This window comes from Dromiciops gliroides, chromosome 2, assembly GCF_019393635.1.
Source record: "Dromiciops gliroides isolate mDroGli1 chromosome 2, mDroGli1.pri, whole genome shotgun sequence".
Taxonomy (NCBI): Eukaryota; Metazoa; Chordata; class Mammalia; order Microbiotheria; family Microbiotheriidae; genus Dromiciops; species Dromiciops gliroides.
Window position 1 is genome coordinate 521,262,067 of NC_057862.1, and position 144,179 is coordinate 521,406,245.

The window sequence follows — 144,179 nt, forward strand, 5'->3', positions numbered from 1 at the left end:
CTTAGAAAACATTTGTTTAATATTCCCTATTTTACAATGGTTCTCAGACCAAAGACCCCTTTCTTACAGTCAGATCTCAGTTCACATACCATTCCCACTGTAGGAGGTCCATTGCACCGCAGTCAAATGTAATTGGTTAACATCATTCAAATGTAATTGGTTGACATGATTGAAGGTGGGCTATATTAAAGTGAAGTCCAGGGATGATGCCATGGAAAGGAATTCAAGACGCCCCCCCCCCCCACTCAAGCTGATCAGAGCAACATCCTTTCTATCTGGATGTGGTTTAATCTCATCAGTAACTTCCTTGGGTTATCTAGACAAAAGGATCTGTTGTCTCTTTGTGGGCCTGTCTTGACACAGGTGAATCTTACTTTCAAGGACTTAGATCTTGAGTGGGGGAAGAAGAAAGGACTTGAAAAGGAAGGAGAGATCACTGGGTCCCTCAATATATTAATTATTAATAATTATTTCTCTCAACACTTTGTATCTAGCACTTCTTTGTCAAGAGATGGCGAACATATTTTGTCATAGGTCCTCTGGGGACATGGTTGGTCATTGTATCAATTAGAGTCCTTAAATCTTTGAAAGTTGCTTTTCTTTTACTATGTTTCTTTCAGCCTAAATCATTACCCTGGTTCTGCTCACTTCACTCGGCATCAGTTGCCACTACCCAGGATTCTCTGAAGTCCTCTTTAGTCATGTCTTCTATCAAAATAATATTCTAGAGCATTCTTATACTATAACTTGTTCAGCCATTACCAATTGTACATGAGGCAATGAGGCATCCCATTCCCTTCTAGCTCTTTTCTTTTTAACTTTCACTTCTCCCTTCAAGATAAGGAAGTTGATTTTGCTTGCAGATATTCCCTCCCCAGGGGGCAGCTAGGTAGTGCAGTGGATAAAGCACTGGCCCTAGATTCAGGAGGACCTGAGTTCAAATCTAACACTTGACACTTACTAGCTGTGTGACCCTGGGCAAGTCACTTAACCCTCATTGTTCTGCCCCCCCAAAAGATATTCCTTCCCCAACATTATCCTACTTCTTAATGGCTTACCTCCATTCCTGCCTTTTTCCTTGTTTAGTTTTTTTTTAGTTGATGTATTTCTACACAAAATTATTTGTGTGTACGTGCATGTTAGGCTTTCCTTTGTCCATTTCTGATAAGTAAAAGTTTAGCAGATGTTCATTTTGCTTATCACTTCCTCCATGTTTGCATACTCTTCTTCTCATGTACTCCAGTACTTGGAAATAGCAAGTTCTAATTCTACTGGAAGAGAGATTCTTTTTCAAGATGGTAGGGGGATGCTTGGTTTGTGGATGATATTGTGATGAGATTATAAAGTTCCATAATATTACAGGGCTTCTTCAAAAAGATCCTTATGCACTTACATATTGCAATTGAATCTGTATATGCCTCAGGTACTATATCTTTAAGGACAGCCAGGTGGCCAAGTGGATATAGTAACTGGACTGGAGTTTGGAAGACATTTTCTTGAGTTCAAATCTGGCCTTACTATTTGTGTGGCCCCGTAAGCAAGTCTCTTAACCCTATTTGCCTCAGTTTTCTTAAATGTAAAATGAGATGGAGAAAGAAATGGCAAACCATTCCAGCATCTCTGCCAAGAAAATCCCAAATGGAGTCACAAAGAGTTGAACATGACTGAAATGACTGAACAACTATATCTTTTCTAAACCTGATATTTCTCTTAGCGCCTAGAAGGAAAGCTATGGGTCGCACACAATGGGCACTTAATAAATGTTTATGAAATTGAATTGTCTCAGATGCTTCCTTTGCTCTGTGTGCCCTGTAAACTCCCCTCCATGGTTTGTACTAAATTAATGGGCCACTCAGTTTTTATGGTGCTTTGAAAGGGATCTCAATTCAGAGGATCATAGAATATCACAATCGGGGGCAGCTAGGTGGCACAGTGGAAAAAGCAGCAGCCCTGGATTCAGGAGGGCCTGAGTTCAAATCTGGCCTCAGACACTTGACACTTACTAGCTGTGTGACCCTGGGCAAGTCACTTAACCCCCATAGTCTTGCCAAAAAAAAATCACAACTGAAAGAAACATGAGAGATCTTCTAGCCCAGGTGTTCTTAACTTGGGGTCCATGGATAGACTTCAGGGTGTCTGTGTGTGTATGTGAACTTGGATGAGGAAAAGGTACTTTATTTTCATTGATCTCCAATTGAACTTTAGCATTTCCTTCAATTGTTAAAAGACATTATTCTTAGGATGAATCCACAGGCTTCACCAGACTGCCTAAGGGATCTGTGACAGATACACAAATTAGGAACCCCTGCTCTACTACGATGTCCTTGTTTTATAAAGTAGGCAACCAAGGTGACTTGCTCATGATCTAGCAGTTAGTAAGTGGCAGATTTGGTGCTTTTCCCTGCCATACCATGTTGTATATAAAGGTTGTTCCCCTTGGGTGTGGTTGTGAGAGTATAGTACTCTGATGGAGATACCCAGCTGTTAGATCTTAAAACATTGTCCTCCTTGTGTTAAGCAGGAAGTGGTTAAGGGAACTGGAAGACCCAGACTGTTCTTAATTGAGGACCCAGCAGGAAGGCGTAGGGGGTTGTTTGGTTGGCCTATAGGACTGGGTATTTGGCAGAACAACTAGGTAGGCTGTGGAAATGAAGATAATGAACTTTTGTCTCAGCTAATAGGGGAGTTGGAAGAGGTGGGGTCAAGGGGGAAAGGTGGTAAAGTCTTGAAAGAGGTGATACTTCCTGAGGGCATGGGGCAGCCCCCAGCATAGATTTACAATCCCAGGAGTTTGTCACCATGAGTGAGTGGTCAGAGATTTGCAGAACCCCTGCCCTAACACAATGTTCTCATTTTACAAAGAAGTCAGCTGACGTTCAGAGAAATGACTTGCCCCAAATCGAGCTGTTAGTAAGGCAGATTCAGCACTTTTCTCATCACACCACATTGTGTATGGACGTCATCCCAGGAGAGAGTGTAGTGGCCCTGACTATGTCCCTTTGGCTGGGCTTCCCCTGATTCTCTGACCTTTTCCTGAAAACCTATTTGGTCCTTGGAGAATATTGTCTTCTAGAGAGCAGTTCCGAATGGGATTGTGTCCCTCCCTTGCTGGGCTTCTGTTTCACTGTAAGGAGTTTGCTGTCTCTGCCTGGGTAAAGGAGGGGTTAGCTTGTTCTCCAGATCCTGCTGTTTGGACAAAAGCCACGCATTGGGGATGGGGATGGAGTTGGGAGGAGAGCTATGGTCCCAGAGCACTTAGGGGTGGGGGAAACAAAGCACAGCTTAGAGAGTTCCTGAACTGCCCATCCTGAAACAAAAATAGGCATAGCAGCCAGGAGCATTATTACACTCTGAGTCTGTCTCTGTGCCAACATCTTTTGGGCGATTTTGTCTAATTCATTGAAAAACCTAGAGGCAGAATTCCTCTCCTAGTCTGGAGAGAGAGAGAGAAACACTCATTCCAAAATCTTGAATGAACCATCAAGGGCCAAGCCCCCCAAACCAAGGCCTTGGTTGATTAAAGCGTCCTTGTGCCATGGTTAACCAAGTGGCCATGTGAGGCCTCTGTCTGAATGATCGGGATGTCCAGACCTGGTCCCCAACCTCCCTTCTCCAGTTTGCCTCAGTGAAGTCTGCAATTTTGATCTGCAGCAATTAGGACCAATGGATATGAGGGACTCATGCCACAGTGCATTTTTCTTACCATGTCACTCTGCTATTCAAACTCTAGGGTTTGAATATCTTAATACCTCTAGGGTTAAATAAAAACTTCTCTGTTTGGCATTTAAGGTCTTTGGAAACCAGATTCAAAACTACTTTTCTAGCCTTAATAGGTATCAATCAATCCCCTTCATGAGCTTTACTGGTCTTTCTGTTGTTTCCCTCCATCTCCTACCTCCATGCCTTTGGTTTTTTGTTTTGTTTTGTTTTGGCAGGGCAATGAGGGTTAAGTGACTTGCCCAAGGTCACACAGCTAGTAAGTGAGAAGTGTCTGAGGTCAGATTTGAACTCAGGACCTCCTGAATCCAGGGCCAGTGCTTTATCCACTGTGCCAACTAGCCGCCCCACTCCATGCCTTTGGTCAGGGTGTTCTTCTCCCTCCACCCCCAGCCATGTGTGGAATATACTCCCTGCTCATCTCTGCCTCTTAAAATATCTAGTTTCCTTTTAAGTTCAACTCAAGTTCCACCTTCTAGATGAAGCCTGTCCTCATTTGTGCCAGGAGCTGACCCTGCCTTCCACCCATCTTTGTATTTGTATAAAATACAAATTATTTTTGTATAAAATCTTTGTATTTTATTTTGTATGTACTTAAAAATGCTCATGATGTCTCTTCTGATAGAACATAACGTCCTAGTGGGAGAGCTTGCTGCTTTTTTACTTTTGTATCTCCGTTGTCTGGCACATGGTAGATGTTTAAGAGGCCACTGAGAGTGAAAACAGCACTGCATTTTGAGTCAGAGGTCCTGGGGTTCGATTTCTGACTCCGCTATTCACTGGCTGTGTGACCTCTGCCAAGACATTTCTCTAGTCCTTGATTTCTTCTGAAAATGAAATGAAAAGGAAAATATGTTCTTTAACTAAGGTTCATGATAGCTCTCAATCCTATACTCTGTGATTACCAGTCAGAGATGCAGAAGAAATTCTCATAGAAGTTAGACTAGTCTTCAGTCCCTTTCTAGTTCTGAGAGGATCCTGTAGATTTGAACTCAGGTCCTCCTGAATCCAGGGCCGGTGCTCTACCCACTGCGCCACCTAGCTGCCCCAGATTCATCTTCTTGAGTTCAGATTTGGCCTGACACTTACTAGCTGTGTGATTCTGGGCATGAAGAGTCAGACATGACTGAACAACATATAAAGAAGTGAAGATGTTTCACCTGGAGAAGAGTCAGAAGATGAGTAAAATTACCTTCCATCAACTCTGTTCAGTTATCCCTTCTACATCACAACTTTCCCCATCTCAGTTTTGAGATATCAAGGCTTGGCATAAGAAAGTAAATGAGAAGTTTTGGGGAGTTTTGTGGAAGCCTCAGACAACTCACAAAGGCCAGGAAATGACACAGAAAAAAGTTTAGAAACCCAGAAATACCTAAAATATATGTATACCATAGCATAATAACCCAAATTTTAGAACAAGGCACTATAAACATCCCATAAAAGAAAAAGAAAAATTCAACTTTTTCTCTGGCATGAAGAGGGCCAAAAATGTTGTGTGGATTTTCCAAATCACAGGGGCACTGTGCCATTAACCCCCAGCAACATGGAAGAGATAGCTGTATTGCTTGTCTGCACCTAGTTATTTACATATTGTCCTTCCCCATTAGAATGCAAGTTCTTCCAAGCAAAGACTGTCTTTTACCTTTCTTTGTATTCCCAGTGTTTAGCACATAGGAGGCACTTAGTAGATGTTTGCTGATGGATGTCATTACATTCCTTTAAGTATCAGAAAGGATATTATATAGAATAGAAATTAGATTTAAGATTATAGAATTACTTAGTGCTAAAGGATTTTAGAAATCTAGTCCCACTGTATTATTTTTACAAATGAGTAAGCTCATGTCCAGATGAAAGCTGAGTTTCAAGCTCAGGACCTCAGATTCCAAATCTAGGACTCTTTCCATTGAATTGTATGGATGTGGTTTGATGTATAGTATTGTTTGCAAAAGGCGGCCTGTCCCTTCTATTTTCATTGAGTCACCCTGAAAAGTATGTAATTCATTCTTATATGCTTGGCACAGAGTAAGTACTAAAAAGTATTTGTTTTCTTCCTTCCTTCCTTCCTCCCTCCCTCCCTATGAGGTAGGTGATATTATTTTTGTTTTTTTTTGTTTTTTTTTGTTTTTTGTTTTGTTTTTTAGCGAGGCAGTTGGGGTTAAGTGACTTGCCCAGGGTCACACAGCTAGTAAGTGTTAAGTGTCTGAGGCCGGATTTGAACTCAGGTATTCCTGACTCCAGAGCCAGTGCTCTATCCACTGTGCCATCTAGCTGCCCCTGAGGTAGGTGATATTATGCCCAAACTATTCTTGAAAAAACTAAGACAGACAGAGGTTAAGTGACTTGCCCAGGGTCACGCAACTAGTAAGTGTCTGAGACTGGATTCAAACTTAAGTCTTCTTGATCCCAGGTTCCATGCTCTATCCATTTTTCCACCTTGTTAAAAGAATAAAGGAAGGTGTTATCACATTTAGTTGGGTGTATGTCTCGGGAGGATCAGGTAAAGTATCATTATAGGATTTAAGCCTGGGAGCAGGGATGACAGCTTGAATTGACCCAAAAGAGACAACTGTTACATTTTCAGTGAGCATTCATACCTCAGAAATGTGCAAACACTACACATTGGGGCTTCATTTTTGGTTGTTGATTGTCTAGACTTAAAATGATAGGCAAAATGTTAATAATGCATATACAGAGTGTTGTATGTAACCCCCCCACACACACATACACTAAAAGCTGGTTATGGGCAGCTGGGTGGCACAGTAGATAGAGAATTGGCCCTGGAGTCAGGAGGACCTGAGTTTAAATCTGGCCTCAGACACTTGACACCTACTACCCAGGTGTGTGACCCTGGGTAAGTCACTCAACCCTGATTGCCTTGCAAAAAAAAAAATCTGGTTGTTAAACATTTATAAATGCACCCTAAGGAAGGACCTTAGGGATCATCTAGGTAAGGGTCTATAAAATAATTTTTTTTTTGGTGAGGCAATTGGGGTTGTGACTTGCCCAGGGTCACACAGCTAGTAAGTGTCAAGTGTCTGAGGTCGGGTTTGAACTCAGGTCCTCCTGAATCCAGGGCCAGTGCTCTATCCACTGTGCCAACTAGCTGCCCCCATAAAATAATTTTTAAAGGAAATATTTTGATTACTATGTTTTAATACAATTGATTTATTTTATAATTCTAGGTATTTTATTTTTCTTAAAAGGTGTCCATAGACCTTGCATGACTTGCCTAAAGGGTTCATGTCACTAAAATGGTTAAAAACCCCTGATTCATTTTGCAAATGAGCAAACTGTGACCCAGAGAGGCTTAATAATGAGAATAACAATAACAATAGCTAGCATTTATGTAGTGCTTTAAGGTTTGCAAATTGCTTCGCATGTATTATCTTATTTGATTCTCATACCTGTGAGGTAGGTGCTATTATTCCCATTGTTTTGGTTTTTTTTTTCTTTTCTTTCTTTTTTTTTCTGGGCAATGAGGGTTAAGTGACTTGCCCAGGGTCACACAGCTAGTAAGTGTCAAGTGTCTGAGGTTGGATTTGAACTCAGGTCCTACTGAATCCAGGGCCGGTTCTTTATCCACTATGCCACCTAGCTGCCCCCTATTATTCCCATTGTTACAGATTAGGAAACTGACTTGCCCAGGGTCACATAGGAGGTAAATGACTGGGATGTGATCCTTGCTCCTCTACTTGATATCTGGTGCTCTTTCTACTATACCAGGGTAGAGGCTAATTTTTTTTTTTTGGTGGGGCAATGAGGGTTAAATGACTTGCCCAGGGTCACACAGCTAGTAAGTGTCAAGTGTTTGAGGCCAGGATTTGAACTCAGGAACTCCTGAATCCAGGGCCAGTGCTTTAGCTACTGCGCCACCTAGCTGCCCCCGTAGAGGCTAATTTTTATTAATTTCTTATTATTTGGGAATTGAGGTGGGACACTAACAGGATAACCAAGGGAAGCTTTAGATTAAATGAAACTGCTGTTGCTGATGGCTCTGCTGGCATTGATTAGGAAAGTGACCTGTCATGATTCACCTTCATCTTTTCCAGTTCTTTGAGGTTCCTATCCAGGTTAGCTCTAATTTTGTCATTTATTTTTTCATGTGTTTTAAGTCTTACCTCCCCAGTCAATTCATAAATTTCTTGAGAATGATGATGGTGTCTTTTTTTTTTTTTGGTGAGGCAATTGGGATTAAGTGACTTGCCCAGGGTCACACAGCTAGTAAGTGTTAAGTGTCTGAGACCGGACTTGAACTCAGGTCCTCCTGACTCCAGGGCCAGTGCTCTATCCACTGCACCACCTAGCTGCCCGATGATGGTGTTTTAAGCTTCCATGTTAGGTGCGTGTAGAGGAATCCCCTACCACCACCACCAACAACAACCACAACCTTCCCTATTTGTTAATGCATTAAATTCCTTTAACATGGATTAAAGGCTTCCATTTGACAATTAGAAAGTAGGCTTAATATGAGATTGGCAGATGGGGTGGCCAGTACCACTAAAAGGTAACCTCTATCTACTGCTGCCATGTTAATCTTCTTATAACCCAAAGCATATCCTGCATTCCTTTGCTCAACAATTTAAAAGGCATCCTGCTGCCTACTGTGTTACATAAAATTGTTCTGACTCTGTGCCTCAGAGTGGATTCTACAGCTACTCTGGAAGTTTGGATAATGATAATGGGAGAACTCTAGGTGCATGGAATTATAGATTGAGAAATTATACATGTGCCTACAAACCAATGAGTACCTAAAGACTGGTTTTGGCTAGAACAAGCTCTGTTCCCAGATACATGCCCATCCCAAGCACCCCAAGGAGAAGTTTCTCTTAGAATTCCCAATCCTATGTCCTGTCATGCCCAGAAAATATGATTTGTTCTTAATGCAATAACTAATAAGATCATGGTGATTTTGAATGTTTAATCTATTTATATTCTATCCAAATTTATCACCCAATCCAGATCCTGGTAGCCATTTTTATTGACTTCGCAGGACATCCTTCTTCCTCCCTCAATGAGAGGAATGACAAATTGGAATTTTGTCTAGCACATGTTTTTGCTCACCTGGCACCCAACCTTTAATTCTTTTTTTTTAGTGAGGCAATTGGGGTTAAGTGACTTGCCCAGGGTCACACAGCTAGTAAGTGTTAAGTGTCTGAGGCCGGATTTGAACTCAGGTACTCCTGACTCCAGGGCCGGTGCTCTATCCACTGTGCCACGTAGCCGCCCCAACCTTTAATTCTTAAAATTTTGACTCTACCTTCTACCAACCTCACTTGGGCTTCTTTGTGCTTCTGATTTTGACCAACCCTCCTGTTTTGGACTCTGCTTTCAGATTCTTACCCCTGTTCCACAATATGACTTGGACACATTCAGATGTCACTATGGCCTTTGCTTCAAGAACTAAATGAATAGCCTCTCACTATTTCTTGCTCATTAGAGGATTCTACCCCACATCTTTGTCCCATGGACTGCCCCAAAATGTCCTAACTGAAACTTATTCCCCACCTTGAGAAGGTCTGGTCAAGACTATGGACCTTCTGTAGCTATGGGACCTTGGGGTGGAGGTGGGGTGGGGAGGGGCACACAGCACATGGTCTGGATTTCAGGCATTGAAAAGAACATTGGATTAAGTGTCAGAGGATGGATCTTTCCTTCCTCAGGCACTTATTAGCTGTTTAACCTGGACAAATCCTTCGAATCTCATCTTCTTCCTAAGTAAAATGGAGAGTATAACTGCGCCTACCTCACAGGTTCATTATAAAGCTCAAATGAGAAAATGCAGGTAAAGAGCTACATACGTAGTTATTATTACTGTTGTTATTATTAGAATCCTAGCCAAGATGTGGGTTGGAGTCCTGTGTCTGCCACTTAGTAATGTTGAGATCTTGGGCAAGTCACTTAATCTCTATGGTCTACAGTTTCCTTGAATGAGAGTTAGATTAGATGGTCTTTAAGTTACCTTCTAGCTCTTCATCTTTAATGATCTCACCTCCTCTGTTCTTCAAAAGCTTTCTTTTGTAGATTAGCTCTCCAGACTCTGGTATCACATACAGAGGTCTCCCAAGGGTCTTGGAGTTATACCTTAAAAGCGGATCTCCCCTTTCCCCCCAATTCCTGGTAGGTTCACAGTGATTTGTCATCATTTGCACCCTCCCAGTGCCTGGGTGGTCTTTCTCCTGATAACAGCAGCACATCCTGTCTGCTGAGTCCCAGGAATTGGTGGGAAAGTGGAAGGGAGAGGGAGGAATGAGAGGATGTCTTTTTTCTCTTTTTCTCTCTCTGGTGACTTTTCTTTCTCTGATGAGCAGCTGAGCAAAATTATTCAAGTTCCCTGGAGGTACTTCCTTAAACATCTAGAAAAGGGAGAAGGGAAGGACCTCAGCACCAGCTGCATGCTGGGAAGAAAAAGATGTGTCATCTCCATACAGAAATTATTCCCTAACTGCTTGATATGTGTTTTGCTTCCTTAACTATTTTTTTTCACTTTCATGAGAACAGAGACGATGTTTTATGATTGGCAGAATAATGCTATGGAAAGCTCAGGGAGTAGGAATTAGAAGATTGTACATTCAGCCTTACTACTACCATTGACCCATCCACCTCTTTGTGATTTGGCTAAGATTTGAGAGCTGAGTGGTGCCATCTGTAAAAATCCAGGAATTGGTCTAGGTGGCATCTAGGATCCTTTCTCACTCCAAATCTATGTTCTTATGATAGGTAAATAGAAAACAGTCTATGTGAAAAATACATGGAGATGTAGGCAGAGAAGTGATATAGTGGGTAGATGAAGTCTTAGAGTCAGGAAGACTTGAGTTCAAATCCCGTCTCAGTAACCCTACGCAAGTCATCTAACTTCTCTAGGCCTCAGTTTCCTCATCTTTAAAATGGGGATAATAATATGTTTCCCATGGTTGTTGTGAGAATAGAATGAGATGATTGCAATTTATTCATCAAACCGTAACTGTTCAGTCATTTCAATTGCATCTGACTCTTCATGACCCTTTTGGGAGGTTTTCTTGGCAAAGATACTAGAGTGGTTTGCCATCCCTTCTCCAGCTCATTTGACAGATGAGAAAACTGAGGCAAACAGGCTTAAGTGACTTGCCCAGGGTCACATAGCTAGTGAGTGTCTGAGGCCAGATTTGAGTGCAGGACTTCCTGACTCCTAGCCAGGCACTCTATCCACTACACCACCTAGCTGCCCCATTAACCTTAAAGCACTCTACAAATGCCAACTATTATTGTAGGTAAAGTGGTATAGTTGGAAAAGCTCTGTATTTGGAGTCAGGAAGAGCTGGGTTTGAAGCTTTCAGCTAGCTCTATGATCATGGGCAGGTCAATTAACCTCAGTTTTCTCCTCTGTAGAATGAGGGAGTTGAACTTGATGATGCTTTAAATCTCTGATCCTATGATCATCTCTTCCAAGGTTACTTTCAACATCTTCTCTATGTACCTGGTATGCTTGTATGTATTGATTTACACGTTGTCTCTCCCTCATCAGAACATAAGTTCCTTGAGAACAGGGGCTGCTTTTGCCTTTTAAACAAAATCTCTAAGTGCTTAGCACAGAGCTTGATAGCTACCAAACACTTAATAAATGCTTGGGGTTGGATAATTAGGCCAGAAGACAGGTTGTGGAGGTCTGAACTAGGGCAGTGGTAGGAGGAATCGAGAGAAGGGGAAGGATTTTAAGAGATATTGTGCAAGTACAAAATAGCAACTGACAATGTCGGGGTGACAGAGAGAAGGACTCAGGCAGAGGTTAGACTTGGTGACCTTACAGGTCCTTACTTTCAGCTCTAAATTCTATGACTCTGGTTATGATGGGGAAGGGGGTAAGGGGGAGAAAGAATGTGTAGGAGCCTGAGAACTTAACACAGTGGAAAGAACATTCATTGAGTCTGGACTCAGAAGACCTGGTTTCATGTCTTGTCTCCGACAAGCTTTGTAACTTTTGGGCAAGTCACTTCCCGGGAGCCCCAGCTTCCTCATCTTGAGGGGGCGGGACGAAATGACTTCGGAGTTTTCTTCCAGTTTGAAATCGGTAATCCTGTGATCTTGTATACATGTATGCATACACACATACAGTGTACATATATGTGAATTTGTATGTGTGTATTTATAGGTGGTGCAATGGATAGGGACGCCCACCAACCTACTCCTCCCCCTCTACCCCCGTATGCTCCTTAAGGTCAGGGACTACTCATCTCTGTCCTTATATATCCCCAGTGCCTAGTTTAGTCCCCGACAACTCAGGAGGCGCTCGATAATGCTTGTTGCTCAGTTAAGATTAAGGTCCCTTTCAGCTCTAACATTCTCCCCTCCCTCTCCAGACCCTCAGTTTCCCGTCCCCCCCCCCCCCCGCAACGAGAAGGGGGTTCTAGGGCAGCCCGGCACCTAAACAGCTGCATCCCCAAGAGTGGCGTTCAGCCCAGCTCAGTTTAGCTCTTCTCAAACCCTAGCCTGCCCCACGCCCCAAGAAAAAAAGAAAGAAAGAAAGAAAGAAAGAAAGAAAGAAAGAGAGAGAGAGAGAGAGAGAGAGAGAGAGAGAGAGAGAGAGAGAAAGAAAGAGAGAAAGAAAGAAAGAAAGAAAGAAAAAAGCAAGCAAGCAAAGATGCCTCAGATGACAATCCAAGGGGTGGGTGATCGAGTGCTCCCGCCCGAGCCGCCACTCCAAGCAGCTCAGCATTGTCTGCGAGGGAGGGGAGGAGCCCCGCCCCCGTCCCCCCCTGGAGTGGGGGAGAGTGGAAAGAAAAGGGGGCGGGGAGGCGAGGGCCGCCCAGCCAATGGGGCTGCAGAAGCCAAGGGACAGCCGCGGCTGGATTGGAGCTGGGGGCTCCATCAATCAGGGGGGTGGAAGCGGGGGGAGGGCGGCGGCCGGGTGGCTGGTGTGGTCCTCCCTCCTCTGTCTCCCCGAAGCTGCCCCTCGAGCCCTCCCGGGGACTGATGGGCTGGACCTGCCGGGGAGGCGACGGCTGCCGCGTGGACCGGACTGAAGTCCTCGGGGGGGGGCTGTCCCGCAGGGGTAGCTCGGCGCCCCCAAGGTTTCCCCTGCTAGCCCGGGGGCGCACGGTAAAGCGGTCTTTGATCCTTCCCCTTTGGCAGCCCCGCTCGCTCTTCCCCTTCCTCTTGTCTTGGTGCTGTGTGTGTCAGTGTCGGGCTGTCTCTGTGTGCGTCTGTCCGTGTGCCCGTGCGCGCGTGGAGCTGGGCTTGGCTCCCTCCCGGTGGATCTCCGGGCGCTCAGCCCCAGCGAACCATCCCAGGTCCTCCCACTCTGCCCGCATCGAAATCTCTCTGTCTTTCGAAGTTTAGCATCTCAGCTCCATCTTTGTAGGCACTCATCTCTTCTGTTCTTTCTCTCCTCCGTCCCCAAATGCAGGAGAGGGGAGCATTGTGTTATTTACTTGTATCGCTCCTACTTGAGTGACCCTAGCTAGACACTTCACTTATCTTTTTGGACTTCAGTTTGTTTCCTCATCTGTAAAATGAGAATGTTGGAATATTTGACCTTTCCTTTAATTCTATGAAGATGCGATCGGGTCTGAGCTGCAGCCCCTTGGACCTCCTCTGAGGTCCCCAAAACTACACTTCCCTGGTGGTAGTCTAGGTTCTTTCCCTTCACAATCTACCAATCGGGTGGGAGTGGCAGGTGCTGTGAGCTGTGCTTCTGGGGAAAGTGTAGGATAGTGGAAAGTGCCCAAGTTTTGAAGTCAGAGGTCCTGGTTTTAAACCCCGTTTCTCTGCTCTTCATATTAAGTGTGTGGCCTTACTAAGCACTTCCCCTTTCTGAATGTGTTAAATGAGAGACCTGGGCTAGGTGATTTCTAAGTCGGTATTTTTCCCTGCTCTAAATCATTATGGTCCCAGGCACAAGGTGGAATAAAAGATCTTGAGGGCAGCAAACTGAACCGTTCTAGTTTTTCCTTAGAATGAGAATAGATTACATTCCTTTCATCTTTTCCTTTCAAGAGCTCTTGGAGGGAGGGAGTAACCCTAGCCCCCACCATCCTTAAGTTTCTTGTCCAGGCCTTTTGGCAGAACAGCTCTGGTAGCATCTGGATGTGGGCGCTAAAGCATTCTCTTGACTATCCAGCCCAGGCTAATGAGAAGTAACAGTTATGGGACTTCTTGTAGAAGTGGAGGCAGGAAGGACAAGGGATGGTTCTTTTGTTTCTCTCTGAAAAGGGTTTTCAGCCTTTGTGTCTGACTTATACAAAATCTAATGAAATGAAGGTATTTGTTTTGTTTTCTTTGTCTTTTGCCGAGGTGAAGGAGAAGTCAATTTGTCCTCTGAGGCTTATTGGTCTTACTGGTTTCTAGAGTAGGGGTGGGGCTTTAACAGGTGGTCATCCTGGTGCCTGTCCTCTAGCTAGCCAAGCTCTGAGGGGTAGAGGGAGCATGAAATGAGCTCTCTAAGCTAGTCCTGGAACCTGGGTTCAAATCCTGACTCTGTCACTGACGGTTATTTGCATCTCTCTGGACCTCTGGTTCCTTACTTACAAAGTCAGGGGGTTGGACAGAATGACCTTCTAAGGTCTTTTTTTTTCCAGCTCCATGTCTGTGATTGCTGAGTTCATATGTACTGATGTTTAATTGCAATTGTGAGATACTAGAGGATATGAACTTTGATCCTTTAAGTCACTGGGGCCCCCTTAGGTAGAGTTAGTAGAGAAAACCAGTAGAAAGCTGGAAGATGAAGGTTCCCAGTGCCTAGAAGAGTGTTACATACATTATTGTTCAGTTGTGTCTAACTCTTTGTGACCCCATAAACCATACTGTTTGTGGCATTTTCTTGTAGAAGATACAAAAGTAGTTTGCCAGTTCCTTTTCCAGTGGATTAAGGCAAACAGAAGTTGTGACTTGTCCAGGGTCACACAGCTACTAAGTGTCTGAGGACAGATTTGAACTCTGGTCTTCTTGACTTCAGTCCTGGTGCTCTCTCCAATGCACCACCTAGTTGCTGCTTTATATATGTTTAAAAAAATTTTTTTTTATTTTTGGTGAGGCAGTTGGGGTTAAGTGACTTGCCCAAGGCCACACAGCTAATAAGTGTCAAGCATCTGAGGCGGGATTTGAACTCAGGTCTTCCTGACTCCAGGGCCGGTGCTCTATCCACTATACCACCTAGCTGCCCCTGCTTTATATATGTTTAATGAATATTGGTCAAACTGAATTGAATTGTATTCTGGGCAAGGTAGAAGGCAGTCTAAGTCCTGGTCCTGCCAATCACTATTTGTGTGACCTTGGGGAAGTCCTGTCACTTCTCTGAAACTATTTCTTCATTGATAAAATGAGGGGGTCAGACTAGATGACCTTTCATGTTTATTTGTTTTTGATTAGGTGACTGGTGAATTTACTAGGCACTTGGATGACAGACATTTATTCTGAGAAGAGACAGGGTTACTATGAAAATAGTTGATTTAGGAATTCATGGACAGATGGGATTAAAAAACACCCTTGTTTTCAACCCAGCCAATTGGGCAACATCATGGACCTTCTTCGGGGAGGGAAAACAAAGTGATCATAGAACAAAGAGAAATTTAGAGGTTGGAAGGATCTTGAACATCATTTCATACAATTTCTTCATTTTACAGATGGGGAAACTGAGGCCCAGAGAGGCTTTCACATGCTTACCTCATATTGTGTCAGAGCTGGAACTAGAATCCTGATCTGATAATTTTCATTCTGTTGGCCCTTTCCACCATGTGATGCTATTCCTCCAAAGCTCTTGATATGACTGGTGTATATTGGCCATGGTACAATCTGAACCACCAGAAAGAGCAGTGCTTAGTCTCTAAAGGCCAGGGTTCTCCCAGCCTGGCCATTATCTCTTGTGACTTTGGGTCGGTCACTTTACCTCTGTCTCTAAATCCTCTTTTCCTGTGGTCCTAATAGGCTAGTGGGGATGAAAAATTATCAAAGTCCAAAAGAAATCTTTCCCCTCCTTTTGATTACAGTATTAAAAATTCAGATGTTATTTGGCATTTTGAGAACGATTTTGAAAAAGGTACATATATAAGTATATTCAGTGTATCACAACCTACCTACCTTATGTTATACTGGAGTATGTGGGGGTATGTATGTGTATACACATGTATACCCCCATATACATACTTAAACACACATTCATGCACATATATACATATGTAGTTGATTATCAAAGGCACTGGGACATTCAAGATTTTCTCTTCTAGATCAAGCTCTATGCCTCTGGGACCAGGAAGACCAATTCTGAAATGAGTGACATTTTGTTTACTGGAAAACTTCAAGCCGGAAGGGTCTTTGAAGTAATATCTTCACCCCTGTGTGTGATGGGGATAAAACATCTTTCTTCATTTTATTTGCTCTGGAGATAGGAGGGGCAAATTTTATATTAGCATTTAGTTAGCTTATTACTGAATGGTTATTATTTACACACCTCCACTGAAGTTTTTTAATGGCTTGTCCAGAGGGTAGTGTTGACCCTGGATCCTCAAAAGCAGTGCTAGTTGAACCCAAGCCCTGATGGAAAGGCTTTGTGAGACTGTGTAGTTGCTCTGGAAGGACCAGTCTGTCTCTCTTCTATCTCCCTTCCCTGTTTCTAAGTGCAGGGATACTGAGGAAGCCCATGGGCTCTTTCTGGTGCCAGGCTGAACTTTGCTTTGCCAAAATTCTCTTGGGCGTTTGGCCTTCTAAGCAACCTGTATAAAGTACAGCATTAACAAAGAAGAATGAACAACTTTGCTAGGTAGCATGTCCTACAAAATACAGGAGTCAGAGCAACATGGGGAGAAAGGGAAGAGGCCTATTTTATGACATCAAAAGCTGAAGGTTTGGAGTTCATTAGAAAGCAGTGCCAAAATGAAGTAGTCCTTTTGGGTTAGAAATAGAATGGGATGCTTAATCGATTCAGTCAATCAATCCACATTTCTTAAGCACCTACTGGGTGCTGGAGCTACAAAGACAAAAATGAGATACTACTTGCCTTCGCAGACCTTACATTCAATCAAAGAAGACCTTATTCATATATGTTGGTGTTTATAATAAAAATTACTATCTATAGGTATGGAATAATTTTACATATGTGTATATACACACGTGTATGTGTGTGTGTGTGTGTGTGTGTGTGTGTGTGTGTGTAGATAGGGACTGAAGGAGAGAGACATGGAGAGAGAGAATTTGGGAGGAGGCACTCGCAACTGGGATGAGCAGAAAAAGCTTGGTGTAGAAAGTGAAACCTGATCTGAGTTTTGAGGGATTCTGAGAGGTGGAGGTGAGGCAGGAGGGCCTTAGAAGAAGGGAGATGAATTCTTATGATTGATTGCATTAATGAAAGGAAATCCACTATAGGAAAGTCTTAATTTACAAATTATAATGTTTAAGCACTTAGTATCACTTACTATTTCAGTCAGCGGGCCTGAAAGAGAACCCTCAATAAGATTATTGAGGAAACCACAATGATCTGATGCTATTCATTATTTGTTGGGCTTGCGGATATGGACTGCTTTAAGACTAATAACTGCACAACTAATTGGTGAAGGAGGGACAAAACCAACTCAAGCAAACTATTTATTAAGAGTCAGCTATAAGGCACTACAGGGCACCTAGGTGGCTCAGTGGATAAAGTGCCAGGCCTGGAGTCAGGAAGACTCATTTTGCTGAGTTCAAATCTGGCCCCAGACACTTACTAGCTGTGTGACCCTGGGCAAGTCACTTAACCCTGTTTGCCTCAGTTTCCTCATCTATAAAATGAGCCAGAGAAGGAAATGACAAACCACCCTGATCTCTTTGCCAAGAAAATCCCAAATGGGGTCATGAAGAGTTGGACGTGACTGAAATGATTGAACTGAACTAGGCACTATGCTAAGCAATCAGGATACAAAGAAAGGCAAAAACAGTCTCTGCCCTCAAGGAGCACACAATCTAACAGGGGGAAGGGGGGAGAGGGGAGGGGAGACAACATGAAAACAAGATATACAGGGTATTCCAAAAATCATAGTGTAGTTTTTTTTTAAATTTTTATTGAGGCAATTGAGGTTAAGTGACTTGCCCAGGGTCACACAGCTAGTAAGTGTTAAGTGTCTAAGGCCAGATTTGAACTCAGGTACTCCTGACTCCAGGGCCTGTGCTCTATCCACTGCACCACCTAGCTGCCCCCATAGTGTAGTTTTAATCTTTAAAACTTTATTAAGGCTTAAAACTTCATTATGTCTTTTGGGACATTGAGCCAGTCAGTGAGTGTCTACTATGTGCTAAGTGTTGGGAATACAAAGACAGTTCTTGCTCTCAAGGAGCTTATAGTTGAATGGGGGGAGGGAGGGAGGAAGGGCAGGAGAACATCCAAACAATTATGTGAAAACAATATGTTTTTGACTTTTTTATGTTGTTGACTCTTCATGACTCCATTCTGGGGTTTTTTTTGGCAGAGGAACTAGTATGGTTGGCCAGTTCCTTCTCCACCTCACTTTGCAGATAAGGAAACTGAGGCAAACAGTCTTTCAGTTAAGTGACTTGCCCAGGGTCACACAGTTAGTACAAGTCTGAGGCAGGATTTGAACTGAGGTGCTACTGATTCCAAGCCCAGTACTGCCCCAAAACAAGCTATAGACAAGACCAATTGGAGATGATCTCAGAGGGAAGGCCCTAACTTAAGTGATATCATCACATCATTTATTGTTTGGAGTCACAGAGTGATACGATGTCAGGATTAGACTGAGCTTCAAAAGCCAGCTAGTCCAACCTATACCTCCTCCCCCCACCTTCCACGACTCCATGAAGGGGAACCCACAACCTCCTTGGGCAGCCCGTTGCACTTGTGGATAGTTCTTATGGCTAGGAAATTTTTCCTCCTACAAAATCAAAATCCTGAATCTTCTATCCATACATAGTTCCTAATTCTGGCTTTCAGAGCTAAGCAGAACAAGTCTAATCCCTTCTTGTGGCTCCCTTCAGATACTTGAAAGCCACAATCACCTCTCCCAGCTCTCCTCCCAAGACTTCTTTTCTTCAGGCTGAAACGTCTCCAGTTCCTTCATTTAGTTGATCCTCAGGTGACAGGAGTGCAAGGTCCTTCACCATGCTGATTTCCCTCCTTTAGACACAGTCTAGATGGCCAGATTAATTGGTGTTCTCCTGAAATGTGGTCTCCAGAACCAAGCGTAGTCCCCCATGTGGTCTGACCAAGGCAGGGGACAAAGATCCTGTCAGTTCAATAACCCTTTTGGGGGCCATATTTGTCCTGGAATAGGTTTGAATTTGACAAAATGTGCATTTGGTAGAAGGAACCCTGATTCAATCAATATTCTTACATAATGATAGTTATATGAATGCAGGATTTTAGAGCTGGCAGTGCTTACTATCTTATCTCAAAGTAAGGTCTTCTTTTATCTTAATAAGACAGTTAGGTGGTGTCATGGATAGAGTCAGGCACTTGGAGTCAGGATGATCTGAGTTCAAATCCTGTCTCAAACCCTAGGTAAGACAATTAACTTCTCTCAGCCTCAGTTTCCTCATCTGTAAAATGGGGAAAGTAAGAGCCCCAACACCCCAGGGTTGTTGTGAGGTTCAGATGAGGTACATGTAATGTGTTTTGCAAACCTTTAAAACCCTACATAAATGTTAGCTGTTATTATTGTATTTATTAAGGGAAGAACCTTCACTAAAGAAGTAAAATTTGAACTTTAGCCAGTGGATTTGTCCTTTCCTTTCATGGCCTCCAGTCATACATTAATATTTAAACAAACACTTTCAGAGGATGAGAACTGAGGTGGAGGAGACATTATTTTCCAGGGCTGAGCTGGGTTTCCTTTTATCACACCCACTGGAGAGTTAGTCCTGGGGTAACCTGTCCTAGGCCTCACTAAAGGACCTCAGGGATCATAACTGGTGCAGGTTTCTCTTGCACATCTAGGCCTTCAATCTGATTTTGGTTTTCAGTGGGTTTCATTCCCCTCTTTTTAGGGACCTCGACTAGAGGCCTTCTAAAAAAGAGAGTGAGGGCTCAGACTGACGGAGAACCATGAAGTGAGGATGCTACCTCTCTCATTATAGAGACATGGACTTTTGAGCTTCCTAGGCAAAATAGCACTCATTCCCTCCCTCCTTCCTTCCTTCTTTCATTCATTTGTTGGTGCTCAGTTGTTATTCGTCCCTGTCTGACTTCATGACCCCATTTGGGGTTTCCTTGGACAAGATACTGGAGTGGTTTGCCATTTCCTTCTCCAGCTCATTTTACAGATGCGGAAACTGAGGCAAAAAAGTGACTTGCCCAAGCTCACCCAGATATTAAGTGTCTGCATGATTAGTAAGTGATTTGAACTCAGGGAGATGAGCCTTCCCGACTCCAGGTCTGGTGCTCTAACCACTGTGCTACCGAGCTGCCCTTCATTCATTTACTCATGCATCAAAGTTCTCTCATCAAAGCACTGATCTGAAAAGATGCAAACTTTAGATAAGATTTTGTACCCGTCCTCATGAATCTTATCTTTTATCTTGTTTCACCTTTCCCAGTGCCCAGACTGGTGTGGTGACTAATGAGGATGAGGAGGATGGTAATAATAACAATAATGGGAGCTAACATTAATATAGCACTTACTATGTGCCAGGCACTGTGGTAAGTGCCTTATGATTATTATCTCATTTGGGCTTCACAACCACCTTGTGAAGTAGGTGTTTTTATTATCCCCTGGTTACAGATGAAGAAACTAAGGTAAACAGAAGTCATGTGATTTGCCAGGGTCACAGCTGGTAAATATCTGAGGCCGATTTGAACTCAGGTCTTCCTGACTGCAGAGACCCAGCGTTTTACCCACTGACTGAGAACATGGTAGAGAATGTTTACATTTTATCTTTCAGTTCATCTGTATCCATCTTAGAGAAACGTGTCTCTGAACAGAGAACAGTTTCTTGTCTTGTGCTTTGAGAAGAAATAATGAGAAGCACAACCGTATCATGTCCATATAGACATGACAATTGGGGGCTTGGCACATATCAGACTTTTGCATCCTGGGGCTTTTGGATCTTATCTAAGAACTGGAGATAATGGGAGGGAGAAGGCAACACCAGGGTGTCTCTAAAGGGTGAGAGGCTCTTGGGGTGTCCCAGGGTATTTCCCCCTCTCCAAGTAAATTCAGATTAAGTTGAACATTGAAGGCAGCCTGGATGAGGAACGTGATGGCAGGCAGTGTGATGAAGTAGGAAGGACCCTGCGTTCCAAGCCCAGCTTTGTTGCTTACTGGCTGTGTGACCTTGGGCGAATCTTTCTGTGACCTTGGTCCTTTCTGCTTCTTGGAAGAAGAGGGGGTTGGCTGTGAGGCTCTCAGAGCCCTTACTGCTCTCTCTTTTCTCTCTGTTTGTCCTGTTTGTTGCCTACCTTTCCTATTGCTTGGGTCAGCCCTGCAGAGTGGTAGTACTGATCCTGGGTGCTTTTCATAGTTTCTCTGCAGATAGCCAGGCAAGGAGAGCATGTGAGTATGGGAATTAGTATGTGAGGACTTCGTTAGCCCAAGGGCACAGCAGCCCTGTTTTGTTTGCTGATCTTATTCCTTACATAGAGAGCATTTTCCCAAAGCTCTCTGGGACATTTCCAAAAGGGGCTTCATTATGGTTGGTTCTGGGAAGGGGAACCATCCATATAGTAGAAAGACAGCCAGGCTTGGAGTCAGATAAGAATCCTTGTGACACAGTCAAAGGAACCCTGACTGATTCTAGGGTTGGAGAACTTTGTCTTGAATTCTACCTCTGATACTTCCTGAGTGACTTTGGACAAGTCACGTAACCTCCTGGGCCTCGGTGTCTTTGTCTGTAAAATGAAGGGGTTAGACCAGATTGCCTCTAAGTTCTCTTCTAGTTTTGAATCTGTGATCCCATCAAGATGACTTCTGAGGTCCTTCTATGTCTGTCTTTCTTTCTTTCTTTCTTTTTTTTTTTGGTGTGGCAGTTGGAGTTAAGTGACTTGCCCAGGGTCACACAGCTAGTAAGTGTTGAGTGTCTGAGGTCGGATCTGAACTCAGATACTCCTGAATCCAGGGCCGGTGCTTTATCCACTGCGCTATCTAGCTGCCCTGGTCCTCCTATTTCTAAATCTATAAGGGGGACTGGGCTCCAATCCCAGGTTTGATATTTACTAGCTGTAGAACCTTGGGCAAGTTTCCGAGGACCTCTCTGAGCCTCAGTTTCCTTTTTTGTTTAATGCAGCTAATAGGAGTTGCACTCTCTACCTCACAGGTAGTGCTTTGTAAACTGTAGAGCACTTTAGAAAAGGGAGCCTCTGGGTTTGGGGTTCTAGGACACAAGCTAGTGGTAGAGCTGGGTACTGAGATCAGAAATCCCGAATCTCAGGCCGGGGCATGGTCCTCAACTCTAGTACATTCCCTTAATACCCTCGTATGGTAAAATCACACAGGCTTTTTTGCTTGTTCTTCATACTCACCGTTTCATCTTGTACCTTCTATCTTGGGGCCCTGGCACCAACTCTCCACCATGGCTAGGCTCTGTTTCCTTCTTGTCTCTGTCTCTCAGAATCCGTGGTTTCCTTCAAAGCTCAGCTCAAGCTCTGCTTCCTGTTGATGCCTTTCTTGATCCTCCCCTCTCCCAGCTGATAGTCTTTTCCTCCACCCTAAAATGACCTTGTCTATATTTTGAATATACTGATAGATATCAGAGTCGGTTCTACGGAAAGAATGTAAACCTCTTGAAGGCAGGGACCATTATTTTTATTTTTATTTTTTCTAGCTCCACTGCCTATCACAGCCTGCTCATTTAATTAAATGTTACAATGAACCTGTCAAATGAAGAGACTGGATAAGATGAAGTCACAGGGGCAGCTAGATGGCGCAGTGGGTAGAGCACCGGCCCTGGAGTCAGGAGTACCTGAGTTCAAATTCGACCTCAGACACTTAACACTCACTAGCTGTGTGACCCTGGGCAAGTCACTTAACCCCAATTGCCTCACTAAAAAAAAAAAAAAAATGAAGTCACAGTCCCTACCAGCTCTAACATTCTGTGATTCTCTTGAGTCTATTCCCACAGAGCTTAGCCTCTTGCTTTTGTGAAAAGGGACATTTCTTAGCACCCTCGCCAGCCTTGGGTGCTGGGCTGATAGTCTTTAAAACAATGACAGGGCTGATCTCCATCTGAATTCTCCTCCCCAGCCATCTGTCTATGCATCCCAGACGGTTACCTTGCTCAAAGGAAGCCAGTAAGACATTGACACTTAAAAAAAAAATTACAGCAGCAGCAACAACAAAAACATATTTCCCTTTTTTATGGTTTTAGAATAAGTCCTTTGGAAGTGGGTCACCACCACAGGCTGGGGAGTCACTGCTTTTGTTTATACCAAGTCTTCCTTGTATGTTCCTGTGAAGGACAGAGGGTGGGTCTAGGAGGGAAGACGGGCACCCCAGGGATGGCAGGCCTGTATAAACATGGGCATCATCTGACTCCAATAGTTCCTCTGTCATCTGGGGATTCTGGGCCCTGAAGTATGTAATCATCAGGGATGAAAGGTTGGTGAAGCTATTTGGGTTAGGAGCTGTGATCTGGAGGGAAGAGTTGAAAGCAGAACCCTTTCCCACAGTGACTCCAATCACTTGGCCCAGAGACCAAGAGGTTCTTAAAGAGAGATGCCAAACAATTGCTTGTTAGTTGAAAAAATGTTAAAAATAAAGTAAAACTAGATAAACATTATAACAAAATAAATAATAATAAAATAAAATAGAAATATACCAGATCATAGGATTTGCAGCCAAAGAGACATTATCGATCATCAACTCTGATGTTTTCATTTTACGGGTGAGGAAACTAAGGTACAAGAGGAACACTGGTCTGTGGCCTTTGGTCTTATCCTAGTTGATTTAGTTTCAGAAATGATAGGCTAGCCCTTACTGATCATAGAAAATCTTCAGTAGAGAATGTGGCTCTGTGGTAGGTACCTTCCCATTGTTTAAGTTCCCTAATTTGAAGCAAAATCCTTTTTCTAGACTTAACTAGGGAAATAAAGTAAAAAAGAGCCTTGGCCTGGGAGTTGGCAAATCTTGATTCTAGTCCTGGAACCTTTGGTAACTTACTGTGTGACTTTGGGCAAGTCATTTCCCTTAATCTGGACCTTGGTTTTCTTCTCTATAAAATGAAAGGGCGGGGGGACACCACTTGACCGATCATGTCAAACTCAGATGGAAGCAGAGGCCACTAAACCATACATAAGGATCCCTGTGGGCTGCATGTTGACCTAGAAAAACCACATGCTAATATTATCTCCGTTTTATTATATTTTATTAGACATTCCCCAGTAACATTTTAATCAGGTTTGAGAAGCCCTCAGGAGTGGTCTGGGCTGTGTGTGTTGGATACCTCTGAACTAGATGGTCTTGAAGTGCTTTCTGTCTATAATATTGTACAACTCTCCGTAAGGGAAGGGCCTGTTTGCTTGAAGAAGCAGAAGGGGAACTGTTTTTGCTTCCTCTTTCTGACCGCTTTCATCTACTCTAGGGAAAAAAAAGGAAACTATTTCAATTCTTCAAACAGGCCTTTTTTTTACACATCTACAGTTTTGGACTAGAAACCTTATATAACATAACATTCAGTTGTAGTGTGTGCTCCAGAGTAAATTCCCTCTCTAAGGGATTGGAATGGGATTTGCAGTACCAGAAGGACCTCAGTCTACCATAATTTTATAGGCTGCTCTCACCTGTTTCCAGGGACAGCTAGGTGGAACAGTGGTTAGAGCTAGGTCTGGAGTCAGTAGGAACCAAGTTTATATCTGGCATAGTTGTGTGACCCTGGGCAAGTCACTTCATGCTATTTGCCTCAGTTTTTTCATCTACAAAATGAGCTGGAGAAGAATATGGCAAACACTGCAGTGTCTCTGGCAAGAAAACCCCAAATGGGGTCACGAAGAGTCGCACACAACTTTACAACAGCAGCACCACTCCCTGTTTCTACAGAGAAAATAGCTCATATCTTTACAGCATGTAATGTCATAGAGTCTACAGCTGAGAGCTAGAAGGGACCTTAAAGTGGATCTACTCCAGACTCTTCATATGATACCCAGAATGAAGATGAGACTTGCTTGAGGTCACACTCCTAGGCTGTGCATAGCAGTGGTTCTTGGGCTTCTGAAGCCAGAACACTTTTCACTGCACCATGCTGCTAAATCTTCTCAGCCTGGAGGTATATTTAGGTCATAATGAGAATGGAGCCCTTTCAAATGACAGGGTTGAATGTTGCTTGCACAGTTTTACTCCTAATGCCCTGTTGGAGTCGTTGCCAGATTCTGCTGCAATGATTTGCTGTTAGTGGGTTCTTTGCTGTTTCTCTGTCTGAAGTTTTGTTGACTCCCCCAGTGCTTCTCATTGGTTGGTGGCCCGGCCTTTTGTTTGTTTCAGATGTGATCCCATCCTTCTGTCAGGAATTACAGCCATCTCCCAGGGATACTCTCAGGGGATAGGGCTTTTCAGCTCCTGCTGCTGACTCTGTGAACTTTACCACCATGCCTAAGCTGCCTTATGCACGCAAGCAAACCTTATGCACGCAAGCAAACCCTCAGCCCCGAGGCCTTTTCACTCTGGACCATCTGCTCCCATTGGTGAGTTCCTCTTGGAACCTCCATTTTGAGGAAGGACATAGGTCAGCCACATCATTCCTTCCTTAGCTCTTCTTCTGACTCTCTTGAACTTTGCCACCATGCCCTGACTCAGGACTCCCTCCTATCCCTTTTTCTCCCCCAACCTTTTCAGCTTTCCCCATTAGAATGTAAGCTCCTTGAAAACAGGGAGGGTTGCCTTTCTTTTTGTTTACTTATATCTGTACCCCCCCCAGTGCTTAGCATAATACTAGGCACATAGTAGGTCCTTGAATTCTTGTTAACATGTTGACCTACTATATGCATAAGCCTTGTAGCAAGTGATCCAGGTCAGGAATTGGAGGCGACACCTGCTCTTGAAGACAAGGAGAACCTTAATTGGGAATTTTTGCAACTAGGGCAAGCATCCCTGAACTGAAAATGGGGCAAACACACCCTTAGTTGGGGGGGGGGAGTGCCAGAAAGTACTTGGCTGGGGAGGAGGGGCATGATGAAGATAGAGTTGGAAGTGAGCAGAGCTGCTCTTAGCAAATGAAGAGCAGGCTGACATTTTGAGCCCTCTACAAAGGGGAGACTATGGGAGGAGTGTTCTTGCTTCTCCCTCCAGCCCTCTAGTCAGAGGGAGCAGAATCAACTGATGGGAGGTAGGTGGCCCAATGAATGGATAGAGCACCAGGCCTGGAGTCAGCAAGATTCATCTTCTTGAGTTCAGATCTGGCCTCAAACAGTTACTAGCTGTGTGACTCTGGGCAAGTCACTTAACCCTGTTTGCCTCAGTTTCCTCATCTGTAAAATGAGCTGGATAAGGAAATGGCAAAGCACTCCAGTATCTCTGTCAGGAACTACCTCATCCCCTGAAAAAAAAACCCTAAAATAACAACAGAATAAACTGAGGTTGCTGAATTTCCTGGTGATTCTGGGTGGGGCCTAATCAATTTGAAGATGGTATTGCTGATCTGCCCATAGATTGCAGTAAATAGGGTAGTAGGTCAAGTGGTTGACTTCTGCCCTGGCCATCTCTTAATTACATTTCATTATCATTATTCTTGGACCATGACTCAGACCTCCTATCTCAATCCTTTGTGGGGATTTCCTGCCACTCTAGTTGAACTGAGAGAGAGGGGAGGCAGTGTTAGTGAAGACTTTTTGGAAGGGGAAGGATTTGTGGTCTATTGAATCTCCTGAAGAAAATGAAATCCAGACCACTTGAAGGGTGTCTTGTTGTGGGGGAGGGGGCTCTTTATTAAATATAGATTGGATTACTTGGTTTTCGAGGCCCCTTCTAACTGTGACATTTCATGATTCTGAAACTGAGGTCCCCAAGGATGAAATAACTTACCCATGATTACATGATGAACAAAGGGCAGAACCTTGATCCAAACTCGACTCTAAGTCCTTCTACTATACCATTCAAGATTTTGTCTGACAGACTGTTACTTGATCTCTCTGTGCCTCAGTTTCTTAATTTGTAAAATGCCTTATTTCCTATTCACAGAAGTACGAGTCAGGGGACTTGGGTTCAAATTCTTGTTCCTACCTCTTATTACTTGTCTGATTTTGCTGTTTCTTGAACATGAGACTCCACCTCTTTGTCTTTTTTTGATAGACTTTGGGTAAGTCCCATTAGTTGTTGGGGCCCTCTGTTTCCCCAACTGTAAAAAGAAGGTATTGGACCTGAAGATGTTTGCTTCCTTTTGGTTCTGAATCTTATGACTTCATGAGCCTATGTCCTACTGAAATGTTTGGAACTCCTTCTTAAGTTAGCACCCTGAAATGTTAGTGGAATGGGACCAGTTGGGACAGACCTAGGTTTTGAGTTCTGACATGAGCTTGTGAGTAACCTTGGGGAGAAGCAGGCCATTGCTCCCATGCCTCAGTTTTTCCATCTTATAAAATGAGTTCAGGTTACTTGGAGAGTCTAAGGCAATGCAGGGTCAAGCTCTTTGAACTCCTTTGAAGAAAACATTCCTTAAATTCCAAGGTGGTTCTTTTCCTCAGTGATTAGTCATCACGCTGGAGAACAGGTACAAGTAGCCTTTGAAGTTCTGGGTGGTGTTTAAATCCTGCTGTTATAATAAAACACCATCCAACATCCGGTGCACTTCCCCCTTCCCTCTTTACATTTATAAGACCAGTACAGAGGTGAGCTACTCTGTCCCAGGAGTAGCACTTGATAATAGGGCAGGATGGGGAGTGGCAACCCTGTGCTTAAATTGTCCCTTTCTTTGCCCTGCAGATTAATTCGAAGATTTAGAGTTGACTGGTCCCAGGTCCCACAACCAGTGAGGAGTAGAGCTGGGAAGGGAAGCTGTGCCCTCTGACCCCAAATCCTGTGTTGTGCTTTCTCTACTGTGGTGTCTTGTTCTCTAAAGGGAATGAAGTTTGTGATGGGAGAATGAAGTACCCAGGAGAGTCCTGAGGCTCATTGCTCTGTGTGGTAGAAAGTACATTAGATTTGGAGTCAGGAATGCCTGGGTGTTACAGTGGCTAGTGTGCTAGAGTTGGAATCAGGAAGACCTGAGTTCAAATCCTGCCTTAGACACTTACTAGTTGCTTGCCTGGGTAAATCATTTAACCTCTCTGGTCCTCAGTTTCCACAACTGTGAAGTGGGGATAATAATAGCATCTCCCTCACAGGGTGGTTTCTATGCTCAAATGAAGAAATACATATGAAACTCTTTGCAAGCCTTAAAGCTTTATATAAATACTATTATTTTTTATTGGCTGTGTGACTATGGGCAAATCACTTTGCCTCTTGGAGCCTCAGTTTCCTCATCTGTAAAATGGGAATATTAATGCCTTTGGTGAGTGAGAGGCAGCCCCAGGCAGGTAGACTTGGTTTTAAGTCCTGCATTTTACACACAAAAAGGTCCTGTTCCCCCTCCTCTCCCTCGCAAAATCACTTGTGGTACCTACCTTACAGGACTGTTTAAATAAGACGATGTAAAGAAACTTTATGTAGTGTGAACATCTTCAAGTGCTTTGTAAATGTCAGCAGTTTTTATTAGCCATGGTGCTCATGCTTCTTACTTCTCGATCAACATTGATGACTTATTCACAGTCTGGCTCCTACCTATCTTTCCAGACTGATCTCATATTACTCTTCCTCAGTCATCCTCCTTTCCAGCCAGACTAGCCTCCTTGCCTTCTCTACTACGAGACGTTCCCAACTCTGTGAAAAAGCCCTCCCTCCACACCTTCAATCTCTTTGAATACTTAACTGCCTTCAGAGTTCAGCTCCAACGTCACCTTGGGCATGAAGCCTTTTTTCTGATCCTTCCTAGTTGCAATTTGCCCTGCCCAACCGCCAACAACAACAACAAAATACTTCGTAGACACTTTGTAACTATTTTGTATTGGCTACTCTCCGTAAATGCTATTTCTCCTTGGTGGCAGCTCTTTTAGGGAAGGGTCTGTGTGACCAGTTCCTTAGCTCAGTGCCCGGCACATATTAGCTACTAAATGAATGTTTATTGAATGAATGAAATCCTAACAGGCACGGGTGCTGTACTCAGGGATTCTCTTTCATGTTAGCCCCTCCCGGCTCTTCTCTTCCTCTCCTCCCCCCATGCCCATCATTTGGGCTTAGGGGTTACCCTGGGTGTTGAGAGATACCATGGGGCAGAGGGTGAAGTGCTTGGGCTCAACCTGAACCTGCAGATCTGTTGTCCCCACAGCACCAAAAAAGGAAGAACAGGCAGTGTTCTCTTTAGGAAGAGGATGTGATATCAGAGATGAATTGGGGAGCAGCTTAGTAACAAGTCAATAAACAGGAAGTACCAGCGGCCGTCAAAGAGCTTCTGTTCAAGGAAACGAGAAAAAAAAAGGGACACAGAGGAACAGAAACTCCCTGATGTTATGGAGGTTAGAACAGCGTAAAAAACACCACCTGCTATAAGAAGCTAACCCTCTAACACAATATGATTAAGCACTTTGAATAAAATTAAGAATAATGGGATCACCTGCCTTTTATTTTCTGGGGGTGGGGAGGCCTGTTTTAAGAATGCCTCCTTGGGGGGCAGCTAGGTGGCACAGTGGATAAAACACTGGCCCTGGATTCAGGAGGACCTGAGTTCAAATTCAGCCTCAGACACTTGACACTTACTAGCTGTGTGACCCTGGGCAAGTCACTTAATCCTCATTGCCCCGCCCCCTACCCCCCCCCCAAGAATGCCTCCTTAAAATCACAGGAGTAAAAAGAATCTAAGCATTTGGTCTCATCAGGTCCTTTGGGTCCTGTTAGCACAACTTTTAAATGACTCAAGAAAAACATTCCTTCATCTTTTCTGCCCTTTCCTCTCAATGATAGATTTGGAGCAGGAAGGGATCTTATTTCAATTCAATTCAGCCAACATTTTTAAAAGCCCTTCTTATGTATTGTACACCATAGTAAGCACTTTATAAATGCTTGCTGTTGACTGACTGTATGGTGGGGGCAGCATGATGGAGTGGATAGAATTGTTCTCAGATTCAGGAACCCTGGGTTCAAATTCCATCTCTGACACCAACTGGACGCAGGTCTCTGAACCTCTTAGTCCTCAAGGCAGCTCTTAGAGGTCTTCTTCAGTTTTTTCCTCTGTAAAATTGGGGTAATAATAGTACCTAGCTTCAAGGATTATGAGGATCAAATGAGACAATATATGTAAAATATGTAATATTTGTAAACCTTAAAGTCCTGTATAAATTCTAGTGATACTAATATTTTAGATATATATGTGTATGTGATATATACAATAATAATACACTATTATATACTATATATAATTGTACATTACTGTATATTATGTACATTTATATTAAACTATATTATATTACATTATATTATATATACATTACTATATTAGAATTAGATAGAATTCTCTCATATATAATATTAGTAATAATGATTATTAGTAACAATAATAATTATTATTATGAAGCTCATTCTGACATGAGTGGAAAATGTACTGGCAAAGGGAGAGACTTGAGGCAGGGAGACCAATCAGCAGGTTATTACAAAAGTCTAGGCAGGAGGTGTATCAGGGTAGTAAAAGTATCAGAAGAGAGAAAGGAGCAATAGGAGAGATGTTATGATATAGAACTTGGCAGCTGATTAGATATAGGGCATGAGAGAGAGTGAGGAGTAGAGGATGACACCTAGTTTAGAGCATAGGGGTTTGGGAGGATAGGGGTATGCTCAATAGTAATAGGGAGTTCAGGAAGACGAAAAGGTTGAGGGGGGAGGGGGACAAAAATGAGTTTAGTTTTGAACATGTTGAATTTTTTGGGGGGACAATTAACAATTGATTTATTAATTTGGCTAGAAGATAATAAATAAATTGAGGTCAATGGTTCTCTCAGAAACCAAAGACCGAATGCGTTGAATTTAAAGTGTCTAGAAACATCCACTATGAGGTGCAAGATTCATCTCAGGATGCAAAATCAGAATTCAGGAAAGAGGTCAGGGCTGGATAAATAGATCTAAGAATCATCTGCATAGAAATGATAATTAAATCCATGGGAGCCAATGAGATCACCAAATGAACTAGTATCGTTTGGTTGCTTCAGTCATGTTGGACTCTTTGTGACCCCATTTAGGATTTTCTTGGCAAAGATACTGGAGTAGCTTGACATTTCCTTCTCCAGCTTATTTTATAGTTGAGAAAACTGAGGCAAGCAGGGTTAAGTGACTTGTTCAGGGTCACACAGCTAGTAAGTGTCTGAACCTGAAATTGAATTCAGCTCTTCCTTCTTCCAGGCCTGGTACTCTATCCACTGTGCCCTTATAACAATATAGCAATACTTTGTGTGGTCAGTACAAAGGGCGACAGTGCGCTCTGACTCTGGAATCCATAGACCTGAATTCAAATCCCACTTTTGACACTTAATACCAGGCCTTGAGAAAATCACTGTTCTTTTCTGGGCCTCAGTTTCCTCTTTTGCAAAAAAAAGTCATTGGAGGAGATGGTCTCTTGAAGTCCCTCTCAGGTTTAGGTCTGTGCTCCTATGATGCTTATAATACCTGGTTTGTCAATAATCAATAACATTGATATAGCCCAGGGACTGTTAGTCGTCGGTAATTATTTCGAGCATTAGCATCTTCTGTGCCTGTCAGTGTTTTTATAAGACATGAGATTTCTATGACTGGTGAGACGTAGTCTCTGGTATTTATTTCATGGGTGGTCAGGCCGTCTTTTTGTTATTCACAGGCTCCAGTTATTTTATCACACATGTTCATTTCTAATCTGAGGCTCAATTCTCTTGTACACACCCAGATGCTTCTGCCAACTTTGCCTTCGCCCAGCACATAATCAGTCACAGAAACTTGGGCTTCTTTAAGAACACCCACCCAGTGCTCCCAGACGAGGGAGAGCAGAGCTCAGCAAACTTCCCCAACACCCCTCTGTTTAAGGGGCCCAAAGCCTATGGAGGGTTATGGGACTTCTCCACGAGCTTCTTGAAGGTTGAAGAGTTTATCATCCTCATTTGAGGGGCGCAGTAAGTCCTTTAAAGTCCTGTTAAACCTCTTCTGTTAGTCCCCTGGGGCTGAGCATGGGGTAGGTGACCGCATCTCAGGCTTAGGGACCCAGAAACATTTTCTGGCATCTCTTTATCTCTGCTTCAAAATCAGGCCCCGTGAAGGGATGACCCAGAGGGGAGGCTGATCATGATTCTATATCTTCCAGGAGCTTCCCATTATACCCATTCATGGGAGAATGGCTGGCCATTCTCCCAGTGATGCCTTTTGCTTTGAAGGGCCAACTCTATATGACTAGGATGGAGAATCTGAATGCAGGTTATAAACCCCCTTTCCCTTTTCCCTCTTCAAGGAACCCTAGTTAGAAATGACAGCTTTTGCTGTTCTTGTTACCAGTGACCCAGGACAGTAAAGTGTCCTTGCTTTTTCTTTCTCCTCAGGCTTTTGTTGGAGTCTTCTCTCAGTTCATATTTCTCAATTAAATTCTGTTTTACAATTGAATGTACAGTTTTACAGTAGCCAGGCACTGTGCTAGGAACTAGAGGAGTAAAGACAAAAATGAAAATTGATCCTTCCCTCAAGGAGCTTGAATTCCACTGGGGAAAAACAACATATCTGTGCATATACATATATATATATAATATTGCATATTGTGAATAATATACAATATTTAACTTACTATGTAAGACTAAATCAATTTATATAGCTCTTTATGTTTGTAAAACACTTTGTGCTATATTATTTGAGCCTTCTACATATAAGTGCATATATACATATATGTGCACGCATGATTACCGTGTGTATACACACATATACATGCATGTGTATATACACATGTTAATCATACACCCCTATGTTCCAGTCAGTCATTAGGCATTTATTAAGCACCTTTTCTGTGCCAGGAATTGTGCTAGATTCTGGGCATACAAAAAGAGGCAAAACACAGTCTCTTCCCTCACAATCTGATGGGAGAGACAACAAACAAATATATACAAAGCAAGCTATATGTAGGATAAATAGGAAATAATTAGCAGAGGGAAGGCACTAAAATTGAGAGGGGATGGAAAGGCTTCCTGTAAAGAAGTGAGATTTTAGTTGGGACTTAAAGGAAGCCATGGAAGAAGCCCCTTGGCAGAGATGAGGAGGAGGAAGAGCATTCCAAGCAGGGGGGACAGCCAGAGAAAATGCTTAGAGTCAAGAGACAGAGCATCTTATTTGTGAAAAGAGCCAGGAGGCCAGTGTCACTGGATTGAAGAGAATGTGAGAGTACCAGTCTGAGACTGGAAAGGTAGGAGGGGTCTAAATTATGAAAGAATTCGAACACAAAACACAGCATTTTGCATTTGATCCTGGAGGCAACAGGGAACCACTGGAGTTGATTGAGTAGGGGAGGGTGACATGGTCAGACCCGTGCCTTTGGAAAAATCACTTTAGGGGCTGAATGGCTGAGAGTGGAGAGAGATTTGAGGCAGATAGATCCACCTGCAGGCTATTGCTGCAGTCCAGGCCTGAGGCGATGAGGTGGCACCAGAGAAGTGGCCGTGTCAGAGGAGAGAAGGGGGCATATTAGAGAGATGTAGCAGAGGTGAAATCAGGAGGTCTAGGCAAGACGCTGGATGTGGAGGGTGAGTAATTGGATTTGAAGATGATACCTGGGTTATGAGCCTGGGGGACTGGGAGGATGTTGGTGTTCTCAACAGTAATGCAGAAGTTTGGAGGGGGGTTGGGTTTATGGGGGAAGGTGAGTTCAGTTTTTGACATGTTGAGTTTAAGACTTATACTAGACATCAGATTCAAGATGGTCAAAAGGCAACTGCAGATGGGAGGGGTATATACGTAAACATGTTCTCAACTCCTACTGAGAAACCTAATTACTCCCGACCTCTTGAACTTGAGGGCCTGCCTCCAAGGCTGGACACATCCATCTCAGGATTGCTTTTTGGCTTGTTCTCAGCAAAGAAAACAGAGAGCAGAAAAGGCAGCCAGGAGCCCAAAGCTCGGGCGCAGCCCACTTAGGTGAGTCCTGGCTTTAGCTGCCTTCTTTCCCAGGGTGGAGAAAGGGTATGCCATTATTTACCTATCCCTTAAAGGAAGAGGCTGGAAGAGTTCTGCTATGGCAGGCAGACTGGGTTGGAAGAGGAGAGAAAGAGAAAGAGTAGAGGGGAGAGAGAGAAGGAGAGATGAGGAGAGAGAGAGACAGAGGAAAAGGAGGGGAGAGACAGAGTTGGGGAAGAGAGAAAAAAGGGGAAAGGGACAGAGGGAGAGAAAGAAGAGAGAGAAGGGGAGGGAGAAAGGAGAAAAGGGTAAAGAAAGGGGGAGAGAGAAGAGGAGAAAGAGGGAGAGGAGAGAAAAGAGTGAGGGAGAAGAAAGAAAGGAGGAGAGAGAGAGAGAGAGAATGAATCACTGGCCCATGAGTGTGACCGATCATTAACATTCCCTTTAAGATTCATTGACTGAACTATTCCTTTCTTAGTGGGCAGTCCCCTTTGACACCCCCTTTCCCCTGTCTCTTTAGTTCGTTGGGGTAGGGGAACTACTTAAGGACTACTTAGGGTTTGTTTGGTCATCTCAGAGTGACTAGCCCTTCAGAGTTAAGTCATATGTTTCCCTGGAAAAGTAGATAGGCCTCCAGTTCAGCATTCCGTAGTATGTGCTCTAGCCAGAGAAGACCAGGGCCTCTGCTATTTTCCTCTATTATACATATATGTAATATTTATATAACATGTATGCAGTAATGTGTTTTTAATATATAATCTATTATGTAATATATGATTATATAATTTTATGCACATGTATGTTTATATTTATATTCTTGATATATTATATCGCATAATATCATATGTCTGTTAATAACTTTATCTAGATAGATCAGACCTATGATTTCATTTAGTCCAGAGAGTTCTAGACATGAAACTTCTGTTCCTATTGAAGGAGGAAAAGGAGGAGGAGGAGGTGGCTGGCCTAGAGAGCCCTTCACAATGTGACTCCAACTTTCTTTCCAAAGTTATTTCCTACCACTTCTCCTCTCCCATGCTACTTTCCAGTTAACCCCCCAAACCCATTTTCTTTTAAAAGGTAACTAAGGGGGGCATCTAGGTAGCACAGTGGATAGAGCACCAGCCCTGGATTCAGGAGGACCTGATTTCAAATCTGGCCTCAGACACTTGACACTTACTAGCTGTGTGACCCTGGGCAAGTCACTTAACCCCAATTTCCTCACTTAAAAAAAAAGTAACTAAGGGGGCAGCTAGGTGGTGCAGTGGATAAAGCACCGGCCCTGGATTCAGGAAGACCTGAGTTCAAATGTGGCCTCAGACACTTGACTTTTTCTGTGACCATGGGCAAGTCACTTAACCCTCATTGCCCTGAAAAAAAAAGTACCTAAGTACCTGTGGGAGGAATAACATTGAGTCCCTAACACCTTAGTGTGAGGGGCATTTTTCAGGGTGGAAAGGACATAGAAAGAAAGAGGGGAAGGAGGATGTTTTCCTCAGTCAAACCTTATTTGCTTCACTTTTTTGTCTTAAATCTGTTCCTTGGATTCTGTAAAACTGTTACCCAAATCATAGGGAAAATCTTTGTTTTCTTTTGGTTTTCTTGGATGTCTGTATATACTTAACTAGGCCTTCATGAATTCCCCACCATTGTTCCATTTCCCTGCTGAGAAGTCACTTATTAGAGTCTCTTGGGGATCCATTTGGAGTGTTCACAATCACACTAGATGAAGTGACCTTAGAGGTCATCTGGCCTAACCGGAACCCACAAAACAATCTCTTCTATAATGATACCACCAAGTGGGTAACAGACTCTGGTTTTTTCCTTTCCTTTTTTTTTGGCTGGGGGAGCAATGAGGGTTAAGTGACTTGCCCAGGGTCACACAGCTAATAAGTGTCAAGGGTCTGAGGCCAGATTTGAACTCAGGTCCTTCTGAATCCAGGGCTGGTGCTTTATCCATTGTGCCACCTAGCTGCCCCTGACAGCCTCTGTTTTAAGACCTAGTGAAGGGGGACCCAGCACCCTTCAAGGAATCATACTTTTCCATTTTCAGACAGCTCTAAATCTTAAGAAGTTTTTCCTTTAAATGAGGCTACATCAGCCTCTCTGAAACTTTCACCCCCTCCTGTTCCTAGTCCTGCTTTATGAAATTAGATAGAACAAGTCTGCACCCTCTTCCACAGATCAGATCCACCCTAAATCTTCTTTTCTTCTTTGTGCTAAACATCCCCACTTCCTTTGGTTGATTAATGGGCTTGAGGCCCCTCAACAGGAAATCCTGGCTGACATCCTCTAGACTTGATCAACCTGATGGATATCCTTTTGAAAATGTATCACTCAGAGTACCCTTGACATGATCAGGGGCATGGCAGAAGATGAGCGAATGTGCCTCCCATGTTTTTGATACTCTGTCTCTTTTTCTTTCTTTCTTTCTTTTTTACACTAGGTCTCTCTCTGGTTTTTCATCACGTGCCTCTCAATGTAACCTAAGCTCTCTCCACAACAGATGTTGTGGAAAATACAGGTGTGTTCCTCCTCTAATACTAGGTTTAGAAATATCATGTTGAATGCTGGCTTTTGTTCTCTTGCCTGTGTTGATCCTTTGGAGTCTTTGGGAGTCCTCTTTGAATGGGCTTCACCCTGTGTCAACCTCTCACCTTCTCCCTTCATCTGTTAGTTCCTTCTCAGTTATTCAGTTGGTCCTATACTGGCCTCATGGGTTGGAGGCAGCTACTGCATTATGAAAAGAGTTTGGAGTCAGGAGACTTGGAGTTGAGTTTTAAATTTGCTGTTTCTCATCTGCAAAATGGAGTTGATTATAATTCTTTTATCTACCTTACAGGGGTGCTTTGAGGACCAAATAAAATAATCCATGCAGAGTACTTTGAAAACTAAAGCAGTACTATAAATATTGGCTATTCTTCTGGACAAAGGCCCAAACAATGGGAACTCCATTAGCTTTTCTCTCCAGAGCCATTGTGGTGCCAAACCATACATAGATTCCCTTCCACTATTCCTTCTAGGGAGCTTGACCTGTTGCATACTACCTTCTCCCTCCTTCTCTAATCTATATTTGTTCTGTCTTTGGTAGTGGGAGAGAAGTACTTCCTGGATCCAGCTCCTGCCACATTGCTTGGAAAAATGAGACTTTAAGATGGTGTTGAGAAGAGAGAAATGCATTTTGTTGGTAGCCTTCTCCACCCAGAAATGATTCCTCTGTAGTTAAGGAGATTTTGGTATTTGTGTGGATCTGTAATTTTATCTGTGTACGTGTTTCCACCCCTGACACAGATCCCAAGCCCTCATTAACTACTCTGGTGAAGTTCCTGTCTATTTTCTCACTTAAATCCTCAGCTGACAGTCTATCTAATATCCAAATCCTGTCTCAGATATTTACTAATTCCATGACCCTCGGCAAGTCACATGATCTCTCCAAGTCTCAGTTTCCTTATCTGTAAAATAGAGACAATAATAGCGCCTACTTTACTGAGATGTAAAGCCCAAATGAGATAATATATGTAAAGAGATTTGTAAACCTTAAATTGCCATATAATCTTTCCTATAACTTTAATATCTCATGGGTAACCAATGTACAGTCCTTAACTAAAGATACCCTTTGCTATTTCTTGTGTGGAAGGGGTGCCTTGGTATCAGTGGCCATGCCATTGGAGCATGAGTACTGCCAATAAATGCTTGTTGATTGATTGATCATTGGATCATAGATTTACTTTACCCTTTTTTTTTTGTGTGTGTGTGTGTGTGTGTGTTTAGTGAGGCAGTTGGGGTTAAGTGACTTGCCCAGGGTCACACAGCTAGTTAAGTGTTAAGTGTCTGAGGCCGGATTTGAACTCAGGTACTCCTGACTCCAGGGCCAGTGCTCTATCCACTGCGCCACCTAGCTGCCCCCCTGGATCATAGATTTATAACTTGAAGGAGACCTTATAGGATAACGAGTCCAACCTTCTAATTATACAGATGCTAGGAGGCTGGGTTAAGTGTCTTGCCTAAGACCACATAGCTAGTAATAACTAGGAGCAGCATTTGAACCCACATCTTGTTTTTAAAAAAATAATTTATTAATTTTTTTAAATCATAAAAGTGTTTTATTATTTTCTAGTTACATGTAGAGATAGTTTTCAACATTTGTCTTTACAAGATTTCTAGTTCCAGATTTTTCTCCCTCCCCAAGACAGCAAGGAATCTGATAATAGGTTATATATGTACAATCACATTAAACATATTTCTGCATTAGTCATGCTGTGAAAGAAGAATCAGAACAAAAGGGAAAAACCTCAAAAAAGGAAAACAAAAAAAGTAGAAACAGTATGGTTCAATCTGCATCCAGATCCCATGCTTCTTTTTTTCTGGATTTGGAGAGCATTTTCTATCATGAGTCCTTGGAATTATCTTGGACCATTGTATTGCTGAGAAGAGTCAAGTCTATCAGAGTTGATCAACACACAATGTTGTTGATACTGTCCTGGTCCCGCTCCTCTCAGTCAGCATCAGTTCATGTAAATCCTTCCAGGTTTCTCTGAAATCCACCTGCTCATTATTTCTTACAGCACAATAGTATTCCATTACATTCATATACCACAACTTGTTCAGCCATTCCCCAATTGATGGGCATCCCCTCAATTTCCAATTCCTTGCCACCACAAAATGAGCAGCTATAAATATTTTTGTACATGTGGGTCCTTTTCCCTTTGAACCCACATCTTTCTAATTCCAAGTCTAGTTTTAGTATGTCTTACTGCTGGAGAAGAGACTGCTCACCAGATTAGCCCTAGAATAATGCATTTTTTCAGCCATAGCAACTCATGGAAAACTTGGCTAAAGTCTAGAGTTATCTGCTTTGATAGAGGAAGACTACCTCAGCCAAACAATGGATCCTTCAAGTGGGGCAGTATAAGTACCAAATACACCATTGGTCTCATTGGTCTCCCAAATAGTCCAATTCTTACCATGTGGCCAGTCCTTTTCCTTTTCTAGTCTTAGGCCTTTTTCAATGTCTTTCACACCACTATTTGAGTACTTGTTGTCTTTGGTTATCTCTCTCAGACTATTTACACCCACCATAAGTCTCTTCTTTTCTTTTTGGATTATTGTTCGAAGTTATTTCTGCCAAACTTAAGGAATCCATGAAGTATGAGGGGATTTTGTTTTGTTTTGTTTTGGTTTTATTTGTTCTTGCCCAAGACTTCCCAGCTCTGGTTTTGGGATTTTTTCTTCCCTATTCTCTGTAGGCCCCAGTAATTGAAAGAATCTTTCCTGTGATATAAGATTTTAGTTGCTTGACTAGAAAGGAAAGTATATGACATTTACCCAGGAGAGGCTGAGGTCAAAATTGGAGTTTTCTGTATTTCCCCATGCTCTGATGGAGCCAGGGGAACGCTGGCCTGTAGCTTCACCCTTTCTTTGCCCCTCTAGTCCTAGGGCATTAGGGCTGCCTTGAGTTATTAGGGAAAATCAAGGGTTAATAGCTGTGTTGAGGGTTCTGCTTTTTTCTTATGAAGAGAATTGTTTTTGGATAGGGTTTTTCCAGCCTAACTTGGAGGATTTCCATTAGACTCTCTGTCTCCATCTCATCTCAGGATTGGCGAAAGCGGAACATTAGGACTGGAGGGGAATTGGCTTGCTTTGTTTTCTTGGGGTGTGTCTCTGTGAAAGACTTCAGAGGTCACACCTGGGTGTCTGGACCACTGGTGAGCATCTGCACAGCGGGGAAGTGTGTCCTCCCTGGAAATCTCCATGGAGAGGAGCCATATTGGGAGGAGTGAGCTTGTGAGAAACAAGGGAAGAATTTTGTCAGTGACTCAAGGGTTGGGACTCCTTTATCTGTTATTCCTCCCCAGCGCCCCATCCCCTCCTCCCCTCTGACAGTCCCAGCTGTGAAGTTGTTCTCTTACAGTTCAAGGATGTGTGATACAGAGTTGATAGTCCCATGAGCAGTCACTGACCAGTCAGTGAGCTTTTCCTTTGACCTTGGTGCTGACTTGCTACTCCTCACTCAGAGTGTGCCTTATCTGGAGAGCAAAGATAAAGCCACACAGAACCTAGACCCATTAAGGATGGGACAAGGGAAGTCTGTCAAGTTCCTCCTTTGTAAAATGAGGAGCACGGACTGGATCAAGTTCACTTAAACTTTTTTGTGTGTCTCATGGACCCCTCCTCAGAATAATGTTTTTAAGTGCATAAAATAAAATGCATAGGATTACAATGAAAAACCAATTATATCGAAAGATAGTTAACAAAATATTTGACAAGTATCTGAGGTCAGATTTGAACTCAGGTCCTCTGGAATACAAGGCTGCTGCTTTATCTACTGTGCTACCTAAGTGCCCTCCAAAATATTAAAAAAAAAAAAAACAACAAAGTTCATGGACCTTGGGTTAAGAACCCTGGGACTACTAAGCTTTGTTCTTGGCTCCAGATCTATGACTCTATGATTATCTGATTCCCAAGGTCTTCTCTACCTCTGGGTCTTGTTCTCCCATTGGAACGCATCGGAAATGACAGAGTAGAGATGAAATGAATTCTTTTCCAAGGCATTTGATGATGTTACAGAGATTCTCACTCCCAAAATGTCTCTTGACCAGGCAAGTAGGACATATTCGAGTCACAGTAAATACACAGGATGCTCTAGATTCAATTGAACAAACTAAATGTGAATAAAATCACTGTGATCAGGTGGCATCTTCCCAAGAGCTCCCAGGGAACTGTGGAAAGCAGGAACTTTTGGCCAAAATGTGTAACCTGTTACAGACGGCTACTGTGCCCCAGTGTTGGCAGTTTGTCAACGTGACTTCCATTCATAAGCACTGCTGGGGGGGACCCTGGGAACTGGAGACCAGTGAGTCTCATTTCCATTCTTGGCAAGTTGGCAGAAATTATAATTAAGGGAAGAATCACCCAGGGCTGAAGTAAATGTAATTTATCTAGCGAAAGGCAGTATAATTTCTGTAAGGGGAAATCAGGCCTGGGATTCTTGGAAGGGGGTAAATCAGCAGGGGAGCCAGTGAATGTAATTTATTTAGACTTTTAAAAGGCTTTTGACAAGGTTTGTTCACTGCCAAAGATCTGTAGAAAAAACAAATTTGAGTTACCTCTTTTCTTTACTCCGTGGTCTTGTTCCTTCTCTCTTGTTCTTCTAGCCATTTGATTAAACTGATCAATGCTTTCATAAATTTCCATTTTAGTCACGGGTTAGACATAGTGCCTTGTGTATATTAGTCTCTTAATATTTACAGGCACTGAGTTTCATCCCTGTTTCTTGGATCCCAAATGATCTGGGCAAGGCGCTCCTCATGTCTCTCCCTTTGGTTACAGCCACCTTGCCTTATGTCAAATAATGACAATAAGCGTCTTAGGAAATGTTTTAGAAAATAAGATGTCTCTATAAACACTAACTAATCATAGGGCAGGCTGGCTGATTGCACCCTGGGTGTTGTACCTCATCTTCTCCCTGCCCAGCAAGGTTTTAAATCTTAGACTAAGAGCAGGGCCTCAGCAGGCCTTGAAACAAAAGTAACCCTGAGGACAAAGTGTCCAGCTCAATTTACATTCCGTCCTCATAAGCCTTCCTTCTCCTCCCTCTCCTTTTCCCTCTCTGTGCATGTTTGAGATTTGGGGTTGAGGGAAGTGTCGGAGGAATTTTCCACGTATTAGAAAGAGGGTTCAGAAAACCTGGGCTTGAGTATTTGTCGTGATTCACACTTGTTTGTGTGTATGTGTGTATACATGTATGTGTATGTATGTATATGTGTATATGTGTGTATGTATGTATATTATATATTTATATATTTATATATTTTACATATGTTTTGGGGGCTGTTGATGTTGATTCTTCCTCTAGTTGTGAAGTAGAGCTTGCTGAACCCTGATGATTTCTTACTACCTCTGTGACATTGTGCCAGTTACTCAGCCTCTGACTCTTTACAATTTTTTCATCTGGAAAGAAAAGTGAAGATGAACAAGATAATTTCTAAGTTCCCTCCCGCTCTAAAATCCACAAAATTATGATAAGAGGGAGTTGAGTTTAGACCACTGAGAAGCAAGTGAGTCAGCTTAATGCAGCAGGAAGGATGAGACCTTGGGAGCCAAGAACCCTGAATTCTAAGGGTCAAGAGCATTGAGATGGTCAGATCTACTCCCTTCATTTATAGCTCAGAAAAATGCCAACTAGGAAGGCTGAGGAGGACTTTGCCCCAGGTTACACAGTTTGTAGCATGGAAGACAGTGTCTATGGATAGACCACTCACTTCCCATGTGACCTTAAGCAAGCAAGTCACCTGACCTTTTGGAGCCTTATACTGCCTATATGTACAATGAGGATGTTGGACCAAGTGTTATCTCTCCCTTCCCAGTTCTTTAGTGACTCCATGATTGATACCTTGGGAGACCACAGCTGAGATAGCTGGGGGTGGTCTCCAAAGTTCCTTTAATTCTAAATCCTATGCTTTATTTGCACTCTCATTGATGACTAGTAGTCATAAAGGGGGTGGATTCAAGCTTAGTTTGAAATCAGATTCCCACTGAGTTGTTGGCAACAGGCTCTTCTTTGGGAATGCATTTTTGCCTCATCAGTCCAATTTCTCATTGCAAACTTCAACACATTTTCTACCTGTGAATTTCTAACAAAAATGTCAATTGTTTCTGTTAAAAGAAAATATTTAACATATTCTGGGCTGGTAGGTGGCCTGGATGCAGGAAGAGCTGAGTTCAAATGCAGCCTCAGATATTTATTAGCTGTGTGATTCTGGGCAAATCACTTAACCCCTGTTTGCTTCAGTTTCCTCAGCTATAAAATGGTGATAATATTCCCTATCTCCAAGTATCGCTGTGAAGATCAAATGAGATAATAATTGTAAGACAAGTAGCACATATATAGGCACTATATCAATGCTAACTATTAGCTATTTTTATTCTTTAAAAATTCCCACAAAGAATGGGAATCACTAATGTGGGTGAATCTTTAGGTAATTCCTTCTGTCTTCTATATACCTGCTTCTGGGAAGTTTTTTGTGAATAGTGCCAAAAAGGTCTTGAGCCTTCTAGAAGGTCATTGCATTGAAACTCTTAAGTACATTGCAACAATAGCCAAATGTTGGACATTTTTCTAGCCTTGTTGAGTGACGGGGCCTGGGGAAGAGCCATAGTTGGCCTCTTTACCCATACTGATGGACTCTGGGGATGGTTCTTACAAGGGGAAAATGGTTTGCATAATAGTGGACTCGCCAGTCTTCCTGGTTGGGGTTTTTATTTGACTTTCTAGAACACAAATAAAGACATGTACATTAACCTAATGAGGTTAATCTTTCTCTTCTTCTTCCAACTGTAGATCTCTCCTCCTAATGAAAGAAGGCACTGAGAATGGATTACTGCAGCCAGACCACTCTAGTCCCATGTGGACAAGATAAATACATTTCCAAGTAAGATTTCCTTTTATAACTTGAAGATGGAAAATCACATTAATGTTATCATGGACACTCATGGGGTATCAAGTGGTAAGGTTTGGATAGAGAAGCTCTCAGATCTAGGGATTCCCAAGAATTTTTGAATCCCTATAACTTTTCATTGTTTCATTTAGGGATATTTCCCATCTTTCATCCTATCTCAAAATGTTGTATGACAAAGATTTTAGGGCATAAGCATTATACTGTTATCAGGCCCTAAGGCAAGGGTAAGTGAAACTGCCTACAGTGTTTAGATCCTAATTGTTCTCTGGTAACCAGATCCCCATGTGGAATTCTTTCTTTTTTTCATCCATCCATCCATCCATCCATCCATCCATCCATCCATCCATCCATCCATCCATCCATCCATCCATTCTCCTGTATGAATTTCAAGATGGATTTCTTTTGTATTGCCCTTTTTGTATTGTATTATATTGTATTCTTTTGAATTGCCCTCTAGAAGGAGTAAATAATGAAAGTAAAGTTTGTTTCTCTTTTTTTTAGACAAAGAAGAATAAAAAAATTAATTTTATGTGTAAACTTAATAAATAGATGTATAGTATAGTTCTAAAATAGAAAGAATTTTTGACTTGGAGCTAGAAATTTGAATTCAAATCCTCAATCCATCCTTTACTACTTCTTTGACCTTAGGCAAATAACTCACCTATGCAGGCATGAGTTTCCTCATTTGCAAAATGAGACAGTTGGATTATATGATCTCTAAGTCCCTTCTAGCCCTAATGCCCGTGGCCCCATACTATTTGTTCAATTGAGTGAGTGATACCTCCTGAGATAATAGGAAGCACTTTAATTGAACTCTTGTAATTTAACAGCCTATAGGCTGTAATATGTACTAAATATATACCCCTCCATGAGGGTTCTGATAAGATTTCTAAACCAATCTCCTACTTCTCCCAGTAATTTGATATTAAAGATATATGGTAGTTTCTTAAAACTAAAACTGGGAACCTTTGACTTGGGGTGTGATAAAATACTATTTGTAATAAATGGTCTATGCTAAAGTCATGTAAAGTAGCCTGGATGACCTCTGAGGTCTTGTCTATGATTCTAGGGTTTTTTGGGTGGTTAAACACTGTTGCATTATGGGACAAGTCTGACAAAGTCCTATATGGAGTCATGGTAATTTCCTTGAGATTTTGTAACCACTTTTATAGGATGAGGAAAAGGCATTAAGAATAAGAAAAGGGAGGGCAGCTATATGGCACAGTGGATAAAGCACCGGCCCTGGATTCAGGAGGACCTGAGTTCAAATCTGGCCTCAGACACTTGACACTTACTAGCTGTGTGACCCTGGGCAAGTCACTTAACCCTCATTGCCCTCCCCTCCCCGCCCCCAAAAAAAGGAATAAGAAAAGGACAACTAATCAGTTGCTCCTATCAGGAGGACAAGATAGGAATAAGAGATAGGGTTGCACATTCAGGAGAGCCTTGGATTTGAAGCTGAATACCTAGAGATATGCTAGTAAACATTAAACAACTGGGTCTCTGGTAGCATTCTTCTTCATTGGTCCTTTGGAACCTTGGTTTATTGATGCATTGATGAGAAACCTTAAGTCTTTCAAAATTGTTTGTTTTATAATATTATCATAACAAAAATTATTCTCACAATTCTATATAACTTCATACAGATCTTTTGATATTTTTCTGAAGCCTTTTCTTTCATAATTTCTTACAACATAAAAATATTACATTATATTAATATACCATAATTTAAGTCATTCCCCAACTGATGCGTATCCTTTAGTTTCTAGTTCTTTTATGCTACAAAAAAAACTATTCTCTCTGTCTTTCTCTCTCTCCACATACAATATATACATACATATGTACATATAGGACATTGCCCTGTTTTTATGATCTCTTTGGGATAATAAACCTATATTGGTATCACTGAGTCAAAGGGTATGCATAGTTTAATAACTTTTGGAGGCATAATTCCAAATTGCTTTCTGTAATGGCTGTACCAGTTCACAGCTCTGCCAAAATCAGAATGTTTTCTTTCCCTACAGCCATTCCAACATTTGCCATTTTCCTTTTCTTTGTTAATTGCAATTTTGTTTTAGTACCAACCTGAGGTAGACATAATTAGCGAGAAAAATTTTCTATTACATTTTTAATTGCTTTCTAGATACCAATATAAGCACATATTTATGTACTTGGCTACATAGAAAGACACACATGCACATGTATGAACACACAGACACAGACACACATAGAGCTTTTGGATTGTCTATTCTACCTGTCCTCTTGATTAAGAGGAATCATTGCTACCAAATAGGGCAATGCCTGAATTAGGCAGATGTTGATGGATGGGCCTAGGGTTTCTGTTTCATTATGTCCTAAAGCCTCATTAGTTCAGAATTTGTAGCCAGAGGACTTGGTTTGCTAAGCAAAATACAAAGGAAGCAAGATGAGATAAGAAATGCTGGGGGCAGCTAGGTGGCATAGTGGATAAAGCACCAGCCCTAGAGTCAGGAGTACCTGAGTTCAAATCCGGCCTCAGACACTTGATATACTTACTAGCTGTGTGACCCTGGGCAAGTCACTTAACCCCCATTGCCTCTCAAAAAAAAAAAAAAGAAAAAGAAGAAATGCTTAGAAGACTTAAGAGCAAAGTAATTACAAGCTCTTTGGAAGTACTCAATTGTAAATTGTGATAGACAATTGTGAAAAGCAGTCATATCATACTGAGTAAAAAGGAAAGTCTCATTTTGGGGACTCAAAAGCTGGATAAACCTAGGAAAATTCCTTTTCTTCTTTCTACCTCCATTTCCTCTTACTCCCCTGCCCACCTTTCTTGTCTACTTTCCCTGGTTGTTGTGAGGAGATTGCTCTCCTATTTCATGTCATATCATTACTACTTATAGATCAGAAAACATTATAGAAATGTGAATTAATTATTTTTACTATAATTAGTTCGTTGCAGAAGACCCTTGTTATTGCTGTTGTTCAGTCATGCCTGACTCTTCATGACTCCATATGGGGTATACTGGGAGGGACTTGTCATTTCCTTTTCCTGTGGATTAAGGCAAACAGAGGTTAAGTTACTTGCCCAGGGTCACATAGATAGTGTCTGAGTCTAGATTTGAACTCAGGTCTTCCAGATTTCAGGCCCAGCATTGTATCCACTGGACCACCTAATTGCTTCTAAGACAAATAGAGACTAAGTGCCCAGGATCACATAGCTAGTAAGTGTTTAAGGCCAGATTTGAATGCAGGTCTTCCTGGCTCCAAGGCCAGTACTCTATCCACTGAGTCAACCTCTTTTTGCCTTGGAGACAACTGGGTAAGTGACTTGTCCAGGGTCACACAACTAGAGTGTGTCTGATTCTGGATTTGAACTCAGTTCTTCCTGACTCCAGGCCCAGTGTTCTGTCCACTGAACCAATCTAGCTACCTCTAGACAACTCTTATCTCTGTAAGTTACTGTTGTCAACCAGACCAAACCAGCTTCTAACCTATGGATGGCCAGAGCCAAACAGAGCAGGCTAGAGACAGGAGAGTCAGAAATCAAACAGAAGTTTCATTTCAAGGTGAGGGAAATGGATTGCAATCAAGGAGGGTAAAACGTGTGCTGGACCCCCACCCCTAGTGTGACTGAACCTTGATTTATATACTTGTGGGAGACGGAGAGTCAATGTAGTGTAGCAACAGTGAGGCAAGGTTGTCTAGTTACAGAAAGCTATTCAAGCAGGGCTTCAAGTCTAGGCCTAATGGTGCTTACCCCAAATCAGAGACCATCAGTTCTGTGATTTAGTTGCAGCAGTGTTCATTCAGAGGGTAAGCGCCAAAGATTGTTATTATGCCAAGCTCAGGGTACAGCTTGTTTGCTGGGCCTTAGCTCTGGAAAATAGGGTGTCTCCTAATAGTATCTTGACGTTCCTCTTTCAGCCAAAGGGAGGGGGGCTGAAAGGACCCCTACCCTTTTGGCTAGTAAAGGAAAGGCAGGTATAAGCCAAGATGCCATGAGATGTCTTGAGGTCCCTGAAAGGTTCTGCCATCCACTCAGAAGCAGGGACTTTCTTCTGATGATCCAGGAGTACACATGCACAAGTTTGGCATCTATGGAAGTAGTCAGAAGGACCTGGTAGGGGCCCTTAGAAACAATGATTGACCTATGGATTACTTGAAGTGTACAACTGTGAGAAAACTCCTTGCACCAATCTTTGGATCTGAGTTTCAGGTCAGCATCTCTAAACAGACTTAGAGAAGGTCCAGTTTCCTAGCAATGCAGGGCTAGGTTCAAACGATGCAATAAAGTTTTCCATAAATTCATTATCATAATTACATTGTCAGGTCACATTAATGTCATGTAACAGATCAAAGTACTTAGAGGGCTCATAGTAGACTAATTTTGAAAAGGGAGATTTACATGTCACCAACGTAACCAAGAAAACAAACAAAAACATCTTGGGAAAAAAGGTGAAAGCAATATGATGATTCTCACCAATGTTCACTAACATCAAGTAAGTCTTCTTGTATCTTAGTAACCCATTCTCAATGTCCATTTAACCAGCACATTTTGAGACCCTGATGTCTGATGTAGTTATCTGGTCCTTAGATATCTTTTCTTAGACAATTGGCTTTATTCTCAAGACAGCTCTAAAGGGGGCTCTGCTTCTTTGGTTCCAAATCTAGAGGTTCCTAGATAATTCTGACTTAATATAATTTAGTATAATCACTTAAATTTGGTTCTCCAATCTTGAAACTTCAGAGAATTTCAATTTATGTACCATTTGCTATTTCTATGCTTACCTAAATCCTGTATCTGACATAAAAATCTTTTTAAAATTTATGAGTGTCCTATTGAAAATGAGTTCTTCTGCCTTTTAAAATTGTCAGACTGACACTTTAAAATGGGAACATAATTTCATTTTCTTTAATTAATACAATGTATGCATAAAATCCTTAATTCAATTTGAGAACTTATTACTAAAACATACTCAAAGCCTGAATTTCCATGATAGATACATTTGAAAGCCAAGTATATAAATCTCTATATAGTTCTTAGAGAAAACAGTGTAATCCTGTTGCTTTCTCAAAATTTGCTATTCCACTTATTTAGAAAATTTTCACATTACCTAATTGTCTTATTACTTTGTCTAATCATTTTCCCCTTAGCAGGATAATTTTGTCACAAATACAGGTTAAAATTGTAAGAAATTCATAGTTGGATCTTATTTCAGTAACTCAAAAGTCAGTATCAATCTGTTATTTAATAAAATTAGTATTGTACTTATAAAACTTCTTGATTATAGAAATTTGTTATAAAAAGAAAAGAAAAGGGGCAGCTGGGTGGCACAGTGGATAGAGCACCGGCCCTGGATTCAGGAGGACCTGAGTTCAAATCCAGCCTCAGACACTTAACACTTACTAGCTGTGTGACCCTGGGCAAGTCACTTAACCACTATTGCCTCACAAAAAAAAAAAAAGGAAAAGAAGGGACATAGTTATAACAATGTCATATATCATAATAGGATGGAGGAGGGACTCCCTTAGCTCATCACTTGTATCTGACAGTCACTCATGTAGTCACAGGGCAAGACTCAGGATTAACCAGGTAGGGAAATTTATTTTTTAGCAAGGAAGGGCAATAGGGAAATAGAGCTTTGAGAATCCTACCTTGGGCCATGCCAAAGTCATCCCTAAAAGTTTTCCCAGGCACAGACATCCATCTTTAGCAGTTCCCAGACTGCAGCACATGCCATTTTCTATTATTGGCTTCATGACAATTCAGACAACTATCCCTGTAATTAAAGCTCAAAACAATAGTACGTTACAATCCTATGAATTTTTACCTTAAATAGCAAAATTTCACTAATCATAACTTAGGGCTTAAATATCTTTCCTCATGTTTCCCTAACAATTAACATTCCATTTATCTTTTACTTATAAATTAAAACTGCTTCAGACACACAGCAAATACCTGATAGTTGACTCATCATTAATATACACCACATACACTTTTAAACCACCATATACACTTTTATAATAGCAAAAAATTTTCAGTTGAAAATTTGCAATTATAGTAGACCTATTATTATTATTATCTGTTTTATAACAAAATACCTCATTGAATTTTTAATGATTTTCAAATATCTATCTTTATCACATCCTTTTAAAAGCCCAATTCATGTATAATAGCATCCTGATTAAAAGGAAAGTTTTGTCTAACAGCATTTCTGTTACAATGGTCTCTCAAATTTCACAATATAGGAGAATTTTAAAATGTAATATTAATACAAACAATATCATGTATTTTAAACATGAAACAAAACTTCAGATTATATCAATTGCATTTCCAAATTATCACACATAAAAATAATTGCTTTTATTACCTTTGGAATTTTAAAACAACTTTAAAATTATCAGGTATGGAACAATTACATTTAATTAAAGAAATAATAATAACATAGTGCTTAGTATATGCCATTCACTGTGTTAAGCACTTTACAATCATTATATCATTTTGATCTTTACAATAGCCCTAGGAGGTGGGTACCATTATTGTTTTTCTCTTTATAGATCAGGAACCTGGGGAAAACATAGATCTTAAGATTACACAGCTAATAAATATCTGCAACCAGAATGTAATTCAAGTTTTCCTACATTTTTTCCAGCATTTTTTTAACACTTGTATTTGGGACATGATCTGAGTCAAGGAAGGGTTAACAGAACAAGAGGGAGAGGGTCTCTGATCAAGGAAGGGTTAATAAGAGGTGGCTATAAGGTACAAATCATTTATCTATATTTTTTTTCTTTCTTCACTCTGGGACTACTTTCAAACTAGCTGTCTTCTTTCATTGCCCTACAACAAAGAAGTTATCAATCTTTCCACATACTTTTCAACTTTTATAAAATTTAATCCTTCTGTTTCCTTAAAACAAATTCTATAGAGGAGTAAGCTTAAAACTTACTAAGATGTTTCAGAGGGGAGTGGGTTCCTGGCATTACCCAAAGTGACTTGCCCAGGGTCACACAGCTAGTAAGTGTCAAGTGGCTGAGGTCAAATTTGAAATCAGGTCCTCCTGAATCCAGGGCTGGATTCCAGCTACCTAGCTGCCCCCTCCCCTGCAATCTTAAAAATGATAAATCTTCAAACCTCTAAAATCTACAAGATGTTTTTAACAGTTCTACAAATTTTGACTACCTGACTTTATTTCTTATCACCTAATCTCCAAGTGGGAGTTAGTCCTGCTTACTGGGACAGTTCCTTAAATATGAAAGTTCATTAATCTTTCCTAGTGTTCTAAAGTCTTTGGCCACAGCCTTTAGAAGTTTTTCTGGCTTGGCTACATTTTAAATCTTTCAAAGTAACAGAATCTAGCTCACAACACAAAAAAGACACAGATATTTTACGTTTTACAAAGACACAAACACAAACAAAATGACAAGACAAATACAAAGAGATACCAAAAGTTCTAACAAAGTGTGAAGTTACAGTCCATAGCCGGGCATGTGTTTACCAGTTTAACCGAACACTCTCTTAATTTGTGAGGGCTGGAGATGGGGTAATGGTGGGGCACAGTGTGTGAAGCCAGAACAGAGCAGATAAGAGCTTCCTGATCTGCAGACCCTGGAGCCAAACAGAACAGGCAGGAGCAGCTGGTTAGGGGATCAGAGTGTGTAGAAAGGATATCTTTCCCAGCATAATGTGAGATGAATTGGAGGGCCTGAGAGTTTTCCTCACAAGGAATGTCAAGCTTGACCCAGGTGGGAGCTGGGAGGATTGGATCAGGGACAAGGACAGAGGAATCACCAGACCGGGGGTGGGGGTTTGGACTCCAGAGAAATAAATCTCTACCTAGTCCATTCCCACTGGTACTGGAGAGTTCAAAAACCTGGTTCTCTGTCCAATCCCACTTCTGACACCAATTAATGTCAACTGGACCAAACCTGCCTGTAACCTGTGGATGGTCAGAGCCAAACATAGCAGGCTAGAGACAAGAGATTCAGGAATCAAACAAAAGTTTAATTTAAAAGTGAGAGAAATGCTTGCAAGCTTGCAGGCAAGGAAGGGATATAGGCACATGTGCCAGGGCCCTGTCTCTAGTGGGGGAACAGCTTTAATGTGGCTGAACCTTCATTTATATGCTTGTGGCTAGACATAGAGTCAATGTAGTGTAGCAACAGTGGTGAGGCATAACAGCAACAGTGAGGCAAGGTTGTCTAGTGACAAAAAGTCCGTTTGTAACAGGGCTTCATGTCTGGACCTGTTGGTGCTTGCCCCAAATCAGGGACCATATGTTCTGTGATTTAGTTGCAGCAGTGTTCATTCAGAGGGTGAACGCAAAGGATTGTTGTTATGCCAAGCTCAGGGCACAGCTTGCTTGCTGGGCCTTAGCTCTGGAAAACAGGTTGTCTCCTAATAGTATCAACACTGTATGTACTCAAAAGTACTTAATTGTATTTGTTTTAAAATGTTCCATGTTCAGACTTCATCATCTCCCCCTACCTAACTAGTCTAACATAATGAGGATCGATTTAAGAATCATGAGACTTTAGAGTTGGAAGGGACCTTAAAGATGAGTGAATGGAAAATGAAAAGACATTTAAGCGCTCACTGTGTGCAAAGCAAATAGTCAAGCAAGACAGTCCTTGCTCTCAAGGAGCTCACTTTAATGGGGAGGCAGCACATGTTAGTTTCAGCTCTGAGTCAAATGGAAGGCTCCCATAATCCTTAAGATAATGTAGCAAAGCAGGTGATAATGAATCTTCTTTAATGCCATTTCTACTGAGAAAAACACCTTCTCCAATGTTGAACCATTTGATGATTCAACTTTTGGAAATGAGAACTTTATTTTCTCTGTCTTCAGTAGCTATGGCTGCTTCCTCCAGTGATGTCCATGAGAATATCTTTTACCTGGTGGTAGGAATACAGGAGTTAATATTCCCTCTTTCTCTCTGTTTCACTTGTAAGGAAGCACAATGTCCTTAGAACTGCCTCATTTACAAAATGGAGAAACTGAGGCAAGGGGATGAGGAAAGCACCTGAACTAAGATCACACAGGTAGTTAAGTATGAGACTCAGTCTTCTGACTCCAGATCAATGCTTTTTCCATTTTGCCATGTTGTTGGGCTCTCCAGAATCTGACAGACCACATTACCCCAGACAGATATATGTTTAGGCATTTAGGGAGTGGCTAATTGTAGAATTACTGGGGTACCACCCTGCCCTTCACTCCAGACCCTCTAGAAATGAGGATTTATCAAGTTAGCGGGGTTAGGCTTATTTTAATTTAACTTATAACTTCGTTGGCTTCTTTCACAAGTTTAAAGATGCTTTCTCCCAATCTCCCCCCCTCCCCACTCCACTCCCCCCCCCCATCATCCACCCCTGCCCCAAGCCAGGAGAACTAGAATATGACCAAGACCCTACTTGCTAATCTTCTCATGATTTGAAAAGGCAGTCACTTTAATGCCTCAGAACCTCAGTTTCACCCTCTGTAAAGTGGTAATGATAGTATTTGGGGGACCTATCTTAAAACGTTACTGTAGGGGACAGCTAGGTGGTGCAGTGGATAGAACACCGGCCCTGGATTCAAGAAGACCTGAGTTTAAATCCAGCCTCAGACACTTGGCACTTATTAGCTGTGTGACCCTGGGCAAGTCACTTAACTCTCATTGCCCTGCAAAAACAAAAACAAACGTTACTGTGGGGAGAAAAAAGAAACCATTTTGCAATCATCAGAGTGTTCTAAGAATCAAATCAGTAGTATACATGCATTTATTAGATGCCTACTATTTGTCAGGCATTTGGAAGTCCTCAAAGGAGCTTACATTCTACTAAGAGAAGATAAAATATTCACACATACATACCTATGTAGACATAAATATACATACAGATATATACATAGAAACCACACAGAAGTGGGGAGAGATACTAATAACTGGGGGAAATCAGGAAATGGATTATGTTCCTTCCTCTCCATTTCCACCCCACCTACAGTCCCAAGCTGATAGTCCTGAAATGAAAGAGTTGACAACTGAACTAGCTTGAATTCTATGCTTGAACAAAGCTTGGATTTGATCAAATCATAAGAAGAACAAATATAGATTAATAAATGCTTGTTGGACTAGATGGAGTATTAAGGCCAAGCCCATTCAGAATGAAATTCAAAGACCTAGATTTAGGCTTACCATTTTAAAAGAACCCAAATCCTTCTGAACCCCATGAATTCACTGGGATTTTTCAGGACCTTGTGACTGACGTTTGTAAGGGATTAGACGGTTTAGAATAAGAAGAGACTTTGGAGATCATGTAGGTCATCCTCCTTTGTTTTATAGATGAGGAAAATGGGACCCTGAGAGTTTGTGACCTGTACAAGTTAGTAAGTAGTTGATCTGGGTTGGAGTCCAAGGAGAAAAGGAAGAAACCTTATCTTGGGAGTATGGGTATACATGCTGCCTGACTGGCTATCCATTTGTCTAAGTTTTTTTGTGAGGGTAACCTCCCCTTCCTCAGCAGAGCCAAGCCCAACCTGTGTCCCTTGAGTCACCCTTGTGTATGAGACTTGGCCCAGATGCCTCTAGCCCTGGAGTCATGTCATTCTGGAAGATGTTTGTAGTCTTTGAAATATACATTTGTTTTTTTCCCCTGTTTTAATTGACATTTTAATTTTAATGTTTTCCCACTTAGTAGTATTTTATTTTTTTCAATTACATGTAATGATAATTTTTGACATCCATTTTTATAAGATTTTGAATTCCAAATTTCTCTTCCTCCCCCTCCCCCCAAGACAGCAAAGCAACCTGATATGGGTTATGCACATACAAGTATGTTAAAGAAATTTCCACATGAGTCATGTTGTAAAGAATCAGAACAAAAGGGAAAAACCACAAGAAACAACAAGTGAAAATAGTATGCTTTGAGCTGTATTCAGACTCCATAGTTCTTTCTCTGGATGTAGATAGCATTTTCCATCATGAGTCTTGTGGAATTATCTTGGATCATTGTATTGCCAAGAAGAGCTAAGTATACCACAGTTGATCATCATTGCTGCTACTGTGTACAATGTTCTCCTGCTTCTGCTCACTTCACTCAGTATCAGTTCATATAAGTCTTTCCAGATTTTTCTGAAATCTGTCTGCTTATCATTTTTTATAGCATGATACTATTCCATCACATTCATATATCACAACTTGTTCAGAAATTCCCCAATTGATGGACATTCCCCAATTTCCAATTCTTTGCCAGCACAAAAAGAACTTCTATAAATATTTTTTGTACTTTTCCCTTTTTATGCTCTCTTTGGAATACAGACCCAGTAGTGGTATTAATAGATCAAACACATACAGAGTTTTCTAGCTTTTAGGGCACAGTTCCAAATTGCTCTCCAGAATGGATGGATCAGGCCACAACTTCACCAACAATGCATTAGTGTTCCACTTTTCCCACATCTCCAACATTGATCATTTTCCTTTTCTGTCATATTAGCCAATATTACAGGTAAAGTGGTGCCTCAGTTGTTTTAATTTTCATTTTTCTAATAAGTAGTTATCTAGAGCATTTTTTTCATATGATTATATGATTTCTTTGTCTGAAAACTGCTGGGGAATGAGTTGTATTCTTATAAATTTGACTCAGTTTTCTATATATTTGAGGAATGAGGCCTTTATCAGAAACACAGGCTGTAAAAATTGTTTCCCATACACTACATTTGTTGAAGGCTGATGAGAAAATAGCAAGCGTGAAGACTTTTTGATGATAAGGTCTCAATTTTGATTTGCCTGAGATAGCCAGACTGAACACTTAACGGAATCTAAACCCCAGTGGAAACTGTTCAGATGGCAAATGGTGACTGTTTTCCCTCAGTCAGTAGTGCCAAGTAGTTTTAAGGTGGAAGGAAAGCAAATTCCCACCCTGATCATATTCCCTTTGCTTCCCTGCCCTCTTACCTTCACTCCCACTCTTGAATGTGTCTTTGAAGTTTGAGAAGGAGGAGGGAGGAAGGAGAGAAGGGTGACGGAGAAGGGACCTGGAGAGAGTATTCCAGAACAGCTGTCAATACTGGGAGGACAGAATTAGATGAGAGAAAGAAGAGTTTTTCCTCCTGCCTGAGTCCCTCAAACCTTTAATGTCAGGAAGCATGATGAGACACAGTCCCTGCCCTCATCATTCACAATTAAGTAGGGGGCTAACTGAGCCCTTGGGCAAATTGTGTAATCTCTCTGTGTCTCTGTTCTTCATGTGCAATTGGATAAGGCAGTATGGTGTAGTTGGTAGAGCTCTGGACTTAGAGTCAGGAAGACCTGGGTTTAGATTCTACCTCAGACAGTTACTAGCAGGCAAATCACTTAATCCTCTAGGGATCTCAGTTTTCTTACTTATAAAACTGAAGGGGTTCAACCTAAGGTGGTCTAAGGTCCCTTATAGCTCTTTATCTTTGGTCCTGTGACTTGTTCACTTATTTTAGTTGTGTCCGACTCTTTGTAACCCCATTTGGGGTTTTCTTGGCAAAGATACTGGAGTGGTTTGTCATTTCTTCTCCAGCTCAACTGAGGAAACTGAGGCAAACAAAGTTAAGTGACTTGCCCAGGGCCAGGGGCAGCTAGGTGATAAAGCACCGGCCCTGGATTCAGAAGGACCTGAGTTCAAATCTGGCATCAGACACTTGACACTCACTAGCTGTGTGACCCTGGGCAAGTCACTTAACCCTCATTGCCCCCCCCAAAACCCAAACAAACCCAAACAATCCTCCCCCTGCCCCAAAAAAGTGACTTGCCCAGGGTTACATGACTAGTAAGTGTCTAAGGCTGGATTTGAACTCAGGATGATGAGTTTTCTGGACTCCAGGCCTGGAGCACTATCCACTGTACTAACTAGCTACCCATGGAGTGATGAGAGAAGGCTTTATGGAAGTGGCTTTTTGTGGACCTTAAAAAATGGATAGGATTTCAGTTGGCTGCAGAGGAGGCACACCAAGTGCAAACCACAACCTTATCAAAAATATGAAGGTTGGAGAGCACAGGAGTTCAAGGCGTGTTCAGAAACCAAGGAAATATTCTGGTTTGGCTTGAGGCTAGAATGTGAAGGGAGTATCAGATAATATGATGAAGTCGGAAGGGTAGTTAGTCAAGAGCAAGTGGTGGCTACAAGGGAAGGCAAAGAACAGTTCCAGCCCCAAGGATCTCACTTTTCATATTTAGACACTGGCAGTGGGGGTGGATGTGGGGAAAGGCCTCCTGCCCAAGGTAGGATTTGAGCTGGGTCTTTAAGGAAGGTAGGTCGAGGTGAGGAGGGAGCAGGCATGAGGAGCAGTTCACCAGTACTGAGGCCCAAAGCCGAGAGATGGAAAGCAGTGAAGGATGGCAAGTGGGGTAATATGGCATGGAAAAGAATAAAGTAGAAGAAGATTTGAAGAGTAGGAAGCAGCCAACTTGTGAAGGGCTTTGATTGCCAAACAGAAGTTTTTATTTTAGATTTTGATGGCCTTGCACCAGATTGTAGAGGGCCTTGAATGCTAGGCTAGGTGGGTCAAAGAGTTTGAGCTTGGCCAAGAAGGCACCAGGGAACCATTGCAGAATTTTCCAAAGGGGATTGATGTGACTAGATCTATGCACAAGGAAGACAATGGCCCCCCAAATGGGTTAGCTTTACCTGGGAAGACCTTGACAGTTAATATCAAACTGTGGTTTTCATTTGTTGTAGAGTGAGGCAGGCCAAATTCTCAATCAGCAAAGATCATTGGTATACTTGTTCCACAAACCCAATCTAGAAGCCCAACTGAGGTAGATAGGTGGTACAATGGGTAGAGTGCTAGACCTGGAGGCAGGAAGACCTGAGTTCACAAATCAAGTCTTACGCACTTAACTGTGTGACTCTAGGCACCTGTATGCCTCAGTTTCCCTGTCTGTGAAATGGAGGAAATAATCCCACCCATCTCTCAGGGTTGTGAAGATAAAATGAATTAATATTTGTAAAGTGCTTTGCAAACTTTAAAGCATTATGTAAACGCTAGTGATGATGATGGCGATGATTCCTATTGACTTCAAAGGAACACACTGAAAGGAAAGCTCTTGGATTCAGAATTAAGGTCATAATTTTTAAGATAACGCATTAAAATTTTAAAGGTGTTTTATTGCAATAGACTCAACCACAGTCCCAGAGGACTCAAGATGAAGCATGCTGTCTACCTTCAGATAGAGAGGAGATGAACTCAGTGTGCAGAATGAAGTCTTGTGGTGTGGTTTTTGTTTTGGACTTGGCTAATGTGGGAATTTGTTTTGCTTGACTATACATATTGGTAACAGGTTTTATTTTTCTTTCTTTCTCAGAGGGGCATGTGGGAGGGAAAGAATTCAGAATTGTAAAAAATGAAATTGAATTAAGAAAAAAGTTTTGATATTTTTGTTCTGTTTTTAATGTCACTCATTTTCCCAGTGATAACTTCTTGCCCAATAGAACTTTTTCTTGTAATAAATAGGTACAGTTGAGTAAAGAAATAAGCAACATGCCTGGTTCTTAGTTCAGTACCTGGAAAATAGTAGGTGTTTAATAAATATTTATGGATCATTGAGTGACTATTGATTAATGATGCTTAAAGGTAGAGTTGCCCTAATCTCTTTTCAGGTCCATTGACTTTGAAAGACATAAAGAAGCAAAGATTAGTTGAAAGATGATGGAAATACCAGTAGAGTGATTGAAAAGATTCTTGGGAATGATAGAACAAAAGCTACATTAACTTCGATCCAGGATATATTAGCAGATAACAGCAATGAAAGCATCTGTGCACAATGTGCACAGAATCAAAGGAAAACCTTGTGGAAAATACTTTGCAAACCTTAAAAGACACTAAAAGTAAAAGTCAATTATTATTCTTATCTAGAGGTGCTATTTCATTTAGGAAGGTCACCTGTAAATAATGAGTCCAGCTAGATGGTCAAGGAAGGAGAGGGCCTTCCAGACAGTGAAATGGTAGTAGATTACAGGATTGGGAGGGAAATAATACAAATGGGGATGGAACAATATTCTGAAGCCCGTAATCTTGGGTCCTCTACTGCCTTATGGCTAGACCCTAAGTGATGTAGGGTGGTGAAATGGAAAGAAGGCTACAATCAGTCAAGAGAGACCTGAATTTGAATCCCACCTCTGACACTTATTAACTGTGGAACCTTAGGCAAATCATTTAGCATCTCTGAGCCTCAGTTTCCTCCTCTGTAAAACGAAGGACTTGAATTTCTCTATGGTCCCTTCTGGTTCTAGATGAAGTGAGCCTTATAAAATGGCATTTTTAAACAACTGTAAAATTGTTGTTATTAGTAGTCTTAGAACAAATCCTTCAGCTGATCAGTATTAGTATAATAGAAGTCAGCTGGGTGGCACAGTGGCTAGAGTTCTGGACTTGGAGTCAGAAAGACCTGACTTTGAATCCTGCTTCTGATACTCGCTATGTTGCCTTGTCCAAGGGGCTTCACCTCCTCTCAGCCTCAGTTTCCCCACCTGTGAAATGGGAATAATAATTGCATTTACCTCACATGGTTGTTGCAAGGATCCAAAAAGTGCTTTGCAAACCTTAAAAGTGCTATGTAAATGCTAACTTCTTGTTCTTCCTTCTTCTTCTCCCCCAAAAGAGAATCAATGAAAGTATTTAAGAAAAAGCTTTCTAAAGATTAGCCCTTTCCAAAGGTTTGGAATGGATAGACTTAGGTGGTAATGACTTGTAGATATTCAAGCAAAAGCTGGAAGAGTGATCCCTTGGCTAGACCATTGTCAAGGGGACTCTTGTAGGAGATGACCCTGGGGTTCCCTTTTGACTCTGACATTTTCTGATTCTTCTGATCTTTTCTGATCTTGTTTCTAAAAACTGAGTCAAAGTCGGGGTGGGGGTGAGAAAACAGCATTTCAGTGGCTGAGTGCCTGCATTACAGTTGACAACCTCATGCCTTCTTGTGTGTATCTTTCCCCCCCCTTTAAAGAAATGAACTTCTGGTACATCTGAAGACCTACAATTTATATTATGAGGGTCAGAACTTGCAGCTGCGGCACCGAGAGGTAAGAAATCCTAAGATGGTAAGTGATATATAGCCTAATTTACTTTGGTAGAAAGCACAGTACTCAGCGAACAATACCTTGCAAACAATAGGTTCCCAATAAATGATCATTGGAATGAATTGGACTTTTGGAAGGATCGTGTGTTAGTTGGCTCCTACCAGACATGGCAGTGTTTGGATCAAAAAGGATTAAATGATGAGCAATGCAATGTAATGCCAAGGGCACTAAATTTAGAGTCCCAGGCTCTAGTTTCAACTTCTAGCTCTGCTATTTAGTACCGGTGTGACTGTGAGCAAATCCCTCTTTGAGACTCAGTTTCCTCATCTGTAAAATGTGGTGGTTGTGTTAGATGATGTAAGGTCCTTCCCAGCTTTAAGCTTTATGACCCCTAAAATAGATGATGAAAGTAATTGTAACAGTTTAGTTATCTTTTCATCGAATGAAGAATTTATTAAGCACTTAATATATGTAAAGCATTGGGGACAGAAAAGGAGAAGCCAGCTAATCCCTTCCCTGAATGATCTGACGTTCCGGTGGAAAAGACAACAGATATGGAAGGCTTCAGCTTCGAGTCAGATGAGAAAATCCCATGGTCCTTGTAAGGGCACAGTATATATTAGTGCCTTTTCTTTCATGTCATTTCCACTGATAAAATCATATGAGTTTCTGATGTTGAACCATATGACAGTGCCAAGGAATTCTGTGGCAAGAATTGTCTTTTTGGGGTCTTCGGTAGTGGTGACTGCATTATATTGTCATGTTACAGTGAATCCTGATGCTCTGAAGGAAACCATGGGCTTATTTTGTCATGAAACAGTGGAGCGTTCAAGTCTTGAGCTAAGAGATTGGAGGTGATAGGGAAGAACATTCTAGGTATTGGGCAGTGGAAGATGGAGTGTCATGTGTGAGGACAACCAAAGCCACTGTAGCTGGATTGTAGAATACATGGTGGGGAAGAATAAGATATAAGGAGACTGGAAAGGTAAGAAGGAGTCAAGTTATGAAGAGATTTCAATGCCAAATATAGGACTTTATATTGGATCCTGGAGGTAATAAGAGACCACTGGATTTCATTGAGCAATGGGATAACCTGCCCTTTAGCAGCCAAGTGGAGGTTGGATTGGAGTTGGAAGAGACTTGAGGTGGGCACACCCATCAGAAGACCATTGCAACAATCTAGGCATAGGATGATAAAGCCTGTACCAAGGTGGTAGCTTTGTGAGTAGACAGAAGAAAGAGAAGTATATGATGGGTGTTGGGAAGGTAGAAATGACAAAATCTAGTCATGAATTGAGGAGTTAAGAATGACGCTGAGGTTACAGGCCTGGATAACAGGGAGAGTGGTGTTGCCCTTGACAGTAACAGGGACATTTGGAAGAGGGGAAGGCTGGGGGAGAGAGATAACAATTTCAGTTTTGGACACGTTGACTTTGAGATGACTATGTGACATCTGATTTGAAATGTCCAAAGAGTAGTTGATGATGTGTGACTAGCTCAGGAGTGAGGTTAGGACTGGATATATAGATTTGGGAATCATGGAAACAGATAAGATCACCAGGAACAAACAATTCCTTTTCTAATGAGGTTTCCATTCTACTAGGAACGTGTGTTCTAGTTGATTTTGCCACTAACTAGCTGTGCCACCTTTCTGAGCCCTAGCTTCTTACTCTGTAAAATGAGGATTATAAGATTTAGATCACCTACTTTCCAGAGAGGTGAGAAAAGTGTTTTTATGAACCTTAAAGTGTTACAGAAATGTGAGCTATGGTTTTCCTTATGGCATATAAATGGCTTCTCCATTGTCCGACCCTCTAAGGGCCCTGTATACCATGACTTCTCAAGGCCAAAAAGCAGTCTGATAAATTCATTCATAAAAAGGTATTAATGATGTCAGGAGCAAGAAATATTGCCTTTTCCAAAGGTGTTTGAATGAGCATGAGTTTAATGTAAAGAAATGCATTTCTCATCAAAGAATTTCAGGCACCATGACAACCTTGTGAGAGGTAAATGGGCCAGGGTGTACCTTGCTTGAGTCCCTCTATGAGGCAACTACCAATTTTGCTGACCACAGAATCCTAGGCCAATCCTAGACACTCTATAAATATAGTTTTGACGTCTGCTATTTCATAGGCTTGTCTTCCTTTAAAACCCTACCTCAAAGCCTTCTCATGGTTTGGAGGTGACCCTGAGTTCTTAAAGGCTGTGCCAGTTGAATGCCAACTTTTGGCAGCTACTGCCAAGCTGGAAAGGCTTTGAGGACAGGTCCGGGAATAGACTGTCTGCCTGTCATCTGAGGACCAGGCAGGATAAATGCAGAAAGATTCAGCACCAATTTAGCTGCTGGGTGATGAATTATTTGGCCACAGAAACTCTTTTTAAACTCATCTACTAAATCATTGAAGATTTGTGAGCAGTATTAGGGGAAGAAAGACTTAGCCTAATGAGGTCCCAGATCTTTGAAACATTGAGGTCGAGGCTTATGAGATCTAGAGCTGGAAGCGACTTCAGAGATTATTTTAGTCATCCCTTCAGGGGACAGTGAATGAGGTAGCTGTGGGGCTCAGTGGGTAGAATGTGGGGCTTGGAATCAGAAAGACTTGAGTTCAAATCTAGTCTTAGATACTTTCTAGCTGTGTAATCTGACATTTATGTAGCACTTTATACAGAACATTTTACATAGATTTATACACTTGGGCCTTACAACAATCCTGTGAAATCATAGGTTTGGGCAAAGCAAAAACAATCCCACGGTGTGGGTATGGTGGTATAGGTGGTGTTATTTCCATTTTACAGTTGAGGAAATAGGACTAGAGAGAGGGAATTGATTTTATTTAAGGTCCTACTAGTAGGAAATGGCAGCTACAATATTTGAACCCAAGTCCTCAATTCCAAATCCACAACTTTTCCCACTATGTTGCTTATAGACCAGTAGGGAAGAGGACCTTTACAGAAATGCTGTACTTGTAACACAAGGTAGGCTGTGGTAGAGGCCATCACACAGATACAAACAAGTGGATGGGGAGTTCATTTTAGGGAGAGATTGCTCAGGAAAGAGCAGGAAAAGGTGACCCAGAGGAGGTAGGAGTTGAGCTGGGAAGGTTGGGATCCTTGTTTAATGTTTAGCTGTGGTTGGTGAGGGTGTGTGTGTGTGTGTGTGTGTGTGTGTGTGTATCCTCACCAACCACACACTTGTATATGTATATATACACACACACACATGTGCATAAGAATATATGTATATATACACACATATATATCCGGAATATGCAAATATAAGGGATATAAGGAAAATATGAGATGTAAGGAAAAGATAAAGGATGTATAGATGTGCTATATATGTTTGTGTGTATATCTACATACATACACAAACGCGCAAGCACGTGCTAATTGAATGTTTAGGGTCTTGCTTGATTTTTTCGGAAGAGAAGGTTTACCACTTGTATATTTTTATTTAAGAGGTCTTGCCTTCCTTAAAGATATTTATACACAGGAGTTAATGATAATGTTTCTGAATTTCCCTAAGCATGATTGACTTTCAGAGTGCCACCTTTAATCAATCAATCCTAGGGTTTTACTTAAATTAACAAAGGACCATCATTCAAATACATAATTAGAGGCTAGACTCATGAACTGGCTAACTGTTCTTTCCTCCTGTGGCCATAATAGACTCATCTACCATATACTTCCAATTCTGCCCTGGCCCTGGGGCTCACAAAAACAGCTATTTTCTCTTCAGTAAGACCTCCATAGAGGTTGGGTGAGGCTTATGGGCATGGACAACTTGGTCAAGAGGGCAAGGGCACAGGGTCACTTCATCTAGGCTTTGATGAGCTCATTGCTTTTCTGGGGCAGGAAGAAGATGAGTTCATTGTGGAGGGATTATTGAACATCTTCTGGGGCCTGCGCCGGCCTATCCGTTTGCAGATGCAGGACGACAATGAACGGATCAGGCCCCCTCCCTCTTCTTCCTCCTGGCACTCTGGCTGCAACCTGGGAGCTCATGGGTCAGTACTGTAATAGTCCCCTCTCAGAGGATAGCCCTATGTATTCCTCTGTGTGTTTGTGTATTCCAAAGGTTTGGGCAGAGGAAAAAAAGTACTTGAATGGTTCTCCTTACCCCTGAACTCATGCCTTCTTCTCTCTTCTTCCCATCCATTCCTGACATGGGGTGATGGATAGAACGTTGGACTTGGACTCAGAAAGTCCTGGATTCAAATCCCACCTCATATATTTATTAATTGGGTGACCTTGGACAAGTCATAAACTCTGTGAGCCTCAGTTTCCTTTTCTATAAAATAAGGAGGTGAGGCTTGATGACTTTTATGGTCCCTTTCAAATATAAATCTATGATCTGTTGTCTTTGGGCCTTTATCGGGAGGATGTGAGAAAGGAGAGAAGAAAAGGAAGTTATCATGGGAATTGGAAGACATCAGTATCACTCCCAATCACAAACACTAACCTTGGTATAGCAGGTCCATTCTGTGGTCTGTCTACAGGGCTCGTTGTGGGAGAGTTTGAATCTGGATGAGAAGGCTCTGGTAGTGTCCAGCTTAGGCCTGTGTCAGCTGTGCCCCTGCCTGTTTCTCTCCTTGATATCACTTCTCCACAGAGCAATGTCCTCCACCTCCCCCCACCCAACCCCAGCTCCTACAGTGTGTCTGCTCTTTGTCCTTCACTTCTTATGAGATGGAAATGAGGTCAGGAAATTTCCCTTATGGGTGATGTTCTTCAGAAGACTTTTATGGACTGCTCAGGAATTCACAGTTCCAGCCTTAATTTTCCCTTTTAAAACTTTCATCCCCTAGACTACGTGAAATGTGTGCTTTTTGATCATGCTTCAAATATTCCCAAATGAGATTTTTTTCTTTTTCTTGCCTGACCTATTTTTTTTTTAGCTTCCTTGATTTTGAGTGTGTGGCTCTGTGTTCTCTACCATCCTCCCTCCTCAACCCCCACCCCCCGGGGACTTTGGGGAGAGATGACACAGTATGGCCCTATCTTACCAAGTCATAGGTCACCGAGAGGCTGTCTGGTACCCAGCTTTCTTTTCTTTCAGCCCTGTGGGTGGGCTTTGTCTCAAAGAAGACTAAGAAACCCAAGAAGCACGATTGTACCCACCAGGTGCTTGTCCATCCTGCTTTTCTACAAGGCCTGATTTTTGCCAGGTGGTTGTTTTCTTTTTCTTCTTTTTTTTTAAGATTCCAAAAAGCAGCCCCCGAGTTATTAATCCCACAAAGATGAAACCTCTCCAGGATGTCACCCTGGTGAACAAAGGAGCTCTGTTTGCATTTTCCCAAATAAACAACACAACCCAATGGACTCAGAGGCTTGACCACAGGCAACAAATTGGTTTTGTTCTCAGGCCCGGAGTTTGATGAAACGGGCGATTGTATTGCTGCAGATGTTGAGTGCCAGAATCCCTTGCCTTTTCTGTAGGTGGCCTTCATCCTCAGGTGTTGGGAGTTGGGCCAGCCCAGTAGGAAGGCTCCCTCCACTCCCTGCCATACGCTAGTACCATTCTGAGAGCTGGTGAGAGAGAGACCACGTGTTGTCACTGCTGAAAGAACTAAGGAAACCCAGCATCAGCTGCAGTGCTGGGCACTGAGCCAGCCTCTCTGTTCTCTTCAACAAGCATTTATTAAGCACCTACTATATGTCAGGCCCCCAGGGGAAATGAAAACAAAAATGAAATAACTCCATCAAGGAGCTCATATTCTCTGTTTTCTGTCTCTTAGATCCATAATGAAGCCTGTTGCCATCCCGGACATTCAGATAACAGATACAGATGCAGCCCCCGGAAGTGACAGGAGGCTTAGCCCAACAGGTGAAACTGACTGGGGGAGGGAAGCAGGAGGGAAGGAAGGTCCTGGGGGCAGATCCATTAAGAGATGTGATACTAGTTCTCAATTCGAGTGTGATTTCCTGATTTTTTTCTCAGAGTTTGACTCAGATTAGTTTGAGAAGTGAGTAGTTTCAGGCTTGGAGAAAAATTGGAGGAGCCAGCGAGATTATATCTAATCCTGCCCACAAAGGGTCAGGATTATATGGGGAGCCTGGAGCGTCTAGGTACTATCATTGATTTACTTTCTCCATCTCTTCCCAACCCTGCACTTTTTTTGTTACCCCAAGAGATGAAGAGGCAGCTTTTTTTTTTTTTTTGTGGGGGAAAGAATAGGCTCTCTTTATTTAAAAGGTCAGCTAGAATCTTTGAGTGATGTTAATATATTTCTATAGTATGCACTGTGTACCAGGCACTGGGCTAAGTCCTTTGCAATTATTATCTCATTCGATCCTCACAATGACCCTGGGAGGTAGGTGCTGTTATTATCCCCTGTATATAAGTGACTTCCCCAAGGTCACATAGCTGTTGAATGTCTGAGGTCAGATTTGAACTGGGTCTTCCTGACTCCAGGCCTGGCTGCATTATCTCATGTAATCATAGAATCATAGCTTTATTGTTAGAAAGGACCTGAGAAGTCACTTAGTCCAGTTCTTTCATTTTACTGTTGGGTTTGCCAATCAAAGAGTAAGTAAAAGTTGAACTGGGATTCAAATACAAGACTCTTAACTCCAAATCCATTGTTCTTTTGTCTACACCAAAGCTGTCTCTCTAATCCTCATTACGACCTAGTGAGGGGAATTTTGTTGATCAGTTGTGTCCTACTCTTCATGACCCCATTTAGGGTTTTCTTGGCAAAGATACTGGAGTGGTTTGCCATTTCCTTCTCTAGCACATTTTACAGATGATGAAACTGAGGCAAACAGGGTTAAGTGACTTGCCCAGGGTCACATGGCTAGTAAGTGTCAGACCAATTTTGATCTCAGATCTTCCTGATTCCAGGCTCAATGCTCTCATCCAGTGAGGAAAATTGAAACTTACACAGGTTAGGTAACTTCTCTATAGTTACACGGCTAATAAGTAGCATAACTGGGATTAAAATTCATATCTCTCTTACCTAGTGGTGGGGGAAATGGGTGGGAATAGGAAGTAGTTATAAGAGACAGCCTCACTTCCAGGGTAGATGCAGAGGAGCTATGTCCCAGGTTCCAAGGACAGTGCACTCTGTCAGATAAATGGTACAATGGAAAGAACTGTGGATTCTATGTCTAAGGACCTGGGTTTGAATCTTGACTCTGCTGCCTATTTCCCTGACTTCCTACAATCCACTTTCCTTGTCTTGGCTTTGGTTCCTCCATCTGTCAAATGAGGGGATGTAGATTTAGATTTTCTCTGAGACCCCCTGCTGATCTAAATCTATGATCTTAAGGTCAGCCTGTAGGCCATGGCCCTTGGACTATATATGAGCAGGGAGGTCATGGAAAGCCTTCTGCTGAGCCATACAGTAGGATCATAGCAAACACATCCTCTGCTTTTGGTCCGGACCCCAAGTGTATAGGGAGCATTATCTGCTGAGTGCAGACCAGATCATATCAGTCTAGAGAAATCCACCAGATCAGAAGAGGGTCTGGGTTTCTAGTTCCCACAAGTGCCAGGACCATATGGGCTCCAGACTAGCCCTGGAGAAGTGAATGTGTGGGGCTTCCCCCCACTCCCTCCTGCTCTCTACTCCCTCCTCATCTTCTCTTCCCCTTCTCCAAACCTCTCCCTCCATGCCAGACTGCTTGGGGGTCTCTTTGTTCCTAAGTTTCTCTTGTCTGTAGTTGAAGAAAGTGATAAATCAGTTTGGCTCTGCTGAGGTGCTAGAGACTTGGGATCACAGTTAATATGTTCTTTATCTTGGCACTACTTTAATAATTTTTAAAAAAGTCTTTAGATAAAGACCTTACTTAAGTCAAAGGAATGACTAATTCCTTGTCCGTTGAATGGAAGTCAGTCACTCATAGCTCTAGAGTTCATCTAGGCTAAAGTGAAAATGCCAGTGGAGAGTTCATAAGTCGGAGCTAGGGAGTCATCCCTTGGCACCTGCCTTCTTCATGTGTCATTGAGGAGGCTGCCCTTTACACCATGCCAGGCTGGAGAGGCTTCCAAATCCTAGCTGAGCTCCAGTGGTTTGAGGCCAGCCCCTCTCACTCTCCTTTTCTGGGGGACCTACCTGACTGTTCTGTGGGAGCAGAGGCTGGGAAGTGCAACTTCAGAATGTTCTTCTACCTGCTTATTCTCCTGCATAGTTAATACATATTATAACTAAGGAGAGTATTACTCCCAGGGACACTGGGAGATGTAAACTCAGAAAAAGTGGCAAGAATTTTTCTTGAGGCAACTAGGTAGCACAGTGCCTAGAGTTCTGGACTTGGAGTCAAGGAGACCCGAGTTCAAATTCAGCCTCAGACACTTAATAACTGTATGATCCTGGGCAAAACACAACCTCTGCCAGCCTCAGTTTCCTTATATGTAAAAAGGAGATGATAGTAATAACATACCTACATTACAGGTGCTGGGATCAAATGAGATAAAAATGCAAACTTTAAACACTATATACTAGCTATTATTAATAACAAGGAGAAGAAGAACAAGAACAGATCCTGGTTGATTAGGGGAAAAGGAGGATATGAAAGGTTGGGTTCTATAAGTTAGATCTTAATGAAGTTACAGGGTCTATAGCTGGAAAAAATCCCAGTGGTCATCTAGTCTTGATTTACTTGTAGTTACAGAGATAATACATGTCGAGGATCTGAACCCAGATCTTCTTATTCTAGCAATCTTTCAAGTAGATGATGCTCTGCCTGATACTGAAGGAAAGCCATCTAAATTCAAAGATCTCTTTTTTTATCAGGTTGGCTGTAAGACTTTTCATTTTAAAGGAGAGACTTCTGACATCTTTGGGCCCCAGTTGTATTTTTGGTTTAGACCAGTGATTTCCCTTATCAAGGACTAGAGTACTCCTGGAGGAAACTACCTCTTCTTGGGCAGATTGACAATTGCTCTTAAATGGATTGTCTTAGATGGTTGGTTAGAACACTGTGAGATGAAGTGATTGACCCAGGGTCACATAGCCAATGTATATCAAGAGACAAGACTTGAACCTAGTCCTTCCTGGCTTTGGGGCCAGCCTTATGTCTACTGTGCCATGCTACTTTTTGGGATAAATGGAAGGATAGAAAGATTGAGGTAAAAAGGACTTTATGAATGGAGGTCATTTTCACTCGGGGTGGTCATGAGGGCTTAATGGAGGAGGTGGGCACTGCACCATGCCTTGGAAGAAGGATGCTTCAGCAGAGGGGGAGAGGACACATCCCCAAAAGGGATGGAGTGAATAAATAAGGACAAAGGACATAAAAGGGCAGGTTGCAAGTAGGATGGAGAGTTGTCTAATTTGTCCATGGAAGGAAATAGTATGAAACGAATCTGGAAAAATTGGTTAGATCCAGACCATAGATGCCAGAATCAGGTTAAGCTCCTGAATTACAGGGGACACTCGTGTTTCAAGGTCAGAAGGGAGAGGTCCCAGTTTGGGGGACAGAAGAAATGGACAGAGGTAGGAGAGGTGTGGCAATGCAGAGCCCTGGAAGCTAGGAGATAATAATAATAACTAGCAGGGGCAGCTAGGTGGCGCAGTGGATAAAACACTGGCCCTGGATTCAGGAGTACCTGAGTTCAAATCTGGTCTCAGACACTTGACACTTATTAGCTGTGTGACCCTGGGCAAGTCACTTAACCCCCATTGCCCCGCAAAAAAAAAAAAATAATAATAGCTAGCATAGTGTTTTACATGGAGGTAGATGCTATTATTATCCTCATTTGATAGATGAGGAAACTGAGGCAAACAGAGGTTAAGTGACTTGTTTGATTTGAACTTGTCTTCCTGGCTCCAAGTTCAGCTCTCTGTGTACTGTTGAGAAGGAAGGATTGATCCCTTTTGTAATTTCTTGAGATTTTTGTCAGAAAAAGATGTGTAGGAGCCATTAGTGTGGTTTTTATTAGTATGTTTGTAGGTATGGTGCTTTGAAAATGTGGCCAATGGCCAGTGAAGGGCTGTGACTGGGTGAAGATGATGACTTCCAGTGAGACCAGATCCTTAAGTAGGGCTCATAATTGATCACTGTTCTCCCAGGGACCAGAGAACTGAAGCCCCTACAAGAAGATGCCCCTCAGCTGATGAGGACACACAGTGACGTTGGGGTCCGGCGCCGTGGCAATGTGCGCACGCCTAGTGACCAGCGGCGCATCAAGCGGCATCGTTTCTCCATCAATGGCCACTTCTATAACCACAAGGTAGAGTAGGAGGATGGGCAGGGAAAAGGAAACCATCTCTTCTCTGAAGACAGGGGTAGCTATAGTCAGGGCTATGGAGAGATGGGACACTTCAAAGGAAGAGGGGCATGGAGTCCATGGATAGAGCAGCTCAGGGAAGTAACATGTCGACTTCCTGAATTTTGGACAGGAACAGACGTAGCTATTGCTCAGATGCTTTACACCAGGACTTAGCAATGAAGCTGGCCTGTGCTTGCAGAAGTCCCCAATTTACTGATAGTTGGGCATGTTTAGTAAAGTGTCCTTACAAACCACCAAGGCCTTATAAAACACAGCATTTGCATGCATCGCCCCCCTTGTGCTAATCCCTCTACAAGATAGGCAATGTATGGAGGGGCATATTTGGGACTGGTTTGCATGAGATCAAGTGTAAAAGGCAATGGAGGGCAAATGAGTCAGAATAAGAGAGCCAGCCCCTAACAGCCCGCCCTCTCTTTTGGAAGAAATATTGCCCAAGAAGCCCACCCATATGGTAAAGAGCCACAGAACTAGATGTTTTGTAGCCCAAAGAGAAGGGCACTCTGTTTATTTCTTCTTTGGGGTGGTCACCAAATACCTAGACACCAACAGGAAGGAATGTAAAAATTAGGGCCTCTTGGGCTCTCCAGAACTCTTATAAAAGGCAAGCCACATAAGGGATCTGCATTCCTAGAGAGAATGAAGCTATGTTAACCAGCCTGTAGACTCCCCCTGTTATGGTGATAAAATAGAGAGAAGCAGCAGTTTGCCCAGCCATCTGTCTGTATCACAAAAATGGAAATTTTGAAGTTGTTTTATCTTTAGCCCTGATGATGTCTCTGGGAGACCTGAGGAGTTGCCCAGAAAGCTCTAGTCAATAGGGCATTGCCCCCAGGATTCTAGACCCCCAACTGGAATACGACCTTCCTTCTTTCCCTTCCTTCTTCTCCTTCCCCCATCACTGGACTCTAATGAGAATTGCAGTGGTGGGCTCTTCTATTGGCAGACATCTGTGTTCACCCCAGCCTATGGCTCCATTACCAATGTCAGGATTAACAGCACCATGACAACGCCTCAGGTCCTCAAGCTCCTTCTCAATAAATTTAAGGTAAGTGGTCTTCAAGAGTCATCCTGACAAACAACCATGGGGCTGTCGTTGAAAGCTGATGGTAGGTGTGCAGAAGGAGGCTTGGGGATGATTTTCAGTGAGCGTCATGGTAGTCATTAGGCTTGCCAAGAGACACTCATGGGTAGAGTCAGGGCCATAGCCAAGTGGTCTTCCCCAAAGGCAGGGAGAGTAGCATCCATAGGTATGAGAGATTAGAGAGTCAATATATTAAGATTCTGCACTCCAATTTAGAAAGGAAGGAGACAAGCATTTATTAAACCCCATAGTACGTGCCAAGCACTGTGCTAAGTGGGTGGAGAGATCTAGTATAATAGTTTGAGGTGAGGGTAGAATCTAGTAAAGGTTTTTAAAGATGGGCTTGTTTGAAGGCAGCAGGGAAAGTACCAGTTGGTAGGGAGAGGTTGATGATTGAAGTTGTATTCTTTTGGAGAAGAGGACCCATGTAGAAGGGTTTGCTTTGGTAAGGAGATGGGATACCTCTTTGTCTGAGACTGGGGGAAAGGAGAGAGTGGGGAATGATGTCGTGTTTTTTTTCTTTTTTCTTTGTGTTTTTTTTTTGTTTGTTTTTGTTTTTTTTTTTTTTTTTTTAGTGAGGCAATTGGGGTTAAATGACTTGCCCAGGGTCACACAGCTAGTAAGTGTTAAGTGTCTGAGGCTGGATTTGAACTCAGGTACTCCTGACTCCAGGGCTGGTGCTCTATCCGCTGCGCCACCTAGCTGCCTCAATGTCAAGTGTTTTTGATACAGAGAGAATAGGAGAAGAGGGAATTCAAATCAAATGGCCTTATTTAAAAAAAAAAAAACAAAAAAACACCACACCTAACAGTACATAATAGGTGCTTAATAAATGCATGTTGATTGATTGATAACCCTTCTTGATAATATTTGCTTTATTTCCAGATTGAGAATTCTTCTGAGGAATTTGCTTTATATATCGTTCATACCAGTGGAGGTAAGCTTAACAATATTTGTAAGTTAACTTTTTTTTTGTAAATTAACTTTTTAAAATCCCCATTTCTTACTTTGCTTGTTATTACTTTTATAGGACTTTGTATGTAAGATTACATCCAAGCCCCTCGTTAGGACTTGTCCTTTTGCGCTCCTTAATGGGTGGCAAGTCCTTGTTCTGTAGATGTAGATCTGGCCACATCACTCCTTAGCTCAAAGAATTTAAGCCAGACAAGCGTCCTTGTGAGAGGCAGCTGGGGGTGTCAACCAAGCCCCAGGCCGTAGGATCCTAGACACAGAAGGGCTCAGGATTCTAAAGTGGACTGGTGAGAGGAAAGGGATCATGGGAGGGCAAGCTCTCTGCAGGACCACCACCTTGCACCCCCTACATGTCTGTTACTCAAGGCCCCTCTCCTTGTACAAAAGAAGAGGAAAGTGGAGGGAAAGAGCAGTGGGCTCGGTCAGCCTGGTCAGAAAACTAGGTTGCCCTGTTTGCTTCTAGGCAAAGTTCACACTCTTGTTTCCTGGAATTCAGAGCCCTTCCCATTTTGGTCCTACCTTCTCTTTCTAGCTTTTCCTTATGTTTTCCCCCCACTCTGTGCAGTTTATAATGTAGCCCAACTGGGCAATTCTCTAGCCCTTCTCCCTCCAAACAGGAGTTGTGTTTTCCTGTCTTTATGCCTTTTCTCAGACTATACCCTATGAATAGAATGTCATCTTTTTCTTTTTTTTTTCCAAGTTAAATTCCTCCCACTCATGTCCTTGCCCCTCAGGATCACAGAGTTATAGAATCCCAAAGAGTCAGAAGGGACATAGGAGGACATATAGTCCAACCTGTACATAGCCAGCATTTATAAAGCAGTTTCTATAAGTTATCATGGATGATCCTCACAACAGCCCAGGATATCAGGTGCTATTATGATCTTCATGTGGGAACTAAGACTCAGCAAGTGGCTTGCCAGAGCCACAGAGATGGTATCGGAGGCAGATCTGAGCTCAGATCTTCCTGACACCAAGTGCAGTGCACTCACTAGTCAACCCAGCTACTATGCATCACACACCTCGTGCACATCTAGTGGGGTTCTGTCCTTCCCCTACAAAGATTATTCTCTTTTGTAGGGAAAGCAAAAGGAAAATTAAAGTCAAGTAGCCCCACCATCTCTGGGTCATAAGTTATCATTTTCCCATCCACTCTGAGCAAAATTATAGCTTTAAAAGACAGACAACTAAAGCTTTTGTTGTCCTTAGCTTTCTTCATTAACCCTGCCTCTTTTGGAACTTTAGTAAGCTTGACGCTATTCTCTAAAGACTTTGCCATTTGTGTGTGTGTATGTATATATAAAATATATTATATGTGTATACATCTACACACATACACACACATATATATATATATGTATATTTGTATTCACTCTCCACTACCTGTCCTTCTTTCTGATTTCTGTATGTGTGTCTTAAAAATCTAGGTTATTTGTTGAGTAACTTGTGCATCCACATTGGTCTTTTTAAATAGCTCCATGAAGCCTTCCCTGGTGCCTAATGATCTTTCTCCCCTCAGACTTCCTCTAGCAGTTTGGTTTTTTCCACTCTAAATGTACTTAATGTGCTGGTTCCAGAAATCTCTGGCAGCATCACTGGGGTACGACCTTCCAACATCGTGTATTTTAGCTACCTGGGGTTGAATTTTTTACCTCCTGTTACACATATGATCTCATTTGATCCTCATAATCACACTGTGAAGCTAGCGCTATTATTATCCCCATTTTCTGTTGTTGTTATTGCTGTTAAGTCATTTCTCTTCCTGACCCCATTTGGGGTCTTCTTGGCAGAGACACTGGAGTAGTTTGCCATTTCCTTCTCCAGCTCATTTGACAGATGAGGAAACTGAGGCAAACAGGGTGAAGTGACTTGCCCAGGGTCCATCTCAGATTGTCCTAAAATGGCAGGAATGCCATGGAGTCGGTGTTAGCCGTGGGAGTAGAAGAAGGTGGGACTGAACTGAGAAACTTTGTCTTTAGAGGAATGACTGGCCTTGTGGTTATCTATTCCAGAGAAACAGAAGCTAAAGGTCACAGATTATCCCTTGATTGCCAGAATCCTCCAAGGCCCATGTGAACAGGTGTCTAAAGTCTTCCTTATGGAGAAGGACCAAGTGGAAGAGGTCACCTATGATGTGAGTTACCTTTGGACAGGCCATCTGACCTATGGAAGGTTATTGACTTGTGTTTCATCCCCAAGTTTTTGCTTCCATGTGTTTTGAGGAAGGACTTCTTTTTTCACTATTCTCCCTCCCTCCTATTCTTTTTTTGTATTGTTTTGTTTTGTTTTATTTTGCAGGGCAATGAGGATTAAGTGACTTGCCTAGGGTCACACGGCTAGTAAGTGTCAAGTGTCTGAGGCCAGATTTGAACTCAGGTCCTCCTGAATTCAGGGCCAGTGCTTTATCCACTGTGCCACCTAGCTGCCCCCCTCCTATTCTTGAATCAGTTGCAAGTTGGGTAGCTCACAGGGCTGAAAACCAGAGGAAAAAGGGGAGCCAGGTGGGTGAATATATAGTATGGAAGAGAAATGCAGGATTATAGAATTCAGAACTGGAAGGGGTCTTTGAGGTTAACAAGTCTAACTGTAGTCACATGAGGTTGTTATTTGACCAGGGTCACCTAGATGATAAATAGCAAAGCCAGGATTTGAAAACGGGGACTCTGACTTCAAAACCAGGCTTTTCTCTATCACATTATAACACTTTATGCCACTTTATGAAGGATATTAGAATAATCCTTCCCCATCTACTACTGTAGTCAAAGAAAAAAGATGGGGAGAAGAACAGAAGGTGTGGGGGCATTTTAAGGCCATCTCCTGCTTAACAGTGGACAAATGTATTTAAAGCAAGCAACGGAAAGGTCAGGGAGCTTTTTCTCACTCCCAAGAAAAATAATACCCTATGTATATAGTGCATTGTACTTTTAAAAGTCCTTTAACCTACTTCATTGATCTTGAAAACAACCCTTCCTTAGCAAGTTGGTATTATCAGCTATCACCATGTGTCCAGCTGGTTGTTACAGTTGTACAGAATTAATAGAACACAGGTGCTGCTCCGCAGAGCTGGGGTTGGTGCCTGCACATGGGAACAGCCCTTAGGCTATAGGACAAGGATCACATACATCTCACCATCCACCCAGCCAGGATGACTGTACCTGTTTCCCGTGTAATTCTGTATAATTGACTTTTCTTTGACTGACCGTTTGGCACTAGTTGCCCTCTAAGGCTTTACAGATCTTCCTTTTTGCAAAACTGTTCCCAAAGAACTGTTGATTCTCCTCAGGGCAAGACCGTGGCCTGTACCATTGGACAGATGAGCCCGGTGCTTGATGTGGACTGGACAGCTAGTCACTTCTTATGAAGCCCTCAAGTTACCAGTGAATGATGAGCAGGGCAGAAGTCAGTTTAATCTGTTGTTTATCCTACTGAGATGTTTTACTCTGTTGCGCTATTGGTAGCAGGATAGACCTTCAGGGTCCATCTTCACAGCAGTGACCCACAGTCAGCTCATGGGTAATGTTCATTATTTAGCTGGTGAAAGAATCCAAAGCGATATTGGCCTGGGTTAGGGGGTTGCTTCATAGAGATGCTTTTAGAAAATAGTTGGCTTTTGCCCCCTGGTGTCCATGCTGAGACATGGAAGTAGAAAGTTACCTAATGCTGACATTTACACTTTTCTTTCCTATACCCAGGGGGATTCCACTGAGAGGCATTTCTGTTTTGTTTTTGTATTTTTTTATTACTTTAAAATTTTCAATTTTTAATTTTTCTCAATTACATGCAAAGATATTTTTTGACTTCCAAATTTTTTTCCTACCCTACCTTCCCTCCCTCCTCCCAAGGACCAGCAAGCAATTTGATATGTTATACATTGCTATCATGTTAAACATTAAACATGTTAAACATTCCACATTAATCAGAACAAAAGGAAAAAAAAAACCACAAGAAGGAATAAACAAGAGCAATAGCAAAAAAGCAACAACAAAAGTGAAAGTAGTATGCTTCAGTCTACATTCAGACTCCATAGTCCTTTTTCTGGATGTGGAGAGCATTTTCCACCATGAGTCTTTTGGCATTGTCTTGGATCATTGTATTGCTGAAAAGAGTTAGGTCTATAACAGTTGATCATCACAAAATGTTGTTGATACTGTCTACAGTGTTCTCCTGGTTCTGCTCATTTCACTAAGCATCAGTTCATGTAAGTCTTTCCAGGTTTTTCTGAAATCCATCTGCTTATCATTTCTTACAGCACAATAGTATTTCATTACATTCATATACCACAACTTGTTTAGCCATTCCCCAATTGATGGGCATCCCCTCAACTTCCAATTCTTTGCCACCACAAAAAGAGCAGCTATAAATATTTTTGTACATGTGGGTCCTTTTCCCTTTTCCATGATTCTTTGGGATATAGACCTAGTAGGGGTATTGCTGGGTCAAAGTGTAAGCAAAGTTTTAAAACCTTTTGGGTACAGTTCCAAATTGCTCTCCAGAATGGTTGGATCAGTTCATAGCTCCACCAACGTGCATTTGTGTTCCAATTTTCCCCTATCTTCTCTGACATTTATCATTGAGATGCATTTTTGAATACTCATGGTAGCATGGAGGTGTCCTTGGGCTCTTGAAAGCTATGCTAGAAAAGCATAAGCTCTGACACATCTCTCCACACTGGACAAACTTCAGTTATGGGCCCTAGGATGGAATGTGTAGCTGTTGTGGAAGGACCAGCCTGGCTCAGTTTTCAAAGGCTCATCATTGGAAAGACCACAGGATGATGACTATTTAGGCCATATCAACTCATGATATTCTTTGCTAAAGTTGGGATGAGGAGTCAGGGTGGAGAGAGAGAAGGACCACCAATTTTTTTAGTGGGGGGAGGTGGTATCCAAGAAGACAAATGGCCATCATAGTAGAAAGAACACTGGATTTAGATAGAGTATAGAGGAGCTGGCTTTCAGGCTCTGCTATGCTAATTTATAATATGGCTTTGAGCAAGCCTCTTCCCCTCCCTGGGTTTCATTTTGGTCATCTATAAAACGAGGGGGTTGGATTGGATAGTATTTAAAATCCTTTCTAGCTCGAAATCGAGGGAGCCTGTGAAATCATAGATCTTTCAAAATAATGGAATTGTTCCTGGGACCTTGGACATGGTTGAACTGTCCCTCATACTTTGTCATCAGAGGATGGGAGGTGGTTCAGGTGGGAGGCTGTGTTTCCTCCAAGTGGACAGCCATCTCTTAGTTCATATTTCACAAAGACAGTAAAGCCCAAGGTGCTGTAGGGGCAGGAGTGGGAAGGAGATTAGTTATTTACAATCAAATATCATTACAGCCCCAGGGTTTTGTTTGTTTGTTTGTTTGTTTGTTTTGTGGGGCAGTGAGGGTTAAGTGACTTGCCCAAGGTCACACAGCTAGTAAGTGTCAAGTGTCTGAGGCTGGATTTGAACTCAGGTCTTCCTGAATCCAGAGTCAGTGCTTTATCCACTGTGCCACCTAGCTGCCCCCAGGGCAGTGTGTTTTTTAACACACATTTTCCTAGTGTCCTTCTTTGGGGGGTCTTTCTGCTACTGGATAATGTTAGAACCGAAAGGAATCTTATAAGATCATGCATTCAAGAGATGTCAAACACACAGGCTGTGGACTGTAAGTGGCCCACAATACTCCAGAGTGTGTGTGGCCTGAGCCAAATTAAAAGGTAATTTGGGAAGTGTTCAACAAAATAAAAAATTAATAAAAATATAATAAATAAAAATAGAAACATACAAAATAAATTGGCAATAAAGACATAACATTATAAAACATAAAAACAGATAATATTAATATGTGGCTTTCTCAGTCAACATGTGGTTCCCAGGGATCCTTATGGATGGCTTAGTGATCCATGTTTCTGAGTTTGACACCACTGCTCTAGTCCAACTCCCTGACTTCACAGGTGAGGAAACTGAGACCCTGGAAGGTTAAAACTCTTGACCAAGCTCACACAACAGTGTCAGAACTGATTCTTATGCCCCATTCTCCTGATTCCTTCTGGTTAAACTGGGTAGACCATGCCAAATCAGGGTCATTCAGTTGTTTCAGCAATGTCTGACTAGTCCAGACCCCATTTGGGGTTTTCTTGGCAAAGATACTGGAGTCTAGCTCACTTTACAGAGGAGGAAACTGAGGCACACAGGGCTAAGTGACTTGCCCAGGGTCACACAGCCAGTAAGTGTCTGGGACCAGATTTGAACTCAGGAAGATGAGTCTTCCTGACTCCAGGCCCGGCGCTCTATCCACTGTGCCACCCAGATACCCTTCAGGCACATCAGGGTTAGGATTACAGATCAGTAACCCAATTCCCAAACAAGTGAGGTTAGGGAAGGACAGCCCTGTACTGCCTGCCAAACGTGATTCCAGAGCAGTGAGGAAAAGGTAGACAAGACCCTGCATGAATTCTGAGGGGTAGAGTTCAGGAGGCATGATTTTACCCATATTGTCACACCTTCCCTTGCGTGACCCGGGAGAAAGAGCATAGGATCTCAGGAACTGGTTTTGAATGCAGGCTCTGCTTCTTACTACTTGTGTGATCTCAGGCAAATCACTTAAACCCTCTGAGCCTCAAGTGTTTCATCTGTAACACGAGGGCTGTGACAGTGTCACCCTTGAGCTCCCTTCCGGCTCTGTGTCATGTCTGTGATCCTCCTCTGACACAGATCGCATCCCTCTTCTCCCCCTTGTCTTAATGGACAAGGCTATGAGTTGCTGTGACTGACAAAATTCATTTTCCAAGTGTCCACACTTCTAAGGATGTTTCTCTCTCTCTGCATTTGCTAGACTGGTTCTTAGACAACAGACATGGTGCTTTGTGGGAGGGGGCTGATGTGGGGATAACGGACACAAGTGCAGATCAGAAGTGGGCAGCTTGGAGCATGGGAGTTACCTCCAGCACCAAGAGTTTGTGACTGGCCCAGTGTATGTGTTAAAGGCTGTTTTTGAATCTAGGTCTTTTGACTTAAAATTCAGTGTTCTTTCCACTATGCCAAGTGGCTTCAGCTTAGTGGAAACCGCCAAGGAAAATGCTCTATAGCCTCAGACTTTAAGAAGTTAGGGATGGGGGCAGCTAGGTGGTGCAGTGGATAGAGCACTGGCCCTGGATTTAGGAGGACCTGAGTTCAAATCCAGCCTTAGACACAACACTTACTAGCTGTGTGACCCTGGGCAAGTCACTTAACCCCAATTGCCTCACCAAAAATAAAAGAAGAAGAAGAAGTTAGGGACGCTTTCTACCCAGCGATGAGGCATCGAAATAGGATTCCAGGAGAGGAGAATTCTGTATATACCTGCAGAGTCATAGAGAAGAATTCTATATACAATATAAAGTTGAATACCAACTTGAAATTTTGAATAGAAACCAATTGCCATTATCAGCACCATCACCACTACCACAATCATCCAGTATATATCATATATCTCTCCAGATAAATTTGTCTTTGTATGTAGCAAAATGTATATATACATACTTGTGAATATAAAATACATGCAAACATATATATATATATATAAAATTTGTGAGAGAAGGGTCATACATATGTGATCTATGTGTGTATATGTATATCACACACATATACACATTTATCTATCTGTCTCACATTTATCAAGCACTCACTATGCATCAGGCATCATGTTTAGAGCAAACAAGATTGTCCCTATGCTTAAGGAGTTTACGTTCTGATGGGGGATGACCACACAAATGGGGTAGAATAGAGGATTGGTGATGGCGACTCTGGGAGGGTGACAGTGTGGCATTCAAGGAGAAGAAAGGTCTGAGAGTGAGTCCAGGTGTGTTGGGCGAAGTTTGTCTGGGAGTCCTTACTAAAATAGTATTTCTGGAGAGGGAGTCATCCATCAAGAGAGCAGGGTCTTAGGGCAAGGGTTTCTCCAGGGATGATCCATATGTCCTTTAGTCTTACCCCAGTTTAATGGATGAAGACACAGTCTCAGAGAGGTAAAATTTGATCAGGGTCATGTGGGGAATAAGTGTATACCAGGACTGCTAGGCTCCTGTTGTCTTTACTGTCCCCATTCCACTTCTGTGAAGGAACATTTGCTCAACCCTTAAGGGAGATGACAGGATTCCAACTGAGGGAGGCTATGCCTCATATTTTTTTTTCCTGTCTCACCATCAGCAAGTTGGGGGATGAGGCTTTGGTTTCATTTCAGAGTCAATGAGTCAGAAGAGAAATAAGGTGCAAGATAAGGCAGTGACAGCATAATGGAGGGGGCAGTAGCTTGAATCTGCTGTCTAAGAGGTGTTAAGAGGATTAGGAAGGCTAAAGCAATTTGCTTAAGTATTGGGAGGAAGTTGGCCCAGGGCAGCCTAGGGCTAATGTGTCAACTGAGAAGTTTTCCTTGTCAGACTTATCTCCTCCTCCCCTCCTTCCCCTCTCACCTTTCCTACTCTTATTTGGTTGTTCAGTTGTGTCTGACTGACCATACTGGCCATGGGATTTTCTTGGCAAAGATCCTGGAGTAGTTTTCCATTTCCTTCTCCAGTGGATTAAGGCAAACAGAAATTAAGTGACTTGTCCACAGTCACACAGCTAGTAAGTATCTGAGTCTAGATTTGAACTCAGGAAGATGAATCTTCCTGACTCCAGGCCTGGTGCTCTATCCAGATAGCCACCTAGCTGCCACCTCTTCCTACTGATACCTTCTTGCTTTGTCTCTAATCCCTTCACACAGGTGGCCCAGTACATAAAATTTGAAATGCCAGTCCTGAAGAGCTTCATTCAAAAACTCAAAGAGGAAGAAGATCGGGAAGTAAAGAAACTAATGCGCAAGTGAGTGCCTAAGCCGGGGGGGGGGTTAGGGCTAGCGGGGGGGGGGGGGGGGGGGGGGGCCGTGCTGCTTAGGCTCTGTGCATTGTGGCCATGTGCACATTCCAGGGCAGGTGCTGGGGGTGTCAAGGGCCTTGAGGTGTCTGAGGACAGTCCTCAACAGGAAAAATACACCCATGGAGACAAGATCTACTATTATCATATTATAACACTGTCATAATTAGCTATAATTAGATAATAGCTTACATTATTATGTTAGTCGAGGTTCTCCAAGCATTTTTGGCCACAAGAATCTTGGGAGTTAGCTGATTTGTTATAATCCTCATTTTATGGATGGAAAAACTGAGTCAGAGAGAGGTTAAGTAGGGACCAGGAGTCACGCAGCTAGTAAACCCAAGCTTTCTCACTCTGAACAGATCAGCGCCCTTACTCAGCCCCACCATTCCTTCTCAGGGTGTGTGTTGGTCCTTCTCTTCTTTTCCAAAGGCTCTTCCCAGTGTGCTGAAGGCCTTTCTTGAGAGTATCCTGGGATCCTAAATAATAGATTTTAGAGCTGAGGGGAATCTTTGGAGATCATCCAATTCAACCCCTTTGGCAATTTTACTATTCCTGGGAAATACAGTACTATTAAGAATCTAAGTCCAGATTTGAACTCGGGTCTTCTGATTCTAAGACAATTATTTCCTTTACTGCCCTGCTCTAGTTTTTTGTCTATTCCCTGTGCCTACTTGACCCTGGGTCTCTTAGGTCATAACTGTGGGAGGGATAACCTTTGCAAACTCTGGATGGGCTCTCCACACAGGGAGGGTAGACTGAAATGCAAAAACTCCTATTCCTCATTTAACTCCTCCCATTTAATGTCTTCCTTCCCCTCTACCTCCCAGCATTGAATCCACCATATTCCAGAACAGGCCTTCTTCATCTTCTGGGCCACACATTGGTGATGCAGGTTTTAGCATATATCTGTGTCAAGAATGAGTGACGGCTCTTAATGTTAATTTTCCAGGCCTACCTCCCATGTGCCCATCTAAAATGTTCTTGTCCGTTCTTGTCCATGACTGCATTCATTAAAAAGTGAGCCCCCAGCAATGCCTCTCTCCTTGGAATGATTAATAACCAAGAGTTGGGGTGGGGGTGGGGTGGGGAGGGCCATGGGAATATAACAAAGAAAAGCATCTTGGGAGAAGGAAGAAAATCACCTGAGTTAGGAATTCCACTTTCCTGGAGTTAAACTGTACTAATAAGCAGTTAAGCGGGAGCTGAGATGAAGACCAAAGAGCAAATAAGGTTGATTCCTCCCAGGACTGAGTCACCTCTGGGAGACCGGATTGTCTGGAACATCCTAGTTTATTTCTGGTTCATCTTGTGCCTGGTGACACAGACAGTGTGTTGGTTCAAAGACCAGATTAGTGAAGGGTGGACTGAGGGGCTCATCACCTTCTTGGTCACAGGGCAATGATTTGTTTTTGTTTTTAATCCATGGCAGCTCTTGAATATCATCTGCTTAGCTCTAGCGGGGTTATAATAGAATGCAGGCTCCTTGAGGCCAGGGACTGTTTAATCTTTGTTTTGGTGTTCCTTCTTGCTAGTGCCCAGCAGAGTGTGTGGCACATAGGAGGTATTAATCAAGGAGTGTTGATTGACTGATAGATTATAATTGCATCAGTAGAGGGAATACATACCCACACTGACGAAATCTGGAATACTTTTGATGTCTTAAAATATTGTCTTAGTCAAAAGGATGCTCTCTCTAGACCAGTGGTTCTCAAAGTGAACTCCTCACAGTCCCTAAGACCTTAACGGGGGTTATACCTATTATTATAATAATACTAAGACATTTTAATTTCTAATATAATAAATATCAATAGATAGGACTAATGTAAGCAAAAGCTCAGGTGGTGGGGAAACTCTATTTTCTAAAAGTATGAAGGGGTTCTGAGACCCAGAAGTTTAAGAGGTGCTCTGCTAGACCTTGATATAGTGAACCACTGATTACAGTATATTTCAGGAATGTCAGGACTAGAAGGGAATCTTAGAAATCATCTAGTTCAGGGGTTCCTTAACCTGGGGTATGTGAACTTGTTTTAAAAAATATTTTGATGGGGGCAGCTAGGTGGCGCAGTGGATAAAGCACTGGCCCAGGATTCCAGAGGACCTGAATTCAAATCCGACCTCAGACACTTGACATTTACTAGCTATGTGACCCTGGGTAACCTCATTGCCCCGCCCCCCCCCAAATTGCTAACTGTATTCCACTATAAGTGGTTTCCTTGGTAATCCCAAGTATTTTACTTTATGCATTTAAAAACATGATCCTGAGAAGGCATCTAGAGGCTTCTCCAAATTGGCCCTAGGGGACTATGATACAATAAAGGTTAAAAATACCTAATCTACTTCAAACACCTTGGATAGGGCAGTTCCTGAGTCAGGAGGATCTGAATTCAAATGTGGCCCAAGATGTTTACTACCTATATGATCCTGGGCAAGTCACTTACTCTGTGTTTACCTCAGTATCATCACCTGTAAAATGGTAATAATAATAATAATAATAATAACACCTGTCTCCTACTTTTGTGAGGATAAAGTGGGATAATATTTGTAAAGTATTTTTCAGGCGGTAAAATGCTATATAAATGCTAGTTATTGTTAGAATTGTTATTTTACAGTTGAGAAAACTGAAGCCCAGAGATGAGCCTTTCTTTATAGTGCCTTTTGAAAGTTTATAAAACACTTTTTTCCTCACAAGTGCCTATGAAATAGATAGTACAAATACAATTATTTTCATTTTACAGATGAAGAAACTGAGGCTAAGGAAAGGTGAAGTGATTTTCCTATGACCTCACAGTCAGTCATTGTCAGTGATAGGATTCAAACCCAGGTCTCTTTAGACCTTAGATTTGGTTTTCTTTCTACTACATAAAGAAATTAGACTTTGTCAGTACTTCTAATGCTAGCAAAGGAGCCTGGACGATTTCACTAATCCTATTACGAGCTCTTGGAAACTTGACTATTAGTTGAAAGCATTTTGCAGGTAGCTGACAACTTATGCCTTCTTTTCCTTTTCACAGATATACAGTGCTCAGATTAATGATTGAACAGAGGTTAGAAGAGATAGCGGAAAGCCCAGCAACGATCTAAACAGTTGGGTCGGGGCACTTCTGGAAACAGATGAATCTTAAGCCTTTGTTTACATGAAGAAATATTGAGATGGAGAAGGTTGGAGGCCTCCCGAGGGACCTGTAAACCCTTTTTCTCAACGTGGAACTTTTGAAATACAAAACCACTGTCGTCACCCTCCTCTTCTTGGACCTTGAAGCAGATGCACCAGCAGACAACTCTTTGATACCCTCAATCATTACCTCTCTTCCCTCCCTGGGAAAGAATCTTGATTGTGGTCTCTAAAGGACTTCACCAATGTGTGTGTGTGTGTGTGTGTGTGTGTGTATGTATTTGTGCACTTGTGTGAAAGGGCCCTTACATGTCTGTTTGGGAGCAGTGGAAGAGGAGGGAAGAAGAAAGATGTATGTATGTTTTGGAGGAGAGGGGTAGGGAGAATGGTCTTTTTGAATATTGAGAGTATTTTCACATGCAATTTAAAAATTCCAAACAACCAGCAACTGAGCCCTGAGTCTGGTAGAAATGATTGCTTCAGACCTGGATCATGTGTTCTGATAGATTCAGGCTGAAGTAAGCACCAGGGTGCCAGGATTAATTAGGGCTCTTGATTAGAGGAGGGGCTAGTCGTTCAGAGGTTCCTGCTGCACTCATTCTGAATGATGCCACTGTTTGAGGGATTACATTTTAGCATTTAAAGATGATTTCATCTCTATATTTTACCAAGGGTGAAACTGAATCACACAGAACAGAAAGATGTGTTGAAGGCCACACGGGTAATAATTAGCGGTGTATCAGGATTAAAATCCAGGTTCAATGGCTCAAAACCCATAGCTCTTTCCATGACATACTTTCCTCTCTAATATGGGAGTAGTCAGTAAAGATCTCCAGTTAGACCTTACAGACTTACAAAAATTGGCCAATGGATAAACACTTGCAGGATTCCTTTTTTAAAAGTTTTAAAATTTAACTTTTTTAATTAAAAATATTTTGGGGGGCAGCTAGGTGGCACAGTGGATAGAGCACTGGCCCTGGATTCAGGAGGATCTGAGTTCAAATCTGGCCTCAGACACTTAACAATTCCTAGCTGTGTGACCCTAGGCAAGTAATTTAACCCCAATTGCCTCACCAAAAAAAAAATTTTTTTTCATCTCATTTAAAAAAGGAAAAACAAAATGTTCATAACAAATATATATAGTCAAGAAAAACCAATTGCCATATGGGCTAGTTCTGAAATATGTCTCATTTTGTACCCTGAACCCATTACCTGTGGCATCCTTTACAGAATTCCTTTAGAAAAGAATGAGTTAGTGACCGTGTTCCTAGTGTGTCTGACAGAACCAATCATATGTTAACAGAGATGGACAATGCAACTGCCCAATAGACCACTAGTGTGATGTTTTATGTCTTTCTGGTTTGTTGCCTGTGATTTTTACAAGGGCAGTTTTGACCTTTCTGCAAACAAAAATGTATGTTATGCATTATGGTGTTGTCCCTAAATATGACAAGAATTCTCTCTCCCTGCAATTAATCCAAAGTATTTACTGGATCTTTGCATAAATCAGGGAATGAACTAGCACATTCCTGCTTTCTCAGTAAGAAGGGCTTACTCAGAACTTTTAGATGCCAACCAGGGTGTTTTAGAAGGCCCTTGAAACTCATAACAAGACAAATAGAGAAGACTGCTCAGGAGTGCATGTGAACATGTGGAAACTGGAACAGGATGTGTGCTGCTAAGGATGGTTCCTCTGTGAAATTTCTAGCACTGGGGCCCTTTTTGAGACAACTGGTATCATTAACAGTGCCTACATCACCAAGATAGGACTCAAAGTCACCAATCCTGAAGAAACTGCCTTTCTAACTATTTATATAGAATCATAGATTTAGAATGGGAAGTCTGTTAGGACCATCAATAGGGCCATCAACTCCAATTCCCTCATTTCATAGATGAGGATACTAAAGTCCAAAGAGATTAGGACTTGCTTAAGGCCACTCAGATCCTTTGACTCCAAATTCAGTACACTTTCCACTCACCATGCTAGGAGGAGTGAGGTGGTACTTTGGATCTTCTAGGAGCTTAGAATAAAGAAAGAGGGGAGCTTTTTAACTGACTGGGGATCTTCTCCTCTATTCCATTATCAACCTAGAGAAAAGACTATGCTTCAGTGACAAGAGCAAATCTCCTTGCAAACCAGAAGCCTGCTTCCTTTTAGAATGTTGTCCACGTCAAGGTTTCTTGGCCTGGGCTTGCTTTTTGCTAAAGGGGCAGTGTGTTCCTATGAGGAGGGGCCTTCAGGGCCCTCCCCCTTGATCCCCAAGTGGAAAGCAGCATATTTGCTTCATACAGTAAAGGAAGAAAACAGGAGAGAGCTTTGCCTCCTGTCACCCGGAGATCTCCTTGGGCTTTTCAGCTGAGGCCACAGGTTCCAGGATTTAAGCGTCATTCTTTTAAAATCATTAATTAGTATTGACAGCCCTTACTTCCCCACCTCCTCCTAGTGATAAAAACGAAATCCTTCCTTGGCCTTTCTCCAGAAGGATAAAATCATGTGTATGCCTCAGGCAACATTTTCAAATGATACATCCGTTGTATTTAGAATTTGTGTTGCTAGGCGGGGACTTAGGATAGGATCAAGCCTTTGAGCACGTTGAGTATAGCCCCCTTATTTTAGAAAGGAAGAAACTGATCCCCAAAGGGGGTTAACTGACTTGTTTAAGGTCACAGAGGTAGTGAGTAACAGAGCTGGGATTTTAATTCAGTCCTCTGGGGGCACCGAGATCTACCATTCTTTCCACTATATCATGGCTCCCTCAACGAATCATAGATCTAAAAGGTGGAAGGGACCTTGGAGGTCATTTAGTGACCCCTCCCTCCACAGAATCAGCTTCCACCAGAGTTACTGGAATGCTAAGAAATCCCTAGAATACACAAACTGCTGTAGTGTTGTTGCTTGTGTCTTGCAGAGAAAAATGTCAGATTTTAAACTTTTAACTCTAATCCCAATTAAAGCAAAGTAGGGAGTGTCCTTCCTTCCTTCCTCCCTTCCTCCCTTCCTCCCTTCCTCCCTTCCTCCCTTCCTCCCTTCCTCCCTTCCTTCCTTCCTTCCTTCCTTCCTTCCTTCCTTCCTTCCTTCCTCCCTTCCTCCCTTCCTCCCTTCCTCCCTTCCTCCCTTCCTCCCTTCCTCCCTTCCTCCCTTCCTTCCTTCCTTCCTTCCTTCCTTCCTTCCTTCCTTCCTTCCTTCCTTCCTTCCTTCCTTCCTTCCTTCCTTCCTTCCTTCCTTCCTTCCTTCCTTCCTTCCTCCCTCCCTCCCTTCCTTCCTTCCTTCCTTCTTTCCTTTCTTTCTTGGCAAAGGGGGTTAAGTGACTTGCCCAAGATCACACAGCTAGTAAGTATCCATTGTCTGAGGTAGAATTTGAACTCAAGTCCTCCTGAATGCAGGGATGGTGCTTTATCCACTGTGCCACATACCTCCCCCCCCCCCCATATTCTCTTATTTGATCCTCACAACAACAATGCTGGGAGGTAGGAGCTGCTATTAGTCTTCTATTAGTCTTGTTTTACAGATGAGGAAATTGAAGCAGAAAGAAGCGAGGTGACATCCCAAGGTTAGATGGCTGATAATGGTCTGAGGCCATTTTGAACTCAGGCTTCCCTAACTCCATATCTTTGGGTCTATCAACTGTACTACCTACCTCCCACTCAGTTGGCTAGAGTGCAGCAGGATTGGTCACAATGAGAATTTCCAGCCCTGATGGGACTCCTTTCTCCTTTTCCCTTTAAAAAATTTATCCTTGTGGTTTGAGTTTCATTATTGAGTTTCAGAACTGGTTTAGGAACAGTCTGGCATCTTTCTGTTTTAACTTAAACCAGCATCATGGGGGAGGACAATTAATCTGATGGAAAGAGCCCTGGCTTTGGAGTTTGAAGCCTGATCTTGCCATCTGTTACCTGTGTGAGCCTGAGCCAGTCAGTCAATCACTGGAGGCTTTGGTTTCCTCTTCAATAGCATAAGGGTGCCCATAAAGCTACCCATCATCTGGGGATATAAGGAAACTTCTTTTGTGGTTCACATCACACATGGGGATCCCTCTAGAGGAAGCTTCCTAGCTTAGTGTCCAAGTAGAAGCCAACAGACTCTCTATACTGCCCAGCTCCATAACTTGGCAAACTATATGCCTGGAGAGGTAGGCCAAAGTGACAGATATTTCCTCTTCTAACAAGGGGAACAACAGGTTTCAGGACAGTAAAGTGAGTGCTTTGAATTTTCTTCTTTTGTCTTTTCAAAATATTTAACTTGCTAAATTCTTTATCCATAGGTACATTTATATTTTTCCCAGCTACATTCTGCCTCCTTGTGGCCCCTGTAGGAGTCAGGAGAGTATCTAGGTTTATCTATCTCAAACCATTATCTATTTTGGGAGGGTTAGGGGGTGGGAATACCACATCTGGTATGCCCAAGCTGTTTCTGATGTCTAAGGCTTAGGATCCCACTAGTATTTAAGCATCATAAACTTTTGGTTGGTCAAATTATTCCAAACCTCCCCTTATCCCATTGCTCTCCCATTCCCATTTCCCCCAAATTTTAAAATATGCTTTCTTGGAAATGGAAAGGAGGAGGAGAGGAATAAATCCAGCACAGTAAGCATCTACTTAATTGTCTCCCATCCTGATTCATAAACTGCCCATTTAGAAACTGTCTCAGTCATGTTGTTCTTGCCATAGGAAGTGGAGCTGTCGGTGTTGGCAGATGGCAAGGGGGGATGTCTTGAGTCCTGCAGAGTTAGCCAAGCTTTTCCCACCAGTATCACGTGAATTTTGATGTTTTGAAAGGCTAAACTGATTTGTAGAGCTCTGCAGCTGTTTGCTGTGAGCCCCGAAATGTGGTTAAGATGAAAAGCAAGTTGTTTTTGTTTCTTTTTTCTTGTTTTTTTTTAAACCTTTCCTTTCTTTTCTCCCTCTCTTTTCTCCTCTGTCTCTCTTTCTGTCTCTCTCTTAAAAAGGGATTCAGCTGGTTTTATGGGCTGATCCAATGAAAAGAATAAAGTCGAGCTCAGGTGGCAGAGAAAGGGGCTGGGGCTGGTTCCACAGGTGTTGATAGAAGAAGCACATGATGGTGTTAATCTGTGCTCACGTCACAGGGGAGGGCTTGTGGTTTGACTTGAATGACCATATTTTTAATGGAGTGGTGGGGGTGGTGTTAAGGGGATCAGGTAGCACAAAAACAGAATTAATTGTTGATGGGGACTCTGTGTAGGGAGATTTTGTGCACATTATTAACACTGGACAACTAAGTTTTAACAAGTAGTAGAGGATGGGGTTGGAGGCTCAGTTATTTGGGTGGGGTGTTGGGATTGCTACTTAACAAATAAGACCATCACCCCAAGAGTAGTACAGTTGTTCCTCCAAGGCCTGTTGATGCCAAAGACAAAACTCTTTTACCCCATCAACCAGAAGACAACAACAACAATACTTCTGCCTTAGTAACTCAAACTGTGTTCTATCAGCACAAACAATAACCTTGGCATAAACACGTTAATCCGTTCTCAACATTAATTTTCTTAAGGATTAAGGATTTTCTTAATCATCTCATTGTGACTCTGGTTGGAGAGTTACAGGTATTGACAGGGAGAAGCTCTCTTCTGGGAAGAGCCTGGGGCCTTGGAGACAACGGCCATTAAGGAATGATGGTGAAAGCATGGCACCAAATACTTGGATATGGGAAGTGGGAGGTCGTTCGTGGAGGGAAGGGACTGTTACTTTTTGGAGGAAGTTTCTGAGGAAGGAAAAGAGCTTTGGATTCTTAATTGAAAGTGAATATTGTAAATAAGGTTTTCCTTGTAGCATTGCTAGGTCAGACATGGTGAAGATAGCATGGAGGAGGTGACATTGAGAGTTATTTCTTTTCTCTGAGAGTAATGCAGGGAAAAGATGGCAAAGTGGGATGAGTGAGCACAAATCTGGAGCATTTTCAGTAGAACAGTCAGCCAAACTGGAGGCATTTCTGTTTCTAAAGTTGACTTAGAAGTGGTTTCTCTCATGTAATTGCTAATATTTTACTGGGCTTCCTCCCTTCCTTTCCCCCCTTTAGCTTTGTAAAGTATCCTTTACTTACCTGTAATTTACCCCCTCAAAGATGGTACATGAAGTTTTAAGTCACACTGCTTTTATTTTGTTTTTGTTTTTGTATTTCAAGCACAAGATCTGACACTGCCTCAGTTGGAAACGAACAGTGAATGTTAATCTAACGCATTGAAATGGTCTGAAGCACATGATTTAGTCTTGTTTAAATAAAGCACTTTGTGGAGGATGGTTTACTTGTGCCTCAGTTGCGCAGCATGATCCTTGTTTGATAGTGAGCCCAACCTTTTGGTGCCAATCGTTAGGCATGAGAAGATGGGGGATGATGACTTTCTGCTCAGATCTGAACCATGGATCTCCCATAGCCCTGAAGTGTTAAACTGGTTGAAACATGGTTTTAAAATCCACACAATGGTTACTGAATCAAGGCGAGGAAGTTAATTGAGCCTGTAATTTGTTGTTGTTCTGGATCTGTGATTTTACTATTGTGGAGGTTCTCCCAGTGTGGAAACCCCTCCAGTGATACAGATCTTCAAATAGGTAACTTAGCTGCAATGTGTAGACTGAGCTTATTGCCTCGGAGGTAATGACAGGTTAAAGTGATTTGCCCATGATCCGTCAATAAGTATTTATCAAGCTCCTACTCTGTGCCAGGCACTGGGCTAAGCGGTGAAAATACAAAGGAAGGAGAAAGACAGAAGAAGGACCCTGCCCAGGAGAAGCTCACAATCCAAAACTAGTATGTCTTTTAGGCAGGTTTGAAGTATTTTAGGCAGGTCTCCCTGGCTCTGAGTCTGACCATGTCTCTTGTGTTTGGTCAGCAATGTGGTAGTACAGTACAGGCAGTGCTGAACTTGGAGTCAGGAAGCCCTGAGTTCAAATCCTACCTCAGACACTTTACTTTGTGACCCTGGACAAGTCACTTAACTAACCTCTCTGTACTTTAGTTTCCTCATCTGTAAAATGGTTATAATAATAGTATTTACCTCCCAACTTGGTTGTGTGGATCAAATGAGAACATGTAAATTGCTTTGCAAACCTTAAAAGACTATAGAAATTCCAGCTTTTATGCCTATTATAACTCATATTTTAAAAGTAACTCTAAATTTTCACCCAGATCTCTAATTTCATTGGTATTTCAGTCATTTTTCAGTCACTTTTAACTCTTTGTGACACCATAAGGAGTTTTCTTGGTATAGCTATTGGAGTGGTTTGCCATTTCTTTCTCTAGCTCATTTAGAGATGAGGAATTGAAATAAACAGGGTTAAGTGACTTGCTCAGGGTCACACAACTAGTACGTGTCTGAGGCCAGGTATTCATTCAGGTCCTCCTGACTCCAGGGCCAGTGCTGTTCTATCCACTGTGCCACCCCTCCTCCACCGCCTCTTAACAACACTAAAGCCCTCTGCTGCCTTCCCATGATGTGGAGGTGATCCTTGGTTCTCAAAATCTCTGTTAATGGAGTGCAGCCTCAACAGAACTTCCCTAACTTGAAAAAACTTCAATAAGGGAATAAACTGTATGTCTTTCCTTCAAGGGCTTGGTTCGGTGTGGAGATAGGCAGATGTTTAGTTTAGTTTAGTTTTTTAGTTGTTTTTTTTTTCAGCCCCAAAGACTAGCAGCTAGGGAACAGAGGTGGGGATCTGCATTATAACTACCCAGCCTTGCCAAAAACTTGGGTTCTTGAAAATATTTAAGTATTCCTCTGGTGCTTTATATAGCAATTTCCTCATAACACCCAGTGAAGTGGGAGGTGAGTCTTTAAAAGGAAAAGGCTCAACTCACATGATCTCATAAAATCAGAGAATGCCAAGGCCCAAAGAAACTGAGAAACCATCTTGTACAACCATTTCATAGTAGAGCTGAGGACACTGAGACCCAGAGGCAACAATGCCTTTGTCAGAGGCCTAGAGTTCATTAGTGGGAGAAACTGGGATTAGAACTTAAACCCAGGGGCGGCTAGGTGGTGCAGTGGATAGAGCACCAGCCCTGGAGTCAGGAGGACCTGAGTTCAAATCCGATCTCAGACACTTGACACTTATTAGCTGTGTGATCCTGGGCAAGTCACTTAACCCCAATTGCCTCACCAAAAAAAAAAAAGAAAGAAAGAAAGAAAGGAAGAAAAAAAAGAACTTAAAGCCAGGACTTGGAATTCACAGTCTCTGTCCTTTGTGCTCAACTTCATTTGCAAAATGGTGGTGTTGAACTTGTTGAGATGTTTAAGGTTCAAATACTACTTCTGATGCTTACTACCTATAGGATGAGACAAGTACCTTAATTTCCCTGGATTTCCTTATCTGTAAAACGGTTTTAGATCTAAGATCCCTCAGTTTCTTTTGACTTTTAATATTCTATGATCTATGAAATTAATAACTAACATTTCTACAGGGTTTCAGGGCAGCGATGTGGCTCAGTGGATAGAGTACTGGGCCTGGAGTCCAGAAGACTCATTTCTCTGAATTAAATTCTAACCCCAAACACTTAAAATATGTGTGATCTTGGGCAAGTCACTTTACCCTGTTTGCCTCAGTTTCCTCATATTTAAAATGAGCTGGAGGAGGAAATGGCCAACCCCATCAGTATCTTTGCCAAGAAAACTTCAAATGGGGTCACAAAGAGTTGGACACAGACTGAAACAACTCAACAACAGCACATAATGTTTACGTGTGCCAGGCGTGGTGCTAATCTCTTTACAATTATTATCTCCTTTTGATGTGGGCTGGAATTAAGGGTCAAACTGATCATGAGTGGGCCCAAAAGAATTACAAGACTCAGTGGCTCAGTTTTATAGGGGCCAAATTCCAACTGGGGAGTGTTAGCTAGGCGGCTCGCCCCAATATTAGGGCAAGGAAAGAGACCAGCAGCCTCCCTCAAAAACAGAACAGGGTTTATTAACAAGAATGAACTTTAAAACATAGGCAAGATCAGTAGAATTAAGGGAAAGGAAAAAAAATGGGGGAAGGGAAACAATACAACCTGAATCACACCACTGCTCAGGGTTCAGTAGAACACATGGTCGAGTCCTGTCTTTTTCCAGCTCCATGCCAGAATGGCAAAACTCCTCCCTTCTCCTTCCCAGCAGACCCCAGGCTGTCCACACACACAGCCCCAAGCTAATTGGCTGGCAGCCCTGACTGATAGTCACATGACTGCCCTCACTGGGTTTCCAGTCATTATAATTTTGCCAGGCCCATGTAGGTGTCTTGAGTGGTGATGACATGAGCTGCCAGTGTCATGGAGACAGCTACAACCAGTGGGTGGAGCACCGAGCCATCTCGGAGGCTTGGCACCTAGCCCCAGGCCAGTGCATTTGCTGGGGTTTTTTTAAATTCTAGCCAAAAGATGGGGTCATAAAAACCTCAAATCACAATTAATTCTTTACAGTTTCCCAAGTTTTATTGCAATACTGTGGGTGACCACAGGGACAGAACCAGAAAACTGGAAAGGTGTCTCTCGAATAAGGAAAGAAAAGACAGTTATATTTATAGTATGGATAAATCGATTATCAGTCTCATGGGAGGGCTTATCCTAATTTGGAGTTCCTGGGGTCCTACCTGAGGCAGGTACCTTTTTCAGTGGAGGTGTGTTTTGGGGGTTTACATGTCATAAGGTAAATCTGGGGACAAATTTGACCTTTGCTGCACATGTCTCTTTCTGGTTCCCATGGCTAATTTCAATACATCTTCATTTATCATTTATTTCTAGTCTAAATTTCTATAGTTTTTCATTTAGTCTAAGGTCTTCATGGCCTCTCTCCCTCTGTTCCCATTATGGGTACTGATTTATGTGGGTAAGAGAACTTAGAGGGCAGTTAGGTGGCACAGTGGATAAAGCACCGACCCCAGATTGAGGAGGACCTGAGTTCAAATCTGCCCTCAGACACTTGATACTTACTAGCTGTGTGACCCTGGGCAAGTCACTTAACCCTCATTGCCCTGCAAAAAAAAAAAAAAAAAAAAAGAACTTAGCATCCTGACTTGTAAGTTATCCATTAACTGGGGTCTGAATCCCTTTTAGGGCTCATGCTTGGGTATTAGGTTTTTGCCTCCTACATCACTTTTATCTTCAGAGCAACCTTGAGAGATAGGTGCTATTATTATCCCTCTTTTACAGATTAGGCAACTGAGGCAAGCAGAGGCTAAGTGACTTAGCAAAAGTCATACAACTAGTAAGTGTCTGAGGCTGGATTCAAACTCAGGTCTTCCTGACTCCAGGCCCAGTGCTCTATCCACTGTGGCCACTTACTTAACTTTCCCTAGTGGAGGGAGTCCTGGATTGAGAGTGGAGAAAGCATGATATTGCTTAATTGTATGATACTGGCAGACCACGTTCCACTGACTCTGGACCTCAGTTCTTTCACTATAAAATGGCTGTTCTACTCCTTCCTCTACTCCAGAGGGTAAATAAGAGGTTCAAATGACATCATGGATGTGGAAACATTCAATGAGAGAGTAGTGAATGAGAGCAAAACCTTCTCATCCTTTCTGTCAGTCATATTGTGAAATTAGCTCCTTTAGAGATCTCACCCAGCCTTTGTATGGGGATTATCAGGGGAGGGCAGGAGTGGACAGTGAATAATTCCAGATACAATGATGGGGTTGGGAACATGGGTGGAGCACACAGACATGCCCATAAAGCAAGGCAAAGGAGAAGATGGTATTCTGTACCATGTGTTACAACATGCACCAGCCTCCACTGGCATTTCTTGTTTCAAAGAAGATGTAAGGTAAAACAACCCAAGCCCTAAGCCTCTCAAGCCCAGTGGCATGCTGCACTTGGTGCTAGGAATGCCTGATTATGTCCCTGTTTTGCTATCTTTATGAAATGAAGTTGGATTTCTAATGGGGGAGTGTTTATCATGGAATGAGGTGGCATTATTGGGGTAGATCGGTTTATCAACAAACCACAGACTTTTAAAATGAAGTTTATCTAGTCATTAGGCCTTTATTTTACATTTTAGGGGCACTTAGGTGGCACAGTGAATAAAACATGGGGACTGGAGTAGGAAGACTCATCTTTGTGAATTCAAATCTGCCCTCAGACACTAGCTGTGTGACCCTGGGCAAGTCACTTAACCCTGTTTGCCTCAGTTTCCTCATCTGTAAAATGAACTGGAGAAGGAAATGGCAAACCACTACAACATCTTTGCCAAGAAAACCTCGTATGAGGTTAGGAAGAGTCAGACACAGCTGAACAACAAAGACATCAATTTTACATTTTATTTCATTTTGAACTTTTATTAATACCTTTTATTTTTACATCATAGTCATTTCTAAATATGCCCCATCCTTGTATCTTTTCAATGAGCCAATCCTCATAACAAGGAAGTTCAACAAAACCACCTGACATGCTGACCACATCTCACAGAATATATAGTGTTCCACAGTCCCCCAGCTCTCTAATGAAAAGAACGAGGTATATTTCCTCCTCTCTTCTCCAGGGCCGACTGGTCATTATAATCATTATTAAGAGAAGCACCTCCATACTAGAGATGGGAAAATATCTCAATTTTCAGAAAAAGGGAAGAAAATGCGTAAACTATAGACTGGCGAGCTTTATTTTGAGGTCTTGGAAGATTCTAGAACCATCAGTGAGATGTTGGGTGAACCTGTAGACAGATAGGTAGATAAAACATCTAGTACATGCTTAATATTTATCAGATTCTGCTTTAAGCACTAGGGATACCAATATAAACAAACTAGATGGTCCTTGCCTTCAGGGAGCTTATATTCTAATGGAGGGAAACAAAACATAAAAGTGAAAAGGAAGGTGTTAGTGAAGAGCATAGTATACAGATGTCTGAAAAATGCCTGCCTTTGCCAAGATGAAGAAAAAAGCCTACCCAGCAATCAGAGCTTAGAGCACTCTATTCCACAACAAATTCAAAACATATAATAAGCAAGCTCAATATTAAAGATCACACCATAAAAATTAGAAGAGAAGCAAATCACAACCTTCACAGTCATAGGTGGGGATGAATTTTTAACCAAAAAATAGAGGCAATTACAAAAACCAAAATAGATAATTTAAAGTATATGACATCAAAAAACTTTTGCATAAAAATAATGCATCTCAGCCAAGAAAGAAAATGGTCAAATATCTCTGATAGAGATTTGGCATCTAAGATATATAGACAACCAAAAAAAGATATGAGACCAAAAGTTTCAAAAGGATTGCAAATTGTATGATGAACAACTGGGAATGATTTGGCTTTTCTCAGCAATACAATTGATGTAGGATGGAATTGAGGGTCAAATTGATTGTGAGTCATCCCAAAAGAATTATAAGACTCAGTGACTCAATTTCCCAAGTTTTATGCAATGCTGTGGGTGACCACAGGGAGAGAACCAGGAAAGTGGAAAGGTATCTCTCAAATAAGGAAAGGAAAGACAGTTATATTTATAGTATGGATAAATTGATTATCAGTCTCATTATAATAATCTCCACCTTAGGGAGGTACAGGGGAGTGCCTGTCCTACTCATTATAATATTCTCCACCTTGGGGAGGTACAGGGGAGGGCTTATCCTAATTTGGAGTTCCTGAGGTCCTAAGCGAACCCCCGAGGCACGTACCTTTTTCTGTGGAGGTGTGTTTTGGGGGTTTACATGTCATAAGGTGAATCTGGGGACAAATTTGGCCTTTTCTGCACGTCTCTTTCTGATTGCCATGGCTAGTTTCAAAACATCTTCATTTTTCATTAGAATTTCTGTACCCCGTCTTATTATTGTTATATGGCCTGACCCTTTATGGTCCCATTATGGGTACTGGTCACTGTGGGTATAATAACCTAGCATCCTGACTTGTAAGTTACCCATTAACTGGGGTCTGAATCCCTCTTAGAGCTCATATCTGAATTAGAGCTGGGACCTTAGGTTTTTCTATGAACCCCTTTTTGCCTCCTTTATCACAATGATCCAAGACAACCCCAAAGGACTCATGATGAAAAATGCTACCTGCCTCTGGAGAAAGAACTGATGGTCTGAATGCAAACTGAAGCATACAAATTTTTTTTTTCAAATTATCAACCTATCTACAACCCAGCAAGTTAACAAAGATGTCAAAAGATAAGAACAATGAATGTTGGAGAGGTTGTGGAAAAAACAGGCACACTAATGTATTGTTTGTGTGGCTGTGAATTGCTACAACTATTCTGGAAAGCAATTTAGAATCAGGCAAGTAAAGTGATTAAAATGCTCATACTCCTTCAGCCAAAGAGTCTATTGAGAGGCATACACCTGAAGGAGGTCATTAACAAAAGGCCTCTAATATACCAAAACAGTTGAATGTTATTTTATGCATTAAAAATATTATTTTCATTTTTTTTTGTGGGGCAATGAGGGTTAAGTGACTTGCCCAGGGTCACACAGCTAGTAAGTGTCAAGTGTATGAGGTCAGATTTGAACTCAGGTCTTCCTGAATCCAGGGCCAGTGTTTTATCCACTGTGCCACCTAGCTGCCCCCAAAATTTTATTTTCAAAAAGACTCCTGACACCAAAAAAGTTAAAAGCCTTGGATCTAGTTCAACTCCCTTATTTGATGAATGAGAAAACTGAACCCCAGAGAGACTAGGGGACTTACCCATGGCTACATAATTAGTAAGTGTGGGTGGCAAGAATTTGAATGCAGTTCCACTAACTCTAAATTTAAGTCCAATATTCGTTCTGTTTACTACTAGCATGACAAATCTCAAAGGTTTTCAAGATCAAATGAACGAACATTTAAGTACTTTGTTTTTTTTTTTTTTTCTGGGGCAATGAGGGTTAAGTGACTTGCCCAGGGTCACACAGCTAATAAGTGTCAAGTGTCTGAGGATGCATTTGAACTCAGGTCGTCCGGAATCCAGGGCCAGTGCTTTATCCACTGTGCTACCTAGCTGCCCCATGTTAAGTACTTTGAAAGTAAGCCCATTTATCCCTTCCTAATCCAGTACAGGAGCAGGCTCTCCTGTCTCCATCTCTAATCAGCCCAACCCAGGTATTTCCTCATCTATTTCATTCATTCTATACTTACCAGTCCTTAAAACCATTGGGGTGAAAGTTTCTTCTGTATTTTCCTTCTCAACACTGTTTTGTTAAAGCTTTTCTAGCAAGATAGCAAAAGAAGAAATAGTAGAAATACCTTAGTGCAGAATTTTCAATTTATAAATCAGGGTAATTTTATTCTGGTTTCTGACAAACTAGTTGTAAGTGTCTGGGATAACTCCCTATTATTCCCCTTCCTAGAACTGGGCCTGTAGTCAATAAAACCCATCTTCCTGAGTTCAAATCCTGTCTCAGACACTTACTAGTTTGAGAAAATAATGGGATTGGGCAGATACTCAAAGGACCACCTAGAGATTAATCTAAACTGATTGAATTAAGTGAGAGTGATTGACTTTGCTGATTAGCCTACTTCAAGTTAATTAGACTGTAACCACACCTGACTGGCCCTTAAGAGGGTATTGTTCTCAGAAGCTAAGGATTTTGAACTCAACTGGAGACCACCTTCAAGTCCAGTGAACCAATGGATTTGGATGACGCTAACCAATCCAGCTTGAAGCAGTATATAAGGACTGCCCATGCTCTGGACCTATAAAAAGCTTCCACACTCAGTTTGATTTGGAGCTCATGATTGAAGCAGGCTTGTGGCAGAGGACTTGAGGAAGAACCTGATCAGGCTGGAACTCTAGGCTAGATAGGCCTTTTCTTAAACTTTCTGAACTCCATGTGAATACCTGGTATGCTTTAATCAATGATTAATACCCAAAGACTGGTGCTAAAGCTTCTAATTTAAGGTGACCACACATTAAAATTTAAACAACACAGTTGGCAACCATGAAGGGACACTGAACCCCTCAATCTTCTGATCTCTGCAAAATAAGTTGGATAAGAAATTTTATGTTTGTACGTTTCTCCTATTTTTCCAGCTCATTTTACAGGTGAGGAAACTGAAGCAAAAAGGGTTAAGGGACTTGCCCAGGGTCACACAGGGGCAGCTAGGTAGCACAGTGGATAGAATGCTACATTTAGAGTAAGAAGGACCTGAGTTCAAATTCAGCCTCAGACACTTACTAGCTGTGTGACCCTGGGCAAGTCACTTAATCCTTTTTGCTTCAGTTTCATCACCTGTAAAATGAGCTGGAGATAGAAATGGCAAACCCTTCCAGTACCTTTGCCAAGAAAACTCCAAATAGGGTCAAGAAGAGTTGGACATAACTGAAATGACTGAACAACAACAATAACTCCAAGGCCTGATGCTGTTCTTTGCATATACTATTTTATTTCTCACCTCTGTGTCTTTGCAGAGCATACCCTCCTCAACTCTACTTTGAAGAATTCCTAGTTTTCTTTAAAGCATGACTCAAATGCTGCTGCCTACATTAGGCCTTTCTGGATAGCTCCAGTTATCAGAACTCCATCTTCTTTAGATGCCATCTCAGCCTTTCTCTTTACAGATGAAGAAACTGAGGCCCAGAGAGGAGGTAACTTGCCCAGGGTCATATAGGTAAGTAGTAGGGTTTGGATTTGAACCTTGGCTCTCTCACTCCAAATCTGGTAATATCTACTTTTGGCTATGATTCCATATAAATTTGGGGGCAGGAGAAGAGGGGATGAATGGTAGGTTTTTAAAACATGGAGTATGATATATAATTATATTTTAACATTGTACATGATTCTCCTTAAGTGATGCTGGAAAACACTTTACACAGATCTGAGTGTGTAAAACTTATCAACAATTTCTTTGTGGGTTCATTTTTAAAAATTTAAATATAGCATTAATTAAATGAAATAATTTTTTAAAAGGATGAGTGCCCTAAAAAGATTTTAAAAGGAAAGTAACTTAATAACAGAGGTGAGCTAGACAGGTGACACCATTTGGATTCTGAAAATTTTGTTATTCTTGGAGAGTAATTTCTGGATGCTACCTTCTTTGCCCCTTCTCAGTATTCCCCTATCAGTTTGTTTTTCATTTCAGGTGGGTGGGGTCATCTGTGAAAAGACTTCTCTGCACAAGTAAGTGTTGGCCCAGGTAGCTAGCTAGCATTTTCACTTCCAAGGACCCAAAGTGCTGAGCCTTTGTCAAGTCTGACTCAAAATCTGGCACTTGTGTTTTCTGGAATATTTTTAGAGGATAAAATCACACTGAAAATTCATCAGCTCCATTTATGCACTTTCTGGGACTGAGTTCACATAAATTTGTTTCTTTTAAAAAATTAAATTGGAACTTCATTTTATCATTATAGGATATTCTCTCTGAGGGATCTGGATGTTATCTATTGTTGTTTGTCCTTAATTCTTGAAGAGGACCATGACATTGGGAGGTGATGTCATGACTTTCATTGAATTGGATTTAAGTGACAGAGGGTTGTGCAAAATCACCAGCCTCACTCTCTCCTCTGGAGCCATATGGGTCCAGTGGCAAGATTTACATCAGGACAACTGGAGATGGCCCCAGATATTTGAGGAAATTGGGGTTAAGTGGCTTGCCCAGCATAATACAGCTAATAAAAATGCAAAGGTTGGATTGGAACTTAGGTCCTCCTGACTCCAGGGCCAGCGTTCTAGTCATTGCACCACCTAGAGAATTGCCTAGGGGCACAGAGAGATCGAGTGCCTAGCTCAGGACTGCACAGCCAGTAGTATCAGAGGCAGGTGTAATCCATGTCCCCCTGACTCTGAGGCTGACTTGCTATCTACTGTGCTATTCTGCCCCTTGGTACACCTCAAGTTTCAAAGATAATGAAAAAACAGAATGAAAACCCAGGCCTTGCTTCTATAAAAATCCCTAAATCTTTCATTAAATCACACAGCAAGAAAAAAAATTGGGGGGGGGGGAGGCAGAGCCAAGATGACAGAGGAAAGGCCATGACTTGCCTGAGCTCTCCTTAAGACCCACCAAATACCTTAAAATCATCTCATAAAACAATTCCTGGAGCAGTAGAACCCACAAAAAAGACAAGGTGAAATAATTTTCCAGCCAAAGACAATTTAGAAGGTTGGCAGGAAAGGTCTGTTGTACCAGGGTGGGAGTGGAGCACAGCCCAGCACAAGCTGAACCAGCACACACCCAGCCCAGCAAATCAGGAGCAGGTCTTGGGGGCTTCTGAATCAGCAGCAGCAGCAACTGCTTCTGGAACTCTCAGTCCACAGATGATAAGGCGGTTGAACAATTGGCCAGAAGATCATAGGGATCTCTTTGCTAGCAGTGAGGCAGGACTCTTGTTGTTTTGCCCATACTCAGATCTAGGTCTCAGTCTTAGGTGGTGATCCTAGGCCAGGGAAGAGCATAAGCACACTGGAGCTTGTAACCACAGTGGAGTGGGATTCTGTTCATAGTTTCCAGACAAAAAGGCAGGCCTGTGGTTGCTTATAGACCAGAGCACAGGCCAGGAAAGTAGTAAACAAACTTCTCTTTAAATCATACTACCTTGAAAGAACTAAAAATTTACAAATATCTAGAAGTATCTCTGAAAACAGCTGCACAAAACCCCTGAAACTTGGGTACCCTCAAACCTGGAAGCAGTGCCCCACTTTAACAAAGAGTTAAAAGACAAGAAATAAACTGGGAAAATGAGCAAACAGAAAAAATTCTGACCATAGAAAGTTTCTGTGGTGACAAAGAAGATCAAAATATACCCTCAGAAGAAGAACAAAGTTAAAGGTCCTACATCCAAAGCTTTCAATAAAAATACGAATTGGTCTCAAGCCATAGAAGCACTCAAAAAGGATTTTGAAAAATAAAGTTAGAGAGGTAGAGGAAAAAATAGAAAGAGAAATGAGAATGATGCAAGAAAATCATGGGAAAAATGTCAACAGTTTGGTAAAGGAGACACAAAAAAATACTGAAGAAAATGACACCTTAAAAACAGACTGGGGGGGGCAGCTAGATGGCGCAGTGGATAAAGCACCGGCCCTGGATTCAGGAGTACCTGAGTTCAAATCTGGCCTCAGACACTTGGCACTTACTAGCTGTGTGACTCTGGGCAAGTCACTTAACCCTCATTGCCCCACCAAAAAACAAAACAAAACAAAACAAAACAAAACAAAAACAAACAAACAAACAAAAAAACAGACTGGGGAGGGGGCAGCTAGGTGGCACAGTGGATAAAGCACTGGCCTTGGATTCAGGAGTACCCAGGTTCAAATCCAGCCTCAGACACTTGACACTTAACTAGCTGTGTGACCCTGGGCAAGTCACTTAACCCTCATTGCCCTGCAAAAATTAAAAACAAAAAACAAAACAAAACAAAACAAAAAAACAGATTAAGGGGGCAGCTAGGTGGCACAGTGGATAAAGCACCAGCCCTGGAGTCAGGAGGACCTGAGTTCAAATCCAGCCTCAGACACTTGACACTTACTAGCTGTGTGACCCTGGGCAAGTCACTTAACCCTCATTGCCCTGCAAAAAAAAAAATTAGTAACATGGGGCTTAGGACAGGACAGACATATCAAGGAGTCAAGGGACTATTAAAGTTTATTTGTTTTTGTTTTGCAGAGCAATGAGGGTTAAATGACTTGCCCAGGGTCACATAGCTAGTAAGTGTCAATTGTCTGAGGCCACATTTGAACTCAGTTCCTCCTAAATACAGGGCTGGTTCCATTTATTTATTTATATATTCATTCATTCACTTATTCAACTGTTTATTCATTCATTAATTAATTTAATTGTTTGTTTATTTGTTTATTCATTTATTTTTAACTATTAAAGTTTAAGTTGGCCAACTAGATATCAGGATGGACACACCTAAGAAACAAGGGAGATACAATTCTATAGCAAGAAAGTCAGTTAGGCTTGGCTACTACCTGAGCTAGGAGACAGAGATAACTCCAGAGGTCAGGACTATCATTCCAAAAAAAGAAAATCCCCCTGACTTTCAGGAATCTTTCCCTACCCTACCACCAAAAGGAACTTCCCATTTTCAGGTGGTCACCCCACCTATCCTCTATAAAAGCTTTTGCCTTCCTTCTGTTCTGAGAGGAGACTGTTTTTAAGCCATCTCCTCCCCTTGAAGCTAAGTCTTCCACTTCCCTGAAGTCACTTTCTCTAGTACCCAATAAAGGACTATTTAAATTCTAATTGTACTGTGTTTATGGGAGTGTAATTCTTTAGAGAACAATACTTAAGGACCCCTACTATTGATTTTCCCCATGACGTTAGGATTGAGCAAATGGAAGGTAATGACTTTGTGAGAAATCAAGAAACAATAAAGCAAAACCAAAAGAATGAAAAAATAGAAGGCAACGTGAAATATCTCATTGGAAAAACAACTGACCTAGAAAATAGATCTAGGAGACATAATTTGAAAATTATTGGACTACCTGAAATCCATGATCAAAAAAATAGGCTAGACATCATCTTCCATGAAATTGTCAGGGAAAATTGCCCTGATATTCTAGAACCAGAAGGTAAAATAGAAATTGAAAGAATCCACTGATCACCTGAAAGAGATCCCAAAATGAAAACTCCCGGGAATATTATAGCCAAATTCCAGAGCTCCAGATCAAGGAGAAAATATTGCAAGCAGTCAGAAAGAAACAATTCAGTTATTGTGGAACTATAGTCAGGATCACAAAGATTTAGCAGCTTCTACATTAAAGAATTGGAAGGTTTGGAATATGATATTCCTGAAGGCAAAGGATCTAGGATTACAACCAAGAATTGCCTACCCAGCAAAACTTTGTATAATACTTCAGGGAAAAAAATGGGAATTCAATGAAAGAGAGGACTTTCTGGCATTCTTGATGAAAGACCTGAGCTGAATAGAAAATTTGACTTTCAAATACAAAATTTTAGAGAAGCATAAAAAGGTAAACAGGAAAAAGAAATCATAAGGGATATTAAAAAGTTAAACTGTTTACATTCCTACATGGGAAGATGATACTTGTAACTCATAAGAACTTTCTCATTATTAGGGCAGCTGGGTGGAGCATATGTAGAGGGCACAGGTATGAGTTGAATATGAAGGGATATCTTAAAAGATAAAATTAAGGGGTGAGAGAGAGGAATGTACTGGGAGAAAGGGAAAGGGAGAGGTGGAATGGAGAAAAGTATCTCCCATAAAAGAAGCAAGAAAAAGCTTATACAGTGGAGGGGAACATGGGGGAGGTGCTGGGAAGTGAGCTAACCTTATCCTCAATTGACTCAAAAAGGGAACATACACACTTAATTGGGTATAGTAATCTATCTTACCCTGCAGGAAAATAGGAAGGGAAGGGGATGGGAGGGGTATGATAGAAGGTAGGGCAGATTAGGGGAGGGAACAGTCAGAAGCAAAACACTTTTGAGGAGGGACAGGGTAAAAGAAGATGGAAAATAGAATAAATGGCACAGGAAGGAATAGGGTGGAGGGAAATACAATTAGCAAGAGTAACTGTGAAAAATTTTTGATGCAAGTTTGTCTGACAAGGGCCTCATTTCTCAAACACCTAGAGAACTGAGTCAAACTTATTAGGATGAAAGCCATTCCCAAATTGATAAATGATAAAAAGATATGAAGAGTTTTCAGATGAAATAATCAAAATGATCTATAGCAATATTAAAAAAAATGCTCTAACTCACTATTGATTAAAAAGATGCAAGTCAAAACAATTCTGGGTTACTACCCCATACCTAATGGATCAGATAATAGGACAGAAGAAGAAAATAACAAATATTGTAGGGGATTTGGAGAAAATGAGACATTAATACATTGTTGGTGGAGTTGTAAACTGATTCAAACATTCTATAGAGCAATTTGGAATTATGGAAAAAGGGCTATAAAACCATGCATACACTTTGACCTAGTGGTACTACTACTAGGTCTGTATCCAAAAAGAGATAAAAACCAAAAAGTTAAAGGACCTACATATACAAAAATATTTATGGCAGCTCTTTTCTGGTGCAAAGAATTTGAAATTGAGGAGATGCCCATCAGTTGGGAAATGGCTGAACAAACTGTGGGATGAGATTATGATGGAACACTATTGTACTATAAGAAATGATAAGCAGGATGCTCTCAGAAAAACCTGGAAAGACATGAGCTGATGCAAAGTGAAATGTACTGTGTACAAAGTAACAGCAACATTGAAGATGATCAGCTCTGAATGAATCAGGTATTCTCAGCAGTACAATGATCCAAGACAACTCTGAAGGACTTATGATGAAAAATACAATCCGTCTCCAGAGAAAGAATTGAAAGTGTCTGAATACAGATTGAAGCATAATTTTTTTAGTTTATTTTTCTTGATTTTTTCTCTGTTTTCTTTCACAACCTGACTAATATGGAATTTTTTTTGCATGGCTATATATGTATAACTTATATGGAATTCCCTGCATTCTTAAGTGGGCGGGGTGGGGAGGGAGGGAGGAAGAGAATTTGGAGCACAAAGTTTTAAAAATGGACATTAAAATTGGTTTTACATATAATTGGGAAAAATAAAATTCTAAACGAATGGGGAAAAATGAATTGTCATATTCTTGAGCATTTAAAAATGAAACACTTTGTGGGGGTGGGGCTGGGGGGTGGGAGCTAGGTGGTACAGTGGATAGAGCACTGGCTCTGGAGTCAAGAGGATCAAATCTGGCCTCAGACATGTACTAGCTCTGTGACCCTGGGCAAGTCACTTAATCCCAGTTGTTTCTCCCTGCCCCCCCTCCCCCCCATAATGAAACACTTTGGGATTTAAGTATCTAGGGTAGAAATCAGTAAAATAATAGGTGGAAGAAGTTCCCAGGCCACCTACCAATGTCATTCTGCACCTTCTCTTCTAAGACTTCATCTTAGAGAGATGCTTAGAACCTTGAGAAGTAAAGTGACTTGCCTAGGGTCACACAGCTAGTATGAGAGTATAAGAGGCAAAAAACTTGGATCTAGCCAGGTCTTCCTGGCTCCAAGGCCAGCTCTCTATCCACTAAGCCATGCTGCTTCTCCTAAGTGTCAAGAAAGACCAAAATGATGAGATTTTAATTGGTTTTCCCATAGTGAAGGCTTAGCATTAAACTTTAACTGGGTACATACAACTTTCAAAGGACATAATTGTGCTTTGCTTCCAGCTTTTTTATTTAGAAAATTCAAGTGTTAATGATCTCTACTCTCATTACTTTAGCCATGCAGGTTTGCAAAGGGATTTATTCTTTACTCAGGGAAGAATAAGTGAATTTTACTGGCAAGGAAACCAAGGAAATTATTAGGGTGGGAGAAATTAGTATTTTGTCCTAGGATATCAGAATTTGAAGGGGATACTGATAGTACCTTCAGTCCTCCAGCAGTTTAGAAACAATCTAGTTTAGCACCTAGTTAGTAAGAACACTTAGTTAAAACATAAATCCTCCTTATTACCAGGTGGTTTTTATTCTCTATCCCATTCCAGTCCTCTGCATCCCCCTTCAAGGGAGTAGTGACTTATGTAGCACTGGTCCACATCTTTCTCCTGTGGCCTAACATCCCCACCTGAACCAAAGGCATATTTTATTTGTCTTTGAGGAGTTCTGTATTTTCTGTCTCCAAAACAAAAGTTGCTACTTGTTGCTCTAAAGGAAATTGAAGCTGACGTGTCATAAGATCAAAGATTCCATCTAGAAGAGACCTCAGAGTTCATCAGTCAAACCCCCTTAAAAGATGAAGATCTGAGGTCCATTGAGTTTGACTTTCCCAGGGTTACCCAGCTGGAATATGAAGCCAGGTCCTCTAAACCCAAATTCAGCACACTTTCTACTGAACCCAAAATGACTTACTCATGGTTGCATAGCTTATAGGCATTTCAATTGGAAACCAAGACATGCAACTCTAGGTTCGCCATTCTATTATATCAAATGGCCATTTCTTGTGTTAGAGCCATCAGAAAAAGGAAGAAAAAAAACAAACCTCCTTCACTTAGGCGGAGATAGTTACTTAATTCTTTAATGTTTTTGTTTTCTTTTCCTAACCATAAAATAAACGAAAACTCTGCATTTCCTTCTGCTGTTCAAACAGGACTTCAGGACAAATCCACAGCTGACCACTTGGCATTCCTCCCATACTCTCTGTACTGGTGTTGAGTTCCCTTTGACAGTGGAATGACCTCACTTGAATGGCTCAATCCTCTTTCATGAATGGAGCTGACAACTTTAATGAGTTCCCATTCTGTGATTCATCAGCAGGCTTTTGGCGCACCTTCCTCTGGATATTATATAGTGGAGAATTAATAATGGTTCCAATGAACCAGTTGTTCTAACTTGTTTTTTTAAGCTTTCTGTGATTCCATCTTTCTTGCCAACCACTGTAGTGACATGGCCAATCATCAGGATAGGCACTATTTTGTCCTGAGGCGGCCAGTATTTGTGGTGAGTGATTTCCTCACAGAAAAAATGTCTTGGGTGCCCATTTTTCCCTTCATGGTGTAACAATTGGAATAACGCCACCTGCTGGATACTTACTGTAGAAGAGTTCTGCCCATGAAGCGAAGGTCTTTGAGGGCAAGACCAGGAGTCTTTTCTTTGGCATCAGGAAGTGACGCGGACTAGTGGGAGGCTCTTTAAGAGCCCCAGAGTCAGCGCCAGTCTCTTCCTTCCTCCTCCCACTAGTCCGCGTCACTTCCTGATGCCAAAGAAAAGACTCCTGGTCTTGCCCTCAAAGACCTTCGCTTCATGGGCAGAACTCTTCTACAGTAAGTATCCAGCAGGTGGCGTTATTCCAATTGTTACAATGGGAAAGAGTGAGTGCCAAGAACCCTTTGACAACTTTTAATTCCTAAGAAAAAACTCTACTAAAATCAGCAAGTTGAGCATCTCTGTAACGTAGGTGCTGTCATCCACAACTCAGTTTAATGGAAATAACACCATGTTGAGTGTCAGATGTGAGCTCACAGCTCTAGCAATTCCTTAGATGGTGACCTTGAACAAGGCACTTCTTCTCTATGGACCTCAGTTTCTTCTTCTGCAAAATTAGGCGCTTGTAGTAGATGCCTTTTAAGATTGTTTTCTGTGTCTGGTAATCCATTATTCTCAAATCTGTGAAAATGCTGTCAGAATTTGATTTTCTTCAAGTTAACAACATTTTGTAAATCCCCTGGTGACAGTTTTATTCACTTTGTTCTTAAGTTTCTGTTTTTCAAGACAAAACCAATTTAGATGCCTCTGATAAACATTCTTTAAGAAGTCACCAGAACTTTCTAAGCTAAGGGGAAGAGTCCTTAACTAAACAAGAGACAGAGGTGATCACAAAAGATAAAATGTAAATCTTCAATTATATGAAATTGAAAAGCTTTTGTACAAACAAAATCAATGCAAATAAAGGAAGAAGAGAAGCTGTAGACTAGGAAAAAAAAAACCTTAGCATCCAGTGGCTGTGATAAGGGTCGGGTATTCAAGATAGTTAAGGAACAAATATTCCCTTCTTTGAAGGGAATGCAATAGACATTTGTTAATGCTTACTACTTATGTGTCGGGTGCTGTGTTAAGTGTTTTGCAAGTATTATTCATTTCATCCTCACAACAACCCTGTGATGTAGGTGCTATTATGATTCTAATTTTACAGTTGAAGAAACTGAGGGAGACAGAAGCTAAGTGCTCAGGGTCATGAAGCTACCTTAGTAGCTTAGTATCTGAGGCCAGATTTGAATTTCTCTGATCTAGGTTCAGGTACTCCAGGCCACCTAGTTGTCTCCTATCGAGGGACAAGAATAGGAAGACAAGTTGCTATAATATAGGAGCGATCAATGAGAGTCTTCCCTTATGAGTATTCACAGTGCACTTGGTCTGATGTAGTCCCCTATATGGACTTAGGAGTCTTCACAGGTGACTGGGACACAATTTAGTTGTTCTTTGACTTGGGCTAGGATGGTTCTGCTATAGTAAGTTCTGTCCTCATCCTCTATCCCCATCCCTAGTGAAATTCTCCTCCCCTATTAGGATATTTTTTCATTGTTCCCCTTCCTTGGCATTAGCCTTCTACTCTAAAAGCTCATTCACCTAGGTGGTAATAGACTGTTAGGGCAGAAATAACATTGCTACAGAACTCTGGAGCTCTTGTGATAGTCTACAGCCACATTAATTTAATACTGTCCACCAAGGGTTCATTTAGGACAATACTGAAAGTCCCAAAGCTTTACCTACTATAGCAGGGAGTTGCTTAATTTTCTTGTGACCTTGAATTCCTTCTCCTTTGTGGGGGGTCTTTTTCAAGGTAGTAACCTGAAAGAATTACTAACAAACTACTAGTTACTAGCAATTTAAGTTGCTACCAATATAATCCAAATGACTTATGGAACTATAGTCATCTGAACTATGTTGGTTTCCAATGAAGAGACAGAAGCTCGCTAGAAACTGGGTTGGGGGGACCACACAAATTCTTGTGGGTTTCAGTGAAAATCTTTTCTGTATTCACTGCATAAATAAAACCTGTTCCCTGCTGGATTCCTTGCCAGTCTCAGTGCTTGTTAATAGGAATCTTTGGTGTTAGCTCAGACTTCTTTAGATCTGGTAGAAGGTCAGAGGATCCTTTTTGCTAGAGGATCCTACCATTTCTGCCATCACCCTCCCAGCTATCTATCAGTATTCATTCCCCTGACACCTGCCTTCCCAGTTCCCAATTCCAGTATCCTCACTCTGATCCTGCCCTTTCAGACATTGTATATTCCAGACAAACCAGGTTATTTGCTATTTCTCAATCTCAATCTCATACTCATATATTCTTTTTCGAGCAATCAATCAACAAGAATTTATCAAGCACCTACTATGTGCAAGGCACTGAAGATAAAAATACAAAAGTGGAATAGTTCCTGCTATCTTTGAGCTTCTGTTCTATTAGGGGAGATAATGTATACATATATAGGTGTATACAAAATAAGTGATGGGGGAGGGGAGAAAGGAAGAGAAAAAAGAGCTGGGGAATCAGAAAAGACTTCATGTAAAAGGTGAGGTGATCACAGATTCTAAGAGGTAGAAGTAAGGGAAAAATACATGGTGGGGGGAGTACTACAAAGGCATGGAAATGTGCTATATATGAAGACCACAAAGAAGGTCAATATGACTGAATTGTAGGGATTATGAAGAGGAGTAATGTATAATGTGTCTAGAAAGATAGTTTGGGGCCAGGTTGGAAAGGGTTTTAAAAAGCCCAAAAGATGAGTTAATGTTTGATTTTGGAGGTAATAGGGAGTCAATGGAGTTTATTGAGTAAGGGAGTGATATCATCAGATCTATATTTGGGAAAATCACTTTGGCAGCTCTGTGGGGGATAGATTGGAGAAGGGAGAGACTTGAGGTAGGGAAGTAAATTAAGAGGCTATTGCTACAGTCTAGGAAAGAGGTGATGAGGGTTAAAGGTGAGAAAGATTGTGAAAATAGAAATGAGGAGATTTTGTAATGGAAGCAATATGTATGGCGAGTGAGAATGAGGAATCAAGGAAGGCACTAAAATTGAAAACCTGGGTGATAGGAAGGCTGGCAGTGCTAACAGTGATAAAGACTTTTGGAAGAAAGATGGAAAAATGGGAAGTTCTCTCTTGGACAGTTGAGTTAGCAATGTGGTAGACAGTTCAAAACATCCAATAGGCCATTGGTGATATGGTTCAGAATAGAGACAATGGCTAGACACATAGATTTGGAAATCTCTCTCCCTTCCCTTGCATGCACTCCTTAGCTCTGTTCAAGGCCCCACCTCCAAACCTCTGTGTTAGAACACTTGGCCTGAGTTTCTCTTTTGTCACTAGAACATTGGACCTTGGATCCTATTTTATTTGGTGAATATATTGCAACCCCTTAATAGATACATGAACTCCTCAAGGAGCAGGGATTGTGTCTCATTTTGGCTTTTTATCTCCCACACCAAGCATAGAGCCTGGCATAGAAAAGGTGCTTAAAAATATTTATTATTGAATTCACAGGTTTCTTAGGATTTAAATCTGGAAGGAACCCAGGAGATCATCCTATCCAGCTTCTTTATTTTACCAAGGAACTTTTTTGGGGTGGGGCAGGGCAATGAGGGTTAAGTGACTTGCCCAGGGTCACACAGCTAGTAAGTGTCAAGTGTTTTGAGGCCAGATTTGAACACAGGTCCTCCTGAATCCAAGGCTGGTACTTTATCCACTGCGCCACCTAGTTGTTCCCTTTACAAAGGAATTTTATAAATTACTGAATATTTGTCAAAATTTGAACCCACCTCTTCTCTTTCTAAATCTTATGCTCTTTCCGATATAGCATACCAAATTAAAAGTAAATATAAATAAAGTCATTCAAGCTTTTTAAAAACCTCACATTTGAGAAGCCACTGTGACAAAATAAATAATTGCTACCATTTATAGAGCACTTGAAGGTTTGCAAAGCTCTTCCCAAATGAGTATCATTTGGTACTCTGAGAGGTACCTGCTATTATCCCCTTTTTACAGATGAGGAAACTGAGGCAAACAAAGGTTAAGGGACTTGAATAGGGTCATTCAGCTGGTGAGACCTGATCCAAACAAGCCCAGGGCTTCCTGACTCCAGGTCAGGTGCTCTATGCATTGAACCACTTAGTTGCATAGTGGATGGAGAAAAAAACTGACTGGGCAAGTGGCTTCACCTTTGACTTCCCCAGGCCACTCTCTATGACTATGAGTAACAGAGTAGGCATTGAGCTGTGTTGGTAGAGGTAGCTTGCTCCTCCAGAGTTTCCTGTGCCAATGAAATCACAGATCCACCTAAAAGACAAACAAGCAAAAACATAAGCACTCTGTATAGGCTTTGTTGAGTGATACTATTAACTGGGGAAGGAGTTTCCAGTGTTTCCCTTTCACTGGTCTCCACCCTGTTGGTGCTGGAGGCTTTTAGTCTTCAAGCCAAGAAGGAGCCCAAGATTGTCCCATCTCTCACTGAATTTACATGAAAAGAATGACAATAGAATCAGGGACAATTCCAAAAAAAGAGACTGTGGAAGGACTAAGCTAGGCTCAGGAAGAACTACCAGCATAAAAACAGACCACAGATTTAGAATTGCAAGGGGTCTTAGAATTCCTTTAGTCCAATGCCCTCTTTTTACTGATGAGAGAAAACTGAGGTCCGGAGAGGTAACCGTTGTGGGGATCAGATGAGATCATCTTTGTAAAGCATTTAGCATGTGCTGGTCCATAGTAGGTGCTATGTACAAGCTAGTTATTATGATTAATTATTGTTATTATTATTCTTTTAAAAATTATTATTTATCCAAGGTCTCACAGTAGCAAAATTGGGATTTGCGTTCAGGTCTTATGACTTCAAATTCAGCATTCTTTCAGATGCATCCTAGGAACTCTCTGAAGCCCAAATCCTTTACCAGGTAATACTGATAAGAAGTCAATGTTACTCTCCTCCCCTTGTGGAAGCTGTTAGCAGAAGTGTGGATATAAGCACCTTTCCTTTTAAGAGACTAATGCTGCCATTTTGTTTTTGTGCACTGCATTGATATAGGTTCAGTAAGAAATATGTGTTATTTTAATTAAGAAAAAAAACATAGTAGGGAGACCTCACTTAACCAGAAAATTTCTGGCAGCTTTCCGTTCCAATGGGACTTGAGAAGGCTTTTGACTAATTGATGTCTCATACAGAATCCTGACTATGTAGGACTTCTAGGCAGGTAAAGTGATTATAAACAATTCTAATCCTCTTGTTCTAATGGGGAGATGACCTCGTTTTCCAAGAACCTTATAGGCTTCAGTAATTCCTCACCCAGACTGTGTACCTGTTGTATGTATGTGTTGGAGAGGACAGTGTCTGCTGTCCAGCTTGTCTCAAATACAAGTGAGTAAGATGAATTTGCTCAGCCTTAGTCAGGGAGGACCCAGACCATCTTTGGTAGACAGGGGCAGGGGAGGATATTTGGAGCAGAGGCCAAACCAGATTGTACTCTCTTCCTTCCCCCCTCCATGGGGAAGAAGTAATCTCTGTCCTAGTCTTGGGATTGTAGGTTCTCAAAGAAAAAGCATTTAGCCTGGGTCAGATGGTGCAGGTATGCAGATAACCTGTAATATCCTTACACTCCTAGGAAGAAAAGGTATTTGGACTGATAGACCTTTGAGGGACGTTGCTGTTGTTGTTCAGTTGTTTCATTCATATATATGTGTGTATGTAAATATGTATATGTGTGTGTATTTTTCTTTTTTTCATATAATATTGTTCAGTCTTTACAGTTGTGTCTGACTCTTCCCGACCCCATTTTTGGGGGGAGGATTTGTTGGCATTTAGGGTTAAGTGACTTTCCCAGGGTCACTCAACTGGTAAGAGTTATCAGCTGGTAAGTGTCTAAGGTCAAATTTGTACTCAGGTCCTCCTGACTTCAGGGATGCTGCTCTATCTACTGTACTACCTAGTTGCTCCGCCCCCCTCTCCCCATTTGGGGTTTTCTTGGCAGAGATATTAGAATAGTTTGCCATTTCCTTCTGCAGCTCATTTTTACAGATGAGGAAACTGAGCAAACAGAGTTAAGTGACTTGCCCAGGGTCACACAGCTAGTAAGTGTCTGAGACCACATTTGAACTCATCAAGATGAGTCTTCCTGACTCCAGGTCTGGCACTCTATCCACTGTGCTTCTTATCTGGGACATTAGAGATCATTTAATTCAACAGCTACATTTTATAAAGAAGGAAATGAAAGCACAGGTCTCACAGAGCAATGGAATTAGTACTGATCTGAAGTCAGAAGATTAGGGGTTCATATCTCAGCTCTACTATTTATTACCTGTGTGACCATGGGAAAGTCACTTAATGTCTCTGGGCCTCAGTTTCCTCATTTGGGAAAATATAAAAAATAAATTTAATGACTCTAAGGTCCCTAAATCAATCATTTGTGACTCTAAACCTCTCTGTGAATCAGTTTTAGAATCTTTCTTTCTTTTTTTTTTTTAGTGAGGCAATTGGGGTTAAGTGACTTGCCCAGGGTCACACAGCTAGTAAGTGTTAAGTGTCTGAGGCCGGATTTGAACTCAGGTACTCTTGACTCCAGGGCCAGTGCTTTAACCACTGCACCATCTAGCTGCCCTAGAATCTTTCTTGAGAACAGATTTTGAAGAGAGAATGTAAGGACCCTGGGTATTTGAGGGGGCATGAGAGAAGTTGCCACTGAAGGAGGAAAAGAGTGAGAATTCTGGGACTATTTTCTCCTTCCCACCCACTCTCCCATTTCTCTCCAGCTTAGGTGCTGTCTATGACTCATATGCTTGTAAGCCATAGTTTCCCCCTGTTAAGGCCTTTGCATATTATCCTCACGAGGGTGATAGGGGGACCTTTGATATAATTGTCTGGGCCTGGAGCTGGCCATGTGCTCTGGTCCTTTGCTGGGAGACTTGTGCTTTGCTAGAATTGCACAGGGAACTCTTGATGTGTCCCCAGTGAGTAGAGTTCTTCAGTGGGGGACTGAGATTCAGGAGGATGGATTCTCCTTGGGTTTTTTGGTTGTTTGTTTGTGTGGACACTTCATTTTTTTTTTTGATAGACTCTTTTTAAGAAGAGTCACCCACCCCTCTCCCCAGTCTATAAGGGCTATGGAAGTGCCTTTGCTCTTCTCTCTCTCTCTCTTTTTTTGCGGGATAATGAGGGTTAAGTGACTTGCCCAGGGTCACACAGCTAGTAAGTGTCAAGTGTTTTGAGGCCAGATTTGAACTCAGGTCCTCATGAATCCAGGGTTGGTGTTTTATCCATTGCAGCACCTAGTTGTCCCTGCTCCTCTCTTTTGGATCTTTCACTCTCTATTTGGAACTTTCTCTCCTTTGGATTGGTGTGAATGAGAAATATCTGATTAACAATATTTGTCATTCCTGTCTGGGAAAACTATAATGAGTGTAATGGGCTACTTGAGATGGTGTGTGTGTGTGTGTGTGTGTGTGTGTGTGTGTGTGTGAATGCTTGCCTTTGGACCTTTTGTATCGTAGAGAGTTTCTGTGGCTATCCTATTCCTAATGTTCATGTTGTCTACCAAGGACATTTTCCAGAGGGGACCCTGAGACTCACATTTTTGAGAGATCCTAGACATGAGCCATGCCTAAGCTTTGCTTAAGAGATTTCCCTGGAGTTTTACTATGGGATGGAGATAGGTCACAGAGAGAAGTTTGAGGCCCTCATTGGAGCACCCTGAGAAATGGGGTATATTGCTACTAAAAATATCTGCGGGGGCAGCTAGATGGCGCAGTGGTTAAAGCACCGGCCCTGGATTCAGGAGTACCTGAGTTCAAATCCGGCCTCAGACACTTGACACTTACTAGCTGTGTGACTCTGGGCAAGTCACTTAACCCCCATTGCCTAAAAAAAAAATATATATATATATATATATATATATATATCTGCTAGTTTTTCTATAGTACATTAAAAAACACCAAGTTCTTTCCTTCCAGTAAACCAGTGAGCTGGAGAGTCCAGGTGGTGAAATCTGTATTTTATACTGGCTATGTGACAGTGTGGATTGAGTAATGGGCTTGAGGAAGACCTGAGGTCAAATCCTCCAGCAGAAACTTCTCAGCTGTGTGATCCTGGGTAAGTCATTTAATTTTTCAGCCTCAGTTCTTTCACCAGAAAAATGGGGATAATAATAGCATCTACCTCACAGGTTGGTCGTGAGGATCAAATGAAATAACATACACACAAATCTTTGCTATTATCTTATATACATGGAAACTGAGTGTAATTTGTCAGAGTTATAGCATGGGGATTCAAACACAGATCTCCTAACTCTACATGCCCTCCATTCAACCCTGTACCAGGTCTGCTTCCTCAGACTACCTAGCCTGTGCCTATGGGGTACATGTATCATTTTGGGTTGATGCCCAGAATTGCAAAAGGAGGGGAAAAAGATGTTAAGTCCCCTCCCCCTCTCCCTCCTTCAGTTCTAGGGCATTCAGTGCTCTCTGGTTGCCTGGAATTCCCCCACTCCTGTAGCTCCTTTCTAATTCCCACGCCACCCCCCCCCCCATTTCCCAGGCTTGTCTTCCCTGGGTAGGACTTTGTGTTCCAGGCTTCCCTCTCCCCTGTAGCAAACCTTTCCAAGGCTGCCATCCTCTTAGGCTTAGGTCAGAGCCAGTAGTCAACTGCTCATCATTCCTATTTCTGTCCTCTGGGCAAGTAGAATGAGTCTCTAGTTACTCTACCACTTGACAGCTCTGCAATTATTGAAGACTATGTCTCCCCCTCCCTCTCCCCAGGTTTCCTTTTTTCCATGTTTCTTATTAGAAAAAAAAAGGCTAATTGTCTCACATGACTCACCCAGAGCCCCTTTTACCTGAGGGTAAACTTGCAATACTTGGCCCAGTGGTACTTGGCACTGATAGCCAATAAATTCTCCAGTAACACTTCAGTTCATGACCAACTTACCAGCCATTGCCAGGCATACGTTGTTATCCAGCAGAGCCCCAAGATCCTTTTTTTCAAAAAGAACAATACTTGAAAAAGGACACTAAATCAATTCTTCATACCTTAATGGAAAATAGAGACAGGAAAACCACAGCTTTAATTAGGCTTTTCTTTCTTTTTTAAAAATGGTCTTAAAATGACTCTTTTCTTGCTCTTATGAACTGTTACTGGATTGCTTCCTTTTGACATGGACATGTAGTCCTTGGTTATTTAAAAAAATTAGTTTAATTTTTTTTCAACAAACAAAAATCTATTTTTACTTCCATGTATCCTTTCTCCATTAAAGAAAAATGTAGACTTTATAACAAATATACATAGACAAGCAAAACAAATTCATTGGCTATATGAAAAAAATTTTCATCATGAGACCATGGGGCAGCTAGGCTGTACAGTGGATAAAGGGCCTGGTGTGGCTCTGGAATCAGGAAAACTCATCTTGGTGAGTTCAAATCTGGCCTCACACACTCACTAACTGTATGATCCTGGGCAAGTCATTTCACCCTGTTTGCTTCAGTTTCCTCATTTGTAAAATGAGCTGGAGAAGGAAGTGGCATACTACTCCAGTATCTTTGCTAAGAAAATCCCACAGGGGTCATATCTAGAGAAAGAACTGATGGATTCTGAATGTAAATCGAAGCATACTATTATTTTCACTTTATTTTTTAATGTTTTCTTTTCTGTTGGTCTGTTTCTTCTTTCACAACATGACTAATATGGAAATATGTTTTACATGATTACATATATGTATATATATAACCTATATCAAATTGCTCACTATCTTAGGGAGATGAGGGAAGAAGGGATTAAAATTTGTCTTTACATGTAATTGGAAAAAGTAAAATATTATTAAGAAAAAAAAACAACCAACCCCAAATAGGGTCATGAAGAATTGGAAATGACTGAAATGACTCAATAACAAATGATTTCATTCCCTCTCTGTCAAGAGTTGGATGGTTTGCTTTGTCAGATTTCTGTGGCAATGCTATTTCCTTCTTTCCTTCCTTCCTTTCTTCCTTTCCCTCTGTCCACATGGATCCCTTACGTGTGGGTGCTCTGTCCAAAGGAATATACATTTTGATTGCTTATACTTTGAAAAATACCTTGGGGTTTGGGGGCTGGATTTTTCTTCACTACTTATTTATTCTATCATTGGTTTTTTTATTTTTGGGAGAAAAACTGGGACAATTAACTCTTTTGTCTCATGTAGTTTTCATTTATGATTTCTTGAAACATAGCTCTGGTAAACCAAGCTTTGATAAAGCCCCTTGGGATTCAAATGTAGGTACTTGACTATGCCTTTAAACCCAAATCACCCTGGCTCTCACTGATTGGCCAATAATAGGTCCCAACCCAAGCCTCACTTGCTCATTGTTTGGATTTTGATGGCTTGGAGTGAGTGTAAATGGAAATTGTTTCTGTTCTGACCAGAAACCCAAGGGTCTTCCCCACCTAGACGGTTTCTTTTGAGAAGGCAAACTAGATGTCTTTTGCCTCTATCCTTACCTATCTTTAATCACTGAATGGGTGTTGTCCCAGACAAACTGAGACACAGGAAAGTCTTTTGCTTAAAAAGGCTAGGTTCTCCCACTTCATCTGGGCCATCACTAGTTGTCCTGACCTATGTCTTCCACTGGACTCCAGTAATTCTGGAGGAGAGAGTGAGGCTGATGACTTTGCACAGCTCTGCCTCACTTAAATCCAATTCACTTGCAAGTCAAGATACCACCCTTTTGATGCCATTGGTCTTCTTCAAGAACAAAGGACAAACAACAACAATCTTGGTTGATCACTGTGTTGATCAGTAATTATTATTTTTTTTAAAGCAGAAATTCTGGGGGCAGCTAGGTGGCGAAGTAGATAAAGCAGTGACCCTGGATTCAGGAGGACATGAGTTCAAATGTGGCTCCAAAACACTTGACACTTACTAGCTGTGTGACCCTGGGCAAGTCACTTAACTAACCCTCATTGTCCCGTTTAAAAAAAAAAAAGCAGAAATTCAACTCAGATATCTATTTACTGTCTGACTACATGTTGGGAATAGAAAGATGAGTACAATCAAGCAACTAAGGAGGGTACAATCTGTTACAATCTGAATATCAGGCACAGGACAGCTGATTACTTTTCATGTGAACTGCATGAGATGCAAGAGGTTGATAGGAACACATTAACAAATACAGGAAATATAAAACATTTCAAGCATATTATACTATTTTTTAGTTAGACATGTGATATACAAATAAGATGTAAAGTTGTATGTGATGAGGCAAAGATGAGATCTAGAGATACAAAAAAAGAGTGACATATTCCAGAAGGGAGAGCTCACTTTCAGCTTGGTTGGGGGGTGGCGAGGATTAGCAGAGGCTTCATGGAGGAGGTAGCATTAGGTGGAGGTTGAATGAGGAGCACCAAAGCACAGGATGAATCCTGTGTAAATGTAGGAAGGTAGGAAAGGATGGGATAAGATTGGGAAATCACCAGAAAGTCCAACTTAGCTGGAATCAAGTATCTCTGATGGAAGACTGGTGCAAAATATGGCTGTAAAGTATATGGTCTGAGAGCAGTCTTGACTATCTGGCTGAGGAGTCTGTATTTTATCCTAAAGATAATGGGGATCCAGGGAAGCTGTGGGTAAGAGACTTCTTTCTCTCCATAGCCTGCCCACTGTTGGACTTTCAAATGCTTAGGGAAAATAAACAAAGCAAACGACGCACTAGCATAATTATGGTTATTTGATAGGTCTATGACGTTGCCTATAATACATGTGGTCTTACTTTGTGCAACTTACACCACCATTTGCATCAAAATAGCTCCCATTTACTAGTAGCATATTTAGTAGCAGCATAACATTTGGACACACATCTCAGTGGGATAATAGATCTAGTGAAGTATCAAGTTTAAGGTTTACATAGCACTTTCCCCAAGGACAAATCTATGGGGTTGAAAATACAAGTATTTTTATCCTCACCCATTTATCAGGTAAAAAACCCTCAAGTTCCTAGAAGTTAGTTGACTTGCCCAAGGTTATATAGTTAGTTAATGGCAAAGATGCTATTCAGTAAGATTTTTTTTTTTACCATGACTAATTTATTTATTTTTTCTTTTCTTTTCTTTCTTTCTTTTTTTGGTGTGGGCAATGAAGGTTAAGTGACTTGCCCAGGGTCATACAGCTGGTAAGTGTCAAGTGTCTGAGGTTGGATTTGAACTCAGGTCCTCCTGAATCCAGGGCCAGTGCTTTAATCCACTGCACCACCTAGCTGTCCCAAAGATGCTATTTAAACCTAGGTTTTCCCCTACTTCAAGTTCTATTACTCTAAGTTGCCATCTCAGAAAATTACATTCTAAGTCACATCTTAATTTAAGTATAGTAAATTGTACTCAGTACTTAAAAGAACTCTGCAGAAATATTCTTATTAAACACATGACCTCCTCCTTATGAGCTAGAAGAAGCCATAAAGGAATTAGGAATCATTTAATATTATACCTGGAGGTATTCCTGAGAGAGACAAGGCTGTATGATGTGCTGTTGAAGGGCAAAGGTCAATGGCAGAAAAGGGCTAGTCAGATGATGTTCCTTGACCACAGGGTCTCTCATTCCCCTTCCCATTTGAGGAAGTAGAACTCTAGGGAGACAACTCAATCCGGGGGGATAAGATGTTTTTAAAATTAAGAGTTCAGACCATAGGTTAAATGACATTTGGACTGAAAGACTGAGGGAAGCAGTAGATGACTAGGTAGAAAAGAATGTAGCAGTTGACAGAAAAGTGAAAATAGAAGAATTTTAAGAAGCGATCACCAGGTAGGCTGGGTCTTAGCCTAAGGCTTCTTGGTCTTCTGGTGCAATCTGCCTGAAGGAGAGAGAACTGGTTGAGAAGACTGAAGAAAGCTTTATAGCTATTAATCGAGAATTCTGGCAGAGGCTAGGGGTAGCTCCCTTTGCAGCAGAACAGCTTACTCATCATAATATTTCTTGTATTATGGACGGGGTTGCACGTGGGCCAGAAGATAGTAACTCTGCTGGGACACAAAGAAGGCATGGTACCTTTTCTTCATGGAGAGGCTTATCAGTGATCACATTTCTCAGTGGTCAACTGTTCTGGGTCAGGCTTGACTCGGGCCAGTTCAGTGGCTTAGGTCCAGGATTAGGATAAAAAGACACTTGTAGTTCATATAACATTTTACAAAGGCACGTTGATTTAACAATAACACGGGAAGGATATTCAATGAGGATACAGCCTTGGTTGAGGTGGATGTGGCTCCCATCACCTCTGACTTTCCCATGATGGTGTGCCTAATCAGAAGGGTGTGTGAATTTGTATGTCAGCAAGAAGCCCATCATGTACGAAGAGCCCTGACACTTTATGCACTGTGTCTCTATACTTAGGGAATAGGGAAAGGCTGTCACTAGTTTGAACCATAGACCCTGAATCAATTAAGTTTCAAAGATGGTTTCATTCCCTTTTTAGGGGAAAACTAGTTTAGCCCATGTGGGGATAGGTGGTGTTGGTAGCTTAAAGATCTGGCAAAAGAGCAGTTATCATAATATCTCTAATGGTTGTTTCATAGCTTGAGTAGAAGATCAGCTGGAGCGGGGAGGGTACCTGTCATGGAGCCATGCACTGCCCAATGAGGTATGAACTAAGGGTACCCTATATTTCATGAGTAATAGTAAAACATTGATGGGTACTTGTGAACAATGTTACAGAAAGTCTTGCCCACCATCCCGATTGCCCTAAAATGTGGCTACTCAAACCCAACATAACACTCTGGAAGGGGGTCTGAATTACCGGAGACCTAGTTCTGAATGTCAGCTTTGTAACCTTGGAGATGAATCTTTAAGTCTCAGCTTCATCACCTGTAAAACCAGGGTGCTCCTAGGTTTATAAACTTAAAGTTAGAACCCTAACTCAGAGGTTTTAGAGATCATCTAGTTCAATGCCTTCATTTTATTTTATTTTATTTTTTTCTTCATTGAACAGATGAGGAAATTGAGGCTCAGAGACCTGCCTGTCTAGATTCACAAAGGTATCGGGTCCCAGGCTCAGGATTTGAATTCAGACCCTCTCATTCCAACCTCATTCCTTTTCCTACTAAACCATACTTAAAACCTATGTCATTTCCAATGTCTCTTCTAGTTCTAAATATTCTGTGATTCTTTAATTCCCCTAGCCAGAGGGAACAATTAGTTCACAATTAGTCACAATGCTTGTTGTGAGAATGTACTTCTTTCTTGGGTGATTAGTTGAGATTTCTAGGGTCCTCTCTCACTCTGAATCAGAGGATCTTAGAGCTGGAAAAGGGTTTTAGAGATCATTTCATCCAGCCCCTTCATTAAGTCCCTGAGATGTTAAGTGATATGCCTAAAGCCAAACAGAAGAGCCAGGGTTAGACTCCAAATCATCTGACTCCAAATCCCTTGTTACTATGATCCTATGACCATATCCATAGCAGCCCAATGATGTTTTTCCTCCAGATTCTGATGATCAAGTTTCTAGTTTTTCCCTTCTTTGTTGTTTTTCTAACTTTGGCCTAATTTTCCCATTAATGGGTACATGGATATTGGGCAGGGCATGGGCTGTCTTATTCTTTACCTGGGGGCTCATTTTGGTGCCTGGTGTCCCCTTACAGATTCCTGAGAATGAGGTGGACTCCTGCAGCCTGGTGGTATATGGCAATGTTGATGCTGGCCTCCTCCTTCATCAACAATGCACCAAGGCCCAGAGTGGGAATAGCCAGAAGACGACATGGCTCAGCAACAAGGGGACGACTCCACCTGGGCCTCTTTGGACCACCCGGAGGATACGGCAGCTCTTCCATGGCTGTGAAGACGGCTGGGTCTCAGGGGGCATTGGTGGGTGCAGCCGCAGGAGCGGGCCTGGCTTCTTTACAAAGGCCCCACTCACTCTATAGAAGCTTTGCTTTGGGGGAAGACCTCTGCAGCAACTCCTCTGGCTCGGCATTTCCCAATACCTTAGAACAGACCCTTCCTGGAAATGTAAACAACACAACCCCAGCAGGCCCTGGGGCAGGGATTGCCCTCCATATGACTTCATTGTTATGGCTTGTTAGGGATGCACTCAAGACTTGGTAGGCGCCCAATGTAGGTGAAAAGTAAAACCCTAGGCATCTGGATGGAGAAGGCTGAGGGCCACAGTTTAATAGTGTTTTACAGATAAGGACCAGCATCTAGCACTATCAGGACTGTGACAAACGGGTCTCAGTTTTTTCATCTGCAAAATGAAGGTGTTGGAAGAGAATCATAATATCACAGGACTTGTATCCAGGAGTGTGCAGGTTAATGTTTAACAACCAATTCTCCAGAGGAAAAGATACCTACAACACTTTTAAGTTTAATTTGTATTCCTATTTTCTCTATCTTAAGTCTAGACAATGAACAAAACAATAAATCAAGGCCCGATTTATAGCATTTTCCAATTTCCAAGGTACATGGGCTCACACTGAAAATTTAACCATCAGCTCTCAAGAGTCGGTTCAAGTTGATTCCAGCACACACCTGCTTATATCTACATGCCGTCTGATGAGCTTTGGACCTTGGACCTCTGGCCATGCCAGATCATAAAACTGAAACCAAAAGATAGATTAAAACTCAGAGGAATCAGGGTAGAAACGACTTGAAGTATGGGTGGTATGGATGTTCAGATTGTTGTTTTAAGGTCAAGAGGAGTTCTCTCTCTGTACCTGATTTTCCCTTGACCTTAAAACACCAACTGACCACATGGCACTGTTCCCCTAGCAATAACTAATCCACATGGCATGATCAACATCCAATACAGCTTAGCTGATGAAGAACCATGCCTAGCAGCAGTTGGACAGCAGGTTCAGAGGTAACTTCTAGCAACAAATATGTGAACAGACCAGCCATGGTGTAAGAAGCCACCCTGGTAACTTGACTTGTCATGTGGAAAGCTTTAGCTGGAGAAATCCCTGGGCCCATGAATGAAAAACCAAAGAAATGTTTGTTAAATCCAACATTTGGAATGCTTCCAGATCCTAGTGGGAATGACTGAGATCAGTCACCTGAAACTATGTCCGGGGATTCCTAGATTTGGAGCATGCCTGCAGAATGTTTGTGGCTACAATCTGGGAGCATGTGGTAGTTGTTTTAATATATTTATTGGATTTCTTTGGTTATGTCATGAGTAAAGGTCATAGCTAAGCCATACTTATGACTGACATTCCTTTATGCTGTACTAATATGATTAGTGTTCTTTGAATATGGTGGACCATGGAGAAGGATTGCATTTCCTGTTGGGTGGGGGCTCAAATCCAGATTATAACCAAATAAAATCACACTGGCCACAGCCTCTAGACCATGGGGTTTTCTTCATCTTTTTGTGCGTGCCACAGACCCCTTTGGTCATGTGCTAAAGTCTGTAGACCCCTTTTTAGAATAATGTTTTTAAGTGAAATAGAATAATCAATTATTTTGGATTATGGTGATCTATAGATATCTCTATCTTTATCTCTAGCCATCTATCTATATATACATTTTTAAAAATTCCAGATTCCAGGTTAAGAATCCCTGTCCTAAACTAATGAGGTTTAGTTTAAAGATAGCAACTCTCTGAGAACCTTAGGAAAGACTGATGATGTTGAATAGAATCGACAGCTAAGATTATCAAGATTTGGGTTCGCAAGGCAAAGTCCAGGTAACTGGTCAGGAGTGCCCCCTGGTGGTTAAATTAGGACTACAATGTTACAGTCCTATAAATATTTAGTCTTGTCCCACTCTTTGTGATCCCCACAAGGAGTTTTCTTGGCAATGATACCGGAATGGTTTGACTTTTTCCTGCTCTAGACCATTTTTTACACATGAGGAAACTGATTCAAACAGGGTTAAGTGACTTGCCCAGATTCACACAGGTAGTAAAAGTCTGAGGCTGGATTTGAACTCACATCTTCCTGACTCCTAGGCTCAGCACTCTATCCACTGTGTCACCCTATCTGCCCCCTTATTTTTAGTCATATAATTAGTGTTGGAAGAAAGTTTAAGGAAAATATAGTCAACTCCCTCACTTATGGAAACCAAAGTCTAAATAGGTAAAGTGCCCTTCCCAAACTCACATAAGAAATGAGAGCTTGGATTCCAACTCAGGTATTTGGCCTCCAAATACAGTGCTCTAAATGATCTTTAAGTTTCCTTCTAGGGAGGAAACACAGACAAGAAGGACAGTTTTGAAAGCTACATGTTGAATTTATTACATACTTAAAACACAAAACAAATAGGATGTAATGGAGACTTGCAGTCTCATGTATTCTCTCTTTGGGGGGGAGGTCCTACATTCCTCTATAACATCCCTGAAAAGTCTGCTCTGTCTCTTAATTAATCGTGACCTTGTGGGATTGCCACAGAATGAGATTAGACCGAGTTCAGGTTCACATCTCTTTAGCTAAGCTATTTGGGCCATTAACATCCCCCAGGAAAGCTGGGAACTGGGACTTCTCTATCATTTATCATCAACTGCAGAATTTAGCTCCCGATTCTTCCCCATCTTGTATTATTTCATCATGTCCTTATTTGTCTGTCTCATTTTCTCAAATGGAGCATAACCACTTCCAGGTCAGAGATCATCCTTTGTACTTATTCCTTCTCTGACTAGCCTGTTTTACACTACTTTTCCCATTGTCTTACCCAACAAAACTAGGTGGGCTGCCAGTTCAGGGGTATATTGGAAGTGGCCCAAGTTAGTTCCTGAAACTATTGTTAAATTTTCAGTGTAAGCATTTATGCCTGAGAAAGCAGCAAATGCTACAAGCTAGGACTTGATTTATTGTTTTGTTAAATGTTTAGATTGAAGAAAGTGATAGAGAGAATGTTAATAATGCAGATTAAACTTATTTTTTCTTTTAAAAACTATTTTATTTTTAATTTTTGAAATAAGACAAGCTTTTCTATAACATAGAATTCACAAATATGATTACTCATGAAACTACAAAGCTAACTTAAACTTGTGTCCTGTGTATACTTTCCACCCCCTCCCCTAGTCCCAGTTGTAAACCATTTACCAGCATATATTAGGCTACCTCCCAGAAATCTCTCTCAAGGGGGAAAATGGAAGTTGTATTAGTAGACAAGATGATGGTCAATTGGAAATCCCTCTTGAAGAAGTACTTGGGAGATGTAGTCCAAAGTGATGGTGATATAGGAGAATTAGAGGAAATAGATTCCCATCTGTGACATGGATCTAGAACAGGGGCTAGCAAGATTGATTTCATCAAGCTGAGCTGAAATATGAGGGAGATCCAAACACTCTGGGTAACAAAGCAGGTAACAAAGAGAGAGCTGAGTTTAAGTAGCCCAGACCAAAGCAGGTTTCTGCTGTGTCTGAAACAGAGATTTTGTGTTGCTCATCTGAAGAGTCACAAGTCCCATATTTCATGGGTGAGTTGACCCTGCTCCTTTGTGGAGTGCACAACTAGATAACCACCTACCTCTCATCCTGAACACTTAGTGAGCTGATCTCTAGGGCCTTTAGTTCATACTTCACTGTTGAACATTTCAGATACAGAGGTTGATTTATTTCTGGAGTTCATGGGTGTACCAACCAGAGTGAGACATTGCCCAAAGGGAGGGTTGGCTTGGCAATTAAGGAAGCCATGCCCATATCTAGGGTCTTGCTTTGTAAGTTCTCACGAGCTTTAGGGACAGACTGAAATTTCTCCTCAATTTTCTTGGTCCACACCCATGGTACTCACCTTTTGGCAGGTTGACTGTATTAGCAGAAAGTGCTGATGGTGTCAGTTGGTCTTGGAACTCTTAGCTTCAGGTGTCTGCCTTTGACTTCAACCTTCAAAAAGGAGACAGCGTCAAACCCTATCCCCGTTTGGACCTAGAGATACTTGGGGTGGGGGTAGGGGAAGGGCACAGCTCCCTAAAATAGTTCCTAAAGACTTCTTCTAGGAATCCAGAATCCAACATTTGCCAATTATTGGAATGAACTTGTAAGAACAAGCCTAAGAGAGATGACAATAATAAAGGAGTGTGTGTGTGTGTCTGTGTGTATGTTGGTTATAGAGGCAGAATTTCTATCTGCTGACCCAGATTAAACCAAAACAAATTGCTTTGCAAATTTACTCACTTGGGAATGGTTTTTATAGGCTCATTGGATTTAAGAGCTGAAAGGGGTGGAATCCAACCTCCTCATTGTGCAAACCGAGTCTGTGGCCTATAGAGGTTGAATGACTTTCCCAAACTAATGTAGTAAATAATAGAACTGAAATCAGAGGTACTTTGATTCTAAGACCCATTTGCCCTTTCTTACTATAGAATCTATTTGGTAAGATTTGAAGGGTCTTAGAAAATCCTTAAAGAACCCTCAGTGTTCCATTATTAACAAGGTATACTTTTGGGTTAAGTATTGGCCTTCCTGAAGTCAAAGAGACTCCATCTTGAAAGCCAAGATTGTCCTGAAAATGAATTCAGATGATTTCTCCTTGAAGGGCATGAAAGCGTAGGACAAGGCCTCAGTGAGGAGGAGGAATATGGTGTAGTGGAAAGAATACCAGATGATATAGTCAGATGTTGTTTGTTGTTCTTCAGTCGTTTTTCAGTCATGTTTGAGTCTTCATGACCTTACTTGGAGTTTTCTTGGCAGAGATACTGGAGTGGTTTTCAACTAATTTTACAAATGAGGAAACTGAGGCAAACAGGGTTAAGTGACTTACCCAGGGTCACATAGCTAGTGTCTGAGGCCAGATTTGAACTCACAAAGATGAATCTTCCTGACTCCAGGTCCTGCACTCTATCTACTGTCCCACCTAGCTGCCTTTGACTGTTCAGAAGGCCTCATTAAAAAACCCATCTCAGCCACTTATTAGCTGTGTTATCTTGATAGGTTATTTAAGCTTTCTGGTCCTCTGTTTTCTTATTTGTTAAATGATCTCTAATGTTCCTTCCAGTTCTAACTCTCATGATGTATGGACAATGCCAGATAATACGAGACATAACTTTCTTTTAGGTGCATCGTGATGTGGAGTACGTGGGGAGTATTGTGGGTTTTATTGGCTAGACTAGTGTTAACACTTGAGATGTTCTAAGAGTTTTTTCTATCATTCCTTTGTGCTGCCAGTCATTTGATGTTTATCACTTTTATCAGTGACTTGGATAAAGACAAAGATGACATGCTTGGCAAGTTTGCATAATGACACAAAACTGGAGGCCATAGCTAACACTTGGGTGACAGAATTAGGGTCCAAAAGACACCAACCAGTTGGAATGTTGGACTGAGTCTAATAATACAAATTTTAAGAGGTATAGTTGTAAGATCTCACACTTGGGGTTCAAGAAATTATGTTCCCATGTACAAATTTAAAGACAGCAAGGTGGTGCAAAGGATAGAAAGCTGGGCCTAGACTCACAAACTTCCTGAGTTCAAGTCAAGCTTTAGACACTTACTATCTATGCGATCCTGGGCAAGTCACTTAACCTCTTCCTGCCTCAGTTTCTCCAACTAGAAAATAGGGATCATAACAGCACCTATCTACCAGGTTTGTTGTGAGGATTTGTAACATCAGCTATTTTTGTTAGCTACTGATTAGACCTATCCCCAAAATGGAATGGGCTGTGTTGGGACATAGTAGATCTTTAAGGAAAGATTGGATGACCGCTTTTTTGGGCTATTATGCAGGGGATACAGGGAAGTACATTGGAAAGGGTATTGCATTTGAAATCAAATCACCTTGGTTTGAAACCAGATTTGGCTACTTATTTATTCCCTGTGTGGCTTTGGCAAGCCAGCTAACCTCTCTGGGTCTCAGTTTCTCCTCTGTAAAATGAGAGGAGTTGGACTAGAGGACCTATAAGGTCCCTTTTAGGACTATAAGCCTATGATGCTTGTTCAAACAAGCATGGCTTGGACTAGAGGACTTCTAAGGTCTTTTCCAAGTGTGAGATTCTTTTATTCTGACATGATACTCCACAGATTAGTCTGGGCAGAGATGGTATCACCTGGTGGTCAAGAATCTTTGTAAATATCCTCATAAATGAGATGGAGAGGTGTAGGGTACGTGATAGATAGCAAGAAGATGGAGAAAAGTGGGGTTGGTGATAACAAAGAATTGGAGAAAGGTGGGGTGGGTATCAAAGCTCATTAAATCAACAGAGTGGTAATTAATGGATGGGTGCAGGTGTGTCCTGGAGCCAGTTTGAAGAGCAAATTGTTAACATTTGAATGTGAGCATTTACACCTTGCAAATCTGTAAACACTACACATCTGGGCTTGATTTATTATTTTGTTGATTTTCTAGACTTAAGAAAGTGATGGAGAAAATGTTAGACAGATTAAACTTTCAAATGTGTTATGAGCACTTTTTTTTTTCTTCCGAGAGGAGGCTGTAAAACATTTACCAGCACTTCCCTGGATGGATGTCAGTATGCAGGGAAGTCTCTAGTGATGTGCCCCAGAATTGTGTTCTTGGTTTGGTTTTGATCAACATTTTTATCAAAAAGTGAGATGAAGGTGAAAATGCATTGTGGGCATGTAAATAGTTCTAGTATCGTATAATAGTAGATAAGATGCTGAATTTGGAATTAGGAAGGCCTTGGTTCTAAGCCCATTTCTGACAGTAGCTACATATCCTTAAGTAAGTTATTTAGCTTTTGGGGCCTCAGTTTTTTCCTCTATAAAATAATAATAATAATATTTACAGTACCTATTCTCACAGAGGTGTGGCTCAAATGAGATTACATATTTAAATCTATATGGATATATAGAAAGAGATTGTGTATGTATACACACATATATACATACATATATACATATACACACATGTGTATACATGCACAATCTATTATTATAGGCCACATCTAGATCCATAGTATCTGGGTGATATCATGACTTGCAATTAATTGGATTTAAGTGAGGGAGGGCTGTGTAAGGTCATTAACCTCCTCTCTCCTCCAAAGCCATCTGGGTTCTGTAACGATTGGAATGACGCCATCTGCTGGAGATTTACTGTAGAAAAGCTCCGCCATGAGGTAAAGGTCTCTGAGGGCAAGACCATGGGTCTTTTCTTTGGTGTCAGGAAGTGATGTTTGCTTGTGGGAGGAAGAAGGGGGAGCCTGGCGCTCTGACTCACTCTCTCTTTTGTGTGGACTCTGGCGGAGAGCGGAGCTAGAAATGCGCTCTCCCTTTAATAGATAGATGAATGTAGGCCTTTCTCTCTCTCTTTACCAAATTCTTATTCTCCTTAATAAATGCTTAAAAGTCTAACTCTTGTTAAAGCTTATAATTTATAGGTGACCACTCATTAGATATTTTAGACAGACTAACTAGAATTTTAGGCCTTACAGTCCAGTGGCATGATATAAATCAGGACAACTGGAGATGGCCCCGGATGTTTAAGGCAATTAGGGTTAAGTGATTTGTCCAGGGTCACCCAGCTAGTAAGTGTCTGAAGGGAGATTTGAACTCAAGTCCTCTTGACTCTAGGGCCAGTGCTCAATCCACTGAGCCACTTAGCTTCCCCCTATGAGGGTGCCGATGAACTAGAAAGGCAGCATGATGTAATTGATAGAACATTGGGCTTTGAGACAGACGTTGAATAGCTATGATTGTGACGGTCACTTAATCTCTCCGTGCCTGTTTCTTCATCTCTAAAATGAGGGAGCTGGACTTGATTTCCTTCAAGGGCTCTTAAGCTCTAAATCCAAGGTCCCATGACTTTTTAGGTCCTTTCCAACTCTGAGACTTAATGGTCCTCTGGACTAGTAGGAATAACACAATGAGGAAGACTCAAGTTTTAAAACTTTGACATGGATAATTTTGAAGTCTGCCCTTGCTACTTTCCGACTGCGACTCTGGACAAGTCACTTTCTCGATCTTCAGGAGCCACCTAGGAGAAGCTGCACCACGCCCGAGGTGCAGAAATCACTAGTTAAGCCCCTGCTTCTGATTTTTATCCCTCTCTTATTTCTCCCACCCTTAGCTTTCAGCAGGCTCTGAGATCAGTGGGCAAGCCAGCTGTTGTAGCTCGAGCTCTTTTTATTTCTTCAAATCCTCCATTTCCCAAGTCAATTACACATTTACCAGCCACCTGCTATGCTATGTATTGGGCATTGTGCTATGTCCTGCAACTAATTAAATAATCTACTAGGAATCCCCACGATGAAATTTACAATAGGAGCACCTGTTGCCACAGGGATCCCTAAAGAACTGAGGAAGAATTCTGTAATTTCTCTAGTTTCAATTGGGGAGTTGAGTCTCAGGGTTTCTTTTGTAAAGATGCCTCTAAAAGAACCAAAGGGCTCCCGCCCCCATTCCTCTTGCGGCTGGACCCCGACCCCCAACAGCTACCAAACGTACAAGCACCATCTAGCGGTGATGCCAGCATATTGCAAGTGCCCACAGAAAATTAGACTACGGGACTACGAGATTTAGAACTGGAAGGGAAAATGGACTACGGGATTTAGAACTGGAAGGGAATTTATAGATTGTCTAATCAGACCTTCTTATTTTACTGGAGGAAACTGAGAGTCAGAGAGGGGAAGTCTGAGATAGTTGTACAAGCTGTAAGCGGTAGAGATGAATTTGAATCCAAACCCTGTGCTATCATCTCTAAGTAGCCACACCTGCAGAACCACATTACTACACCCATCTGGCAACATTGTCCAAGGATCTGGGAAGTGCGATAGGGAGAGGCCTTATCTCTGGCTGCCTCCTATGCATGGAATGCTCTCCCTCCTTGGTCCTCCCGCCTGGTTTCCTCCAAGTCCTGGCTGAAATAGGCTTCTATAGGAAGCCTTTTCTGACTGGATTGATCTCCAGTCAATTGGAGATTGATTATGTTTGTTTTATCCTTTACATAGCTTGTTTGTCTTTAGTTATTTGCATGTTATTTCCCTCATTAGGCTGAGCTTCTTGAGAGAATGGACTGGCTTTTGTCTTTCTTATATCCTAGTGGTTAGCGCAGAGCTTAGAATATAGGAGGTGCCTAGCAAGTGCTTATTGCTGTATGGTTCCAAACACCATTCTCTCTGATTTCTCTCTCCAAAGCACTCATTCTTGACTATTACCCCTCTGTATATGTCGCCTTCTCCTATGAGAATATACGTTTCTTAAGGACAGGTACTGTCTTGCATGCCTGTATTTGTGTCCTATAGATGAGCACAGTTCCTGGAACACAGTGATGGTGGAGGTTGTGGTGGTGATGATGAAAATTAGTATGTTTATAGAACTTTGTGGTTTGCAAAGCACTTTACAATGATCATCTTTGATCCTTAAAACAACCTTGGGACGTAGGTGCTTACTATTATCCGCATTTTTCAAATGAAGTATCTGAGGCAGATGAAAGTTAAGTGATTTGCTCATGGTCACCCAGTCCTTGAAGCCTGCCTGTCTCCCTTCCTCCCTTCCTCCCTTCCTGACTTCCTTCCTTCCTCCTTCTCTCCCTTCCTCCCTCCCTCCCTCCCTTCCTTCCTTCTTTCCTTCCTGCCTTCCTGCTTTTGTTTCTCCTTTTTTCCTTCCTTTCTTTCTAAGTGATGATGATGACAATGAGGTAGACTACGAGAATGATAATAGCATAGCATATATTAATAAGAGAGGCAGTGTGCTGAAGTGGGGAGAGAACTGCCTTCAGAACCAAGAAGACTTGGATTCAACTCTTATCTTTGATACATACTGGTTGTGAGACCCTGGGTAAGTCACATGTTCTTTCAGTGCTCTTGTTCAGTTGTTCAGTCTTATCTGACTCATCATGACCCCATGCGCTATATAGCATGCCAACACTGTCCATAGGGTTTTCTTGTAAAGGAGTGGTTTGCCATTTATTTAGTATATTAAGGCAAACAGCAGTTAAGTGACTGGCCTAGGGTCACACAGCTAGTGGGTGTCCGAGGCTGGATTTTTTTTTTTTAGTGAGGCAATTGGGGTTAAGTGACTTGCCCAGGGTCACACAGCTAGTAAGTGTTAAGTGTCTGAGGCCATATTTGAACTCAGGTACTCCTGACTCCAGGGCCAGTGCTCTATCCACTGCGCCACCTAGTTGCCCCATCTGAGGCTGGATTTGAACTCAGGCTTTCCTGACTACAGACCTGGCATTCTATCGACTGCACCACCTAGCTGCCTCTTTTTCAGTGCTCTAGGCAACCCTATAAGACTTTCAGAAGAGGTGCTGACCTGCATAGGTAGAAGGAGTTTCCTTTGTTGGGAATTCCCTAAACCAGTGAAATTACAGGTCTAGCCCTAGCTCTTTTAAGGTTTAAAATGTATTCCCTCCAAACAACTTTGTGAGGTTTGTAGAACAAGTATCATCAATCAATTAGTAAATATTAAGCACTTACTATGTGCTTTATATGGGCAGCTAGGTGGCATAGTGGATGGAGCACCAGGCCTGGAGTCAGGAAGACCTAACCTTAAATCCAGCCTCAGACATTTAGTGTGTGACCCTGGGCAAGTCATTTACTCCTGTTTGCCTCAGTTTCTTCATCTGTAAAATGAGTTGGAGAAGGAAATGGTAAATCACTTCAAGCATATTTGCCAAGAAAGGATCACAGTCAGACATGACTGAAAACAACTCAACAACTTGTGCTTTATGTAGACTTCTCATTTCATCACACAGATTATTAAAAAGATGTACTTAAGGGTCAAGATTAAATAAATTAGTAATTTTTATTGCTTTATCCAGAACATTTTTAACTAAAACTCACTTTTTAAAAATGTATCATTTGTCTATTCATATGTTTAACTGTCAATTTTAATTTACTTACTCATTCATTTATTAATTTATTTACTAACTAATTAATTAACTTATCTATATGTCTGTCTATCTAATCTGTTGCTGCAAGTTCGTGGCAATGAATAATACAGTGATGACTAGTACAATTTGATGTCACTACCTTGATTCCTGCCAAGGTGCCAGCAATTTTACCCCCCCTTCCCCTCTTGGATTCACCATCAGTACAAATGTTAAAACGGTCATTCCTGGATGAGCCATGACATTCCAAAAAGTTATTCAACACTGAATCTTTCTGCACCTGTCGAATTTGTTGCCAAGCATTCACACAAAAGATCTCTGATGATTAGTTGCTGCAGATACCGAATGAATACAAGAAAACAGCAAATCCAACCACCTATGTAGGTGCATCCTTTTGTAAAGCAAAAATACAGTTCTGCAGATGAGCTATTAATATAGGCTCCCTGTTAGCAGCTACATCTTTAATTCACAGGTCATGTAGCCTCTGGGAAACTCCATTATATGCTCATGAGAAAATGGAAATGAAAAAGGCAAGTAGTCTCAGCTTTCTTATGAAAACAATTTTGAACTCAAGAACTTTCTGAAAGAGTCCCAGGGACCCCTAGAGAACTCATACTATTTGACCACATGCAAGTCACTCCACATCTCATAGTCCCATACAATTCTCTAAGGCAAGAGCTGTTGATTTGCATTAGTAGGGGATAATTCCCCATGCTGATGAAATCAGAAGTCTATGCCAAAAAAAGTTCAAGGTATTACGAAGAGCACTACTTCAGGTACAATGATAAAGAAGATGTGGTCTTTGACTTCAAGTGACATAATTCAGGAGAGGAATTTCAAACCTAGGAGGCTGTTTGTCACTTTTTCCAGCAGAGGGAACTATAAACATGTCACAGAATCACTGAATCCAAGAGCAAGAAGTGACCCAGGTAGGCTAATTCTCTACCTGAGCAGTAATCCCTTCTACCAGCAGAGGCTAGCCAGTCTCTACTTTAAGGCTCTAGTAAGTAGCCATTGTCTCTTAAAGCAGCCTATTACATTTCCAGATTGCTCTAATTCTTAGGAAATTTTTCCTTCCATTAGAACCAAAGTCTGTCTCTGCAATTTCTACCCAGAGATCACAATTCTGCCCTTTGGATTCAGTCAGAACACAGCTAATATCTCTTCCATGTGACAGTTCTTTTTTTTCTCAGTAACTATTCCTTTATTTAAAGTTTTGAGTTCCAAATTTTATTCCTCCTTCCCTTCCTCCCTTCACTACTCCCTGAGGCATTAAGCCATCAGATATAGGTTATACATGTGCAATTATGTAAAACATTGCCATATTAATCATTTTGTACAAGAAAACTGGAATAAAAGAAAAAAATGAAAGAAAGTGAAAAATAGCATGCTTCAGTCTGTGTTCCACCAATATCAGTTCGTTCTTTGGAGGTAGATGGTATGTTTCATCAATAGTCCTTTGGGATTGTCTTGGATCATTGTATTGTTGAGAATAGTTGTCATTCACAGTTCTTCATCAAACAATATTGCTGTCTCTGTGTACACAATGTTCTCTTGGTTCTGCTCTCTTCACTATACATTGGTTCATATAATTCTTTCCAGGCCTTTCTGAAATCATTCTGCTTGTCATTTCTTTTAGCACAATAGTATTTCCTCACCATCATATACCACAGCTTTGTTTAGCCATTCCTCAACTGATGGACATTCCTTTGAATGCCCAAAGAGCTGATAGAAATATTTTTGTACAAATAGGTCTTTTTATCTTTTGGGGGATTAGACACCTTCTCTTAAAGCAACTTATTCCATTTCCAGAAAGCTCTAATTCCTAGGAAATTTTTCCTTACATTAGAACCAAAGTCTGTCTGCAATTTCTACACAGAGAGCCCAACTCTGTCCTTTGGGTTCAAGTGGAACATAGCTAATCTCTCTTCCATGTGACAATTCTTCTGATTTTTGAAGCCAGCTGACTTTATATTTAAAAGAAATATTTTCTATGATTGCACATATGTAACTTATATCAGACTGCTTACCATATCAGGGAGTGAAATTTAGAATTTGGAACTCAACATTTAAAAAAACCCCAAACATTAAAAAAATTGTTTTAGGGGCAGCTAGTTGGCACAGTGGATAAGGCACCAGCCTTGGATTCAGGAGGACCTGAGTTCAAACCCAGCCTCAGACACTTACTAGCTGTGTGACCCTGGGCAAGTAACTTAACCCCCATTGCCCTGAAAAAAGAAAATCAAAAAACAAAAACAAAAAAAATTGTTTTAACATGTTATTGGGGGAAAATAAAATATTATTAATAATATAAAAAAGAAGGTGTGGAAGGAGTGTTGGGTGAGTGGTTATTATCAGGGAGTGTATAGGTAAATGTTTGGCAATAGGCTTTCAATATATGCAAAACACACTTCTAAATTTAATCTACGTGATTAACATTTTCCCTTCACTTTCTTAAATCTAAGCAATTCAGAAAGCAGTCATAGAGCCCTGATTTGTATCCTTTGCAGATTTCTGAGGTGTCAAGGCTCATGCTGAAAATTTAACAGAAAATTTAATTGTTGTCCTAAGTCAGTCAGAACTAGCTCCAGCATCCATGAGATCTTTTATTTTTTTTAAACCTGACCTTTGATTTTGATCAACATAGAGAATTTCCCATGAGAAAACACCCTCTACCAGTATGGCCTGGCACCTGCTCTGCACTTGTACAAGAAGTATCAGGAGAACTGAGATGTCTGGTGAGTCATGTGGTGTTACACCGACAGCAGAAGTCAGAGGCAGAAACAGAACCCAAGTCTTCCTGGTCTCAAGATTGGCCTTCTACTATCCATTCCATGCCTCTGCATCATCACCGTGGGTCCTTCACTGTCTGTCCTAATTTAGTCCTCCCCTTCAACTGAGGGAGATGTGTGATAGCATCCTCAAGTTTAGGAAGAATTGTCACCAATCAATCAATGAATCAACAAAGCATTTGTTTAATACCTACTATGTGTTAGCCCTTGAGCAAATCTTGGGGGTCTCAAAGGCAAAAATTATGTTGCCCCTGGCCTCAAGGAGCTCACATTCTAATAAAAATTGTCGGAGAGCTTAGTTGGATTTGTTCTGCTTAGCTCTAAAAGAGAAATCTAGGAACCAGGGGTTGAAAGTGAAGAGAGATGGGGCAGCTAGGTGGTGCAGTGGATAGAGCACTGGCCTTGGATTCAGAAGTACCTGAGTTCAAATCCGGCCTCAGACACTTAACACTTACTAGCTGTGTGACCCTGGGCAAGTCACTTAACCCCAATTGCCTCACTAAAAAAAAAAAAGAAAGAAAGTGAAGAGAGATAAGCTTTGAGTTCACTTATGGGAAAAGTTTGTGTCCAATAAAGCTGTCAAATGAATGAATGAATGAACGAATGAATGAATGAGTGAGTGAGTGATTGAATGAGTGAATGAAGAACTTGCTAAGAGGTTACTATGTACAAAGCACCATGATAAGTGTAAGATGGTCACTACTCTCAAGAGGCTCACATTCTAGTGTGGGATGGGTTGCCTCAGGAGATAGTGAGTTTTCCTTCATTGGAGATCTTTTAGGAGAGGCTGGGTGATCACTTTTTGGAGAAGGGGTAAAATGAATTTCTGCTGAGGTATGGGTTAGACTGCATGTTCTCTGAGGTCCCATCCGACTTGGAGAGTCTAGAACTTTAAGAAGTAGAGCAACTGGAAGGAACAAAAGTAAGAAACGTCCTGCTGTCTCCTTGCCATGGCCGTATTTTCCAACCATCTCTATCTCATTAGAAACTTGTCTTCCACTTTCCACCCCAAACCTCTGGTAGGTAAACCTTTTGCCTCTTCTTGTCTGGTTGTTGCCTCTACGTTACCTTCTATAGTCTCCTCAGCATGTCCTATGCCTTTTTGGGTGCCATCTCCTCTTCCCTTCTTCCAGCTCCCCTTTATGTGTTGTCTTCTCTCATTAGAATATAAGCCCTTTGAGAATGGGGCTTTCTTGTTTACTTATATTTTTTCTGGACTTAGAACAGTGGCAGGCACATCTATTTAAAAGGGGGGCACTTTTCCTTTTCTGCCTTATCTGCTTTATTTTGGATTTGTGATTACTCAGAGAAATTCAAGGCGGGGCAGGTCACTTCAAGCTACAGGATGTGCAGAATGAGACAGGGAGAGTCCAAAGCAGTTGGTACATTATTATTCCTTTCCAGGTGTTCAGGCTTTTGGACCACCTCAGTCCTGATGGCTACCTGATCTGTGGTTGTTAAACTTGGCTCATAGGTTCTGAGGAGTCAGAGAATTTTACCTAACTTGTACATGACAAACGTGTCCGGAATCCCAGAATCAAAGACTTTTGAGCTGAAGCAGAACTGGAGAAGAGAGGATGATGATGATAACAATAATAGTAGCACTTATATAGCATTTACTGATTATAAAACATTAAAAGTGTTATCTCATTTTGACCTCACAACAACCTTGAAAGGTAGGTGCTATTATTATCCCAATTTACAGATGTGGAAACTGAGTCAGAAGTTAAATTAATTGAGCAGGATCTCACAACTAATAAGTCTCTGAGGCCAGGCTTGAACTCTGGACATCCTGACTCAATGTCAGGCCATTTTTCTGCCCCTTTACTTAATCCCTGTTGTCCTTTGATAAGAAGAACAATACAATGGAAAGAGCACTGGACTTGATATTAGGGAACCTGGGGTCCAATCTCAGCTCCAAAATTTATTAGCTGTGTGATTGACTATTGGTAAGTCACAACCTTTCTGAACCCTAGTTTTTATGGGGATACTTTTGTGGCACAATGGTCCTGGAGTCTGGAAGACCTGGGTTCAAATATGATTTCAGATATTTGCTAGCTGTGTGGTCTTGAGCAAGTCACTTACCCTCTGTCTGCCTTGGTTTTCTCAACTATAAAATGACAATAATAATAAGACCCACTGCTAAGGGTCAAATGAGATATTTGTAAAGCCCTTAGCACCATCCTGGGCACATAGTAGGTGTTTAATAAGTGCTCCCTCCATTCCCCATACAATGAGGGTAACAGTACTTGTCTGTTGTGGTAGAAGGGCTTTGCAACTTGAAAATGCTACAGAAGCATGCTGTCTGACTTCCATGAGGCCTTGGGGTTTTGACATTGTCCAAATTCCCTTTGGATGATTCTGACACAATCAAGGGAGGTACCTGTAAATACGTATTGTAGCTTAAATTTTGGCTCTGAAAGTAGGTCTCCTCCGTGGTTGGGGTTTGACTGTATCTTGGAGTGCTTTTAATGTGGTTGGGAGGTCAAAGAAGTGGAGCCAGATCGCCTTGAATCCAGTTGCATCACACCTCAGTGGTTCTGGCTCAGGTTGAAAGAGCATGTTTCTGAAATGCTGATGTTTACAAAATCTAGGGGCAGCAGAAGAGAAAAAAGGTTGTGTTGTGTTTGCAGCATGCGAATCATCCCTTCATTCATTCATCTCACTCAATCACTCATTCTCTGTTTCCTTATCCATGCAGCTCCAACTCTGTGTTCAGAGATGGTGGGGATCCTATGAGCTGAGGGCGATGACAGAAAGATATGGAAGTCCGGTTGATCAATAAACACTTATTAAGCACCTACTATGTGCCAGGCACTGGTCCAAGTGCTGAGGATATGAAGAAAGGTCAAAGACCCTCTCTACTCTCAAGAAAGAAACAGTCTAATGTGGGACACAACATGCAAACCACCATGTGTACATAAGATAAATATAGGATAAACTGGAGATGATTAACAGGCACTAGAATTAAGAGGGATTGGAAAAGACTTCCACTAGAAAGTGGGATTTTAGCTGGAACCTGAAGGAAGCCAAGGAAGCCTGGGAAGGTGGATATGGGGAGGGAGAGAATTCCAGGTATGGGGAACAACCACTGCAGGTTCCCAGACACTGGAGATATTTGAAGAACAGCAAAGAGGCCAATGCCACTGAACCACAGAGTATGGGAGTGGGAGCTGAGTAAGTGTGAAAAGACTAGAGAGCTAGGAGGGGACCAAGAAGGAACTCTTGGGATTGTATAGTCCAAACTCCTCATTTCATAGATAAGGAAACAAAGACCCAAAAGAGTGAATGAATGACCCAAGATGACACAGGCAGTGAGTAACTGAACCAAGGCTTGAACCCTGGATCTGGCTCAGAACCCAGCCTCTTTCCACTACACAAGTTGGCTCTTTTGGTTGTCTGCCATCAGTGAATTTATGCTCATTTTGGGAGAGATGACAGACATTTAAGAAATAATTTAGGAACTTGGTCAAGTTAAGATGATGTATGGAACAATTTTTGCCCAAGTGCGGAGGTAGGAAATACTCCTTTCATTAGCGAAGGCATGTCCCGAGCCAGGTCCTGAAGGAAGGGATGGGCCTAGGCTGGTCCAGAGGAATCTGGAGCCATTCCATGAAGGGGTGGAGGAGGACCTGAGCATGAGAGGTGAGCCGGGGATGGCATGAGCAAAGACAGAGAGGAGAAGAGCACCAAGGCAGGGTATGCATGCGCACAGCCTAGCTCCAAGGCCATAGTATGCATGGTGTGCTCATGAAAACAGCCATAATTATAGGCACCTGAAAACCAGTGCCTTCTCCTCCTCCCCCCAAGACCAGGCGAATCACTTTCCTATTTGTTGTAGGTGAAAAAAATCACCAGGAGGTGGCTAACCTTTTGGGGATGAGTCTGCCTCCACATCCCAGCTGGGCTCCTGGTTGATACATACGCACTGCTTGTCACCCAGCCTGGACTAGAAGCCTTTTCAGCTCCATGAGACCTTCTAGACCTCCTGCTTTTCTTATGTAAACTTCTAGAACCCAGAGGCATCCTTTCCATGACATAATGAGGCTCCAAAGGACTTTAGTGGAAGTATTATAACAATACAAATTCAAATAGAAACACACACACAAGCATATACACTATATACATATATATACAATACACATGTATACATATAAATACATACATACATACATACTATACATGCATGGATAAGTGACTTAGCATTGCCCATACATTATAGGGAAGCAAGCCTCACTTGCTTATTCCCAGAGATCCAGGCCTGCACCCCATTCCCAGCCATGGGTGGTCATGCCTTATAACTTTAGGTGAATTTTTTTTAGTCTGGGCCTTGGAGGTAATAGTTATGTGTCTGTGATACCATGATATGATACAGATGAATTAAATAGTACCCTTTAATCTCCTTAATGAAAGACAGTATATAATTAGAAACTAGTTACTTTTGGTTCTCTCTCTCTCTCTCTCTCTCTCTCTCTCTCTCTCTCTCTCTCTCTCTCCTCTCTCTTTTTGATCTTTTGTTTAGATATGAAATGCTTTGGTTGAATTTCAACCTCTTATTTCAACCTACAAGCCCAGTTGTATGGTTTACAACAATTCGAGCTGGTTCCTGATGAGATATTAAAAATAGATCTATATTACAGAAAGTAATGAAGTTCTCTTACAGACCTTCATTGTGGTGTGGGGATGACCTCGGATTTTCTACAGCTGTATCATTGGAGCCCAAGCTCTAGTAGCTCTTACAAAAATGACAAGGTTTCTAGGCCATGCTCGGTGACAGTCACTGCATAAGTATTGACTAAAATCCAAATTTAGGTACAGAGATAGACTCATCTCCAAATGACTGGTTATCAGAGGATGGATATTTTTTCCCCCAGCCATGGCAATGGGAATATGCTTATCCTAGTGTTTAGGAGAAGGATCGGGTATTTGATGTGTTGTCCAAAGACCAGTCTAACTAGAGGATTGGCCACAGCAGAGATTGCAAGTCATCTACCAAGGCATGGAGGAGGTGTGAACTGTGTCCATGGAAGGTGTATCCACATTGACAAAATCACTGATCTATGAAAGATCTAAGTAATGGAACAAGCAAACAGATTCAACTTTTGAGGTGCTTCTTATATTACTTTGTTTCTTGGTTTCAGCCAAACCTGGATTTTGAGGTCCCCCAGTTGCTACCCATGAAACCCTTCTAGATTCTTGCTACTCCCATCACTTTTTATTCATATAGCTCTTTGGTGTTCTTAGCTTCACAGGATGGTTCATCCTTGGTGTAGGTGGATGGGATGGAGATATAGTATTTAATAAATGGGTAGGACTACATGGGAAGATCTCAATCAGTTTGAGTTCACCCTTAGATGACTCAATGTCTTCACTTTCTAATTCTTTTTGTGCTTCCTATTCCCACCATTAGGCTATGTGGCAAGAATGAATAGTTTCAATCTTAGAAAAGGAGTTTTTCCTGAATAATATACTGAAGATCATCCAGAACAAAGAATTAATAATGGCATCGATCACTTACTCTATGACATTAGCTAGACCTGATGGCAATACTCAAGATAGTACATTTCATCTCTTTGCAAAAATGTTCAGTTGTTACAGTCATGTCCAACTCTTTGTGACCCCATTTGGGGTTTTCTTAGCAAAGATACTGCAGTGGTTTGCCATTTCCTTCTCCAGCTCATTTTACAGATGAGGAAACTGAGGCAAACAGGGTTAAGTGATTTGTCCAGGGTCACCAGCTAGTTAAATGTCTGAGGTCATATTTGAATGCAGGTCTTCCTGACTCCAGGCCCAGCACTCTATCCACTGCACCACCCCTTGTACAATTTAGTTCCACTCATTTTATCCTAACTCATGGGGAGCCTGAAGCAGTGAGCAGAATTCTAGGCAAGAAGGTGAAGGAGCAGCCTTTCCCTAAGGCTGGACTAGCCCATTCTGAAGTGAGCTAGAGGAGAAACCAGGAGACAGGAGAGAGAACAGAACAATGGGGGATCCTACTGAGGTGTCAAAGCAGACGACAGGGCCAGGCAGAAAAGGAAGATCAAAACATAGGCAGAGGTCTGAAGCCAGGGAAGGCAGTTGTTCCAACATGGGAAACAGGGCTCTACTTCAGCAAAGTCAGAGGGTAAAGACATGAGGGAGCAGAGCATCATGGGCACCCACTTGTTTGCTGTTTTCTAGAACTGGCCTTGTGAAGTGAAAGGCCACGGAGTCTAGTGTTCAGTGTTCAGAGCAACAAACTTCAAACAGAAGACCTGTGTTCTAGTCCTGGCTCTACTGTTTACTATGTGTGGATCTTGAACACTTCAACTAATATCTCTGAGCCTCCATTGCTTCTACTATAAAATGACTAAAGATCCCTATCCTATAAACTAAGTCATTTTGACTATTATAAATACTCAAATTAACTGCAAAGGAACGAACTAAGAAAGATGCTATCTGCATCGAGAGAGAACTGATAACTAGAAGTATGTATAGAATGTTTACAAACACACACACATATTTATGTCTAATGATAGCCATCCTTTCGGCAGGAGGAGGGGAAGGAAGAAAAAAAAGGGCAAAAAGGAAAGTTACATGATAACTTTATTATATATTTAAAAGGAATAGCAAGTTGTACATTAATTTGCAGTTTCATGTGCAATCTTTTTCCCCCTATTCTACTATGTTATAGAAATTTTGTCTTATTTCTTAAGGTCAGAATAAAATAAATTTAAAAATACCTCCTAAGGTTGTTATGAGCGTTCAGGGATATACTGTACATGAATGTGCTTTTTAAATTATGAAAAAAACTAGAGAAATATAAGGGGTTATTATGCTATGTAAATGAAAAGTAAACTGATGGCAAGAATATATTTATTTCACATGATTCTTTTTCAGGGGGATTTTCCCAGATTTTGTGTCTATAGTTTGTGTGAGAAAGACCTGGGGTGGGGGTGGGGGGGAGTTAGCAGACTGCAAACATGGTTGAAGTAAACAGTGTGACATGGAGACCAAAAACACCAGTGCTGTCTTGGGCTGAATTAAGAGAGGAAGAATGAGAGAAGGGATCAATCCCATGCCTGGTCAAACTACATGGAGAATACGGTTTTCAGTTTGGGAACTATGTTGACAAGAATGGAGTGTATTTAGAGGAGGATGACTGTCCAATGACCCATGAATAACTCACATCACCCTGCAGCTCCCTCCCACCATTATCTCTTTCTGAACTCCAGTTGTTACTGTACAAGACACAATAGGATTTTATAGCCTTTAATCCTAACTCTCTAGTTTGTTAGGTTGAGTGGCCTCCCCATGGAGTATTCCAATATCCAAGATCAGCAACAATGAAGCCCTGATGATTATGTGGATGACACAGTTTTAAACCTTCAGTATTCGATGCACTTTAGGAAAAGAGAGTACTTGGGGTCTGGGTGCGAGAGAGCCAGTGAACCCAAAGCCAGAGTGTGAGTGTGAGAGCATGTATAACACTGAGGTCCCTTCAAACTCAGAGATTTTATGCTTCTGTGAATCTTAGGTTACCAATTGGAAATGTCCTATTAGTAGTGATATTTTCTTTAAATGCTAAAGTTGCAACTAGAAGGTGCATTGAAAATATCATTGGTGTGGACTGTTAGGGAAGAGGGGTAGGAATCTAGACTCCTCTATTGGTCCCCAACTGATTCCAATTTGTTCCAATTTGGACAGGGCCAGGGTTGGGTTGGAATCAGCTTATTAGATTTTCTGTGTGGGCATACTAGGAATTGCCCTGGAAATTGGGAAAGACAACAAACTGGGGCTTGATTTATTATTGTTGTGTTGATTGTCTGGCCTTAAGAAAGTAATGGGGAAAATGTTAATAATGCAAATTAAACTTAAAAGTGGGCCCCACCCACCAAGAGCCAGTTGTTAAACATTTATGAGTACACCCTGGACAAAGTTTTATTATCACTCAGGCACTTATAGTCTTTGCTCAATTTGGGGCATCTGCACCCTATTTGGGGCTTCAGTTGAACATCCCTTCCTCACTATTTCCAGGACCTCAGGAGTATATAATTCCTAGCTATAGCTCCAGATCTATAAGTTAATTTTTTGTCTATTGAATAGGGAGATATCAAGGGCTATGCTTCTATGGGATCCTGCTGTATAATCAAGGTACTACAGAGTTGGAATTTTAAATGGCTTCTAACAACAGGATCATGGCCTCAGCCTCAAACTCACAACCTCCTACCCTGGCAGCTTTATTTAGGAAACACTACTGAGCTCATGTCAGGTGATGCTCCTGGAGGACTGAGACTACTTTCATGTGGTGCAGTAGAATGAATATTGCACGTGGAGTATGGGTACCTAGGTTTGAATCTATGGCTCTGCTACTGACTATGGCTGTGACTTTGGGTAAGTCATGTTGCCTTTGGAGGTCTCATCTGTAGAATGAAGAGAGAAAATGAGGTGATCTCTAAAGTCCTCTCAGCTTCAAAGGAATGAAAAGGGTAGCCATTCAGGGAGGGATAAATGGACTTTATGTTTTGAAAATGAATTCACTCAGTCAGTTGATAAATATTTAGTAAGCCACGTACTAAGTGCTAGGGATAGAAATTTAGAAATAAAAGATAGTCCTTGACCTCAGGGAGCTTACAATCCAATAAGGGAAGATAATACATAAAAGAAAGCTGGAAAGGGGGTAGGGAAAGGTACTCAAGTGGGAGCATGGTGGACAAGACCCAAAGTAGTGCAGCCAGGAGAGAAATGAGATCTAAGCTGAATTCCCTCTTTAAGCAGAAGGTTTGGAGTTTACAGCCCCACGCTCTAATCAGAGGGTTTTGACAAGCTGGAGTACCAATGATGATGGAGTCTTGCAGAATGATGAAGACTTCCCAGTAATAAGCTTCCTGGGTCATGGTAGAAAAGTCCTCAAGTCCCA

General features: G+C 41.7%; 1 protein-coding gene across 1 annotated transcript; it reads left to right on the top strand.

Annotated features, from left to right (window-relative positions):
- Positions 1 to 12,572: 12,572 nt before the first annotated feature.
- RASSF2 (Ras association domain family member 2) lies at positions 12,573 to 84,469 on the top strand. Its single transcript, XM_043988205.1, has 11 exons — positions 12,573 to 12,789; positions 43,069 to 43,159; positions 59,120 to 59,195; positions 63,048 to 63,199; positions 64,931 to 65,019; positions 69,209 to 69,369; positions 70,373 to 70,474; positions 71,396 to 71,447; positions 73,495 to 73,616; positions 80,203 to 80,300; positions 83,366 to 84,469. The coding sequence occupies exons 2-11, from the start codon at positions 43,101 to 43,103 to the stop codon at positions 83,433 to 83,435; spliced, it is 981 nt and encodes a 326-aa protein (XP_043844140.1). The 5' UTR covers positions 12,573 to 12,789; positions 43,069 to 43,100; the 3' UTR covers positions 83,436 to 84,469.
- Positions 84,470 to 144,179: the final 59,710 nt, after the last annotated feature.

Excerpts from the sequence above, each read along its gene's own strand:
- RASSF2 (XM_043988205.1), top strand. The coding sequence starts at position 43,101 with ATGGATTACTGCAGCCAGACCACTCTAGTCCCATGTGGACAAGATAAA. Across the intron at positions 63,200-64,930 it reads TGCAACCTGGGAGCTCATGG|ATCCATAATGAAGCCTGTTG; the intron begins GTCAGTACTGTA and ends TCTGTCTCTTAG. Across the intron at positions 65,020-69,208 it reads CAGGAGGCTTAGCCCAACAG|GGACCAGAGAACTGAAGCCC; the intron begins GTGAAACTGACT and ends CTGTTCTCCCAG.